The following is a 111559-nucleotide window of genomic DNA, read 5'->3' as shown; positions in this document are numbered from 1 at the left end:
GGGTGCTGCTGTCTTGGGTGGGGACTCTGGCCCTGAGGGCCTGGCAGATTCCCACTGCGGGGAGGGTGGCAGGCTCAGAGAAAGGGGGCCGCTGAGGTCCAACAGACAACCCGGGGCCTGGAGGGCAAGGATGTGGAGCAGAGAGGCCCAGGCCCTCCCCTCAGATAGCACACCGGGGCCCAGGGCTTTACTGCCTCTGCATGCTGGGACCCCCTCCCCATTTCACGCCTCCCTGAGTCCAGGAGGATTTTCCTTTGCCTGTCCTGAATCTGCAGCTTGACAGCGTTAGTGGGTCCAGGTTATGGGGCTTCGGGGGGGGGGGAATGCTCTCACTGCCCAGCTTCTTCATACCACATCAAACACTTATCATCCTTCTGCCGAGCCTCTAACTGGCCCTCACTGACAGCAGCCCCCAACTGAGGGGCCGCCAGAGGCTCTTCTCTGCCCCTCCCCCTTCTCCAGCACTTGGCGTGAGCAGGAAGAAGACCCAGGAGATAGACCCAGGAGCCACAGGTTACCCTGCGCTTGCCACCCTCCTGGCCGGTGGGAGTGGGGGGGGGGGGAAGACCCTCCAGCCTGGCTCTGAGGTGGCTGAGCCGTATGCCCAAGCCCCCTGGCTGTGGGGTGGCTGTGGAGGTGGCTGAAGGCCGTCTGGCCACAGGGAGAGCTGGGGAGGGGGGGGTCGCTGCCTAGGAGCAAGAGTGTCAGTGCGGAGAGTGAGGTTATAAGCCCCCTACCACCCCCACCCCCCTCAGTTGTGTTTTCTGTAGATGGAGCCCCTCCCCCTTTCCCTTTGCCCGGAGGGGAGATGCATGCCCATGCCCCACTGCATGTGGGAAGATGGGGCATCGGTGGCAGCTGTAACCCCGAACGCCCTGGCTGGACTGAAAGGCCAGAGAGAACCAGAGGCCAGGCCAGGCACGGGCCAGTGCCCGGGGGCCACAGGGTCCCTTTCAGAGCGGCAGCCCCTTCATCAGGCCCAGTTCTGGCTGGACACCCCCCTCCCACCCCCCACCCCGAGCCTGGCCCGCAGCCAAAGAGCAGAAGCAGAGAGTGTCTCATGCCCACACGCCAAGGCTGGCGCAGGCCTGTGTTTCCACAGGGGGCCCAGCGCCGTGGGGGAGGCACCACAGGCCCAGAGGAGGGCGGACGGACGACAGGGAGAGGGTTGCGGCAGGACTCCTGTGGAAGCCTGCGGCACAAGGACTTCCAGCCACAAGAAAACCTACAGACCATCTCGTATAGATATAGATATATTTGTTTATGTATATATATTTATATTTATATAGCAGGGGAGGGAAAGGTTTGGGGAGGGGAGGGGTGGGGAAGGGGGCTTCTTCTCTCATGTAAAAATCCAAAATACAATTTCTTCTAGTAACAATCAAAGTGTGAATGTACAAATTCTTACTGCTAAGCTGGGGGGGAAACAAACCCCACTGGGGGACACTTCAAAAGGAAGGGGGTGGGGGTGGGAAGGGGTGACGTCTCACACGCGTGCCCCAACCTCCGGGCACCTCCAGGATGGCAGACGCCACAAAGGGACCCAGCCCTTGAGCCCCAGGGGGGAGGGGGCTTTCATTTCTCTTTCCAAACTGACGTGTCCATCCTGCACGGAGGGGTGGGTGCCCTCTGCCTCCGGCTCCGTCCCCCCGCCAAGAGGGTCGGGCAGGTGTTAGCAGGGACCCGGAAGGCCTCCACAGGCAGCCCCCTTCCCGTTCAGAGCTGCCACCCTCAGAGAGAAGTTCGGACTCCTCGCGAAGCACACACACAACTGCAGCCCGTGTCCCTGGCAGCCAGACAGAGCGGGGGGCTCACGGCAACGTCAGAGTCAAGCAAGGGGCCCCCAGTGGGCCTGGCCGGGGCAGCCCCTCTCTCTGCCACAAACTCTCTTAGGAGACGGCCGGGTCCCGGGGCTTGGGCTGCTCTGCCCCAGAGAGCAGGGCGACGGTGGGGTCCTCCAGGAAGTCGTTGCCTTCGGTGAAGCAGGGCCCCTCCCCCAGTTCAAAGAAGATGGGCGTGTCCATGCCACTCGTGTCCACAGCGCTGGAGTCCACCAGGAAGAGGGGCTGGGCGGTGTAGTGCACCAGCTGCTTGCCTGGGGCGGGGGGAGATGGGTGGCTTGAGTGCCAGGGCAGCGACAGACAGCCTTTCCTGGGGTGGGAGGCGGAGGGGGACGGGAGGGCCCAAGAGCTGCACGGATGATCCCCACACCTGGCCCAGGGGGGCTCCCTATGTCATCCAAGCTGCTGAGGAATTGGAGGGGAGAAGCCGAAGGTGCACCCTGGGGCCACCCAACTGGGAGAGAAGGGCCACCCAACTGACCTGCATCTGCTGGGGAGGCTTCTGACTCTGTGGGCTTCTGCTGCTCCTGCGATGACGACAGGAGATCTTGAATCTGCGGAGGGGGGAGAGAGACGGTCTACTGGTGATCCAGACCCCCAAACAGCCGGACTGAGAGGCGAGGAGCCGAAATCCCAGAGGGCAGCGGAAGGCAGCTTCTGTGGGGTGGCTCATGAGATGTCGCTCCAGAAGTGCCCGGCCCCCCTCTTGTCCCTGGCAGGCATTCCACAAGGGGGGCAGGCCTCTCTCTGCCTGGCCCCCAGAAGGCCCCTCAGAAGCACAAGCCTGCCTGGCCTGCTGGAAAAGGCTCTGCCGGAGGGTGGCGGCAGGCGAGCAGGGGACAGGCCCCGGCTCCCTCCAAGGCCCAGCACGCCTCTTCAGAGAGGCAAAGGGAAGATCACGGTGGGCAGATGACCCAAAGAGACCTGGAGGAGCCCTCACAATTCTTTGCCAGGAAGGGACTGAAATGGAACGAGCCGTTCCACACCCGGGAGGCGGAGCGCTGGCTCCGGGCACCTCGAGTGGAATGAGCACTGTGGGCCTTCCCTGGAGCCCACCGGCCTTTCACTTGGCTGCGGCAGGTCTATGCAACCGTGCCCCTCCTCCTGCAGGGGACAGAGCAGAGCTCCCGCCTGATGCCCGAGGAAGACCTGAGTAGGCTCGGAGCCAGGCTTGTACGGAGCGCCGGGACTGGGATGGCCCATCCTAGCTCGACCCCCTCGGACCCTGGAGCCTCAGCAGGATTGGCCCTGGTCCAATGCGGACCCCAGGGCTGCGGCAGAGAGGCAGGCAGTGGCAACCCACCTGCAAAGGTCTCTTGCCTGGAAAACGCCCCCCAGGGTCACCGCAGGCCGGCTGGGGCTTGATGGCACACAGGGAAAGGCAGAAGAGCCAAAGCTGGGGGCTGACAGACGCAGAGAAGGCCGTGGCTGCCTCCTGAAAGCAGTGGACTTCCCCCCCAACCTGGAGAGGCAGGAGGCAGGCAGAAGGAGGCACTGCAAGGTCCATGAACAGCATCCCCAGGGGGTGCTCTTTGGCCTGGGGGGGGGCAGGAGGCCTTTCCTTTGGAGATTTGCAAGCCCAAACTCACGCTGGCCAGGCTGCTGTCCAGGTCTGGCAAGTTCATGTCCGTCACCGTCATGGAAGGACTGAAGAGCTGTCAGCAGGGGACAAAGGGAGTGGCTGTCAGAAGGGGGAAGCACGGGACTCACGCGCACCGCCACGCACCGCCACGCACCCCCAAACTGGGGGACTTACGTCCAGCAGGGCGCTCGTGTCAACACTGAACCCGTGGGTTGTCAGCATGGTCTGCAGATTGTCCAGGCTGGAATCGATGGTGTCCAAGTGGTCTGTGAGCTCATTCCTGGGGAAATGGGAGGGAGGAGCACAGCAAGAGTCAGCCCCCCCCCCCTCCAAGCTGGAGCTGGTCCCAGCCCTCCCCCCCTGCCAGGAGGGACGTGCAGCACAGCCCCAGGGCTTCCGACAAGGCTTTGTGGAAGGTGCCAAGAGGGGCTTGTCTCAATTGCACGGAGGGGGAGGGGGTGGCAGACTAGTCTGTCAGCCCCTGTGGCCATCAGCAGCCCCCAGCTCAGCCGGCTGGCTGCACTTCCTTTAGCAGGGCAGCCTCAGTCATGGCGACAAGGGGCCCGAAGCCTGTGGGAGAGCTGGAGGCAGGTGTGTGGCTCAAGTGCAGCCTCCCTCGGAGGCATCGTGCGCCTGAGCCTGCCTGGTGCCCCGGGGGGGGGGTGTGTGTGGCCACAGCAGTGCTTGGCTTGGAGCCACCAACAACCAATGAGCTGGGCCCAAGTCGGTGGCCAGGCTGGAGGGCAGAGCAGGCAGCGGCCGGCCTCTCACGGACAAAACCAGGAGGCCGAGAAGCATCGAGTGTTCTTTCAAAAAGGGCATCCAGGAAATGCATCGGAGGCCAATTCGCAGCCGGGCCAGCACAGGCCAAGGGAGCGAGGAAGGACCCCCTCTTCCTGGCCAGACTGCTGGCAGCTGAGCCAGGCCCTTCGTGGCAGTGCCCAGGAGCTCAGGATCGGCAGCCTTCTCTGCCAGCCCCGGACCCAGAGTGGCACTTGGGCTCTCCAGATCACCTGCCCCTCAGAGGGGGAGAGGGAGCAACTGGGTTCCAGAGTGTGCTTGCACACAGAAGCTCACCCCTTGAATAAATCTTTGCTGGTCTGAAAGGGGCTGATTGGACTCAAATTCTGTTGTGCTCCTTCAGACCAACACGGCGACCCACAGGAATCCGTCATGTCTCCCAGACCGGCACCCCAAATGGAAAACTGCCCCTTCTCTTCCCCCAAGCCCTTGTGAGCCGTGTAAACAGAAGCAGAGCCAAGGAGAGGAAAGCACCTCCTCACACACCTCTGGTCGGGACAGACCCAGGCTGCAGGGGCCAGACCAAAAGTGGAACTTGCGAAGCAGCCAGAGAGCAAAGCTCTGTGATCCGTCAGAGATGGGCCATGATACTCCCCACTGGTGGCCCCCTGGGCTCCCCACCCACTTCAACACTGGAGCCTTCGGGTTCAAACTCCTCTGGCCAGAGTCCCCTGTCCCCACTGCCCCTGGGAATGGGCCTCTGAGGGGAGGCAGCACACCGGGCCTCCATCCCCCCTCCCCCCGCTCCCCCTGGGGAGCAGCAAGCTATGGAAATGCTAACCCTTGCTGTGGTCGGCAGTGCAGAGAGGAAGAAGGAGGGCTGGGGAAAAGACGGGTGATCTCAGACATCTGCGGAGAACGAGCCAAACTGAAAGAGACAAAGGGGAGAAGAACACTTGACTCGGAAGCCCCCCCCCGCCCCGCCTACTTTCACGAAGCAAGAAAGAGCAGGTGAGGGGCTTGGGGCTCTGTGCATGCGTGAGTCCAGCCACACCCCGCTGGCAACCCGGGGCAGGACAGAGGAGCACTTCAGGGGAAAGCATGAGCAGCCAATTTCAGGGCTGTGGGGTCTCAGGGCCAAATGGTTCTTGGCCCACATTCACCCCACTGGCAGAACGACGGCTGCTCGGCAATGAAGGAACAGAACAGAACTGAGGGGGCAAACTGAACGTGAACTTTTCCCCCCGCAGGAAAAGGGAAGTATTTTCATGAGCCGTGGAAACATTCCAAGGCCGGGCTCTTGCTAGGGTCTGGGCTGGACCACTTCAACCTGCCCCACAGGAGTCACTTGAATGGAGGCTCCTCCACGCCAGGCAGAGGCTCGGCTAGAGCCCTTCTCCCCGACGGGCTAGTTTTCTAGGCGTGTGGATTCTTTCTGCCTCCTTATTCCCCGCTCGTTCTTGCATGTGGGGCTTCACCCCAGGCCCTTCCCTCAACAGGCTCTCCTTGCGTGCCTGCTGCTTGCCGGGCGACCTTCCTCAGGGTTCTGGGTGGCACGTGCCCACCTCACACTTGAGGCTCTTTCTGTTCCACAAATGTTCCGGAGAAGGGGACAGCTGCCTCTTGGCATCCAGGGACTCAGCAAGGGCCCATGAGCAGAGGAGAAGGCTAAGCAAGCCAGAGGCTCACAGGCAGGGGAGGGGGGACTCTGTTGCCGCCTCACGGAGCCAGCTCTACTCAGGAAGGGGCTCGGTGGAGTAGGCAGTGTCCGTCCTGGTCAGCAAGGGACAGTCCTCAGGCCACAACTGGCCTGGACTGATGGCCCATTGACTGAGGAGAACAAGGAGGAGAAGTTCTGAGTCTGCAGCCCACAAGGCAGGAAGAGGAGGAGGAGGAGGGTGAGGAGAAAGAAGAGTCTTGTGAATACTTGAAGTTGCCCAATTCCGAACCACCACAGCCCGTCCTGTCTGCTCAGCGTGGAAGCTGCTGTCCCGCCAGGGTCTCAGGCAGAGAAAGCTCCTCCCCATCCTTTCCGGCCTGGCCTTGCAAGTGAAGACCGCGGGGACTGAGCTTTGGCAGGCCAAGCAGAGGCTCCTCCAGTATACCACGGCCAGGCGAGAGCTGGGTGTGTGGCCAGCAGGAGGGAATGACACACTGACCTCGTCCTTGGCTCTGGGTCACTCCTGGCCCATTTCAAACCGGCCAGCCACCAACGCGGCAGCCTGGTTCTCCCCCCCCCCCCCCCACTTACTTGTCAAGGCAGGCGACGCTGAGGCACTTTTCAGGAGGCGGGGGCTGCACGAGGATGCTGCCTGCCGTGGGGGCTGCCGGGCTGCCGGACTCCTCCTCCTGCAGGATGGAGTCAATGAAGGCGGCGTGCGAGAGGGGAGTTTCGGCAGCAGGAACTGGGGCGACGCTGACCTCCTCCTCAGGCTGGGGGCTGGGGGGCTCCTCCTTGATACGCACCACGGGACTACTCCTGAGAGAAAGACGAGTGTAAAAACATCGGCCAGGCCCCCCGGCTCCCCCCTCCCTGCAGGCAGAGCACTTTGCCCAGGGGCTCATGGGAACTGTAGTCCATGCACATCTGGAGGGACACAGTTTGCCCACCCCTGCTTTGCACGGTCTGGAAAGAGATTCCTGGTCTAGCGGTTCCCTCCTCCCAAAAGTGTTTGGCCTGGAGCAAGGATGGTCTTCCTTCCTTCCTTCCGCCTTGGCACAGCACCATCCCCCCTTTGCTGGGGTTTGGTAAATGCATCAGACTGGCCCACGGCCACGTCTCGCCTGCCCCTCAACCGCCTTTCCGAGCCACGGGAATTGGCAGAAAAGTGTGTGGGGGGAGGGATCCGGTTTCTCGGGCAGATGGAAATTCCCTCGCGTCCCCAGCCAGAGGTGTGGGAGGTTCCATTAGCCCCACCGGAACGGTTGACAGGTATAAAAGAACAAAGCACCGATGACCCATTCAAGCAAACATCTGGTTCCCATTTCCAACCAACGGCCATAAAGCACAGCTGCAGAGAATGCCGCCACGGTGCCAGTTCCAGCCAGCCAGCCAGCCAGGGGTGGGGGGATGATGGCTGCTGCTCGCTGCCCCCCGGGCATCTCACGGCAGGGGCGTTCAGGCAGCACTTAGCTGAGCAGTGGAGACAGAAAGGGCTTGGAGGCTCAGGCAAAGGTGTCTGGGAAGCTGGGGCTGGCTGAGCCAAGGCACATGCTGAGAGTCCAAGGCATTCTGTGAGCAAGGGCTACAGGGATTACAGAACAGTTAAACACCAAGGCCAGCCAGGCTGCATCAGGCCAGTGTCCCCTCTAGGCCAACGCTCTGGGTCACACAGTGGCCAAAACCCAGGGGCCATGAGGAGGTCCACAGTCCTCCCACTGTGACTCCCCCAAGCCAAATTTGCAAGGTGTGAGCTGGCATCCCACTCCTCAAAGCTAAGTAGGCCTTTTTGCACGCTAGTGACAGCTTCCATGGTCTCAGCACGTTCACCAGGATCCACATGGACGAGACTCAGGCCTCTTCTGGAAAGAGTGGGGGCTCTGCAACCTCCTCTCTTTTACTCCCTGGGCAAAAGGAGTAAGAACTGGTTCATATTTGCAGACCTCAGTGTGGTGTAGTGGCTAAGAGTGGCGGCCAATAGCCGGGTATGATTCCCCACTCCTGCACATGCAGCCAGCTGGGTGACCCTGGGCTAGTCACAGTTGTGGCAGAGCTCTTCTCAGAGCAGTTCTCTTAGAGCTCTCTCATCCCAATCTACCTCTTGGGGTGCCTGTTGTGAGGGGAGGAAGGGAAGTCAAACGGAAGCTGCTTTGAGACTCCTTTGAGTAGTGACAAGTGGGGTATAAGAAGCAGCTCTTCTTCTCCTTCAGGAGGGGCCACCACGAAATAAAGGCTGCGGGGGGGGGGGGAGGACTGGCACACTCTGCTAGTGCTGGGAGAAGAGCTGCCCCTCTTGATAGGGTTGCCTTGACGTTACTGTAATGCCAAGAGCAGAGATGGCGGCAGCAACTACCAGGGATGGGGAACCCCTGGGGGGGGGGAGCCGGGGAGAGCCTGGCAGCACTATAACCCTCCCCCCATCCCTAGGGCCCCTTTCCATTTCCACGCCCTCAGCACCTCCCCCCCCCCCCCCAGCCCCTTGGCATACTGCCCTGCCTGCTTCCCAGGCCCTCTGGTGCGGGCGTGTGGCTGCTGCCGTACCTTCCGTCGAAGTTGCTGCTGGGGGAGGCTGAGGGGCTGCACTGGGCCAGTTCGGTCACATCCGAGATGATTGGGCCAGAGTTGGCGGAGGGGTCAGGGGAATAGGGGCTTGTGCCACCGTAAGCCGGGGAGGAGGCCTGCAAGGTGAACGGAGAGGCTGGTGAGAGACTGCGTCCAAACAGGCCAGCGCATGGGCAAGAAGCCCCCGAGGCCCTGCCTGGCTGCCCCCCCCCCGCCCTGTCCCACAGCCAAGCAATGGCAGCTCCCGGGTGTCCCGCTCCAGGAGCAGCGCAGCCCACCTTCCGGCCCAACCATACTCACCGCGTAGGGGGAGGGGCTGTGGACACGCTCCAGCGAGTACTGCCGGCTGTACTTGGGCATGGAATGGGCCGCACTGCTGTCACTCAACATCAAGGGGCTGGAGGGGAAGCACAGAGCCAGCCGTGAGGCAAAGGGGAGGGTCACCCTTGGCCAGCAGTGGGGGTGGGGAATCTTCTCACTCTTCCTGTGCCGTTGCTGGCTTTGGATTGTCCCCCTTGTAGGTGGTGGGATGTTTCTGGGCATCCCCCCTCTCTGCCCCACTGAGAGGTGCTCCCCAGCCAAGATGAGAAGCAAAGCCCTGCTGCGGCCGGGACCGCTCCAGAACAGGGCCGAGAGGCACCCCCAGAGCCCCACTTACATCTTCCTCTTCACCCCAAGAATGCGATTGGACTGCACCAACGAAATCAAGAACTGGATCAGCTGCAGGAAGAAGGGGGGAGGGAGCAAGTAAGTCTCAGGTCCCTGGTCAAACAGCAGGAGGATTCCTGGGGCCTCCTGTTCCACTGACCGGTCGCAAGGTCCAAGCACCCCACTCAGTCCACGAGAGACTCCCTCCCTCCCTCCCTCCCAGCCAGCCCCGGGCCAATCCGATGGCACAACAAGGAAGCTGAGTGTCCAAGGGCAAAGCCCATGACACCCGCAGGCCCTTCTGCCACAGATCCCTGTGGTCGCAAAGGAGGGGCAGCAAGGGAGGGGGGAGTCTCACTTACCTTGTTGACCACCTTCTGCTGCTGGGCATGCTTCTGCCGTAAACTGGCCACCTCCCTCCACAGGGCCTCGTTCTCACTGCAAGGGAGGAGGGCGCGGAATGGTCAACCCAGCCCCTCCAACGTGGCCTTGAACTGGCAACGCCTTCAGACGGCCAGGGCCGCAGCAGTGAGCTCAGGAAAACCGGGCAGGCCAAAGCATGCAGCGGGAAGGACGGGATGGCGGCCCCATCTCCCGCTCAGAAGCCTGGACCAATTCCCTGGTATGAGGATTATGGCCTTTCGCTAGGATCTCTGCAAACAATACCCTCTGAGAGAGCAACTTGTTCTGTTGGGCCAGAAAGGTGATAAGAAATCTTTATCAGGGGATCTGAGAACCATCTTCAAGTATTTAAATGGGAGCCATATGGAGAATGGAGCAGAATTGTTCTCTCTTGCCCCAGAGGGACAGACCAGAATGAATGGGATGAAATTAATTCAAAAGAAATTCCATCTAAACATCCGGAAGAAGTTCCTGACAGTGAGAGCGGTTCCTCAGGGGAACAGGCTTCCTCGGGAGGTGGTGGGTTCCTTGTGCTACTGAGACAGAATATGAGTGCAAAGCACCCTCTGGGTCTCCGCCCTGAAACTCCCAGGCCCGGGATCGCACTCACACCTGTGCCAGACTGAAACTGTAAGGCACCAGGACATTCATGACCCAGAGAGACGAGCCTCAGGAACTTGACTAGGCCCCAAAACCTGAACCAAAACTCAAAAGGCCAGGGAATGGCTGGGTCAGGAGAGCTTCATGCTAGGCAGTCCTTCGGCAGAAGCCTGCTTCATGGTTTTACGTCCGTAGAAGATTTTGGCGCATGTGTGCACACAAAAGCATAGACCTAGCATAAAACTTTGTTAGTCTTAAAGATGCCCCTGGACTCAAAGTCTGCTCTTTTACTTATGCTGTAAACCATCTGAGTTCCATAAGGAAGCAAGGTGGCTAATAAACATTTTAGATAAATAGCCAAACTCTCAGTGCAGCGCTTTTTACAGATAAAAGTGAGAGTCACTAACTTTAGACAAGCCTGCATAACTGTAGCGTTTGATTAATTTGCAGATAGGGGACCAGTTCTCATAATGATCTCATGAGATCACCCACAGGAGCCCTTATTTACTTAATTTATATTCTCTCCCCTTTCTTCTGAATGGGGGCCTGAAGTGACTGACGACATTCTCTCCTCCATATCACCCTCACAACAGCCCTGCAAGGTAGGGGAGGCTGAGAGTATATGACTGGCCCAAGGACACCCATGGCAGAAGTGGGGCTCCACCCCTGCGTCTCCTGACTCTGCAGCTACTAAACGGTGCTGGCCCTGCGATAGCTCCAATAATGCTCTCCAGCTGTTTAAACAAGATTTTTTAAAGGTCACACTGAACACCAATTGCTGGCAGGCAATGATTTTACCCTTCACTGGTTGTCAAAGTTCAAAGAGATCTTGTGCCTTTCTCAATCAGCTGGTGAACTTTTCTATAAAGGCCAGGAAGAATACACCGGAACATGTCAAAAGCCAAGCTGATTTTTAATGGTATTTAACGGTATTTTGTATTTTTAACTGATACGTTTTATTGTGAACCACCTCAAGCCGGCTAGACCAGGCCAGGCGGCATACAAGTCCAATAAATAAACAAACAAATAAAAAAAGCTGGAATGGGCTTCCTAAGGGGGTGTGGCGCCCTGCTGATGCAGCTGGGCAGGGAGCAGCAGAGATGCTTCAGACGCAAGGCCAGGGCCCGATTCTCCATCCACACACCGCCCCCCCCCCATGCACTTGGCATTGGTCTTGTGCTGCCCCTGATTCCTCCTACAACCTCTCCCCCTTCCTTGCCTGGCTTATTCAGGAGCCCAGTTCAAACAGCAGCTGTTGACACCCTGCTGCCTTTCTCTTCTCTTCCCGAAGGTCCTCAGCTTTTAAGAGAGCCACTGCAGGCCTGGCACATACATCATGCATAAGAGCAGCATGGGCCCTGAACAGACACAGCTCCCTTGCATGCCCGAGGGAACCTCTGACTCCAAAGATCCCTCTTCTCTGACTGTGCAAGGTAAGAGTCTAGTCAGACTCTTTAACCAAGGCCTCTCCCGAGAGAGAGGGAAGCAGGCAGGCAGGCAGGCAGACCGGCCTCCTAACAGGCCTGCTTATCTTGGCGAGTTCAGGAAGTGTGGCTGACTGTCAGAAATTGCAGTCTGCTGTATGTTCGAGTTTTTAGCTAGCCTGACCTTTGTGCCTCGATGTAACCCAGATGCTTTAACTTGACACCCCAAGGTTGATTTCCTGCCCTTGTATTTTATGCATGCCATCCTCTCCAAACATTCCTCACCTCCCTTTCCTGAGTGCACTGTAGTTTCCCACACCTTCCAGTCCCTCCAAGTCCAAAGGGTTATCTCTTCGTTATGACTCCTTTGAACTGTGCCTGGTTTGAGTTCCCAGGGGAGTGGGGAGCCCCTATATTGCTTGTCCTGTGCTCTGTGAATCAGTTCTGACTATGTCTTCAATGTAGAACATATTTTCATCTTAACCATTGGCCTATATAGAGAATTAAAAGGGCCATGGAGGTGGCCCTGTCCTGAGGAAAGCACTCTCCCCGCAAGCACCTTGCACTGGGAGGAGGCTACCGGCCCCTGACCAAAGCTGACCAAAGTGTGTGGAACCCATCTGTGAGATCCAGTCCACTCTTTTTAAAGTTCTGCCACTTTGATTTAATTACAAATAACTAGCTGTATGGTATTTTTATGTCTTTGTGATTTTTTTAAACCATGCTGCTTCCGGGTGCTTCGAACATCAGGAGGGACCGGAAAACATTTGAAACAAGGAACAAAAGCCTGTCATGGGATGCAGAAAATGCACCACACAATGGCAGCTGACAGCAAGCACACAAGCATGCACACACACACGCCCTTGTGAGCGACCAGTTCTTGCAGGCTTTGGCTGGCTGCTGGGGTTGACCAGGGCTGGCCTCCCTGAACTCCCGCTCTGCCAATTACATGGCAGGCTGACTCGGCAGGGGAGGCATGTGCTGGGAGGCCCTGGGGCCGGTGTACGGGCGTGGGGGGGGGGAAGGAGGCAAGTTTTAAGAGAGGCAGGTGGGGAGAAAGCTCGAGTTTATGTCATTCTATAAAACACTGGCTAAATAAAATGCGCCTAAGATCTTTTCATAACCTCTGAAATGAAGCCTTTGAAGCGGGTCCTTATAAACTCTTCACCACCATTTAATGGCCCTATAAAAGAGTGTGCGGAAGAGAGCCTGTGAGGCGCCCTCCCCTTGCTCCAGAGCGGCTCCTTAACTCTTTGCAAGCTGGCCTGGGCAGACAACCCCCCCCCCACCATCCCCATTGCTCTTCTCTGAAGCTCGGGTGGGGCTGCCTTGTACCCAGTCGGGCCCATCAAGGTCAGCGCTGCCTACTCTGCCTTTCTCACCCCCTCCTACCTGCTCCTTTTCCCTGGAGCTGCTGGAGAAGGAGCCTTCGGCACTCAAAGCAGAGGCTCTTCCACTGGGCCATGCCCCCCCCCCAAGGTCCCAACGCCTCCAGATCACATGAGCAGGGGGGGGGGGAAGCAATTTTGCGTCATGTTTGCACATGGGCTGTCTTCCACAAGCCTGGGCCTGTAAGCCCCACTGGGATTTCCTAGAGCCATTCAAAGAGGGGAGGAGCAAAGTGTGCCCATGTGCATCGGGGGCTCCTGCTCCAAACAGGAAACTTGGAGGCCCGCCCCCTCCAGAGTGTGCACTTTCTGCTCTCCAGCCAGTCCTTTCCACTCAAGTTAGATTTCTGCATTGTGAATTGTTATGTTGTACACCCCCCAAAGTAATCTTGAAGCGGCTTCCAATGGCCTTCCCTTCCTCTCCCCACCACAGACACCCTGTGAGGTGGGTGAGGCTGAGAGAGCCCTGAGATTACTGAAGAAGAAGAGTTGGTTCTTATCTGCCGCTTTTCCCTACCCAAAGGAGTCTCAAAGCAGCTTACAGTTGCCTTCTCTTTCCTCTCATCACAACAGACACCCTGTGAGGGAGGGGTGGCTGAGAGAGCCCTGAGATTACTGAAGAAGAAGAGTTGGTTCTTATATGTTACTTTTCTCTGCCTGAAGAGGCTTACAATTGCCTTCTCTTCCTCTCCCCACAATAGACACCCTGTGAGGGAGGGGAGGCTAAGAGAGGCCTGATATTAAGAAGAGTTGGTTCTTAAATGCCTCTTTTCTCTCCCCAAAGGAGTCTCAAAGCGGCTTCCATGCACCTTCCCTTCCTCTCCCCACAACAGACACCCTGTGAGGGAGGGGAGGTTGAGAGAACTTTGACAGGACTACTCTGACAGGTCTGTGACTAGCACAAGGCCGCCCAGCTGGCTGCACGTGAAGGAGGAACGGGGAATCAAACTTAGTTCTCCTGATGAGAGGTCCCTGATCTTAGTCTTGATACCACGCTGGAGAGAGCCACAGACTTGCTTCAGCCTGGGTGTAGAGACTCAGCCTTGACCCAGCCCAGCTTCAAACACGGCCGAGGAGCATGAACACTAGCAGAGCACAGCACCTCTGGGTCAGCGCAAGGCAGTAGCTTGGCCCAATGCTTGCACCCCCCCCCCCGCTGGCCCCAGACGAGGAAGCTCTCTGTGAGAGCACCTTCCATCAGCTCAGACCACCGGAAAAAGAGGGCCTGCTGCTGCCCATTGGCAGCCAGCAGGGCACTCGAGGGGGGAGGAGGACCACACAGGCTGACTCCTTACAGGTTGGGGCCTGGGGGCCATCACCCTTACAGAGAGGGCCAGAAGGTGCTTTTGATTCATGCACTGGCACAGGTGCAGCGTGGGTGCCCATACCTGGCTGCCAAGGAGTTGAATCTGTTGTAAGCTGCCTTACAAATATTTTAATACACCAAAGTAAATTTTGCAAGGGTCCAAAACCATTTGCGGGGGGGGGGGCAGTAACTGCATGCAGTAGTTGCATGGGGTAAAATTGGCTTGACTGGGCAAAGGGCTTCCTTGGCTTGTGCTACACCAACTACAAACAGTAAGAATATAACAGCGAAATGAAAAGCCTATCCCACAGCTTGTGACAATTGAAAGATTTTTTTAAATAATAAAAGAGTCTTCCAAAATTACAAATATTGTTCTTCTTGTTAGCAGGGTAAATAAGTCATAGATATGCACAAGTTGTATTTTAGGATAAAAGTATAAAGGATTTATTTACAGAACGACATACTGTGACAGTGCAGAAGAGAAACAGAGGCAGCGTCTGTCTCCAAGGCTGCCTCGGAGAGAGACAGAAGCTTCCGAAAAGGAGGAGGAGGAGGAGGAGGCCCCTGAGAGCAGCATTCTAGAGACAGACCAGGAGGAACCCTGAAGAGGAGAGAGCGGTCCTGACCTCCCCAGTGGTCCTCTTGCTGCTGCCCCCTTCAGGCCCTTCTTCGCTTTGTACCCCAGACATTGCCTATTCCAACACTTCTCTTTATTTGTAAGGACCAAACCAAACAGTCCCTGGATGTGTTCTTATTGTTTAAAATATTTCTATTGTCACAAGCCGTGGGATAGGTTTTCATTTTGCTGTGCTAAACCAACTGCTAACAGCCCCCCCCCCCCCCCAGCTGTATTTGCTTTGGCCAACTCACCCTTGCGGATCCTCTCCTCTGGCCCCCCCACCGCCAAATTCTCCAAGAGCCGGGATCTGAGCTTCCCCCCTTCTCCCCACTCCTGGCTTCAGGGAGACGGCACAGATTCCTTGGGGAAATCCTGCTGGGGGTCCCAGAAAGCCCCCTTTCCCTCCCAAAGCCAGCGGGTCTGCTTTACAGGTGGCCTGAGCTCCAGAGGCCTGGGAAGTACCCCTGGCTGCTGCTGCTGCTGCTGAGCTCCCAGAGCTGTGGGCACTGCTGGCGTGGGTCCTTGGTTCACGGCCGAGGCCCGCCCTGACTCCAGGGCTGCCCGGGTGACCCAGGGCCCAGCCGCAGAAGACCGCGAGAGGAAGCCAGGGCACAGGCATCTTGTTTTATTCCCCTTCTCCAAACCCCCACCGGCACCCTCATTATTAAGCAATGCTTTGGCTGTGGTGGGCCTTTGATAAAGCCAGCTGCAGGTGCGGGTGGTGAAACAAACCCCTCTCTGATCCTGGCGTCATGCCCCCCCCCCCCCATCTGTCTGACATGTTAACATTGTGCAGTGCCAGCTGGAGGGCTGAGTAGCCTGCTCCTGGTAGCTGCTTAATTGCTTAATCTCCCCCTGCTGCGTCTCGGAGGAGGCTGGGGAAAGACTGACTGGGAAGAGGCACTCTTTATCAAAAGCAGCCAAAAGAGCTCCCAGGCCTGCAGAGAAGTTTTATTCAGGCAAAACCCACCAACTGCAGGCATCTCCGAGCGGCCCTGGGAATGGCGGGGGGCTCTGAGCCCCCCCCCCGAAGGCAGAGCTCCAGTGATGCTGGCTGCGGACATGCTGAGAGTGAGCAGGGGCCTTCGGGCAGGACCCCCTCAGCGCCTCTTCAGGCAGGCTGCAGAGAAAACCCCCCACCCTAATAAGCATCGAGGGGCAGGAAGGGGCTTCTGAAAGAGCCCGGAGGACGGAGCTCAGCCATGCTAAAGCAGGAGGGGGAAAACACCAAGAGGTTCGGGCAGGGAGCGTCTTCAGGACCAAGCACACTGAACTCTGGGGATGAGCCCCCAAAAGAAAGCGGCAGGAGAGGCTGACCCCTCACAGTGGAATCTCTGGCAAGATCCAGCTGGTGGCTGCCCCCCTCGCAGTGCCCGTTGCTGCCCCACACCTTGCAAAGGGCATCCGTTCAGCTCTTAGAGAGGCAGCCGCCAGTTCTGGCCTCCAGCAGCTCCGAGGGGCACTGGAGATCATGGGGGGGGAGGGGGCAGGGAGGGCGGTGGCTCACTGGCTGGGCTCCTTGCTGCTTGAGAGTCCTGAGCACCCCTTCCTCAGAGCCCCGGCCGCTCTTGTGCTGTGACTGAGGGCCTCTTCCACATCAGACAAGCCCTCCTGGAGTCCTGCCCCTCAGGGACTCTGGAGCAGCAAAGGGGAAAAGTGACGGCTGCAGCCCTCAACTCCACCCAGCCAAGGCTCCCGTGTGCAAGAGCCACGGCACAAGCTCACAGAATGGCCGGAGCCCAGGCAGCATGCCCCGCGGAGTCAAAGGCCAGGCTTGGCAGTCAGGAAAGGCAGCCCAGAAGAGCCGCGCCATCCACACCAGCCAAGGGGAGCGCAGGCCTTGAGGCCAGGAGCCACTGCCTGTCTCAGAGGTAGAACGTTTTCTGTCCACCCCCCAAACTGGATTGCAGAGTTTAGCCTCCCCCTCACTTTGAAGATGCAGGGGCTGCAACTCACACCTGCATGAGGGCACCTGGCGTGAAGCATGACCCTCTCCTGGGGTCCCCCCGGAGCCATCACAGCCAGGGCTGGGGGAGCTGGAGGCGGGGAGGCTGCTGCGCTTCCACTTGGGCCTTCTGATTAATAAGGGAAGGGAAGCAAAACCACCTCTTGCCCGTGAGTGAGGGCTCCAGTCCAGGCCTCCACACGAATGCTGAGGCGGCTGCTCCATAAATTCAAGACGTTTCCGTTGGCCTGATTTATGAACCTTTGTCTCTGGCAGGCCCTTGTCAGCGATGTCTCACTTCCAGGCCTCAGCCGCCTGCGCACCCCCTCTCACAGCTGCTGTGGTGGATCTTGCAGAGGGAAAGCTGCAGCACCTGTCTAGGATGGCAATCAGCCCAGCCTGGACCCTGCTGGGTGCCTCTCCCTCCAGACCCAGTGGAACAGGAGAGGCACGTCGCAGGATGCCCTTCTGGCCAGGGCTCAACTGCCAGGGAGACCCCTGCATGGCCAAGCTGGTGCAGCCAGGCAGAAAAGGTCACCAAACACATGCCCTCTCCTGCCCTTGAGCAAAGAAGTGAGACAGGCCCAAGGTCCCCTGCCCCCAGCAGCATGGGCCACCCCTGGGCTGGCTCTGGGGGGCTGAGACCTTTGCCCTTCCGAGACCCTTTGCCCCTTCACTCTACCAGGGGCCAGCCAAGTCCTGCTTGCCCTCACAGGGCAAGCTGGACACAGGGAAGCTGGGCACAGGCCACAAAGCTTGTGTCCTTCGCACTGGCATTCTCAAGAGAAAGACTGCCTCCATGAGTGCATGATGCAGAGGACAAGGAAACCAGGAAGGAGAGGCCTCCCTCCCTGTACTGCAAAGCGCCGGAAAATGGCCCCCACAGGCCCCTGCTGGCTGCTGGCCAGCCCCTTCCACACTAACACTGGGTCCTCTGCTGCCTGGTGCCAGCCCAGCTCCTCCCCTGCCTGCAACCGACAGGCAGGAGCTTTTCAGCAAAAGGGCCCTCTGGGGAGCGTCAGAAGGACAAGGTAGAGAGCTGCTTTGGGAGCCCTCCTCCAGAAAGCACCGAGAAGGAGGAAGGGGAAGGGAAACGAAGACCTCGAGGCAGGCAGGCAGCCAGCTGAAGGTGTCTGGACAGATTTATTTTTACCGGGAGAAATTTTAAACCTTTCAGTTCTGTGGGTGACAGGGGCCTTGTAAAAACAGCAGGGCCTTGTAAACGCAGTCTGGCCAGGAAGAAGCACTTGAGGTATCCCAGCGGTGGAGCCCCCAAGGCGGGGAGGGAAGCATGCCGACACACAGGCACAGATGCCTGGCGGCAATTTGCTCAAAACTGCATTTGGGATGGACTGATTTCAGCACCCAGCCGGCTGGGGAGAAGGGACAGCCTCTCATCTCCAGCATGGGGAAGCAAGTCTGCTTGGCAAGCTGCATGACGACAGGAGATGCCCATCACAGCAGACCAAAACCCGCAGGGCAGGGAGCTGCTAGCCGCCCTCCCCTCCTCAGCCAACTACTCCGGAGCTTTTTATGCTGGAGAGGACAGAGAAGGCCCCTGTGGAGTTAAGCCTCTTGCCCCCCCCAGACCATGTCCAGGGGCAGCAGACAAAAGCCACCCGCTCCACATTCCGGACCACCAGGGGTTCTTCTGGACAGCCACTTGCAGCCCACTTTAGCTGTAAATTACCTGCAGCCTGAGCAGCAAAGGGAAGCGCCTCCTGCTCTCTCTCGGCCAAAGCAACACACCCACCCGGTACCTTTCACAGCAAAGCCAGGAGGGCAGTAGCACCCTGGGCCATTAAACCAGACAGAGCTCAGCTGTAATGACAGCAAGATTTCACAGGCTGGGGCAGATGTGTACCGGGCTATTTTGGCACTGGGTCAAGGGGTGGGGCTTGATGAGCAGGGGGACGCTCAGAGAGCCCGCCCACCCCATCACCTGACGTCCCTCCGCCAGTCGCCTCGGGCTGCAAACCCCCACCTTGCCTCTGGCCCATAAACCCCATCCTCTGCCCACTGGAGGGCATCAGGGGTGGGTTTGGGGCGGCAGGCCTGGGGTGGCAGGCCCTTGCTGGCAGCAGGCACTCCCTCCCACGTCCCGCCCTGGGGCCCCTGGGGCATGTGCTCTGGCTACCACCCCCCAGCTACCCCCCGACCTCGATGTTCCAGAATGCCAGTAAGATTTGTCCTGCTTCCGTTCTCAAGTTACTTCAGTTAAGGAACTGCATCACAAAGCTGGAGAAACCAAACAGGATCTTCCATAGGGCAAAGTTTGTGCCCTGGAGCAGGTGAGTCAAGAAGACCCTCCCGTCCAAGCTGTGGCAACAGCCACCCTCATGCTCAGCCTCACCGCAGCCCAGGCAGAGGAGAGATACCTGGTGCCAGCAGCCATTTGCCCATCAGCATCACCACTGTTGGAGCAAAATTCGGCAGCAGAACTAGGATCTGAACGCAGGACCACGTCCAAGACTCCAACATGTTCCTGGGAAGCATCAAGAGGGAAACCTGAGCCAGGGAGCTTCAGGCCATGCAGGGGAAGGTTCAACAGCAGCAGCTTTTGAAAAGGGAGACCTCAGATTTACACGCATCTTTTTCAAAAACCCTGAAGGCAAGCATTTTGCTCACAGACGGTTAGGGATCCCAAGCAAGGGAGCAGAGGAAGGAGCACCGGAGGCCGGCGGGAGCAACCAGGAGGTGGCTGGATCAGGCAGAGCCCTTCCTGCTCCCACCCCAAGGCCAGACTCCCACTGGCTGATTCTTTGCGCACCCTCAGGTGCACTGCGCTCCTGACACTCACACTCAAGTGTGCAAGGAGGAAGATTGCACATCGATTTCCTTTTTACCTTTATTTAAAACATTTATGAGCTGTCTTTGCACTTTATAGAGCTCAAGGCACAGAACAGATTGGACACATTTCAGACTGCAGTCCTGAATCAAGGGAAAGCTCAGTGGCCTCCTAAAGATACAAAGTGTGTGTGGGGGGGGGGGGCAGGAACACCCCCCCACACACACACAGGCAGTTTTGTAACTGTGAGGGGGGGTCACTGGAGAGGCTCTCTCTTTCATGCCCTTCCCACCCCCTTCTCGGACAGAACAGCCAGGAGGTCCTCCCCGCAGTCTTCATTCCCAGGCGGGGATGGGGCAAAAGAGGCTCCCATGGCAAGATCTGAAGCCCACCCTTCCTCTCCACAGGGCCATACTGGCCACTTCCCCCTGCCCCTCAAAATAGGTCTTGTCCACAGGCACTTAAAGGGGCCTGATCACATTGGCCTCCCCCCCCCCATGAAACAAAGTCAAAGCAGACAAAAACAAAACAGTCAGCAACCTTGGTGGGATTGACTAACCCTCCCCCCCGCCCCCCGCCCAGCCAAGAGGTTCAGAGGTCTGCAGGCCAGGCCGTGGGCAGGGAGGGAGAGAAAAGGAGCAAGTGCTGGGGAGGCGTCATCACTCGGCCCTGGGCTGGGAGCACCCGAGGTCTCTCTAAAAAGGCCGACTGCTACAATGTGCACAATCAAGGTTAGCTTGCTGAGGGCACGAAAGAGCTTAGGCCAGCCACAGGTGGGAAGAAGGGGCAGGAGGCAGATGCTCAAGGGCATGGCAGGTCAAACCGGCGGAGGAGAACCCTGCTAACTGGGGAGTCGCGAGAGGTACACACCTGCAACACGGATAAGGCCGCTCCCCTTGCCTACAAGGTAAGCTGGGCAACCGTTCGTGACAGCAGGCCTTGATGCCCAGGCGGCCTCGGCCTCCCGTGAACACCCTTCACACGGCAGAGGAAGAGAGCTCGGCTCACAAACGCTTAGGCCCTGGAGGGGACGGGTTTTTAGACTGCTCCGATGACAACGCTGCAGTGCAGGGAAAACCCACGCACAGAGGTCCGCAGAGCAGGAGCCACAGACTGCCTCACGCAAGAAGGATGCCCGAGATGGAAAACAGGAGGGGGAGCGGAGGCTACAGCAAGAGGCTACAGGTAAGAGACAGGCACCTGCCTTCTTCCGCAGAAGGAGCCCAAGGCCAGCGGGGGGCATGGGGTGCCCTGCAGCGGAGGAGAGTGCAAAGCCCTTGCTCCTCTCAGCCCCACTGGGAGCAGGGGATGGGGCAACCTCCCCTCTTTACCATCCCCTGCTGCCAGCTCTCCGCAGAGTGGGGTTGGGGGGGGGGGAGAGAAAGCTGTGCTCCGTTGTCTGCTGCTGTCTCTTTAAGTGAACGGCAGAAGCTAAAAAGAATGGGCCAAGGAAGCCCGAGTGGGCTGGCTCCTGGAGGGGCCATAAAGAAAGAGACCGCTACACTCAGCCTTGGCTCGGATTTGCCAGAAGAGGCCCACGCCAAGGCACAGCCAATAAACCTTCATGCAGCTGGCTCCCAGCCACATGCGCTCACCGTGGGCCGCAGAGACCCTGATCACAGGAGGACACATGCTGGGACCATAAAGTCTTTTCAGTGACGATGAAAGGCCTGATAGAAATCACACCTGGTGCTTTGAGGGGAGGGCAGAGGGGGAGAGAGAGTCCCACCGGCACACCCTGGAAAGCCCCAGGAGAGGGCACGGGCAGACCCCCACGGAGATGCCAGAGGTGGATAAACTGCAGAAAGCAGCAGGGGATGCTACAGTCCTCCTTCCTCCTGCCTCTCCAAAACCACACCACAACCCACATGGTGCACATTCATGCCACTGTGGTCAATCCAACAAAGTCTTAGTGGGCTGAGGTACATTTTTTGATCGCTCACATCTGTGGCAGGAACAGGTTACGTGAATGGGACTTTTCTCTCAATAGTGCTTCTTCGTTTAGGTTTGGGGGCTCTTTGTAAGCTCCACAGGAAAGGTAAAATGTACTGTCAAAGCGACTCATGGGGACCTCGTGTTTTTCAGGCAAGAGGCCGTTTGCCATTGCCTCCCTCTGCACTGCAGATGTGGCCTCTCTCAGTGGTGGCCCACTCTAGTATTGCTCTGGGGAGAGCACGCTAGTCTAGGCTCCTGGCTGCTACAGGGAAGAGGGCAAGCCATGAAAAAATAAACTCTTCTTTAAAAAACACGGAAAACACTCCCGTCAATCATAAGGCAGAAGACCAAAGGCATTTCAAGATGCTTCTTCATATGCGCAATCCAACCGATCAAAATGTGTATCAGAGCCGACTCCAAGGTCAGCACACAGGTGAGGAGCACAAGCAGGAATCTTACAGTCTTAAGCAGCCTTTTATGCTACTTGGTCTTAAGGTAAGGTGACCAGAATGTTGCCCTTTTGGAGGGACATCTTGGGGCACCTGGAAAATTGTACTTATGTTGAACTTAAAAAATATATATTACAATACTATTTTTGCATTCTATGCGTTCTACGAAACTTTTTGTTGCTCCATATAGACCAAATTTTTAATCAAGAACCCCCCCCCCCGGTCAATGTTAAAATATGGTCACATCTTAAGGACAGCATGTTTGGGAAGACGCTGATTCACAGGGTTGCCATAAATCAGAAGCGACTTGTTGCCACTTAACGCACACAAATATCAGGAAACCAGATAATCACTGTTGATTAGCCACTCTATGGGGGCTATTTTTCATACCCACCATCAGCCAGCCCAGTAGATAATGCGGCAAAGGAGCTCTCAGAGTCAGTACAAGCCACCCAAAAAAGGGTAAAGGGTCTTGGCCCCACTGGCAGGCTTGTAATCTTAGAGTTCTACTGTTATTACTACCAGGGGCGAAGGCTGCTTTCAAAGGGTGCCAGGAGCCAGCGGCAGCCCCCCCCCCTTTCATCTCCCCAGCTGCCGTCGAGCAGGGCTGGGAGCCAGCAACAATCCCACCCCTCCTACCCTGCTCTCTCTGCACAGGGCTGGGAATCAGTGGGGGGCACCCTCAGCAGAGGATGCCGGCACTGTTCGCCCCACAGAGGCTGGGGAGAGCAGCTGGCCACTGCAGCATAGGCTACCAGAGCCACTAGCCCTATGCTGAGGCTGGCGAGAATGGCTGGCCACTGTAGCTGCTCACCCCGTGTGAAGTCAGGGAGGCCACTGCTGGCATTCACTGGCTGTGGCAGTGGCAAGGAGGTGCTCTGTCTGCCCTGGAGGAGGCAAGGTTCTGATTAGCTCTCAGTGGGGGGAGAGCCCTCCCACTGAGAGCCAATCAAAACCGCTCCAGTGCTTCTTGAGGGTGCTCCAGCTCCCCTGAGTGGTCCTCAGGAGAGGACACTTCCTCCGAGGGCCAATCAGAAGGCCAGCACACCATCAGAAGCACTACCATGATTTTATTTATGATTATTATTTATTGAATTTATATACCACCGTCCCAGACGGCTCAGAGTGGTGTACAACATAGTAATTCACAATACAAAAATATAACTTCCATATCAGTCTGGTTAATAACAGAAAATCACTTCCCATTTTAAATGAAGTCATAAAGTGCGTTCTGCAAGACCAGAAAAAGCCTTTGTGCTCAATAATACCCGCTCTGTGGGTATGAATTTGCTGGTGGTCCTGGCCCCAGGGAGGCGTGCCTGGCTTGAGCCAGGGTCTTTTCGGCCCTGGCCCCTGCTTGGTGGAACGAGCTCCTGCAAGAGCTGCGGCCCCAGCAGAACTCAGAGCTCTTCCGTCAGGTGTCTGGTTGAGGCTGGGCTGAGAATCCTGGGGTTTGACATCAGGTCTCCCCACCACCTTGGGATCCTGAGTCCGGAATTAGACTGGACCTGGGACGCTGGTGATGGACCCCCATGATACCATTCCCAATCTTGACGGGAACCTAGACGGATCGAGGACTGGAAACATTGAGGAATGAGTTATTGTTGTTACCACCATGGAGTTTGTGGTTTTTGAGAATATTGGGAGAGATTGTATTTTACAATGTTTGGAGAGATTGTATTTTACAATGTTTTATGATTATATTGGGCTTTTATGGAATTTTATTATGAACCGCCTTGATCCAGCTTGCTGGGAGCGGCAGTGTATAAATTTAATTATAAATAAATAAACTCAAGGGCGACATGGTCACTACAGCACACCACCGCAGACCTCACACTTATATTACTGCAGCCTGCTGCCCTGCATTGTCCTGAGGATGCCAGGAAAGCCGTTCGACCCCCTTATCTGGCTTATGCAGGGCTTTGCAGCCAATGTCAATAGCTACCCAACAGCCAAGGCTGGGGGGGGGAGGACCCCCCCCCCCAAAACTAAGATGTCCAGGTCTGCATCTAAGTAAGTGTCCTTTTCTAGAGGCAAGGGTAGTAAGTGAGCCCTTACTGCGATTCTAAGTCAAGGAGTCAGCCAGAGTCTTCGGAGGTGGGCTTTCATTACACCAGCAACTTCTGCTGCACAGCTACATGGATTCCCCGCAGCCACAGCTGCCTTGTTCTTGCTTCCGCTAAGCAGAATGCTGGGCTGAAGTCAGAGGAGGCAGCCTGGATGCAAAGGATCCTCCCTGCTGATCTGGACTTGGACACTGTCCAGAAAAGGCCACAGAGCTGGATGATTCAAGAGACCAGGATCCAGACTGGCTGTTCCAGCCAAATGTTGTAAAGCTGCCTATTCCAAGGGTGAGGTGTCAATAAGCTATTTGTGGCTGGAAGGAGAAGGTTCTTAGCTGCGGCTGCCAAGAAAGGGACCACAGCAGTCACAAAATGCGAATTGGTGACTACCGAAGGTCACTTACTCATCTTCCAGGAAGAGCAGGATTCACACACTTGGCCCTCCACTCGGACACCCACTGGCGTGAGCCACTCTCCACAATGGGGAAGAAGCTGACCACAGCACTTGGGAGCTGAGAGCCTGCCCGAGGACCCGCCAGAAAGGCTACTTTTAACCCTTAGAAGAGAGGGTCGTAGGAAGGGACGGTGCTTCCTACATCTCTTTTCCCCACATTGTAGACAGCCCATTCTGGGGGGAGCTGCCTCTTCAGGCTATAAGCTTTTGGCAGTCCAAGTATCTGATGAAGGGAGCTTTGAATCTTGAAAGCTTACTCCCCAAAACCCTTGCTGGACTCACATCTAACTATTTTAGGGATCAACATTTGCAACCCATGGCTCAAGCCAGCTCCTAATTAACAGTTGCTTCATCCCACAGACCCCCCCCCCCTTCGAGAGACTGGCCTCTTTGCCCCACAAAGCCTAGCTCAGCTGTACTGGTAGACAGGGCCGGTTTAACCTGCAAGTGTCTAAATAATGCTACCACAGGGATCAGTGAATGTATTTATAACCATGGCAGCAGACTAGGAATGTCAACTTCATTTACAGTCCACCCTTCTTAATAAGACTCAGCTGACAATTCCAACAGGGACAAGATGTGCCACTCATTACTGGCCACCAAGAAGGCCACAGGGAGCTATTTACAGGCCACCTAGACTGATCAGCAAACTCAAAACAAAGAGCCTCCTGGAGCCTGGCAGGAAGGAAGGCTGCTCAGCCACAGGGCCTTACTGGTGTTTTGGGGACATCACGTAAGCTGATCACAGTCTCTGATCTTTTCAGCTACCAGTAACAGTGAGCCTGAGTAAGAACTGATTTTCGGGGCCGGCAGTTATTCAAGGGATATTTAGCCACATCTATCACTTGATCCTCTCAGATCATTGCACAGTGGTGAGACCTCCCTGCTGCTCACAGATTCTGGGGACAGCTTCTGCTGCACCACAGTACTGCAGGAAAAGCCGAGCCAACCCCAGGGTCAGGCTGGCTTTTAACCAAATTATTCCCCCCCCCCCTTCAGGTCTATTGGACCAGGAAAAAAATGGATTTCCAAAAAATCCCAGATCCAAATAACATATCAGTATCCAGACTCAGGATTTTTCAGAAATAATTAAAATGTTAGAAGTTCAACAGGTGCGCGGGGGGGGGACCACATACACACATATTTTTGCGCACTCCTAATTCTAATCCTGCCAGCCCAGTGACTGCCAGCAGAGGGCCTGAGAAGACAGCCCAAAGGAGACCCGGCACACACAAACACACCCACTGCCTCCTGACCAAGACAGCCACAGACAGAATTCCCCGGGGAGAGTCTGCCTTCTGCTGCAGACATACGTACTGCTTCATGGTCATCAGCTTGGAGTCCATGCTCTCCTGCTTGCCTTTCATCACCTGGACATCAGTCAGCAGCTTGGTGACACTGTCCTGCCGTACTCGGATGTCTTCGTTCTTTATGCCAGACACCTAAAAAGAAGGAGCAGATCCATCTCCCTCTGAGTTTCCAGAGGAGCTCTTCTCTGCTCTCCCTCTGCTGGAGCCCCCATCCCCCCCCCCACCTCATGACCTGTTCTCAGACCTCTTCTGTCCTCTCCAGACTCTGCAGACAGCTTCAGGGTCAACGCATGCCTAGCACCAGCCCTGAGTTTTCCTTTCTTCCCCAGCCCTTCTCAGGGGGGCCTGAATGGCTCTCCCGTGCCCATTCTGCTCCCATAACTTCCCTGTGAGGCTGAACAACACTGCCTCGGGCAAGGTAACCCAATGAGCTCCATGGCAGAGCAGAGGCACTTCTGCTTTGTTGTTATAAAACAAAAGGAAAAAGCCAGAAGATAAGGAATAGATTTATTTTACAGAGTCCCACACTACTTCCAGTCAACTGTGTCTCATCAAGCTTCCCACCCCCCCACCCCCCAGTCTCAAATCCAACACATCCTGAAGGGGAATGTTTCATCTCCCCACCCCACTACCCTGGATCTCATTGCCGTGGAAGTACAAAACATCACAGTCCAGCCTAAAAAATGCACCAAGTCTTTGCTTTGCCATCTCTTCCCTTTGCTCCTCATGCCTGGCTGGTTTCCAAATTTTCACAGCTCTGTAAAAACACAGCCCTTCCTCTTTCCTCTTACTCCTCTCAAAGTTACCTTTTCAACAAAACAGTTGGCATCACTCTCAGCCAAGTTAATGTCCCAGCAACAGAAAGAAATCTTGTTCCTTTGCCTTCTCCTGCCATCGCCCTTAATGCACAGGGAGTATTTATGGCAGCTGCCCAACCACTAGGAGGCTGCCAGGAAGGCAAAGGCACCCAGGCGGAAGCAGACCACAAACAGTTCCCCGCAACCTGCCCCAAAGGAGCGCCTTTGAGAGGGAGCCAACAAATATTCCAGCAGACTCACGTTTGTTACTTTTCGCTTGATGTTCTCCAGGAGGTGCTCCTGGCCGCGGATGAAATAGGGATGCTGGAATTCAGTGTCATCCTTCTCCGGCTTCACCAGACCACCCTGCTCAATGTGGATCACCTTTCGGAAACCGTCTGAAAGAGGAGGAAGCGGAACATCTCAGCACCCAAAGCGTTTGCACGGATGTGGGCCCGGGACCGACAAGCCAGCCTGCATTCCACCCTCCAGGCCTTACTGTCTCCTGCTTTTGGAGACCACCTAACAACACTCGTTTAGCTTCAGCCAGTCTCAAAGCAGCACAGGGCTTGCTTGGCTGAGTGGAGATAGGAACTGGAGTCCACCCCAGTCCTCAACCCACACCCTCCTGCTGCTTAGCTGCTGTCCTGGGGGCATGTCTGTGCCACCCGGAGGATATGAGGACAAAGAGAAGCCCTGAGAGGCACAGCACACCCATTCGCCCCATCTCACCATCGGGCAGCAACAAGCTGCTCCAGTTCCACCCCACACAAACCTGTCAGGGACTGCTGAGGAGGAAAGTACAGAGAAAACAAATAAATAAATAAAATCCTGCCCTGGCAAGGAGCATACTCACACATGTTGAGCTGCCGGACAAAGCTGGCCATGTTGTTATGCTTGAAGTACTTAGGAAGCACCTCCTTGGCAAACTGGCCTTGGTCGAAGACATGGAAGCTGCCCCCGCTCTGCAACAACAGCAACAGCCCCCTGTCAGCCAGCTGCAGGGACGGCCCTGGGGACAGGCCACCCCCTTCCCCCCACTGCCACCTCAGGGCTAGGAGCGAGGGCCAGCATCAGAGGGGCTCATTTATCTATTTTTCAGATTTGTATGCCACCCTTCCCCCAGGGGCTCAGAGCGGTTCACAGAGTGACACGAGCCATCGGGCATGAAATGCATTGTGGGGGGAGATGTGTCCCTGTGCACTCACGTAACAGTCACCATTATCACCCAACTGGAGGCTTCTGAACCCCTCACCTGAACTGGAACAGTCGTCACAATGCCCCCACAGCCGCCATGGGGAGGGGCACGGTTCTCCAAAGACAACTTTAGAAAGCCCTGCAAGTGACCCCCGAATTCTTGGACGGCGTATATGGGATCCAACCCAGTGGCTGCGAAGACCACAGCTTACTCAGAGGAAGCGGCAACATGTTGAGTGTCACAACCAAGTGCAGTTTCTCTCAAGCAACGTTTCAACCTCTGCCGTTTGCATGAAGGAAGAAAAAGGGGCGCGTGAACTCCGGGGAGAGCCGGGCTTATCCTTCCTAAGCAGCAGCCAGAGTTCATCTGCAATAACCTGAATGCGGTCAAGGGCCTCTTCCAGGGACACTCAAGCCAAGAAGCATCAAGCTGCAAGCCTTTGGGGAGAGGTTTGCTTTGAGAGACTGAGCGGCTTTGTTTAAGGCAGCCAATAAATAACCTCTCCATCTCCACTCATCCCTGGCCCCACTGAAATTAGTTTTGCCTAAAGACCAGAAAGCGTCCAGCAGGAGCAGGACTGCAGCCCTCTGGCATGACAACAGAAACAGGCAGCCGTTTTACTGAGCAAGAGGTCATTACTTTTTTGGCTCATGGGGCGGGAATTCTATTGTCCAAGTATAATGGTGTCTACAGGAGAGAAGGAGAAATAAAATATTTTCATTCTGGCAGAGCAATGCAAGAGAACTGACTGTTTTTTCTGTGGATTTGTCAAGACAATTCCACATGCCAGGAGCACAAAAACGGCTGATACCAACCCTAGACCAACCCGCTGCACCCAAATTAAGTTAGCTACTTCTGAAGAGACAGGGTGACATTTGGGACCACCTATACGTTGACAGCATCCTAAAAAGCAGAGACATCACCCTGCCAACAAAAGTGCATTTAGTCAAGACTATGGTCTTCCCAGTTGTAATGTATGGCTGTGAAAAATGGGCCATAAGGAAGGCCGAGCGTCAAAGAATTGAGGCTTTTGAACTCTGGTGCTGGAGAAGACGCTTGCAAGTCCCTTGGACTGCAAGGCGAACAGACCGGTCAGTCCTAGAGGAGATCAGCCCTGACTGCTCCTTAGAAGGCCAGATCCTGAAGATGAAACCCAATTACTTCATGAGAAGGAAGGACTCCCTGGAGAAGAGTCTAGTGCTGGGAGCGATTGAGGGCAAAAGAAGAAGGGGACGACAGAGAATGAGGTGGCTGGATGGAGTCACTGAAGCAGTAGGTGCAAACTTAAATGGACTCCGGGGAATGGTGGAGGACAGGAAGGCCTGGAGGATCATTGTCCATGCGGTCGCGATGGGTCGGACACGACTTCGCACCTAACGACAACATACATTGAAAAGGAAGGAGGGGAGTACACTGACCACCCCGGATGGGCTCCTCCTTCGCCTGGCACCTCCCAAAAGGTTGCCAGGGGCAGGAATTCAAGAGTAATCACCACGTGTCACTGCACGAAGACAAGGCTCCCTTGGGAGAGAGACCAGGTCTTCGATTCAGGGGCAACTGGGCAGCAGAATGCTGATTTCTGCTGGTTCAAGTAAAGCCCTGCGCTGGAGATGGGGATGGCCAGCTCTGATCAGATGCTGAGCCCCGCCTGCCACACTCACACCATGCTTTGGAAATGCAACACGCCAAGAGCACAGGCTTTGCTGCTTAGCTCAAACTCATACGCCCCGGTTAGAAAGGCCAGCATGCTGCTTCTCGGTGGGCCTCCGAACAAGACAAGGCAGAGTTCTCAGCCAGTTACTGTTTAGTCTGTTAGGGATTAGCATGGTCCCTAATGACCTTTTGGACGGGGCCCAGCTAGCAGCGGCAACAGGGAAGTCTACGGCCACTGCTGCTGCAGGTCAAAGCGATGAGACTTTGGCTTAGATTGATCCTGGCTAGCCTCGGCCCTGTAACTTTCCAAGTAAGTTAGAGGCCAATCCACCCTGAGCAAGTTGCTATCCTACGGGGAACTTTCAGCTGCAAGGCTTTCGATGGTGCCCTGTGCTTTCTGAGACTGAGCTGACACAGCCATTAAGAAGCAGCATCAACAACCATGCCCCAGTCAAAAGGAAAAAAAGCCTTCCCCCCCCTCTGTTATATTCTTTCTTCTCTTTTTTCGTTTATTTGTATTGAAATTATTAATTTAAAATGTTTCCAGAAAAGGATATTCCTGCTGTGCAAAGCAGCTGTCTGTTCTCTCTAGATGCTTCAACACATATTTGTAACTGCCAATATTTCATCAAGGCCTTTTTATGCCATGCCATTTCTGTGCTTGTTTATCAAATTCATACCCCACGCCCTCTCCCCGAATGGACCTTGCACACTTTCCGGGAAATGCAGGGCATGAACACTGGGGAACAGAAGCAGCACAGGTGGCTCCTGAGCCACAAAATGCGTATACCTGGCCTGGAAACACGCCTTGGATTCTGTGACGGGATGGACTCACAAGCCCTCCTTGTTCCTTCAGATCGGCCACCAGGAGGCCAGAATATGTGAGGCTGCCCCAGTCTCTACTCAGCCATATTGGCCCTTCCTGCAGCTCCCCAGTGATTAAAAACAAAGTGGACACCAGTGACAGAGGGGCTCTCCTGCAGATCAAGCACTCCACACAAGTGTTGCCATTTTGAGACGTCACCTGGTTGCCTCCAGGGCCAGGACAATTGAGGGCTGCTTTGCACCTTGGAGCCCTCATGCTTCAGGGATGGTGGGCTCACCTGCTGCCCCTCCCAACAGAAAGACCAAAAGGGCAGGTATGTTTCCAGAGATCAGGCTTGGGGTATTCAAAATCTAAACAACAAAAATAACATACAAGGAACTTCAAGGCATCATGATGAGTAAGACTACAAAGAATAGGTGAGATCACAGTCCCCTTTCCCTGCACAAATGCTTATCCTATATGGGTGTTCTATTTAGAACAGGCTAGAATTACTTGAAGTTCCAGTGGTTTATGTTCAGCATCACCTTAATTCTTGTCTGCAATTGTCCTTTCTACAGAGGGACAAGAATGGAGGCCAGCTTCTCATTCAAAAAGCAACATGCAACAGTAGAGTAAGAATTTCTTCTGTGTCCAGAAAGTTTATAGTTTTTCTCCTCCTCTTCCTCCATCTGTCTTCCTTTTATCACTTTAGCCTTTCCAGTTTTGTGACTCTCGCTGTGACTCTTCTGAGTGGGCTCCTGGGTTAATCTGAATTTTTAGCATTGGATTCTTGTGCTAGGGGGTGGGACTCATCCCCCATCGGCATTTCCTCGGTGATCTTTCAAACAGCGAAAGGAAATTTTCTTTCTGGCTCTGAGATTTGAGGAATATTAATGAATAAACTTTGATATGAATCCTTGGTTAAAAACATTCTGCCATTGATGTTTTTTGGCATTATTCCAATGAGATAAAATATTTTCTTAGTGACGTGTGCTGCTATGGCATGCCCAGGACAGCATGAATGGTGTGACATCTCCAGCAGGTGTCACTAGCAGATTGCACACACACACTCTGATCTACAAGGTGCGCCAGATCGCTTTGATAAGGGATCCTTTAACTCAGGCAGGCCCATGATTTCAGAAAGGGTTACTCTTGATCCACTGCCGTTAGTCATCAAGCAGAAGCAGAAGCAAAACAGTTTCTGGAGCCCTGTCCAGCTCTATCGACCATTCTAACATCCCAAGCCCTTCGGACCAAGGCACGGTTTGCCATTCAAATCTGAATGCCCCACCTATCCCAGAGTCAGCCAAGAGAGCCAGAGCAGCTGGCACTCTTCTCCTCCCAGGGAAGTCTTTCCCAGCACAAGTCTCCTTGCTCCCTCTTCTGCTGAAAGAGGGCTCTGCCACCACCAGGAGGAGGGGTCCCAGCTGCCTGCCTTTGAACCATCTGCAAAGGAGGCTCTTAGAATTGGATCCCAGCTGCCCCTCCTTTGAATAAATGCAAAGGAGGCAGGAGAGAGTGTGGCAGGTTTCCATTCAAGTACCAATGTGTTCAAAGGAATGCAAACCTCATCTATAATTACACCTGAGGTAGACATTCCCTTTGGGTCACGGGGCACAATCTAGTATATTGTAGTAAGTTGAAAGTTAACTTTAAAATCCCACAAAACAACATCAGAGTCCAGTGGCACCTTTAAGACCAGCAAAGATTTATTCAAGGCGCGAGTTTTCGGGTGCAAGCACTCTCCCTCAGACTTCTCAAAAGCTCAAGCACTCTCCCTCAGACTTCTCAAAAGCTCACGCCTTGAATAAATCTTTGTTGGTCTTAAAGGTGCCACTGGACTTTGATTTTGTTGTGCTGCTTCAGACCAACACAGCTACCCACTTGAATTTAAAATCCCAGTATATTAAAAGTGGGACTATATGAACAATGCCCTTCAGTTCCCAAACCTCACAGACGCTCTGCCAAAATAGTCTACTTAAAAAAACAGCAAAGGCAGACCCAGTCGCCGGCAGGAGCACTCCGTCCTGGCGAGATGGGAGGGGCATGCAGAGATCCCTCTTTCAGCAGGTCAAAGCTGGAGCTAGAAACAAACTCATCAAGGAAGCTTCCCACTTAGGCTCTCCCTTTAAGAAGCCCCCTGGTCAGTCACCACCCTCCGCCTTCCTGAGGGGGAAAGCAGCCAGCAGAGGGGCTAATGAGAAGCTTGGGCCACAGAAGTGGGAAGGCAGCTCGGGCCGTACTAACACCAGCAGCTGCTCCTGCACACAGGAAGCTCTTGCAGGGCCTTGCGCGCCCCACGGCCCATGCTAAGCTTACAGCCGCTCTGTGCTGCTCAGGATGTGAACTACTCCACTAGGCAGAGAGCTCCATCCCGCCCCGCCTCGTGAGATGCATATCATTTCTGGAGTAAAACTGGAGACATGTTCCCTGAAGCAGACGTATTGACGGCCCATGCAGAGCCTGCTTCGGAGCTTCACTCAAAGGAGCCGTAACCTTGCTGGGAATTCCGACAGCGCCTCACTCGGGCGAGGGAGGAGGGAGGGTGACAGGAATGCCTCAGATGCAGACCTTAAGCAGCATTTCTCATAGGGGGCTAGTTATTTATTTATTTATTATTAAACTTACAGACCGCCACTTTCGGCCTGGCCGCCTCATGGCGGTTTACACAAGAAGCATAAAGGCCCAACCTCCTCGTACAACAACACAGAGGGCACGTATGGATGTTGAAGAGTGTGGGTGAGAGTATCGCCCCTTGAGGTACCCCACATGAGAGCACAAAGGGGTTAGACAACTCCGCCCCCACAGTTACCCTCCATGACCAGGTCTTAAGGAAGAAGGCCAGCCATTTTAAGGCTGTTCCTCCAGTCCCTGTATCAGCGAGGCAGCAGACCAATAACTCATGACTGGCCACGTCAAATGCAGACAACAGATCTAACAAAATGACAACGGCCCACCCGCCCTGATCCAGCCAGCACCAGAGATCTGAGTGAGTGACCAGCATGGTCTCCACCCCATGGCCAGGGTGGAAGCCAGACTGTTTTGGGTCCAGGGCCAAAGTTTCCTCCAAAAATGCTAAGAGCTGGTTCGCGGTGGCCCTCTCAACTACCTTTCCCAGAAACGCAAGATGAGATACCGGGAAATAGCTGGCGGGGTCCCACGGATCAAGCGATGGCTTCTTCAAGACAAGGTGAACCACTGCTGCCTTAAGCCCCTCGGGGAAATCTCCCGATGAAAGGGGGAGGTTGACAGTCTCCCTCAAGGGGCCTCATATCTGTTGATGGCCCAACTTGAGCAACCATGATGAATGGGGATCTAAGGGGCAAGGGGTCGCCCTCACTGACCCACCCCACACGGGGCAGATGGGAGGGGTAAGAAAGTGGCAAGGGCTGCAGAATGGGTAAGGAGGAGTGGGATGGGTGTTTCATGCACATGAAAGCTTACAGCCAGAATCAAATTCAATGGGCCTTAAAGGAGGCACCAAACACTGAACACGCTGGCAGCCATCCATTTCTGATGCCTAACTGCTCATGCACACAGTGAACAATTCCTTCTGTGCAACCCCCCAGAATTTCAAACTTTACTGTGTGGGGAAACACCCTCATACCCAAAATCCACTCCAGTATGCTCTGTCCAAACAGAAGCCCTGCTGCAGAACGAGATGGGGGGGGGGGGGGAGTTTCGGCTAGTAGCCCTCAGGTTCCCAACTAGTAAGTCATATGTAGAGCCATAAGGTTGGGAAGACTCACGTGACAGAAGCAAAACTCTTCCTTTGGGAAGACATCCCAAAACCGGTGGGGGAGAAAAAGCTAAATATTCCGGACTCCAGAAAGGGCAGCGCTCTTTTTTGTGCAGCTCTTCCAATGTACACAAACCCTGACAGCCTATTATTTCCCCAAGGGTCCCAGCCTGGAGAGCCAAGACAGGGAGCAACTCAGGCTGCAACTTCGAGTCTAGCCAGCCTGTCCTAAACTTCAGCAGCGTTTCGGGACCACCTGGAGTAGAGAGAGCAGTCTGTGCATTTCCACCCTTGCCTTTCTTCCCTTGGGAAGCTGCAATGGCTTGCATACAACGTGTGACTTTCATTCCTCGATTAAACTTTCCAACATTCCAAATGCTCTAAGCCTGATCCTAGAGGGGTGAAAACACCCCATCCGCTCGGCCGTGCTCTCTGAAGTGTGGCATGGGAAGAGAAGGGCTCCATCCCTGGAGCTTGGGAACTGTAAAAGGCAAGGTGGCGACAGACCAACCGTTCCCATGCTAGCTGGCGGGGGAGGCACAGAAACTGTGGAGGTGGCTCTCGCTCAAGGCAGGGGTGGCAGGATTGCCACCTTCGTGGGAGCTGCAATGAACTGCTACGAATGTACGACAGGCTATTTCCTCGAAAGCACTTTCTGAGCAGCTTCACAACACAGAACATGGCGGCTAGAAAAACAGACTTCCAGTTCACACCTCTCTAGCAGAGGAACACTGATCTGTAACAAGTTCAGGACATAGCAGGTATGTATTGTTTCCATGCGGCAGCCTTGACCCCAACAGACTGGTGCGGATAACAGGGGTAGCACAAGATACCTCACCACCCGAGGTTGCTGCCACCCTGCCACACACCCCCTTGCCAGGTAACCAGAACGGCAAAGTGGATTTCCCAGATTATTCCCCAATTCAAGTTTCACTTTTTTATGCTTCTCCAAAAATACTTTTACTCAAGGGCATCCAACAATACTGATGGGCAGCAAGTTCAGGAAGGAAAAAAGGAAATACTTCTTCAGACAGTGAGTGATTATATGGAATTTGCCAGTAGAGGATGCAGAGATGGCTACAGGCACAAACAGACTGAAAAGAGGATTAGCCAAGACTTATGGAGGATCAGATGTTACGCATCCATGTTAAGAGGCAGTCACCCTCTGAATCCCAAGGCTAAGAAGTGACATTAAGGGAAGACTTCAGACTCTATGACCTGCTGCTGGTCCTCCAGGGGAACTGTTGCACTAGATGGACTCTCATTGCTCTGACCCAGCAGGGCTTTTCTGATGTGCTTAAGTATTGTAAATATTTAAATAAACCAGATCAGCAAAGTACAGTAAATACACCATGGACAGGCACAGAGGAGGGGGCGTGGGGGGGTGCCTATGCTTCATATTCCGCACTTAGTTCATCTAGGACAACTGATTTGCTTCCAAGCTATTTAGTTGAGCAGGGAGTTGGACTTGATGGCCTGTATGGCCCCTTCCAACTCTATGATTCTATTATTCTAGTTGAGGTTGCAGAAACACCTCAGTAGTATATCCAAAGATAATCTGAACTTCAAATTTTGGTAAAGCTACAGTCAAATGGTACAAATTCTTTACTTGCTCACTTGTGCTCAGGTAGATAGAATTTGGAGACGCCGTGCACAGGCATTCAACTGTACATGTCCCTTTTTGCTTCTGGCTCAGTCATTCAAACTACACAAGTGACACCACATCCTTCCACATTCAACACCTACATTACAAAGCAGCAATGTGGGAATCAATGAACCCCAAAACGGGTCCTCTTGAGGAAATGTAAGTAGCAGCAGCAACTGCTGCCATGACCTCCTTTCCTTCTCTTTCGGGCACCCCACTATCTGCAAGTCCTTGGATTCGCTACATTCCCAGGCATTTAGAACTTCCACCAGCAGACTTCCACAAGTCAATCAAGCAAGCTGCAAGCGCCTCCAAATTCCTGGACATTAGACCAGGGATACATCCAACAACCTAAATCCTCAATTTTAACAGAGATTCTATTTAGCAAAGAAATGGTGGGCAGGAGTGGCAAGAACAGTTTATAGGACAGTTGCCCAATGGTGGCGGAGGGGGTGGAGGAGGAGGAGGAGGAAGAGGGAAAAAGTGCCCGTGGGTCTCAGCCAATTTATGGTGACCCCTCCTGTGGTTTTCAAGGCAAGAGCCTGGCAGAGGTAGCTGAATACTGCCTGTCTCTGCATAGCAACCCTGAACTTCCTTGGTGGTCTCTCATCCAAATACTAACCACAACTGACCCATAAGCAGACTACATACCACAGCACAAAGTACTTCCCAGTCTCAAAACCCCAGTACAGTTGGTCTCAAAAAAGTGATCGCAACAAGGGCCGGAAATGGTACCACCCAGTCACAGTAAATGGCAACCCCAAAAGTGAAACAACTTACAGTGAGGCATTAACATCCCTATATGGAACTGAAGCCAGTGACATGCCCACAGATTCCCTCCAGTAATTCCACAACTGATCTGAAGGTAAGATTGCATTTGGCCACTTCATGAGAAGGAAGGACTCCCTGGAAAAGAGCCTAATGCTGGGAGCAATTGAGAGCAAAAGAAGAAGGGAACAACAAAGAATGAGGTGGCTGGATGGATTCACTGAAGCAGTAGGTGCAAACTTAAATGGACTCCGGGGAATGGTAGAGGACAGGAAGGCCTGGAGGATCATTGTCCATGGGGCCGCGATAGGTCGGACAGAACTTTGCACCTAACAACAACAACAAACTCAGCATGATATAGCACGCCACAGGGATGTCCAGTAGCACAAGCACAGTGTAATCAAGCAAACATAGGGCATTCTCCTAAGAAACAATCCCCAATAGTTAGTAAAGCTAGGGGTTATGAGAGGAAAATGCTTTAGGATGTTTTGGGCTGATCCTGTGTTGAGCAGGGGGTTGGCCTGTGTGGCCTCTTCCAACTCTGATTCTATGAAATTACGGAATCGTTTTCGATTGTCTGGAATACAGCTTATATCTGGAAACACCTGACATTGCAGGAAGCTAGAGTAGCATCTGTTGCTATCTAATATTTACATAGTACCACCCAGGAGCAGCTGAAAACAGTGGCTCAGATCCTGCTTGCAGGATTTATAGCCATAAGAGACAAGTGTGGAAGAGTCTGGCATTAAGCAGGAAACAGGACAGGGTCAGGCTGTGAGGTAAGACAATTGAGGTCAGGGCAGCTCCGGCAAGCAGTCTTCAAGAGGGCAACAAGAGACAAAGAAGGGATGAAAGTTTGGCATTTGCATTTCTGATGCCAGGAGGGGAGTTTCATACATTTCTTGCAATAAACACAAAGAAGAGCGATGTGGTATGTTCAACCAACTGGCACGGATTACCACAGATGAAATAAACATTAATCCACAGAAGTTTACACAGCGATAAAACGGGAGAAGCTGTTGCTTTCCGGTGCCTCCAAACTCCTGAGCAAGGATTCCGGCACCAGCTGATCGCCAGGCATGGACACCTACCAAGAACCTTCCTACCAACAGACTGGAGAACAAAACAGAGCAACAAAACGTATGCTTTTGGTTTGTGATGCCAGCAAATCCTGTTTTACTATTTCAGCTGGAGCTGGCTAGCAAGGCTATTCCTCCCCGTCACTTCCAGGACTTGGAGCACAGCCTAAGGCAGGGGTAGTCAAACTGCAGCCCTCCAGATGTCCATGGGCTATTCGCTGGCAGGGGCTCATGGGCATTGTAGTCCATGGCCATCTGGAGGGCCGCAGTTTGACTAGCCCTGGCCTAAAGGTTCACCCAGACCAGTCCCCGGCGCGGGCATCATTAGCTCTGAGGGCCTCTGAGGGAAGGGCTGCACCGGCCTCTCCTCTGGCCCTGGCTCGCTTCTGCCCCGCGGGCCTCCAGCCTTGTCGCCACCTCCGGGTGTCTGCCAGCAGACCCCCCCCCCGTCGCCGCTGCCCCCCCCAACGTGGGGGGGAGGGGGAGCTCCGGCCCCTCCCCCCACAGCGCCCGGCCGAGCGAGGCCCGGAGCGCGGAGGGGGCGGCCGACTAGGCCGTGTGGGCCGGGCCCCCTGGGAAGGCAGGGGCGGCGTGGCCGGGCTCACCGGGCTCCAGCAGATGAGCGGGTCCGTCTCGGGGTCCTCCACCAGGGTCCACAGCTTGGTGAGGAAGGCGGGGACGTTGCTGCCCCCCGCGCCGCCGCCGCCGCCGCCGCCCCCGGCGCTCTCCATGGCGCGGCTGGGCCCGACCCGCTTCCCTCGGCGGCTCCGAGCGCCCGGCGGACTAGCGGCAGGGGCGGTCCCCAGGCGCCGCCGCCGCCGCCACTCCCTGCTCGCTCGGCCCCTCAGCGCAGCCCGGTATGGCCGCCGCCATCTTGTGACGCCTGACAGGCCGCGCAAGCGCAGTCGCCGGCGGACGCCCGAGTCGCTCGCCGCTTTATTATGCCCATCACTAGGGCCCTCGGGGCGCGCGTGCGCAGTCACTCCAGGGCTTTTCCGCCGCGGCTCTGCGCATGCGTGCAACTGCCCAGCCCAAGGGCAATCCTGCGCCTGTGCGGCGCTCGCTGCTTCTTCCGGTCGCAAAGGCAAATTTGGAAGGGAGCGCGCGTGCGCTAGCAGGGCACGTTGCTAATAATTTATTTCCTCGTTCCTGGCAAAGATGGTACTCAGTTAGTTCTATCCTACTTAATTATTTATTAGTAATAATTTTCATGGGGTGGCAGGTGACAGTGGATGAGCGATAGGGTTCTGAGTGTTCTGCATAGTGCAGGAGGATGGACTAGAAGATGACCCAGGAGGTCCCTTCCAACTCTATGATTCTATTCTTGGCTATCCCATGAGGAATAACGTTCCAGTTATTTACTTTCAGGACTTGGAGCAGAGTCTAAGGCAGGGGTAGTCAAACTGCAGCCCTCCAGATGTCCATGGGCTATTCGCTGGCAGGGGCTCATGGGCATTGTAGTCCATGGCCATCTGGAGGGCCACAGTTTGACTACCCCTGGCCTAAAGGTTCACCTTTCATCCGAAGGGGCCTGTTGGGCCCACCCAGACCAGTCCCCTGCTCAGGACTTATCTTCTGTAAGGCCAACAAAGTTTTATACAAGGGATGAGCTTCATACACAAGCCCATCTTTAGACACTTTAGATACTTGAAAAGTTGGTTATGATTCGCACTAACTTTCTCCTCCCCTCCACTGCTCCCCCTCACCCTGAATTCCCAAAATGATCTCTTCACATATCTGGGGAAGTGAGTGCTGAGTCACAAAAATCTGTATTAGAGTTGGGTTTTCTAAAGGAGGCAGTATTACGCCTGCGGTTGAAAAATAATCTTTAGACCCATGAGAGCCCAACAACTATTGACCTGTCTCACACTTACTGTTTCTGGGGAAGATGGTGGAAAGGGATATTGTCATGGATCCAATATTAAACAAGTATTGAGGCACTGGGATACCAAGGTGGCAAATAAAATATCCAAAATAGACTTCTATAGAGTCTTCAATCTTTTGTTATTTCTTTATTCTTTTATATTCAAAACAGTCCCAACATGTTTCACCCACTATCTTTGTCAAGGGTGTCTGGAACACCATAAGCTAAGAGTAGCTCTTGTTATAACAACCTTACACTCTATTTGAGAGATATATTTACAAAATTGAAGTTGGTCTGAAAACAATAAAATTTATGTCCCAGTGCCTCAATACTTGTTTTGTATCTGATCCTTCACTGGATCCTATCCTTCTCTATCATTTATGGATCCTATATTGGCATTCCTAGAAGAAACTTCAGTCCTGGACCCATCTAAGTCAGGTTTCTGGCCTGGCCATGGGATAGAGACAGCACTACTCGTCCTGACAGATGACCTCTATCACCAGTTGGACTGAGGTGGGTTGGTGCTGCTGATACTGCTAGACCTCTCAGCAGTGTTTGACACAACCACAAGCTTTTAATTCACCACTTCGCCAACCTCAGAATATGGTGGACAGCCAAAGGCTGTTCTCCTTCCTCTGGGGTTGCGGACAGAGGGTAGCAATAGGAGAGGGAACATCCAACTGCTGACAACTTACTTGTGAAGTTCCACAGGGAACAGATCTCCTATTCAGCATCTTAATGTGCCCCTCTAAGAGCTCTATACTCCACTTCCACAAACTGGCTGATGATCCCTGGCCCAAAAGAAGCCTGCTTGGCCTCAACCAGGGCCAGAGCCTTCTCTGTCCTGGCCCCCACCTGGTGGAATGAGCTCCCAGGGGAGACCAGGGCCCTGACAGAGCTAAAACAAGTCTGCATGGCATGCAAGAGGGAGCTCTTCCACCAGGCATTTGGTTGAGGCCAACCAGAATCTGTAACATGTACAGGGCCCCTGAACTTCCCTCCCAGGAATCCATACATGTGATCTGAACCTTGGAGCTGTTATTGATGGTTATTGATGTCGTTATTGTTGTAGTTATTTCATATGTTATGTAGAAACAAAGTTCCATGTGCCATTTTTCTTTCCATGTACACCTCCCTACGCCTCAGGGGAGGTTGGTATATAAATATAATAAATAAAGTAAGTAAATGTGGATTCCCGTGGATCAGCATGTTGGTCTGAAGCAGGCGAACAAAGTTGGAGTCCAGGGGCACCTGTAAGGCCAACAAAGTTTTATACAAGGGATGAGCTTCATACACAAGCCCACTTCTTCAGACACATTGAAATGGAAATTGCCTGTCCATACATGTAGGCGAAGGGTGAGCAGCCAATTAGCATACAGATTCATAACAATGTTTAACAGATGTAAAGACCAAAGTGGATAAACAAGTTCAGTTTATATGGTCACCATTTGTTTGGGTTGAATTCCAGGGGGAAACTTACCAATATCAAATAACCAATAACCATCCAAAATTGGAGATTTATGGTTTGGGAACAAAGGAGATATGCTGGACAGGGAATCGCCCCGAGTCAAAGAAGAGGATGCTGTGAGGTGTTCCTCTACGCTTGAGAGGAGGTGGGTGGTGATAGTAGAGTCTCAGTTAATTACTCCCAGTAATTACTCCTCCACATTGAAGCAGAGTACATCTGCCCATCAATGTCTGGTTCTGATGTATTTATTTCCGTCACATTGCTTTTCCTCGGAATTAAACCCAAACAAATGGCGATCAGGTAAGCTAAGCTTGCTATTCCAGTTTGATCCTTTTGTCTGTTAAACCCCTTTACTATGTTGCATGTTAATTTACTGTCCACCCTCTACCTATCTGTAGTGGCTGGTGTCCTTCCGTTTCACTGTATCTGAAGACGTGTGCTTGCACGCGAAGGCTTATCCGCAGAATAAACCTGTGTCGGGACTCGAGCTTTTTTTCGGAAGTAAATGTGGTTGGTCTGCAAGGCGCCCCGCATCATTCTTTTAAAAGGAAAAAACAGAGCGGGGAAAGTGGAAGCGGCGGCGCCTGCGCAGTGGAGACAGCACTGGCGGCCGGACGCGCAACGCCTCGCTGAGGTCTACAGCGCCTTGACGCACGCGCTTGACCTATGACCTCTGCCCTCAGGTTTCGCAGCGAGCTTCCCTTTCATCGATACAGCGCTTAAGCAAAGAAGGAAACGGGAGCTTTATTTCGGCACTCAAGATAATAAATGCCAAGGGTTTTTTTTTTGGCTTTTTAAAAAAAACCCTGTTCATTTGGAGTGGGCGGAGAAAGGGGCGCTGACCTCTGGGCGCATGCGCAGTTGGGAGCGGCTCCTGAGGCGAGCGCATGCGGCGCGCTGTTGAGGGCTGAAGAAACATGAAGCCCGGCGAAGGCGAAGGGGGAGGCGGCGGTGAGGTGAGGTGAGGGTCGGGGCCGCGGAGGTGGGTGGGGGAGGTGGGAGCGGCGCAGGCGCAGTGGCGGCCCCGGGTGGGGGGCTGCCTGGCGGGGCCCTGCGGGAGGCCTGGCCCGGCGCCATGCGATGCGAGCAGCACGCGGCCCCCTGGGTTCACAACAGCCCTGCGAGGGAGGGAGGGAGGGGCCCGGAGCGCAGCCTCAGCAGAACCTCAGGGCCCAGCTGGATTCTTCTCCGCCCGGCAGGGAAGGTCCCCTCAGGCCCCTGCCCCGCCTGCCCAGAGCGTCCCTGCGAAGAAGAAGAAGAAGAGTTGGTACTTATATGCCGCTTTTCCCCACCCGAAGGAGGCTCAAAGCGGCTTACAGTCGCCTTCCCTTCCTCTCCCCACAACAGGCACCCTGTGGGGTGGGTGAGGCTGAGAGAGCCCTGAGATTACTGAAGAAGAGTTGGTTCTTATATGCCGCTTTTCTCTACCTGAAGGAGGCTCAAAGCGGCTTCCATTCGCCTTCCTTTTCCTCTCCCCACAACAGACACCCTGTGGGGTGGGTGAGGCTGAGAGACCCCTGATATTCCAGCTCGGTCAGAACAGTTCTATCAGTGCCATGGTGAGCCCAAGGTCACCAAGCTGGCTGCATGTGGGGGAGCGCAAATCGAACCCGGCATGCCAGATTAGAAGTCCGCACTCCTAACCACGACACCAAACCGGCTCTCAGTGGAGGTGGTGGGTGCCCAGTACAGCTGTGGCTGTTTGGGACCCCCTTCCTCTGCCTGAGACCCCAGTTGGGGAAGCCACACGATGTGCCAGGAGGCAAAAGCAACACTGCGCCTCTCACGCTAAGGCCAGCTGGCTGCAGGTTCAGCAGTTGAAGACTGGCTTTGCTCTCACTCCCAGCCATCACCAGGTGGTTCAAAGGATCCTGGACCGCAGTCATGGATTCCAGTTCTGCCACAAAGAGGCCAGATAGTCCCCTGGAAGGCAGCTTCTGTATCCAAACCCCGTTGGATGCTCCCGCTATACTCGGACCCAGTTCCAGCACAGAGTCCCTTGCTTACCTGTTGCTATCAGGCTTGCTAGGGAAAGCAGCAGTGGGTAAGCGGCAGCCAAGACTTTGCTCAGAACTTTCCTTCTCAAGAACATCAGAAGGTTTCTGCTGGATCGGATCAGTGAGGGGCCATCTAATTCAGCGTCTTGTCTCACACAGCAGCCAGCTGGATCATAAATAAAATAAAAAACAAATAAATATGAAGGGGCAACAATAGGGCAGAAAAGGCCTTCCTTCAGTGGTACCTCCTGGCACTGAGATTTAGAGGTTGACTGACTCTGACCATGGAGGTTCCCTTTAGATGAAGGAAAGTTCTTTTTATACACTGCTTTTCACTCCCAGAAGAAGTCTGAAAGCAGCTTACAATCAGTTTCCCCACAGCAGACATCCTGTGAGGTAGGTGAGGCTGAGAGAGCTTTGAGAAGATTGTTCTGTGAGAACAGCACTATCAGGAATATGAGAAGCCCAAGGCCACCCAGCTAGCTGCATATGGAGAAGTAGTGGGGAATCAAACTCAGCTCTCCAGATTAGAAACCACTACTAGTTTGGTGTAGTTGTTAGGAGTGCGGACCTAATCTGGCATGCCAGGTTCCATTCTGCACTCCCCCACATGCAACCAGCTGGGTGACCATGGGCTCGCCATGGCTCTGATAAAGCTGTTCTGACCGAGCAGTGATATCAGGGCTCTCTCAGCCTCACCCACCTCACAGGGTGTCTGTTGGGGGGAGAGGAAAGGGAAAAGTGACTGTAAGCTGCTTTGAGCTTCCTCTGGGTAAAGAAAAGTGGCATCTAAGAACCAACTCATCTTCTTAACCACAACACCAAGTCGGCTCCAGGTCTATTAGCTACTGAAGGGCCTGTCCTCCATGAACCTGCCTAATCCCCTTTCAAAGCCATCTATCTCTGTGACCATCACTACAACTTGTTTGTATTTTAAATACAACCATGAGCAAAGATAGCATTTAAAATAGCAAGTTCCCTCTAATATCAAGAGATGTCAAATACATTCCCAGTTTGGGGTCATTCAGTTTACGGTCTTGTGAATACAAGGAAGCTCATATTCCAGGTCAGAAGGGTGAATTTACAAACCCCAGTTCTCTCCTGCTCTTAAAAGATGCCTGCCAGTTCACGGTCCCAGCAAATGGAGAGAGCCTCTTCCTCAGAGCTGCAGTCATGATGGAGAAGGCCCATCTTCTGGTTGATGCCAGATGGACCACCCTTCATGGTGGGATAGCCAACAGATGGCCACCTGGTGGTTGTAGTTGGTATCCAGCGATATATGGAAGGGGACAGTCCTTCAAACACCAGTGCCTTACTTTTGCAGAGACAGGTCTAGTCCAAGTTAAACTTGAACTGAGGCAGAGAAGGCCAGTTTCCTTTTTTCCCACTGGTCACTCTCCTCTCCAGCAGTCAGAAGTGTATTCTGCTACCCCAAATGACTCACACCTATCAAATGATATTTATTTACATTGTTTAAAGTCTGCCTTTCACATTTGGACTCAAGGTGGATGGTGCAGGGTGAGTGATTCCAGTCAACAGGATTCAATAAACAATGCAATAGGATTTTGGTTGTAGAAGCAACTGGAAGTCTTAAAGCAGAACTAAAGCAAAGCATTAGTATTAGCATGACACAATAAATAAGCATGGCTACTAGCACCCTATCTGTCCCAAGTCACCTCCAGACTGGACTTCTGTAACTTGCTGTAGGTTGGCCTACCATTGTCCCTGAACTGGAAATTGCAGCTGGTATAGAATGTAGCTGCTAAGGTTCTCACCAGGTCATCTTGAAAAACCAATATCCAGCCTGTACATTGTTTGCAGTTGTATATTGGGTCAGGTTAAAAGTTTTGGCACTGACCTTTAAGGCCTTACGTTGTCTGGGCCCCACGAACCTGAGAGACCATTTGACTGCCTTGTGCAGGGTGTTTTGTTCCTCAAAGGCCAAGGGACTGGAGATCCCCAGGCCCCTTCAGATTCCCCTGGCCTGGTGCAATGAGCTCCCAGAAAAGCTGAGGGCCCTGTCAGAGCTAAGTAGGTTTCACAGGGCCCTCAAAACGGAGCTCGTCTTCAAGGCATTTGGTTGAGGCCAGCTGGATTGTGGAGATCTGCATCTCCTCCAGCATTTTCAGTAAATGGTCCATATGCCTGGAATCTCTTACGGTCATCGTTATTAGACCACCGTCACTATTGTACAACTAGGAGGGGGCGGTGTTGACTGGCATAGAAGGGATGGGAATTCTTAGGGTAGTGTTTTGTCACTTTTAATCTGTTGTTAGCCACCACGAGCCAGTTGTCCAGGAGCGGCAGCTTATAAATATGGCAAATAAATAATAAATAAAATAAATGATACAGAAATTATATAATAAGATCCTGCTTATAGCAAGATACACACATTCGTATAGATCACAGTCCTTAAACATTTGTCCAAGTAATTTTGGGAAGATTTTTATCCAGTACTACCCTCCTATTGCCTGCATAGAAAAGCCCTCTTCAGTAATTTGGTTTTGCATAGTTTGTGGAAAGCCAGGAGAATGGAAGCCTTCCTGACCATTTCAGGCAGGCCGTTCCACAAAGGGGCGGGGGGGGGGTCCTCCATTTAAAAGGCACCTCTATAGACAGTTAATGATTTTGATCATTTTCAGGAGGACACCTGCAGCAAGAGAGTGAAGCTGTCATGGCAGAGCGTGGGGGGGAAGCATAATAGAATTGGTTCCATTTAGTAGTTTAACGTGTCATGTTGTAAAGGTTGCGTCCACCAGCTCTTCAACCGTATGAGCCTTTTTCACTTATGCGTGCATGTCTTCCATGCATCAGGTGACGCTGACAGAGAGGGAAGGGCTGAGTCTGGATCAGGTCCTGTGCTCTGCATACCAGATCTTTCTTTTCCACACAAGTGACCGTGGTTGTGTTCTTTTTGCTGTCCCTTAAATAAATTTGGTACCGGGACAAAATTTGAGTCCAGTGGCACTTTTAATACCAATGAAGTTTAATTTTGTTATGAGCTTTCAGGCACATAAAGCTTAAGCCCCAAATTAAACTGGCTGACCCTAAAGGTGCCCCTGGACTCAAACTTTGTTCTGTTCCTTCAAACCAACACTGCTACCCATCTGGATCCGAATTTGGTACGAATTCCTGTGGCCTTTGAGGCTGCAGGCTGCCCATCCCCACTCAAGACTACTAGCGGCCACCTGAATGGCAGGATAAGAGAGGTTCCCGTTTGTAGTCTGAGGGAAGTGCTGGGTGGATCATCGCGCCCGCTCTCAGTATTGATAACGCCTGTTGCTCTGCCTCGTGCATTTTGTCCTTGGTCTGCTGGGAGCAGCTGACAGTCCAGTATTCTGACCTTTGCTGGTTCCTTCCCACAGTCTCTCTTCAGCACGGGAGCCTTTGAGGAGCAGGAGCAGGCAAGTGATGACCTGACAGATAGTGAGGACAGTGTTTTCTCTGGGCTGGAGGAATCGGGGAGTGACAGCATCACGGAGGAGGAGGAGGAAGAGGAAGAGGAGGGTCGCGGTAGCAGAGCCAAGGAGAAGTCAGAAGGCTTTTTGCGAGTAAGTCAAGGGTGTGAGTGGCTTACTTGTGTGGCACTCTGCCTTCATGTTGCTCTTTCACATTGAATTTTTCCAGGGGAAAGGAATGGTGCATGCCTTCATGACGGTGATTCTGAGATCCTTTTTTCATGTGGTCCTGATATGATGAAAACAAATGTCCTTGGCCACCCTCTCAAAGTCAAACGTGAGAAACTTCCCATCTTCCATTTCGAACAAGAGCTATATGTTGCTGTGAGAGAGTAACAGACATTGACCTTGCAGCTTTGGGCCAAGGTGGAAGAAAGAACCAGAGAGACCCCCTTGTAAGCAGAATGGTGAAGTTTGCTGGCAATATTTTCAGAGGGTCTCTGTGCTTTCTTTGCTGCTTGGCTGTCTTCTGGTTTTCAGGCAGGAGCAAGATCTATGCCAAGATCCATTTTCTGTCAACTGTGGCCACCAAAGTCCAGTTCCTGAGCCTGTGAATATCTTGACGGGGCTCTGAGGGCAAGGGATGCCTAGGTGTCTCCCAGTGCAGTAGAGCAGCTAGATTTCTGGGGGTGTAAGCTTTCAAGAGTTGAAGCTCCCTTGGTCCAGCATGAGAGCCCTGACTCTTGCAAGCTTATACTCCGAAAATCTTTTTGTTCTCTAAAATGCTACTGGACTCAAAATCTAGCTCTTCCACTGCAGACCAACAGTGCTGCCCTCTGGAACTCATACCACTGTCTGTGCATTGTGTGATCTTCTGGGAACCTTTGGGAAAGTAAAGATAAAACAAGCTGTCACGTCACAACGACTTAATGGTGACCCCATAGGGCTTTCTTGGCTTGCTGTTGCCTGCCTGCATAGTGGTCTCCCATCCACGCACTAAGCAGGGCTGACTCTGCTTAGTGGGGGGGGGGAATCTTAACATCCTGAGCGTTGCTTCCCTTTGCTGTGCTGTTTTTTAAAAACACCTTTGAGCACTGGCCACAGCAGTAGGAGGAGGTGAGAGGTGAAGCTTGATAGGAGAGATGCTCTTCCAGGCTCCTGGTGCTCTGTGGATCCTTTTGTTGTTATTCTTCCTCTCAGGGGAGTTTGAACAGAGCTGCTCAGCTCTCTGGTTGATTTGGGGCCTCTTCTGTGACCTGATGGGCTGCTAGTATGTTGTAGCAAAAGGGCCTCTCGTGTCCCAGCCAAATGGTTTTTCAATTCCTGTACACAGCTAAAACTTCTCTGGCCGGTTTTTATTATTGTTTGGTTGTTTATAGTCCACTTTTTTGAGGAAAGCCAGGAGAGAGGGAGGCTTCTGAATGTTCTCGGGGAGGCTGGTTGCCTAAGGTGGGGGCCACAGCAGAAAAGGCTCAAAAAGAAATATAAACAGAACTTGAACTGAACATTCTCGAGGAGGAAGTTGAATGAGCCTTGAGTCAGTTGCCAAACAACCAGGCTCCAGGCTGCTGTGGAGCTGCTGAGATGTGTCCCAGTGAAAACCATGACCGCTTTGTGCCAGAAAATCTGGGGAACTACTAACTGGCCAGAGGAGTGGAAACGATCTGTGTTCATTCCACTACCGAATGAGGGGGACTCAAAAAACTGTTTCAATGACAATACAATAGTTCTAATTTCTCATGCTAGTAAGATCCTGCTCAAAATCATACAACAATGCATAGCAACAGCCACTGAAAGAATTACCAGATGCTGCAGCTGACTTTTGACAGGGGTCGTAGCACTTGTGATTACATAGCAAACCTGTGCTGGATTTTCGAAAAGTCTACATCTGCTTTGTTGATGACAAGAAAGATTTTGATTGGGTGGATCTCAACAAATTGTGAGAGGCCGTGCAAAATTTGGGGGTGCCAGTGTGTTTGATCAAACTGGTACAGTTGCTCTGCACTAGTGGTTCTCAACCTTGGGGTTGTGACCCCATTTGGGGTCGCTTGGTCCCTTCCCCGGGGTCGCCAGGTTGGAGGCGGAGGCGGGTGGTGGCGAAGGGGGCCGAGCCACGGCAATGGCCACCTCCACACTGCCTCAGTTGTTGTGTGCCTGCGCGCACGCCCACACATGCTGCCACCACCACCGTGCCAGCCGCCGCTGTGTTGGGGTCACAGAAAAGGTGATGTTGAGAACTGCTGATCTACACAAACCAAGAAGCCATTGTATGTACACCATTTGGCAACACTGACTGGTTCAAAATAGAGAAAGGAGTGCGCCAAGGTTGTATTCTTTCCCCTTTCCAGAATTCCTAGGTGAGGGACTTCCTGTGGGAGGGCACAGAAAAGTATTATACTGATCCTGATCGCAAGAAGGAGGGTCTTTTGGTTTAGGAATTCTGGGAAGAAGCTCTCCCCCTCCCCACTCCAGGTACCTGCTTCCTAGCCAGGTCAATTAACATGTGAAAGGTGAAGAGGGGTTTAGCAGCCCCTCCCCCTCATCCCTGTCCTTTCAAAATAGCAATGGAGGCATTTTGTCACACCAGTGTTTGATTCTTTGAGTTCAATATCTCTCATAAGGATCTCAGCATACAAGTTAAACAGGAAACTTGAATATAAGCCGAGGCACTTCATCTTACCACAACAAAACTGGGAAAACTTATTGACTGGAGTATAAGCTGAGGGTGGGAAATGCAGCAACATTGGTTTCCAGTAGAGTTCCGGATCTGGTTCAAGGTCTTGGCCTTACACCAGCTTGGTGTAGTGGTTAGGAGTGCGGACTTCTAGTCTGGTGAGCCAGGTTTGATTCCACCAGCTGGGTGACCTTGGGCTCGCCAGAGTACTGATAAAGCTGTTCTGACCAAGCAGGAATATCAGGGTTCCCTCAGCCTCCCCTCCCTCACAGGGTGTCTGTTGTGGGGAAAGGGAAGGGAAGGCAAATGTAAGCTGCTTTGAGAGTCCTTCAGGTAGAGAAATCTGTGGCTTTGATCACTAGCTTGAGTATCTGTTCTGCAGCCATCCCACAGTCCTGGGCTTGCACTGTCTTGATGCCCTACTGCTTGGACCATAGAGGTCGTGGGGCTATCAACACCTGAGGCCTGGCCAACTAGAAATGTAACAAGGTAATTGTCTCATATCCTACTAAGAAATCTATGCCAGTTAACTGTTATGAGAATTATTCTCTTGAGCAGAGTGGCCACAGATAATTTGCATGGTCCCTCTCAGTTACAAAAACAACTTTGGGAGGATTCATCTTCCTGGTACAATAAATTGAGGGTTCTGAGCATTTGGATTTTTTTCCAGCAACTTCCAAGCAGAAAGTTTTGTAAGCTTTACTGACCTTTGTTGAAAAAAAAGAAATAGCTCTCTACAAGGCAAGATAGTGAAAAATACATAGAAATGCGAATTAATCCTATAAGCACTAGAAACAGAAGCCGAGGAAAATCTAATGCATCTCAAGCATAATGCAAGAGGTTTTAAGCAAATCATGTTTCAAATTAACGGTCTCAGAAAGAAACGGTCTCAGTTAAGAAACTTTAGGAAACCTAATTCATGCAGAGAAATAGCTCACATGGATCTTTTGATTGTCTTTCCACAGAAACCTGATATCCCTGTTCATAGATTCAAATGGGTAGCCGTGTTGGTCTGAAGTAGCACAATAAAATCAGAGTCCAGTCACACTGAGGGAGAGTGCTTGCACTCCAAAGCTTCTGCCTTGAATAAATCTCTGTTGGTCTTAAAGATGCTACTGGACTCAGATTTTGTTGTGCTTCCCCGTGCACGACACTTTTAATAGAAAAAAATGACAGTTTATAATAAAGTTTTCAAATTTAATGTGAGTATCCTCTGGATAATAAGATTGGCCCTTTAGTTAGATTAGATAATTTCCAGGTGCATCTTGATACTAGCTAGTTAACTGCTCTAACAAGATTAAAGGGCTCGATCTTGTAATTAAAGCCCCTGTAAATCTACCATTTCTTCAGCTACTTTAATGAAACCTCAAGGATAAAAGAGATTCTACACTTTAATCCTGACCAGCTGCTGAATTTACAGGGAAGTGATAAAAACGAGGCACGAGAGAGTCCATGAGCAGCATGGCTGTCTGTGACTTAATGCAGTGCGTGTGACCGAGGGAGGGCCTCTGGGGCTCTCCTGTGCTGCAGCCGAGTTGAGTGTTCAGACAGCTGCCCTTGGCGTGCGGTCCTGATCTTCCTCACTCAACCGCATTTTTCTCCCTCTGGCATGGATTTCGAAAGTTTTGCCTCTGTCAAGGGAGTGATACTTTGTGTGTTGTCAATAATAATAACCATAGTAAAGCAGAGATCTCCCAAACATGCCAGACCTCTGCTACTGTCATCAGCCTTATGCATCAGAGCTTGGCTGTCCCTCAGCTTGGAGGATCCCGCGGGATGTGGATGCACAAAAGGGAAGAGGTGGTCATTGGCCCACTGTAGAAAGGAAATCCCTGTCCGCCATGCCACATATGTGCTGCTTTCCATGAGTCTGGTGGGAAGTGCTCTCGAGTCACAGCCGAATTCTGGCAACCCCAGCAAAGAAAGCCCAGCTCAGTCCCCAGCTGCATTTCCACTTTAAAGGGCCAGGCTGGAGGTGATAGGGAAACCTCCACTTGAGACGATGGAGAGCTGCTGTCAGCCTGAATGGACCAAGGGCCGGCTTCGGTGTCCGGCAGCACAAGAGTCGTATTGGGGGGAGGTGCTCGGCCTTGGCCTTGGCCACGTTTGATGCCTGCCTAGAAAAAAGGGTTGCTAACAGTGGCTTTTACCCCTCCCACTGGATGTGTGGATTCTGCTTCCCTCTGGCTGGGCTAGGCCAGGGTTCTGCACCCTCCAGGCTTAACTTCTCTTGGTAGGGACCTGGAAGCTTTGCCTGGTCTAGGCTGGTTCCTTGGCTCTTCTCCAATTGCAGCGGCTACCAGGGATCCCTTGGGCATAGAATTGGGGTAACCATGGGTGGGCAGGTAGTTGTGAGTGCCTGCATTGTGCAGGGCTTTGGACTAGATGGCCCTGGAAGTCCCTCCCAACTCTATGATTCTAGGGTCCTAGGACACTCAGTTTGAAGGGCTGGGTCTAATCTCCAAAAGCCCTTTGTTGCCTAGGACTTGCATATCTCATGGGCCATTTCTCCCCACATGACCCTTGTGCTAGTTGAAATCTGGTTAGCAAACCTTACTTGGAAGGACCACCCTTCTGAAATGAGTGAGCAGTGGTCGTGGGAATTCAATAGTCTCACCTGTGGCATCCCCACAATCTGCAGTCCACATCCAGGGAAGAATCAAAATGTTTCAGCACACAAGATGGTCCTTGACCATTAGGGGTCTGGTCAGCAGGGCTGTGTGTTGCATCTCATCCATGTCAATTCCAGAGATCCTTTCAAGTGAGCAGTTTCTTGCATGGCTTTGAACATCAGCGAAGTAACATGCATGTGACCTACATTCCCTCGGTCTAGAGATTTCTCCTATTTTGATGGCCCGGCATTGGTGATGTCATTGTTTGGTACCCAGGTGGGTCTGTCCCTGAGGCGGCCTTACGTCCGACCCAGGAGCCCAAATGAAGTCCAAGGTCTCTTCTGGGTACATTGAAAGTTGTAGACCTGGATTGTGGGAGCATGTGTCAGTCGTGGGCTGTCTTCTGATGGTCTGTAATATGGGGGGGGGGGCGCTGCTGAGAAGATGCACAAAGCGTGCACGGGCTGCTTGGAAGGCTCATGGCAGGGATGCCTTTGGGGCCATTGGACAGTCAGGCGGGAGGGGGGGATTCCTGCAGCATCTGTTCCTCTTGACGGACAGATGAAAGTACCACGTTCACCACAAAAAGGAGTGAAAGCGAGCCAGCTTTATTCCAGCACTAGCTTCAAAGCCCGTTCCTAAGAGATCCCAAAGAGATGCTGACTGCTTTTGGAGTTAGAATGCCGGACTTTGTGGCTCTCTGGTCTAATCCTACAAAAGATTTTTTGGTTGTATGAGGAAACGTCCATTGCCTTCTGGAAGGTTCCACTGGGAACCTCTTCTTGCCCTCAGTGCTTGCTTAGTGTGTAAAAGGGGAGCTCCCACACTCCTTTCGTTAGGTTTCTTTTGACACCCGCTTTCTGCTTTTGCACTAGCACGTGTTGATTTCGAACCATGGACATTCACCGTGTAGACCCCCCAAAATCCCATTTGTCAGACTGGTGGAATTGTCTGGGTGTGACATCAAGTTCCATCTGTGTCTCTTTTAGCTTAACCCCTTACTTTGAAGCCTGGCGTCAGTCGTGACTGGGACATGACCCTGTAACTACGGTGCTCGTCCAGATTCTTCAGTAGTCTGGACTGCAAACTGTCTGCAGGACGGGAGATATGCAGTAACCTCCAGGGGGTGGGGCTGAGCGCTCATTCAGGGCTCAGCGCAGTCTTGGGAACTACATATGAAGTGCCAAGCCAGTGGCCAGCCTGGGAGCTTGGCTGTGCAGGTAGCCCATTAGAGATCGGGGGGGGGGGGGGCGGGCGCAGGGCGCTGCAGTCACAGGGAAGCGTTGAGTATTTTCTGGATAGCTGGTTGGACCACAGCTTCTGTCCATCCCTTTATCACTGGACTTGGCCCATTAAATGACAAGCTGCTTTTCTGCCTGCCGGACGGCCATAGGAAGGACATTTGCTTTGAAGACAAGTTCTGTAAATATGGCAGCATCTCTGGTATGTGGGGAGCAGGGACCGGCAAGTCCTCTTGGGAGGTGGTGGGTCCAGCCCCTGATTCCAGGAGGCCCCTTCTGTTTCCCTGCAGGCCCCTCTTGTGTGCCCTCCTGAGGTCTTACCTATTTACCTATATATATATATATATGTGTGCATGGTCCACCTTCCTGATGATGGAGGCTCCTGGGGAGGCAGGCAGTGTGATGAGGCAGCTAAGGCTCCTGGGAGAGCAGGGATCTGAAGGAGGACTAAATATTAGAGACAACGACCAGATTTGCAGATGGAATGCAGAAAAGGGGTATCAGTAGAAAGCAATGCAATGGCAGCAGGATCATGCAGGCAGGCAGTGCCCGGTGGTGGTATAGTTCCACAGTCCCTGTCCTTTTATGAAGCACCGTCCTGAACCATTTGCTTATGGCGTAGCCCTACAACATGTACTGATGTGCCTCCCTCAGCCGCTCCATTTGTGAAGACCACGGAATGGCAGGTGTGTGGGAGCCTTGCTGATCTCTTCAGGCAGGCCATGCCACAAGTGGAGGTGCCGCAGGAGAGGAGGCATGGGTGTGGGCAGTTGTGGCACCTGCTCCTGCTTGGATGAGCGGATATGTTGTTTGTGGCAGAGCATAGGAGGAGAGGAGAGATGGTCCTACTGGCATGAGGGCCCCGGGGGCATGGGACGCAAGGGCCAGTGCTGTGAGCTGAGCCCAGCAATGAAAGGGCAGCCAGAGGAGGGACTGCAGAGTGGGTGTGACACGCAGGCATGGTTTGGTCCCCAAGAATAATGGAGCTGCAGCACTCTGCACCAGCTGGAGTAACTGAGCTGACTTCAAGGGCAGAGCTGTGCAGAACTCCAGTTGGTTATCCAGTGAGGAACGGTTTGTTTCCAGCTCCCGGACAGACATGGACATGTCATGGGGAAAGGATCCATTGGCTCAGCTGCAGTGCTAAGCCTTGATACAGATCTGGACACTTGACACGGGTGCCGCTGCGTGCAGAAGGATCCTCAGGGTGGGGCAAGATCAGGAGTCAGAAAGGCTGGTGCAGTTGAGAAGATGACGCAGTTTGGCATGGCCCTTCACTAAGGCCTCACGTCGTCTTCGTTGCGGAGCTAGAGCCCAACCCGCTGTTTCTCAGCTGGGTCAGCAAGACAAGGACGTATATCAGCTTCCTGGTGAAAATCCAACAGAGGTTCCAGGAGCCCAGCTGGCATCCCTATGGAGGAGGAGGAGGAGGAGGAAGAGCTAGGCTCTTGTACCCTCCCTTTCACTACTACAAGGAGTCCCAAAGCAGCTTTCAGTTGCCTTCCCTTCCTCTCCCCACAACCTTTGGGAGCACTGGGACTGGCCCAAGGTCACCCAGCTGGCAGCATGTGGAGGAGGAGCTGGGGAATCAGCCTCCCCCCATCCCCCCCCCCAGTTCTCCAGATTAGAGACTGCAGCTCCCAACCACTACACCAAGCTGGCGGAAGGGGAGGGTCTGGTCTTCATTCAGGAGTGGGCTCTGAACTATGCTGCTTCTGCCCTCTTGCCAGCAACGTGTTCCCATCCCAGCCGGGCACAGCGGCCTGACCTCTTCCCTCCTCACCTCTCAAGCCGACCCCCCCCCCCATGCAGCGGCCGCCGTGAGCTGTTACGCCTTCTGAGAGCTGTCCACTGCGTGCTGCCCTCTGGTGGCCTTTCTTCCTGCAGCAGGCCCAGAACGGACTCCAAGCAGGACTAACCATTTTTTATCCTAGTGGACTAGAGCTCCCCTCTGCGTCACAGCTTGGCTTTTGTTTGCTTTTTTTTTTACTTGGATTTTTGTACCGCCCATTATGCAACAGGGGCAGCGAGAGAGAGAGAGAGCTTTGACTCTGACCAGCTCCTGCCCTGGAAGCCTTGTTGGTCTCCAAAGTGCTCCTGGGCCCCAGTCTAGCTGTCTTCCTGCAAGCCAACACAGCGCTGCTCTGCTCTGCTCTGCTCTGCTCTGCTCTGCTCTGCTCTGCTCTGCTCTGCTCTGCTCTGCTCTGCTCTGCTCTGGCAGTGGCTGGAGATGGAGATGGAGAATGGCAGCTCTTGAATCTACACCTTCAAGCAGGGTCAGCTGGGTGGCCCACGCCAACACCCGGACCAATTAAAGGGCTTCATGGCAGCCAGCCCTTCAGGAGCAAAAGAGCTCCACTCTTCCTTCCCCTTCGCGTCTCGATGCCTGGCTCGTTCCTAATGACGACCAGGGCATCCAGCACACAAGGAGCCCGGCCGTTCCCATATTGATGTTTGTGAATGGTTCACTCACACCAATGCACTGGGCCGGCCATCTTGCTCTGGAGGCTGAGGGAGAAGCCAGCTGGCTGTCCGATCCCGCTGGCTGGGATTCCCTGCAGGAGGGCATATATGGATGGGGTGGCAGCGGGGTGGCACAGCCTCGCTGGCCAGGGGAGTTCCCTGTGCCAGTGGCCCATTTCTGCAGCTTCAGGCTGTGATCCAAGGGAAGGGAAACGAGAGAGAGGGAAAGACAGGCAAAACCCTCTTGGTGCCAAAAGCCTGGGAAAAGACTTGCCTCCAATCTCCTTGTTTCAAAGACTTTCATAATGCCTTTGTTTTTGCTGTAATCCCATCTTCTTGTTGGCCCTGTGCTTTCTAGGCCCCCAGCCCCACTTTCTCCCTTTGGCTGGGCTGGGGGCGGGGGCAGTGCAGAAAGGTCTGTGTTGGTGGGTTGCGTAGAGCAGAAGGTGATCGCACACTGTGCAGACTTCACAGCTCCCAGGAGGGGCGTTCTGGAGGGCTGCTTTTCTGATTATGCCGTCAGATCCTCCGGCAGAGCCCTTTGTAGGCCGGGCCCCCTCTGAGTGGGGGGGGAAGGCGAATCTCTTTTCCAGCGAAGGATGTGCGCTCCCCCTGCGCCCACACGCTGGGCCCACACGTGGGTGCTGTCTGGAACGGCGGGCCCGTGGGCTGGAATCTGGCACATGGGCTGCAGCGGAATCCTGTCCTGACCTACAATCCCAACTAGGGGTCCTTTTCATGTGGAAAAGAAGAACTTCGGAAGAGCCCTCCCAGGTCAGACGGAGGCCCTTTTTCCTTAGGGAGCAACCTGGAAGCCTGGGACGAAAGCCATAACCCTCTCTTGTCTCTTCCTGGCATTCCTTCGATATTAAGGTTCTGTTTAGCTTTGAGGGCTGCGAGCAACAATAGATCAGGCCCGTCGGAGAGACTGGTCTGCACCTGAAGTGCAAGTTTCAGTCCAGGGACGCCTTTAACACCTTTAAGCTCAAGTGTGCCTGCCCACTTCTTCGGAATCAGTCACCAGAGAGAGAGAGAGAGAGAGAGAGAGAGAGAGAGAGAGATTTCTCTGGGAGATGGCTGCTTGAATCTAGTAGCTGGCATAATGCAGGCACAGTGGAACTGTGCCACAAACACCCTGTGTGTCTTGCCGGGCCTGCCTCAGGCAGCAGCAGGTAAGCATCTTGTGGCAGCAACGTCAGTCTGTCTTGCCTTCCTGCCGTTTCAGCCTCATTGGAGTCGTGGGAGAAAAGAAGAAGAAAAAATGCCTCTCTTCCACATGGTTTGTGCTCGTGCAGGAGCAGAGCCCGCTTATGGGCCACCGTCACCTTCTGCAGCCGTGAGGGTTGCGTGCCTTATGGGCCCGAGGAGGGAGGCTGCGTACAATTAGCCCAAGTCATAGCTTGTCCTCTACATCAGCAGTCCCCAACCTTTTTATCACCGGGGACCACTCAACGCCTTTTACTGAGGCCCGGTGGGGGGGGGGTAGTTTACTCCTCTACTCTCAACCACTGCCCTGACGCTCTCTGATCGCTATGGTAATGTTTAAACATCCCTTCAAAATAAGATACGGACACGCCACAACAATGAACATAAGGAACATTTTATTTTCATGGAAATTTTAACTCATGACAATGACAAATCAATGGGAACCCTGAGCTTGTTTCTCTGCAACGAGTAGTCCCATCTGGGAGTGATGGGAGACAAGGACACCCGAAGTGTGTTGTAAAGGGCCAGGGGGGGATGAAGTAAAGGGCCGGGGGGGGGGGGAAGAGAAGGCGTCCTTCGGGGCCCACCTCCAATTAGTCGAAGGACCACATGTGGTCCGCAGCCCACAGGTTGGGGATCACTACTCTACACAACATTTTATTTCTTTCAGATATATTTTAGATTGCTTTTCCTGTCAGCTCAAAGCTGCTTCCAGTAAAAACAAATGGCAGTATCAAATCCGAGCAACCATAAACTCAGATCAGTGAGCCAAAAAATAAACCATACAGATGAACAAAACGTTTGACAGAGATGGTATGGCTTGTTCTGTATTCCTGGGGTTGCCACGGAAAAGATCCTACCTTGGGCTGAAAAGTACACTGGTGAGTTAGGGAGATGCCACAGTGCACCAGGCGATCTGCCAGTCCAAGAAAGGGGCCCTCAAGCATGTTGCAGCCTAGCAAATCCTGTGTTCGTGTCAAAGAGAAAATGACCCCATTTTCCTGGGAGAAAGTCAGTTTCCAAGAACACAGATGATGTGTAAGCTTGTTAGGTTCATGGTTTCCCACTTCTTTGTGCACGGTTCCCTCAGTTTGCAGGCTGTCTCAGTCTTGATGCTTTGCTTTTGCATCCAGCCGTGCAGGAATTTCTGCCATTATCACCTTGCCCTCACTCTTTCCTTTGCGGAGGCCACTGGTGGCCCTTCTTGCGGTGCAGTTGCTTGATTGCGTAAATGGGTTGTAACCAAGGAGAGGTCTACTCTTTGTGGTGCGCTATTTCTGCTGAGCACCGACTTGGATGGCCCAGGCCGGCCTGAACTGATCAGATCTCAGAAGCTAAGCAGGGTCAGCCTGGAAGCCCAAGGTCACTAGGCAGAGGCAGGCAATGCCAAGCCAAACGGTGGCTCTCCAGATGTCCACGGGCTATAATTCCCACAAACGCCTGCCAGTTGACCATGCTGTCAAGAGCTCATGGTAGTTATTGTGCTGTGGGCATCTGGAGAGCCACAGTATAGCCACCACTGCCCTGTGGGGTGGCCATAAGTCCGCTGTGTCTTGACAGCATGGTCTATTCCCACTCCCCCCCTTTCTGTGGTGGTCTAGGCCTGGGGGGAAATGGGGGGACCAACAAGATTTATGCTTTTAAATTTTATTTTATTTATACCTGCCTTTTTCCTCATGTGGGGTTCATATCCTTCTCTCCTCCATTTTGTCCTCCCAGCAACCTTGTGAGGCTGCATCGGGCCAAAGTTCATCCTGCAAGCCCTGCGGCAGAGCAGGACTTGAATCAGGGGCTCCCATGTCCTAGTCCAGCAGTGTTTGCACTGTGCCACACTCGCCTTTAAACTTTCAAATGGCCAGACGGCCAGGCACGTTGTGGCTGAGCGCATGGGAAGCTGTTGGACCAGCAGCATTCTTTCCCTTGACTGATGGTGGCTCTTAGGCAGAGGGAGGCCTTTTCTAGCACCTTCCCCGTGAGATCCAAGGAGCCAAGCTTGGGATCTTCAGTAAGGCAAGCGTGCGCTCTGCCCTTGAGCCACAGACATGGCCCTTTAGCAGAAGGGGCAGAGAAACTGCTCTTGGGGTGAGCTAGGAAGGAAGCAGTTTCTGCAGTTCCTGCTGTCCGTTCCATGCAATTCACAATGACCTTTTGTGCGACGACACAGCATGGTAACTCTTCCTACCATCTTGTTCTCTTACAGTCTGGAAAGTCAGTGGAGAAGGAACTTCAGTCATGCAATAAAGGAGAGAGCACAGCTGCAGAGCCACCCTTGGGAAACGAATATGAGGAAGACAGCTCTGACGAAGAGGTAAGGCTCTCTGCTGGCCCCGCTCATTTTCTGGATGGCGGTGGCCCTCCTGGCGCTCAGATGCCAAGCAAAGGGAAGTCTGTACTTCTCCTGGGGAAAGGAAGAAACTGAGCAGAGAACCAGGCTGGCTTCCTTTCTGGCCAAGAAAATAAAACTGGCTGACTCCACCTTTAGCTTTTGCCATGGCCTCCTTTAAAAAACAAATGCTCTGCTGACCCAAACAGCTTGACAGCGAGGGGCGAGTCAGCATTGGTTTGTTTGGAGGCTTCCTTGCCTAGATACAGAAGTCTGCGGGACACTTTGGAGAATGCTGAGGAAGGGCATGTTCCAGGAGCTCTTGTGGGGGCAGTGGCCACCCGACTTCCCCCTGCCAGGCCCCGGGAACCAAATTGGGGAAGTAAGAAACAACCAGGAGTCTGTTTTGGTTGCCTCCTCTTCACAAGAGAGCTTTCATGAGATCTGAGGTGGGAGGAAGGCCACTGTTTGTCTTTCCTGTGCTCTAGGCAAGATGAAAACCAATTAAAACCAAGACCAGGTGGTAATGAGAGCTTGCAGCTTGAACAGTTCCAGAGGGCCTGCAAAAGGGAGCTCCTCCACCAGGCATTTGGTTGAGGTCCACTGAACCTAAACAGCATTTATTGGGCCCCCAAACCTCCCTCCCTTGAACCCATATGACTGAACTGACCAACCATGTGTCTGTTAGATTGTTAAAATGCTATCTTATCTTTTTATTGGTATTATTATTAGTGTTGCCTTTCATTTGTTTTGATCACTGAGTTAGATGCATTGTTTTTGTTTACATTTCATGTGAACCACCCTGAGCCTTTGGGAGGGTAGTATATAAATTTAATAAATAAACAAACACATGAATCAAACAAGCAAGCAAGGGGGCAGGATTTGTTCCAGATTGACTGTCTGGGACTTGAGCATCGTTTGGAGATGAGGTCCACCTGACAAGGCAGGTGATGCAGAGTTTGCACAAGCAGCGTTTTAGGAAATACCTGTTCTGTAAGGGATGGGGAGAGCATGTAAAGTCTGCAAAAATTGATTCTGCAAGGTGAAGTTTTTTTGCTCTCTTTGCCAGCATCTGAGATGCGAAAAGGAAAAGATGGCAGAACTGCCTTTGGTTGTCCTGATAATGGAGGGGAACAGCAGGTGGAAAGGCCCCTGCCAACCTCATGCACTCTTCTCCATGGGCCCTCACCCCCTTCATCTTTGTGTGTTAGGTACTGTCAAATCACTCCTGTCTTCGGGCCAGCCTATGAATGAACAACCTCCAGAATGTCCTTTCATGAACTGTCTTGCCCAGGTCTAGCTAAGGGAGGACACTCGTGGCTTTCTTGATGGAAACCATCCATCTCACACCGGGTCTTCCTCTTTTCCCAGCATGATGGTCTTTTCCAGGGAGTCTGGTCTTCTCATAATGTTCTCTACCCCCCCCCCCTTTCCTGCACCCACCCTTGCTGCATTAGACATTGTGTGTCACTTTTAAATACAGTATTTCTGGGTAAGTGGTTGTGTGGAAAAAGACCATGGGTGTGTGGGCACGACTGTCTCTCTGTTGGCTGTGGATTGGTAAAAAGAAGTTTCCTCTAGCTTTTAGTCACCCAGAGCTTCTTGCCCTGTGGGGTCTGCACACTTTGGTGTGGTGGTTTGGGTGCAAAGGGGGGGAGTGGATTCCCTTGTGTTCCTTTGGGATCAGAGCTCTGTGGAGCAAAGGGACCTGGTTGGCAGAGGAGACCCTGGGGTGGTGCACTGGTTGCCAAAGCAAAATGGGTCTGGGGTCAGGACTGCTGAGAGACCAGTATGGGTTTGGACTGCTTTTTCTTTCTGGTCCTGCAGTGGGGGTGTCTGCAGGCATGAAGCCCGCCTGGTCTGGAACAGGAGCTGCAGAAGTGCAGAGTCTGCAATAAGGATGGAAAGTGTCACAATAGATGGCTGCAGAAAGTGTTTGCTTCTGTAATGTCTCAAGCACAACCCAGGGATGTGAGGCGTTCGTGCTGGACTCCAAGGTCTCCCCTTCGGCAGCTGGTCCTATTTCAAACCCCTCCCCCCCCCTTCAGGACCTGTTGACATCTGAGCGGCTTCCAGGGGCTTTGTTCCTGCCTCCTCGTCCCTCCTCCCCTCCTGTTCCACAACGGCCTTTCTCTCTCCTCCAGAGGAGTCAGGCGCTTCTGCTTCCTCTGTCCAGGATGTGTTCTTGGAGTGTGCTTTTCAGTGCATCGTGATCCTGATGCTCGAGGTCACTCACTCCCTATCGTGCCAGATGAATGAGTTGTTTCTTTGGTGTTCCTCCCTTGACTTGCTTGCCCAGATCCAAGCCTGATACTTCTCCTTCCACAAGCGTGCAACCAGAGAGATTGGGCCCAAATTCACTTTTCCCACCAGGCAGAGCAAGAATGCAGGATGTGACTGAAAGAGTAGGACTGTAGCTCTGAACAAGGGTAAGCAAAGCATGGGGGCGGGGGAGGGTCTCACCTCTTCAGCTGGAGGGAGCAAAGCAGGACAAGGTGTTGGACATAGTGTCTCCAGCCCTGGCCCTCCCTGACTTCCTTGGGGGGCAGGAGAGGGAATGACAACAGTTTCTGTGTCCTCTCAAGTACCACTTGGGCCTCTGCCTGCTTAGGGAGCAGGGATCATTTGGGAGTCCAGGAGCAACTCTCCATGGATCACAGTTGGACCAAGGTCTGAGGATGTCACCAGCAGCGCCTCTGTGAATTGCAGCTTCTGTCTTCCCCCTGTTGCAGCGCTGCTACCTAGACAGGTCCCCGTGCTCCTGCCTGCTGGAGGCTGGCAAGTGTCTTTCCCAGTGTTTGCTGCTCCCTGGCTGCAGCCTCTCTTCCCAGGAGGGCTGGGGTCATCATGGGGCAAGTCTGTTGATCTAAAGCAAGGAGAGGGAGGCTGCATAGGGAGGGAAGGCTTCCTTCGTGCATGGGGTGCAAAGGGCGGTTGAGTCAGTCGAAAGATTGCGGAGACAGCAGCTGGGAACACAACTGGCTTCCCACCCACCCACACACCCCTTGGTTTCCTTTGGAAATTTGGGTCTGGCCCCTGTTGGAAACAGGATGCTGGGTATGATGAGCCCCTTGCGTGACTCAGCCTGGCAAGTTTGAAGCTGTGAGTAGCTTGGCACTCTCTCTTTTGGATACCCTGCAGGCTTGCAGGCTCCATATGTGGGGGTGGGCAAAGTAGAAGCCTGGGGAGAAGAGGGTCTATCCACAGATCCCCTCCCCCCCTCCCCAATACACACACTCTGTCCTGTGGTCCTGTGTGTGGGCACGTCCCTCTGCCCCTTTCCCAGTGAAATTGCAAGTGGAGATGGTCGCTACGAGGCCATGCACTTAACTAGCGGCAGATAACCTCTCATAGAATGATAGAGTTGGAAGGGGCCTCATGGGTCATCTAGTCCAACCCCCCCTGCACTGTGCAGGGCACTCGCATCCCAATCGCTCATCCACTGTCACCAGCCACCCCTTTGCCTTCACAGGATCAGCCCCTCCTTCCCAAGGTAATTCTGTCCGCCACTCGGTGGCAGCTACCAGGCAGCCTTGAGGAGGGGGCAGGCAAAGGGAGTTGCTGCTGGGCGCTGCCAGGGCTCGGACGTGGCCCCTTTTGCGTCTTCGGACGAGGCTTGCTTGCGAGGGCCGTGGATCCAGGGCCTCGCTTGCCTGTGTCGCCCGAGTCTGCAGCTTTGCACACCAAGTGTGGAGTTTGGGATTTGCTTAGAAACTCCCGCTTGGTTTCCCTGTTGAGGAGCCCAACAGCAGCCTCTTGCCAGCTTTGCAGGATTGCAGCTTCCTTGACTGCAGGATTGTCCTCTGCCCACCAACGCATCCCTTGGCAATTCCCACTCTGGCCCCTCCAGCCGCAGCCGTGTTCCTAGCCCCTGCCATCAAGTGCTGTCCCAATGAGCCAGGCAAAGTGCATAGATCCTGGAAAATCAGTGCAATTTCCCAAGGGACTTCTGCGGCTGCACTCTGCTTTTGGGTGGGGAGGGGGTCCTGCTCTGAGCCGGGATGCACCAGGACGCCGGGGCTGCTGTGGCTCAGCTCCCGTTCACCTGCCTGCCCTTCCTGTTTCTGCACGCTGCCCTGTCCTCCAGGCCTGAGTGGGCTTCTGTCTTGAAGACTCCCAAACCGAGGAGGGAAGGGTGGGGGGGGGCCTGTGCGGCTGGGCTGCCTCTGTGCTGAACGCAGACTAAACTTCCTCCCATTGAGCTCCTGCTCAGTTGGCAGCCACGGCCTGCAGCCTGGCGTTTTGCCCTACTCGGCCTCCACCGTGTGTTCTGGGACGAGACACAACAAAATAAATTGGCTTCCTGGCGTGCGCTGGCTGGGCTCCCCCGGATAAGGCAGCTCACTCGCCTTGCCTCCACAGAGCAGCGTGCTGATCCGTCTCCCTTCACACCCCCACTTGGCCGCCAGCGAGAAGCACTGCAGGGGGCATGGGGGGGGGTGGACTTGCGTGGAGGCACCGGCTGTGCAAATGCATCGTCCTCATCCTCCTGAGCAGGTTGCCGGCTGGAGCCGGGGAAATCCCCAGCCCTCTTGCTCTGGCGGCCACCCCCCAGCTCAGCTCCAGCCTCCCGCCCCCTCCGGCTGCCCGGAGATGAGTGGCTGGGAGGGGGAGAGGCTGTCAGGGCCTCTCTGGGAGGAAGCAGTTCGGGGCTCTTGTTTGGTCCTGCTTCCTCCCACAATGACTATTCCATATGTCGGCGGATAATGAATGACGGCGCGTTGAGTGCTCCTCCGCGAGCCAGGGGCTGTTCCAAGCCCACTTCCCTCCTGCACGGTGCAGCTGATGGAGGGGGGGGGGGCTGCCAGGGCCAAGGGAGCTCTTCTTTCAGTAGCTGATTAGCTGAGAGAGCAAGAGAGAATCGTTCCGAATGCATTGCTGGCAGGCGGTGCCTTGAACGTGTCCCACCAGGAGGAGCACGCACGGCTTCTGCTCCTGCAGTCCGCGTGAGGCTCAGCAGAGATTTCTGTGGTTGCTCCTGGGCTCTGCCAGGCCCTGACCCCACCCCCCACCCCATTGTTGAGAAAGAGCCCTTCTCTGTGCATCCTCAGACTTTGTGCCTGAGTCCTCTGGTGTGCAGGGGGGCCGTGTGGCTGAGGCTCCGTGTGAGCTCTTAGAAGCCACTGCTTAGAGCAGGACCCACAAGACACGGATACTTTTGGAGGTGGGTTGCGAGTCCAGGAGGAGGAGGAGGAGAATAGAATAAGAGAGGAGCTTTAATAATATCAGGTCTGTGAGGGTCCCACACAGCGTCCAACCTGTTCCTCTGGATCTGTGCTCAGGCCTTCCCTTGATAAGAACATCAGAAGGACTCTGCGGGATCAGACCAGTTAGGGCCCATCATCTCACGTGGCAAGTGACCAATTCCTCTGAAGGACCATCAACAGGCCATAGAGGCTGAGGCCTTCATAAGAACATCAGAAGGACCCTGCTGGGTCAGCCCAGTGAGGGTCCATCTTGTCCAGCAGCCTACCTCATACAGCAGGCAACAATTTCCTCTGCAGGGCCAGAAACAGGGCAGAGAGCCCCGCTGGTTCAGACCGGTGAGGGTTCATGTCACTCAGAATCCTGTCTCACACAGTGGCCAACCAGTTCCTCAAGAAGACACAGAGGCTGAGGTCTTCCCCTGATGTTGCTTCTTAACATTGGGTATTCTGAGATTTGCATTTCTGAGATTTCATTTGCTAGGGCTAGTAGCCACTGTTGGAGCCGTCCTCCATGAACGTGGGGGAGCTCAGTGGCAAATTTGACTTTGCTCCTGTAACATAGGCATTCAATGCAGCCTGTGGCTCAGTATTGCTTTATATTTAGAAATATTAAATAAACAGTACAGTAAATTTAAAGTAAGGTCCCCCCTGAAAAACTTGACTTAGACAAAACTTCATCTAAAGGTCCAGATGGAAACGTGAGTCCTCTTTCCTTGGGAGACCCAGGGACCATTGAGGTTCTCAGAGCCTTCCCATGGGGTGCCTCGAGGGTCAGCACATCTGGCATGTGATTCAGTTGGGATTGGGGCCTGACTCACCTGGAGCAAGAGTGAACATGAAAGGGCTGCAGTTTAGGTAGCAGGTTGGCCAGAGTGATTTGAGGGGCCTGGTTTGGTCTGTGGACCACTTCCTCATTATGACAGCTGTTGAAGGACTCAGTGGTCAAGAATATTTTCAGTGAGCTTTTCTGCTTCCCCTGGTTGCCTCTACCTTGGATGGGGGAGGTTTAAGTATGCCTTGTCCTTTTCTTTCCCTTTTGCCCCTAGCCTCTTGCCTGCTCTATCGCTTGTAGTGCAAACCTGACCTTGCAGCCTCTGAGAACTGGCAAGATCAGAACAGCCTGGGCCCTGCAGGTCAGGGAACCTGTGATTAACATCAGAACAAAAACTACACTGCCAGGAATTCAGGGCCACCTTTAAGACCAACCTTCTGGGTCTAAGCTTTTATATGCATGGGTAAAAGTAAAGGTATCCCCTGTGCAAGCACCGCGTCATGTCTGACCCTTGGGGTGACGCCCTCCAGCGTTTTCATGGCAGACTCCATACGGGGTGGTTTGCCATTCCCTTCCCCAGTCATGACCGTTTACCCCTCAGCAAGCTGGGTACTCATTTTACTGACCTCGGAAGGATGGACGGCCGAGTCAACCTTGAGCCGGCCGCTGGGATTGAACTCCCAGCCTCATTGGCAGAGTTTTCAGACTGCATGTCGGCTGCCTTACCACTCTGCGCCACAAGAGGCTTTTGTGCATATGTACATGAAAGCTTTTACCCAAAATAAAGGTTGGTTTTAAAGGTGCCACTGGACTCAAACTTTGTTCAGCTATGCACATATTCCACACTTTCAGAATTATGTGTATTGTTTAAACGTGAATAATTTTGACAATATGCTTATAATGTGTTTTATAATATGTAAAAAATTCTGTATTTTCACTACAACAACATTTTACTTGGCCTCTAAATAATACCTATGGGGCTATTTTCTCTCCTTCTGAGATGGTACAAATGCAGATCTGTGTGCTAAGGTAGCAAGGGATGTGGCAGCTGGTAGCTCTCTCTCATCTGGGACATATTTTCAGCTCTGCTAGTGGGTGGTTAGACTTTTAAATTCCATAAATATGCCACTTAGTAGAACTGTGTATACTCAGTTATGAATTACGTACTATATGTACTTAAAGTGCAAAAGATTTAAGTGTTCTATATATTTCAGATTTCCCCTGAGTTTCCTTTTGTTCTCTCCAGGAGAAAAGATGGTTTTCCCCTGATGACTTCAAAATTTCTGAAAATATTTGGTCTCTGGCCACACTGTTCTTTTCCTTTTGTTCCTAATGGTCATGACAGCGTATCTTGCTTGCGGGGTTGTGCTCTTTAAAGATCAGCTTTAACTACTTCACGACCACTCTTGTCTCCATGAGGGGCAGTTTGTCTCCATGTGCCATGCTCGCTGGTTTTCCTGAAGCCAAAGAGAGCATTGTGCTTACATTTGTGCCTACGTAGCCATCTGACAGACAGGCTGATTATGTGAAGATTCAAGGGGGTGGCAGGTTACAAAAGAGTTGTGTCCTGCATAGTGCAGGGGGTTGGACTAGATGACCCAGGAGGTCCCTTCCAACTCTAGGATTCTAGGATTTCAGGGAGGAAGTAAGCTGGTGTCTGGGCTGTACCATTACAGACTGCAAACGCAGCTTGGTGTAGAGGCTAGGAGTGCAGACTTCTAATCTGGCATGCCAGGTTTGATTCCTTGCTCCCCCAGATGCAGCCCGCTGGGTGACCTTGGTCTTGTCACAGCACTGATAAAGCTGTTCTGACCGAGCAGGAATGTCAGGGCTCTCTCGGCCTCACCCATCTCACAGGGTGTCTGTTGTGGGGAGAGGAAAGGGAAGGCAACTGTAAGCCGCTTTGAGACTCCTCTGGTAGAGAAAAGCAGCAAATAAGAACCAGCTCTTCTTCAGTCTCGTGTGTGGCCTACACATAGAAAATCAGTGCAATGGAGCAGTGGTCCCCAACCTGCAGTCCGCGGCCCGGTGCTCGGCCGCGAAGGCCAGAGCGCCGGGCCGCAGTTCCCTCTCCCCGCCCCGCCCCCCCCGCAGTAAAAAACTTCCCAGGCCGCAAGCTTGCGGCCCGGGAGGAGAGGGGGGGAGAAGGAATCAGGGCCCGGCTGGGCCATGCAGCGCGCATGTGCGGCCCGGCCACGCATGCGCGGGCGGGGCAGTTGCCCTGCCGGTCCCCAGCCGAAAAAAGGTTGGGGACCACTCCAAAGGAGGATTCAGCCTTGTAAACCGCCCCCTCCCCCCCTCACTGTCTCAGATGGGGTGGCCCAGGTGTTGTTTTCTGCTCTTTGCTCCAAAGAGCAGGTGGCCACCTCTGGTCTTCCCTTGCCCTTGCTACTGATCACAGCCTTTGAAGGAGACAGAAGCATCTCTTGGCTTGGGTGCCTGCCTGAAGGCCTCTCTGCCAGCGGGACTCTTGTTCTTTCTTGGCCCCAGCCTCTTTGTCTCTTGCTGTAGCAGGAGAGCCCAGGAAACTCTCCCTGTTGTCTCCTGAGAGTCCTGCAGTTTGCAGGTGGGGTTCAGTGGAACTTGGCCAGGAGATGCCAGGGGGAAATCCTCAGCTGGGCAGCAGGCCCAAAAGGTCAGAGAACACCCTGAAGAAAGGGCTGCTATGACGCCAGAGATGCCGGCCCGAGAGTTCCTGCTCCGTGGGTGCTCACCCTCGCCCGGCTGTGGAGAGGCAACAGCTGTGGGGAGAGGAAATCCAGAGCTGGGTGTAGGGAGTCCATGTAAGAGTCCATGTAAGGTGGCACTCCCCTCCGCGGGGCGGGAGACACCAAGCACAGGGTGGGATTAGAGAGGGCAAAGTGATGACGGGGGAGGGGAGTCTTGCTGACTTCTTTTGTTTTTCCCTCATTGGCCTTCTTGGCAGGGTGGGATATTGGAGCAGGTTTTAAGACCCCTTGGAGAGGGTGTCGGCATGTCAGGCTGCATGGAGCTGGTTGAGAATCATTGTTACAAGATGTTAGAGGACTGACAGGGGAGCCGAATCCAAAGGAGTACTAAAAGTTTATGTGAACCTGGAGCACATCTGGCCAAAGCAGCAGGGCTCCCAACACCTGTGCAGGAATGTGGAGGAAGCACAGCGGCCCTGCGTGGCAGAGAGGCTGGCCCACCCCACCCCACCCCCTTAGCCGTAGTGGTCGCCCAGCGACATTGGGTTTCTCAGCAGGCCACTCAGTCCCCTGGATTACTGCTTTTCCTGAGCAGCAGTGCAGGATGTGCAAAGTCTGTTAACGTTTTTAATTCATAGAATCCTAGAGTTAGGAGAGGCTTTACGGGCCATCTAGTCCGTCAATCTGCTCAGTGCAGGATCAGCCTAAAGCCCCCATGAAAGTATCTGTCCAGCTGCGGCTTGAAGACCACCAGTGATCCATTGACTGGTTTGCATAATGTATTTGCTCCCAATGCAAACTTGCATTTCTTTGCACGGTTCATTTTGTTTGTGCTGGTGACGGGGCAGAAGGCTGAATCCGTGACTCCTGGAAACACATTCAGCAAAGGGAGCCATCTGCCCCAAAATGGGTGTCTTTTGAACCTGCAGCCTGACAAACTGGAGGTGTGGGGAGTGGGGTACCGTGCAGTGTGAGTGTTGTGGGGCTGCAGAATACGCCCTGCCTTGCTGCTGCCACCGCCCTTTGTGTTGTGCTGTCTAGATGTTCTGAAAGGCGCTAATGATCTCCGAGTCTATCCATGAGGCTATTGCGCCAGGCGCACGGACGGCTCCCCAGCTGCCCTCTGAGTGGGTGGTGGGAAGGGACTGGTTGGCCTTTGGGGCTGGCACCCCTGCTCCGGCATGGACAGCAGGTGGGAGACGGGGGAGGCCTGACTGTGGCGCAGGCGCTGGCTGCAAAAGAGACTGAAGAGGTGGGGGCCAGCTGGTGCAGTGGAGGGGGTGGGGGTCCTGGGGCTGCCTGCTGCCTTAGAGGGCTCAGAAAGCCAGCCGGCCGAGCTGAGCAGCTGACGGCTGGAACAGTTCAGGCAGAGTCCACCCCGCTTCCTGGGGGGCCTCCTGCGTTGGGACTGGCCCCAGCCCCAGCGCTTTGGGCTGGCTTTCTTGTGCGGGTGCAAGGCTGCCATCTTGGACAGCCCTCCGCTTCTGTGGGTTTCTGATGTCTCTCCTCTCCCAGAACGCTTTGGGCAGGATCCAAACCCTGCTCAGACTGGCCTGTGTGCTGGTGGGGAGGGAGGAGTCCAGGCGTTGGACCAGACAGGCCTGCCACTGCCCTGAGAGAGGCCAGCCTCTTGCAGCACCCCCTCCTCTGCTGGGCACCCCGCCGCGCTCCAGCTTAGCCGCCACCCCCACCCCCCACCCACTCCCACCCCCGGGGCTGCTGGCATTCCTTGTGGAAACTCGGGATGCTGCTGTGAGCGGATGCTGGCATTGCCAGGCAGCGCTGTCGGGTCATGCTGCTATTTCAGGCGCCCTGGGCCACAACGGCCTGCTTGGCTTGGGGCCGGGTGGGGTGTGCGCCTCCCCCCTCCTGCTCCACAGAAGAACGGGTGTGGGTGCCCTCATAAAAAGAGGGAAGGAATTACTCTGCTTTCTGGACACCCCAAGTTTGAGTTTTAAAGTGTTCACACAGCTATGTGGGAGGAAAAGGAGAAGGGGCTGGCAAGGAACCCCTTTTTTCTATCCTGGAAAAAATGACATCAGTGAATAGTTGAAATGAACATCTCTCTCTCTCTCTCTCTCTCTCTCTCTCTCTCTCTCTCTCTGACCCAGAGAGGGAGAGAAACCCACACTAGTTTTGAGGTGAGGAGTGGAAATTTTTTTCCTCATTTATCTCCCCCCCTCCCGCCCCCCATCCACCCCGATCTGTGCCTTGGGTCTGTCTCCGCTTACCAGCTCCCTTTTCGAGGAAGTCTATGCCTCTATTTCAAAGAGGTCTGCCTGGGGGGGGGGGGGATGCCTGCTTCGCTTCCAGAATTAGAGCTCCAGAAATAAGGCAAGCTGGCTTAGCTGACCAGGCACGCGTCCTAAGCAATCGTCATCCAGCTGCTTGCTGGTTGTGCCCAGCATTAGCCTGCTTCTGGCCTCAGAGATGGAGGGCTGGCTGAGTTGGTTTGGGGGGTTTGAACGGTCAAAGCGCAATCCGCCAGTGCCTTTCCTTTGCGTTGCAGCGCATGGGAGGAGGGAAGATGGGGGGCTCTCTGGCCACCCTGAGCAAGTGGCGGGATGGAGCAAATATTCCGGATGGAGGTCTGCGTCGCCAGGTGTCCAGCGTCAGTCAGATCTCTTCCTGGACGCCACCTGCCCCTGCTTCCCTTGCTCCTTCTCCAAGGCCTCTCTGTGCATTGCAGGAGACTCAGGGCACTGAGGGGTGGCCCAGCCGGACTGTGCCCTCAGCTGCCTTCTCTGACTTGGGAGGGGCAAAGGTTAAGGCTGCTGCTCTGCAGAAGGCTCTCTGGAAGACCTCAGTGCTGCTTCCACATGTCTCCAGACACAAATGGGAAGTGAGAAATGGACTCTTTCCCTCTCCCAGGTCTCACCCATGTTCCAGAGGACTCAGAGGAAAGGTGGGGCTCAGGAGAGGTCAGAAGAATTCTGCCTAACTCAAAATTTCCATACAGTATTAAGAACTTTAGTTGGACTTTTGTAAACCGCCATGAGCCTCTGGGAGTGGCGGTCAATAAATTGAAGAAATAAATAAATCTTAGGTGGTCCTTGGATTTCATAACTACCCAATGAATCTAGTGAAGGGAGCTTTGACCCTCAAAAGCTTATCTCCCCCCCTCTCAAAAAAACCCAAAACCCTCTAATTAGTTTTTGAGGCACTGTTGGACTCAAATATCTCTAACCTTAGGAACTCTGTGCTCACTTGTCTCTTATGGGAGAATAGAGTCGGGTGGGTCACTATATTGGTCTGAAGCAACATAGTGGCACCTTTAAGACCAATCAAGATTAATTCTGGGCACAAGCATGCTCACAAAAGCTTATGCCCAGATTTAAACTTGGTTAGTCTTAAACAGGCTTTCTCAAGCAGGGTTTCATGATGGTTTGAGCGTAAATTAGGGAAGGATTAGGGATTATCCCACTGTTTTATGCTTTTTATGGGTTTTAATGGTATTGGGGATTCATGATTGATTTTAATGGGGTTTAATTTGTCTTCGTGTCAACATCCCTCTTCAAAACTGAACACAGTACTCCAAGTGAGGCCGAACCAGAGCAGAGTCAACAGGTTCATCCGGTTAAAAAACTTCTGTATGGAGACTCTCCACACCATTGCATACTCCCTATGGGACGCAGTTTCTGACCTCACGGAAGCATATCTTCATGTGCCGATATATCCACCTTCCCGCAAGTTCTTGAGGCTTTGTATCAAAAATGAGCACTACCAATATCGGGCTCTGCCCTTTGGGTAGGCAACCGCACCAAGAATCTTTTCCAAACTTCTAATAAATATGATTGTGATTCTCAGGACTTCCGGCACACCACCTACACCTGTATCTTGATGGCATCCTTGTGAGAGCAAGCACACTGGCCAGCGCCCAAAGCAATACGACACAGGTTCTCACAACTCTGCGGGAATCTGGATTCCTGGTGAAGAGGAAGAAAAGCATACTTACTCTATCTCAAGGAATACAACACTTGGGAGTGATAATAAATACCTTGTGAGGAAAAGATCCCAAAAAACCATCAGGGAGCTGATGAGGAAAAGAAGCATGTCGCTAATTGCCCCAGCGAGTGTCCAGGGGCTCCTGGGGGCAAATTCAGAAGCACTGCAGTGGGGAAGGTGGCCGCAAGAGGAATGCAGAAGCTCCTCTGGCCTTTTCAATCAGCAATAACAGCGGGACTGGGCTCTGAAACAGACTCTCACTTGGTGGTGCAGGCGGCCGAACCTTACTCAAGGGACGTTTTATTCGCTCTCCCAACAGATATTTACGAATGCCAGCTTAACTGGCTGGGGAGCCGTGATGGAACAAAGAACAGCACAGGGCCCCTGGACAAAGGAGAGAAACTTGTCCTTCCTTCTGCACTGATCCTAAGCACCCTAAAGAAAGGGAGCTGCACTGCCTGGGTGTTAGGAGGGCCGCAAAGCCTATCTGACCCACACAGAGGAGGATATACGAGAATCGGACAGCCTATTCATTTTTCTGTATCCACCTTGTTCCAGGCATCAGAGATCTAAAGCGTTCATAAGCAGGATCCTTTGGACTTGCATAGCCGAGGCGTACAAAGCACTTAGTCTTCTTCCAGCCCCTACTGGAATCGCAGCGCACTCAGTTCACAGCGCATCAGCCAGTGCAGCACTCTTCAGTAGGGCTCCAGTGCTGGAAGTATGTCAAGCAGCAGCGTGGTCCTCCTTGGCCACGCTCACGAAACGCTACAAAATCGGCCCATATAGTTCAGGGGAGGCTGCCTTTGTCAGGCGGGTCCTGCAGCCAGTCTAAGAACCCGCCCAGATACAGGCTTGGGAAGGGCCCAGCCTTACAGATGCCCTCCGTTCCAGGGGGAGAACGGCCATTGGACTGGTCGTTCAATACAGAGACCCTCTTCAGTAACTCCAGTCGTCATTCATGTGCATTTGTGCACATGGTTTGAATCCAACATTATTTGGGGGTTTTAACCTTTCGACAGTCTGCTTCCTTTGTCTTTGATCTTCAAAAGCTCATAACACCGTCCCCACCCCCCAAAAAACCTTACTGATCTCCCAGGTGCTCCTGAACTCAAATCTAGCTGTTCTACTGCAGACCAACCCAACTCCCCTCCAAAAAGGCCTTCTTCATCCCTCACTGTCTCCAGCATGATGTCTCTGCTTCAGTTTTTCCCAAGGCCTGCAGCAGCCTGCCCTCTGCCTGCCTTTTCTTCAGGCTGGCTACCGCTGCTGTTGGCTTCAATTTACACCCAGTATGAAGTATTTTGTTTTTCTGGAAAGCAGGCATCGGGTTTCAAAGGGTTTCCCCTCCCCTGCTTAATTGAGCTTTAATGAAGCTGGACCCCAGAACGTGTCTCGGGGCCAAGAAGCCATTCCTGCACAAGGTAGGCGAGGACTTGGGGTTTGCCAGTCACTGGACTGGCTCAGCTGAGGGGGAGGAAAGTGGCTCATGGGAATTAATTAGCTTTAAAGGAAAAGTAGTCGGAAAAAGGCCCCCTCTGGGTTTGATTTCGCAGGTGACTGAGAACTGGATGTCAGTGCAAACTTGTTTGAGGGTAGAAAACCAGAATGGTCTTGAAAAGGAATCCGGAAGCTTCGTGTAGTGGTGAGGTATGTGGCCTTCTAATCCGGTGAGCCGAGTTTGATTCCCTGCTCCCCCAAATGCAGCCAGCTGGGTGACCTTGGGCTCGCCACGGCACTGATAAAACTGTTCTGACCGAGCAGTGATATCAGGGCTCTCTCAGCCTTACCCACCTCGCAGGGTGTCTGTTGTAGGGAGAGGAAGGGAAGGCAACTGTAAGCCGCTCTGAGACTCTTTCGGGTAGAGAAAAGTGGCATATGAGAACCAGCTCTTCTTAAAATATAACTTAACCAACTTAGACGTAGAACCGAGAGAGGTAGGGCAGAAATCCCAAACAAGGAACAGGTAGAATTCAGGGGGAGCAGCTACACTGAGGAGGGCCTGGGCACTCCCGCTGGTTGGACATGGAGCTGGGGTTGCCTGTGTTGATGCTCTCCCCATGGTCATCAGATGCTGCGCTCCAAGGTGCAGCCAAGGCCATGCTGTTCTGCTTGATGTTGGGTGAGGCTGCTTAAGGTCTTACTTCTGACAGAAGACAAAGAGAGACAAGTAGCAAGAGTTTGCTGAGAAGACCACCAGTCTTCCACCTGCAGCAACGATGGTGGTTTTCTGGGGAAATATAAATCAGAAAAGTGTCCAGTTTAAATTATGGCCCATCAAGTTGCATCTGACTGGCAAATGGAGGGCCACGGCTTGCTTACCTGGGCCAGCCCATCTCATGCTGGGCCTTTTCCTGCCTCATCTTCAGAAATTAGCTTCTAGCTCTTTGTGATTTAATGTTTCTGTGGATTACGTCCGAGGAGGGCTGCTTAGAAGTCAAGAACAGAACAAAGACCCCCGCAGGAGAAGGGCCCGTGAGCAAAGACAAGCAGAGTGTCTGCTCTTTGTGGAAGGCAGAGGGCACTGGCAGCCATGAAGAGTTTTCCATGCTTTAGCTGGCTTCCTTGTCTGTGTAATGCACGCCACCTCTTTGTACTGGGGAAGGACCGCATACCGTGGCAACAATACACTGAATTTCCACCACCTCTGAAGGCAGCCTCTCGCCCAGGTTGCCTTCATTACTGCAGTTCCTGTGACCCATGATGTTGTCTACAAAATTTCACCAGCCTCGGCATGTGGGAGGAAATGGTGGGAAAGAGCCACGTTTACAAGTGTGCAAGGTGCCTCTGGTCCCACTGGCCCATTTCCCAGGCTGCCAGTGGATAGCTTGCCCCCACTCAAGGGCTCCCAGCGCCAGACATCTCCATGCACAGGTTGCAGAAGTACGTTTCAGCAAGCAGTGTCAGGAGTCCACACCATAGTTTGACACCTCCCCTGCTCAAGATCAGCACTGTTTTTTCTGTGCAAAGCTCTCCCTTCCCCGTAGGTAGGTCCACTCTGTTTATCCGTAGCTGCTGTGGCTGTTGTGGGCCAGGTCAACCACGTTAGCTGGGATGCGAAGCAGCTGGAGTCTGTAGGCAGGCCAGGCTTTTGTGTGGAGCCTTTGCCTTCTTTTCCTGATGTCACCTGCTGGAAAGAGAGTCTCAGCGCTAAGAACTGGGTGGTTGAGCTGCGCCCAAGAGACGCAGTCCTGAAGTCGCCGTCAGCGAGCAGCGCTTCCTGCTTCAGTCTGCCACCATAAATAGCCACAGCTGGAAACCTCCGCAGGGCCAGCGTAGCTGGACACGTATGCGAAAAGGGGCCGATGGGTGTGTGGAAGCCCTCAAAGTGGGCATGCTCAGGTTGGTGACGTTAGAGGGAGGATCGACTGCTTGCTTCCTCCCCCCCCCCCCCCATGGTCTCCCCAGTGGGTGATCCGAGCAGTTGGTATCCTCCTCCTCTCCTCCTTTTTATCCTCACAACAGCCCTGTGAGGCGGAGAAAGGGGAGACCCAATTAACAGGGTTGAAGTTGAGGACTGTGGCTAGAGAGCTGAATGTGGCTCATTGTGGAACCAAAGGCGATTCTTTAGAAAAGAAAGCTGAATCTTTATGCTAAGATGTATTGGAAAGGGTAAGGGCGGTTGGGAAGGCAAACCCGGGCAGGGGGGGTTTTAACCGAAGCAGAGCTGGGCCGTCGCCAGCAGCCCAAGGGTGACCCGTGCACTGAGTGTTGATGCCCATTGGCGCTAGAACTGGAAATGGTTTCGGGCCCCCGTTCAAGGAGAGGCTGGGGCTGTGGCCTCACTGCAAGTCTCGTCCTGGGCTGTTCCATACAGATAGAAGTGGTCTAGGAGGGGAAAGGAGAATTAATTTGAAAACAGCAAGGTGGATTTCTGCAAATCTGTAAAATATTATGCCTCGGGAAAAAAGAAGCCAAATCACAGACTTGGAAAGGACAAAAGGTTGTCTGGTCCATTTCCACCCACCCACCCACCCACCCACCTGACAGCAGCTGTCCCCCCTGCCCCGCTCCCAGCCAAGAGCCCTGCTCACGCAGCAGATGGGCTATAGAATTACGGACCCTGCAAACCGCTCCACGGGGTGCCAAGAAGCGAGCTGTGCGGGAAGGTCCTTCCCCGTTGTCGCTGCAAGGCCTGGTCAGGTAGGCGCACTTTCCCTGAGGGAGAAGCTCGGAGGAAAGGGCGCCGTGTGCGGAGGGGAGGCTCCTTCCTCAGGGGGGCGCTCTCTGGCAGTGCCTCCGCCGGCAATAGGCAGGCATTAGGAAGCGCTCCCGGCTACAGGAGCCACTGTGGGTGTCTTTTTTTTAAGGAAGGGCTTGAGAGTGGGAGCGCCTTGCAGCACGCCAGGCAGGGCCTGCAGGAATGCCGTGGCTCCTCTCTCTGCAGGGGTTCGCCCGGATCTCTCCTGCAAGAGCGGCAGGGCCTGCACCGTTCCTTGGGCTGCTCTCCCTGCTGTGGCTGAAGTCCTGCGCTGGTGTCTTTGTGATCTGCTCACTCCCTGTTCAGCAGCTCTCCTGTGTGGCCTCTGCGCCCCTTGCACAATTGTATTGCCATTGTGGTTCTTTTCTGGGTTCCCCCCACACCTACACATATCTGCACATTCCCTGTTCACGCTCCCTGGGAGGAAATGATGGGAGGGGACCTGCCTTCCAGGCTTGTCTGAGGCCAGGCGTGAGCTGTGCTTCATCTGTGGATCTCGTATCCTTTCACAAGCGGAGCCTGCCTTGCACGGGAGCAGGATCCGGGTGGCTCCTTCATCAGGGCATGCAGCCAGTGAGAGGCTCTCGCCGTATTGGCCCCTCCCCCAGTAAACGTACATCAAAGCAGATGGGATCAGGTCAGGGTTCTTGGCCCTCAGTGGGGCTGGTTGCCCAACGCCTGTCATGCCAGGGCCCTAGTGGCACACAGCCCTCCAGTTGCCAGCAGAAAGGGGGCAAAGGGCAGCTCTGCCTGCCAAGAGGAGAGGGCTGGAGCAGATCCTGCCTGAGGCTGCAGACAGCCATTCCCAGCCAGTGAAACCTGGTGGAGGTCTTGGTCTTTCCCTCAATGTGGGCCTCAGGACAGCAGACAGGAGGAGGGGGGGGCACTTGTCTCCCTCTCAGCTCCACTTTCCCAAGGCATGTCAGGAATAAGGGGCCAAGAATGGAGGAGTCCCAGCGGGGAGCTCAGTGTCCCAACAACAGCATCCCATTGGGCTAATGGCAGCTGAGGCCGAAGCACGCAGCATCTTAGAGGCATGAAGGGAGACACACACACACACACACACACACACACACACACACACACACGCCGCTCTTGGCATTGTGGGGAAGGCGCAGGAACAGCAACAGAAAGGACACGTGGGCATTTTGCATGAAATATTGTCCGTTTCATTTACAGCCTTTCTTAGGGCGACCGAAGGCAAAAGCAGTTCAGTCCGGCCGATAAGGAGGTTAGTTGCTGAGAAGGTCAAGGCAAGGTTTTCAATGGAGCTTCCTGGACTCCTTGCCTCTCTTGCCTCTGGGCACAGGTCCCATGGACACGTGGTGCTGCCTTGTCCTGAGTCAGGCTGCCCTTGTCTGCTTTGCCTGGCAGTCGCTCCCAATGGGATTCCTTCCACTGGGGGGGGGGGGCCTAGCACTGGGCCCGGAGCGCTCTGCCCGTGCCGCGGATGCCGGCCCCTGCGGCACAGTCCGCCCTCGGTCGGCTGGTGATTCTGCGTTCCTGAAACGCCTAGTTGAAAACAAAATCCCAGAACTTTTGCTACGAGGTCAATCGAAATGTTCTGCTTCGGCCATCCCTGACGTCAGGACGCCAGAGCCTGCTAGCTCACTTGTGCTTGCCTGCTTCTGTTGACTCCATCACGGTTCTGTTTCTTGTATTAAAATGTCAGTTGTGTTCTTAGCTGTTTGAAAGGTCTTTTTTTCTGCGTATCAGGTCTTCTTAAAAGGTCGCTCTTTGCGCTCTGCCAGGTAGCTTTCTCCCGTTTAGCCTGCCGAAGGGCCGAGAGATCGGAGGGGCAACCAGAATGAACACCGAGCCACACGAATTGTTACCCCAGGGCCCTTGAAGGTGGCTGTGCATGCACACTACAGCTGTGCTTCCTTTCCTGAGGCCAGGTGGCAGTGCATGCTCAGGGCAAGGGGTAGGCTGCCGACCAGGATGCCGCGCCCGCACAGGAGGGGCACCTGGGCTGCTGCTTCCGCCAGCTGGCTCGTGGGAATCCAAGTGCCCTTTGGCTTGCGGGGCTGGGAGTCCTCTCCCTCCCTCACTTGTGCTTGGGCAGAGCAGCGCCCTCACTTCTTCTGTGGGCTGCCGTGGGCTCCCCTTCCCCACCGCACTCCCTTCAATTGGAGCTGACGTGCGCTATTTGTCGGAGATAAAAAATAGCGGAGGAGTAATGGAAAGACAGAAGGCACAGGAAGGCGGCTTGGTCGTTGGAGACAGAAGAGCAGAATTAACGTGCAGTGGGGGATTTGAAGCGAACACTGGCTGCATTGTAATCGGAGAGGGGCAGGGGGGGAAAGAGAGACCGAGTGAGCGAGACTGACCCCCAATCCCCAGGAGGGACGCCGGGAGAGTAGCAACGAGGAGAGAGTGAAGGATTCCAGAGGTGGACTGGCTTCCTCTTTCACCAGACAGACACAAGGGAGACGGGCAGCGCGCCAGCCCCTGTACCTGCACTTCCAATCTGGGCCACTGACAGCTGGAGCTACTTTGCAAGGGGGGAGGGCAGCAGCACGCAGCCTGGGAAGGGGAGGAGGCCTGCCTGCCTGCCTAGAGAAGCAGAGCTGCCTGCTGGAGGTGCCGGCCTGCTCCCTGCGCAGCAGTAAGCAGTGGGTGCCTGCCAGGGGCATCGTCCGGGCAGAACTGCAGACAGGGCACCAGCTGGCCAGCATTAAAGCAACAGGCCAGCTGTGGGTGGGGTGGGGTGGGGTGGGGTGGGGGGCAGCCTCACGGCAACTCACTCAGAGGAAAGAAGGGCTGCCAAGGCAGTTCCCCTGGGCAGGGGCCCCCACATGTGTTTCTTGGCAGCCCTGCAGGTGCGAAAGAGTGACGCAGGCAGTAAGCACCGCCTTGTGATGGATCATGTGGCAAGGGCGGCAGTTCATTTGCTTCCACCCAATTTGGGGACAGGTAGCCGAGGAAGCAGGCGGAGGCCCTTGCTGGGCAGGCAGAAAGCACCCAATTCGAAGGTGCTTCTTAGGAGCAGGATGCTCTGCAGCAGCCCTCTCTCTTTGTAGGCTTGTGACGGGGGGGCGACGGGGGGGGACCCAGCAGATGACCGTGACGCCTGCAGTGTGCCCGAGTGTCCTTGCAGTCCCTGCTGGTCCACGGATGTTGCCTTCTCCTGTCATGAGGCTTGACCACCAGGGTCAGAGGCTGAGGCTGAGGCTGGCCTGCCTGGGATGTGCCTGGGAGCCGGTCGACGAGGCTCAGCTAGTTTCAGGCAGACCCCCACATGCCACGGCTCAATAAGGGCTGAAAATCATAGAATCATAGAATCATAGAGTTGGAAGGGGCCATACAGGCCATCTAGTCCAACCCCCTGCTCAACGCAGGATCAGCCCAGAGCATCCTAAAGCATCCAAGAAAAGTGTGTATCCAACCTTTGCTTGAAGACTGCCAGTGAGGGGGAGCTCACCACCTCCTTAGGCAGCCTATTCCACTGCTGAACTACTCTGACTGTGAAAAACTTTTTCCTGATATCTAGCCTATATCGTTGTACTTTAAGTTTAAGTGTCCTCTCCTCTGCAGCCAGCAGAAACAGCATCCTGCCCTCCTCCAAGTGACAACCTTTCAAATACTTAAAGAGGGCTATCATGTCCCCTCTCAACCTCCTTTTCTCCAGGCTGAACATTCCCAAGTCCCTCAACCTATCTTCATAGGGCTTGGTCCCTTGGCCCCAGATCATCCTCGTCGCTCTCCTCTGTACCCTTTCAATTTTATCCACGTCCTTCTTGAAGTGAGGCCTCCAGAACTGCACACAGTACTCCAGGTGTGGTCTGACCAGTGCCGTATACAATGGGACTATGACATCTTGTGATTTTGATGTGATGCCCCTGTTGATACAGCCCAGAATGGCATTTGCCTTTTTTACCGCTGCATCACACTGCCTGCTCATGTTTAGTTTACAATCCACAAGTACCCCAAGGTCTCGTTCACACACAGTGTTACCTAGAAGCGTATCCCCCATCCAGTAGGCATGCTTTTCATTTTTCTGACCCAGATGCAAAACTTTACACTTATCTTTATTAAATTGCATCTTGTTCTCATTTGCCCATTTTTCCATTGTGTTCAGATCTCGTTGAACTCTGTCTCTATCTTCCGGAGTAAAATGTCATGGGATGCCCCGGAGCAGAGGGGGCCGTGCAGAGAGGCGTTCCCCGTCTGTTTTATGAGCTGGGCTTCCCTTGTTGCCAATCCAGGGAGCACTTGGCGGGCACTGCCTGGCTGCTGCTACTGCTGCAGTTCAAGGGCCCAGGGAAAGGGCATTCAGCAGTCAGGCATCCCAAGTGTGAACTTAGGCCTTAGGCCTCGAATCGTCTCTGTAAAGAAAAGCCTCAGCAAAGTGCTTCTCCTGTGCTGTGCGGCGGCTCTTTGAATCCTGTTCTGTTTGGGACGAGTCCTGTTCCAGTCGTTTGGGCACCTCCAAGCTTCTCCTGTGCCTGCCGGAAGGTGGGAGGGGTCATGGCTCCCTGGAGGAACATCTGCTTGGTTTGCAGAAGGACCCAGATTCAGTCCCAGGTTCATCTTCCGTCACAGAAGGACTGGCCCATAGGGGATGTGAAGGCCTTCAACCTGAGGCCCCAGAGAGCAGCTGCCTGCCTGAGGAGACAAGACTGGCCCTGATGGACCAGAAGGATCTGATTCAGTCGAAAGCAGCACCCCGGGAGATCATGCCTTTGCATGCGGGGCCAGGCCCCCCAGGGGTCACCCGGCAGCTGCACCATCTCCCAGCAGGATGGATGGGGAAAGATGGGGCTTGAGAGAGGAGGTGGGGGGGGATTTAAGGGCAGCCCCCCCTTTCCCAGGCATGGGTCTGAGGTGAGCTGAGAAGGCACGCTGGCTGAACAGGGCTTGGAAGCAGGCATGAAGGTGCCTCACACTGAATCAGACCGCCCTGGGTTCATCTAGGTCAGCCTTGTCTGCTCAGAGGGGCCGCCGAGGGCCTCAGGCAGAGAACGGCCTTTCCCCTCCCCTCTTGCCTGGCCCTGTCAAGTGGAGATGCTGCTGGGGATTCAGCCTGGGACTTTGGGCATGCCAAGCAGAGGCTCTGCCACAGGGCAGGGTCACGGAAAGGCTAGAGGTGCCATTGTTGTGACTGGGAGCAGAGGGAGGCTCTAGTGGGCCCCAGCTGCTCATGCCCTGAATTCAGGAACTCTCGTGGCCTTTTCCGCCCTGCCAACCTTTGCTTGTTCAAATTCAAACCAGCAATAAAGGAAGAGGAGCTGAAAGCTTCTCTTGGCGGGTTGAGCCCACGTGCCCTCCCTTCCCTGCCGTCGTCCACCTGTGGATTCCTGCGGGATTCAGAGAAGGAAATTTGGGCTTGGGTTCCTCTCGCGATTGAACCTGTATTTTGATTTGTTCCCTTCTGGTCAGTCCTGCTGCTCCCTCCCTCCCTCCACGGCTGGGCTACGAGAGTTTCCTCCCAACTTACACCACTGGCTTCCAGCGTCCCTGGCTCCCCCGGGAGTGCCCAGGCGGGCTTGCAGAATCCTTGAGAACTCCCCCTCTCCCCCCCCCCCCAGCACTGGCTGCTTTGAATCTCCCCCCGGCCGGGGCTCTGCTAATGCGCTCTCTGCCTGTCTTTGTTTTTCTGCATTTGAACATTTAACTTGCCCTGTGGGAAGGCAGACTGAAGGCTTGTAAACAGAGATCCGGCTCTTGGCGTGTGTGCGTGTGCGTGTGCTTTTGCCACTGAGAGAATCCCTCTCGTCAAGCGTGCCTGCCGCAGGGGCTGAGAAGACACCAAGCGCGTGTTCAGGGCTGCCCCCCCCCCCCCCGGGGAGTGCCCGCCTCCCTCCAGCATGGGGTGGGGGGTGGGGGGGAGGGAAACGGGCGGGATCACAAAAAGTGCCTTGGGCTTCCGGTGCGTTGCAAAGACCAGCTCTTCTCGGGGGAGTGATCAGTCCTCGAGGAAGGAAGGCCTCCCGGAAAAGACCGCAGTGGCAGAGCAGCGGGCAGGCCGGTCCTCCTGCATTGCTTTCTCCTTGGCCTCTGATTTAAGCGGCTGAAGGGCTCCGTGGGGTGAGATTGGGGCTTAGTGGAAGGACTTCTGTTTTGCATGCGGACGTTCCAATCCACAACATTTATGCTAGAAGTGGCTTACTGCTCTGTTTTTGCCTGGTCGTATGCCCCAGTCAGAAATTAGTCCTTAAACCTGATCATATTTGCATCTCTTGCTTAATAAATGATAAAGAAAGAGACCAACCCCCCCTAACTGAACGTTGAACTCCTCCTTTTCCTAAATACACACTTTTCTACCAAAAAAAAACCCCATTTTCCTTCCTTTACTTCGGAAGGTGAGATTTCCCCACCCGAGAGGCCTCAGTCCCGGCCATCTCAGCCCCGGCATCACTTAGCCTCTGGCCCCAGCATGGCAGAAAAGTTTGCCTCCTGAGACCAGGGCCCAGCGGGACCTCAGCCAGTTCTGCAGAGCCTGCGAGACAGAGGTGGAGGCCAGAAAATTAACACCAGGGCAACGCTGGCCTCCCTGCCTGAAATACACCCATTAAATGTTTTATTAGCACCCCCCCCCCCCCGTCCCCATTCAGTTCTGTTTCGTTTTAACTATGTGAAGGAGGCAAATAATATCTATTACTTCATTTCCCGAATTTATGTATTTTAAACATTGTATTTGAATCTAATCTGACAAGCCGGGTTTGATTTCCCATTCCTCCACACGCAGCCGGCTGGGTGACCTTGGACTAATCTCAATCCTGTTAGAGCTGTTCTCACAGAGCAGTTCTGTCTGAGCTCTTTCAGCCCCACCTACTTCACAGGGTGTCTATTGTGGGGAGAGGAAGAGAAGGTGATCATAAACTGCTTTGAGTGGGGTAGACAAACCATCTCTTCTATTTCTGGAAATAGTTTGGGATGCTTGAAGCTGACCTTAGAGGAAATTTCATTTCTGTCACATTCAAAATACAAAGCAAAAATGACAAATCAGAAATGTTATTAGCTCTTCAATTTCTGGATACCGAGCACAAGAAATTTGGGAGGTGGATAATGAAGTAATGGAGACAGTAGGGTGTGAATAGAACACCTACTTTCTGGAATTCAGTACAAGCCAGGTAGTCGCAAAAGTGACTCAGAGCTTTAAAGGCTGAGTCTTTTGTGCTTCGCTAAAATGAAGTTTATTAAAATAAGAATTTCCCTCACATTCTTGTTCTGTTTTTCCAACTTTTCCTGTACAAATTCACAGTATAATGTTTAATGAATAGTAATGTCCACTTTAAAAGGTATGGTCAGTAAGACCATAATGGCCATGGAGGCCTGCACCTCCCGGGGCCTTGGCTTCCCTCCGGCTGCACAGGCGTTCCCTCCTGCCATGTGTGGGGCCTCCGGTCTGGGCTCCTCCGAGGGTGCAGATGGCCCAAGACTCCCCCTCTTCATCTTCTCTCAGGGAGATTCCCTGGCTGATAACCGTGTGAGAGGCTGGCTGGCTGGCTGGCTGGCTGGCTGTCTCATGGATGAACTTAGCCTTTTGTCTCTGGGGAAAGTCAGTTGCCCCTGACGCCTCAAGGGGCGGTCTTCCTTGATCACCCCCCCCCCACCCACACACACACACACAAGCTCCTTGTGCTTTTAACAATTGGGAAAAAAGCAAATGTTAATGGATTAATAAATTTATTTATTTATTTATTTATTTATTATATTTCTATACCGCCCTCCCTGTAGGCTCAGGGCGGTTTGCATTAAACTTATAAACAATACATAGAACAGTCTTCATTAATAATCATACAATAATAACAGTGGTTGTAACAGAATGTGAATCTTCACAGCAGCTCAGAGTTTGGGATCTGCATAAGAATCTGGGAGCTGCAGCTGGAAACAAGCGTCCTTCATAGACTTTGAAATGGGACAGAAGCGAGTGGAAGAGGGCTCCGTTGTGGTGTGCACACTCCTTCCTTCCTGGGCATCAGGGGCCTGTGGAGATGCTGCTAAGCAGGGTCGTTGGGCGGTTGCTTCAATCCGGTGGCCCTGGGGGATGCTCCTGTGCCCATGGCCTTTGGGGGGCCAGGCGGTGCTCACACAAGGGGCTGCAGCTACCCGTCCTTGGAAACCACTGACTTTTCCCTTTTGAATTGCTGGCTGTGCTCTCACTACAATAAGTAAAAAACTGCTTTTATACTCCCTCAGTACCCCCTCAGAAGTGTCATGAATAAGGGGGTCCTGGGGGGTGGGGGCTTATAAAACTAAATGGCAGAAACAGTTTTGGGGATCTGGGTGATTTACTTCGCGTCCTGGGATCGGCAGTGGATTCCTTGCATGGTTTCCCATGGTTTCCCAGCACCATTGTTGAGTGCAGAAGGCATTGGGAGCCTGTTCCTCTCCCTGCATGTTTGAAAACCAGCAAGTCTTTTACTTTGCACAGACAGTTAGTTGGCACACTTGTTCAGAAATACATGAATTGCAAATTGGGAAACTTGGTTTCCATAAGATTTCCCCCCTGTTTTAGTGGGCTCTTAACTCCTTCCAGCCTGGCTTGCATACACACACAATCCCATGAAGCTGGGAGTCACAGTTCAGAGCCAACTTCTGATCTGGCCAGCGGCTCATCACAGCCCTGAGAGTAGCAGTCCCGTCAGAACTCTCCCAACCCCGCCTGCCTCCCAAGGCCCCTGTTAGGGGGAGAGGAAGGGAAGGTGAAGAGCAGCATATAAATGCCAACTCTTCTTCTTCTTCTCCTCCGTCCCTCACGGTCAGCCTGGTCCACTCATGCTGGCACGGGCTCTCCAGGGTCTCACCCCTTTAACTGGTGGTGCTGGGCATTGCTGCGGAGCCCTTCTGCGTGCCAAGCAGGGATTCTGCCACTGACCCACGGCCCTTCCCTGGCAGGCTGTGAGGAGCTTCCTTGATCTGTCAGGAAGTCAAGCCTGGTCCCAGTACTGTGATTAGCCCGGACTCCTCAGTTTCTCCCCCAGACAGATTGGTTGCCGTCATTTTAGTGGGTGCTGCTACCCGGATGGGAGATTGGGGCCTTAAAGTGCCAAGCCCTGGGGTCTGGCCTTCTCCAATGCATCATCCTGTTCCCTTCCCACTCCACAATGTGACCAGCACCAATCCTGCCAGGCCTCCTGTGAGCTGGGGGAGGCGCTTAAGAGGAAGCAAGGCATGGGTCAGCGGATGGGGGGCCGAGAGCAGAGCGTCTGTGGGCTGCTAGGCCAGCCGGCCAGCCTGAGGAGTGAGGGGGTGTGGTGGGGCAGCTCTTTCAACAGCCGCTGGAACGGTGTGTAAAAAAGCCTTCCCCTTTCTTCTGGAGACCTTTGGTGCTTTAATAGCCATCCTATAATTTTCACCTGTGTTCCTTTAATAGCTTGCCAGCTGTGTGTGTTGCCAGAGGGCATCTGGCAGGAGGCCTGCAGTGGGGGGAAGCATGCGCATGGAAGCAATAGGGAAGCAGGCTCTGCTGGCTGACCAGCTCCAGAGCCACTGGCGAGGGCTGGCACAGGGAGCATTGCCTGTGCACATGCGTCTGTCTGGCCAGTCCTCTGTGAGCTCAGTGCCTCTGTAGGCGGAGGGCACTGGGGGGCTCTGGGCATCTCTTGGCTTGTCCCTTCCCCTGTAGACCAGCCGGGGTGGCTTCTGCTGCTCTCTGGGCGCTTGCCAGGGCTATGGAGCTGCTTTGTTGGCAGCTGGACTGTTTGGTGGGCTCCGTCACGATTCGCACTGGGGTCCTTGTGCCTGTGTGGGGAGGGGGAGTGGTTCAGGGAGAGGTCCATGCTGGCTCAGGCTGTTGCTGCCTGTTGGAGCCTGTCAGTTGCCCCCTATCCATGGCAGGGGCGGCAGATGGCTCTCTTGGCTGCTGGGGAGGAATTGGGAGGCGCAGTTTGAGCCACAAGGTGAGCGCTGGGGCATGAAATGGCAGTGAAGCCACCCTGATCTCTTCTTCCCCTGTGCCCAAGAGTGCCTGTCCTCAGGGCGCCTAGGAGGAGAGAGTGGATTTCTTCCCCCACCTTAGTCCTCTCCTTTGTGGGTGGGCTCCCATCTGTTTCAGAGACAGTGGACATGGAATGGGGGGGGTGAGGGAGTGGTCTTGTGGGAGTGGCTGAGGGCTGCTCTGTGGTCATGAGGGGGAAGCAGTGTTTGGACACCCTGGAACTGGCTGTAGTTTCCACAAGCAGTTGGGGAGGGGGCTGAAGCTCTCCGGAGGATGTGTTTCTGGATAGACCAGGAGAGCCGCCCATCCCCACCTCTAGCTTTCCTCCAGGAGGTAAGACTGACGGACGTGGCTCAGAGTGCGCCTGGGCGTGAGCATCTCATTAGTGCGGTGGGGCCTGTGGCTGGGAGTGTAGACAGTGGGCACAGTGGCAGCAGCGATTTCTGCTTTCATTTTCCTGCAGAGGAGCGTGGGGCACAATCCTAGCCATTGGGGCAGATCCCATCTCTTTCCCAGCTGTTGGATCTGGGATCTTACGATGCAAGAGGCACCCCCTCTCCTTCCTCACCCAGGTCAGTTGTTGGCTTGCAAGGGTCTGCAGAAGAGACAGCCCACAAACTCAGGAATCCAGGGACCCTTCTCTCTGCTTCTGAGCACCGGGCTGGCAAAAGCCTCCAGCAGGTGGGGCAGGCTCTCCTTCAGGCCTATGTCTGCCCCTTGGCCATCTCTTGGCCTTCCTGTCCATGGCCTTTCTGGGAGACCCTCTTGTCCCCTTCTGCCACCAGACCAGCTTTCTCGGCCCCTGCCGGGTGGCCAAGCAAGCTCTTGGTCATTTTCTCTCTGAGCCTCGCTAGCTCTGCCTTGCTTTTTCTATGAGGTAGTTAATTTGGGTGCTGCAGGACGGCCTTCAAGGGCGCAGAGTGCGGTGTTCCCTGGCCAAGACTGGTGGGCCCAGAGACCCCACGGACCCATAATGCGCCCTTCCCTCCTGTGGTGTGCAAGGGGACGGGCTCTTGCGTGCTCTGATGGAGCGTTTGGTCCAGTACCTGAGTGGGGAGCATCATAAGGCGAGTGTTTGCATCAGGCCCTCTGACTTCTAGCCTGCCAGCTTCCAGCCTCCTGCTAAGAGCAGAGCGACCCTCACAGGCCGACTAGCCTCCTTCTTCATGAGAACTTGTCCAGATCTTCCCCTCCATTTTGCAATAAAGCTAGAATCAGAATTCTGGCTGAGTTCATGCATGGTGTTTTTGTTTTTTATTTCCTTCTCGCACCTGACTTTGCTGTGTTCTGTTTCTCTGAATAAACTGTCCCCGTTTTTAAGGTGGCTTAAGGGCCATGGCTGGTTGCTCTGCCCTGCCTGAAGGCAGGGAAGCCAAGGTCCCTCTTCTAGGGGCTGCAGGGAAACAGATTTTTGCAAATTAACCATAAAGGGGGAAAAGAAAAGCCTTCTGAAATGTCCTGCCAAAGGGGTGGATTGTTGAGGGCAGTGAAGGTGACGGTGGAGGAGATGCCAGCCTGCTCCAGACCCCGAGAGCTTAGGGGATCCTTGAGGAGGGGGAGGGGGACTTGTAGGCCAAGGTCTAATGCCAGCGGCCAGCAGCACCGCCTGTGGCAGTAGATTTTCCAAAGACTCTGGAGCCTCATTCTGCATCTCCTAACCTGCTGCAAGAACTTCTGCATGTTGGAGGAGTCCTTGGCTGATAGAGAAGCAGCTGGTGGCGGGGGGGGGGGGCATTTGCGGCTGTCTGCTTTCCCTGAACCTTCAGGGTTCCCTTGCTCGGCCCCTTGCTTCAGGCCAGAGACCCATCTCTCCCAGCCCCAAACCTGGTGGTGTCCCTAGAGAGAGCTCTGGTGGTACTGGCGAGTGCTTTGCATCCTGATATCACCAAGCCCTCTCCAACCGCCTCTTGCCCCAGGGAGAATGCCAGAAGCATCCCTGGTCCTCCCTGCCTGGAAGACCTCGCAGCTGCCTGTGCAGGTCCTATCCTGCTACACTCTCTGCCTTTTGCACAGTGCACAGCATTCCAAATGATCTGTCGAGGGGCATAACTGCACGGGCCCTTTCCTCATAATCCCTAGCCAGGAGTTCATCCTGATTCCGCTGTGCTTGATTTCCTCGGGAAATGCCAGCTGCTCTAAAGCATTCTCTCTCTCTCTCTCTCTCTCTCTCTCTCTCTCTCTCTCTCTCTCTCTCTCTCTCTCTCTCTCACTCACTCACTCACTCACTCACTCACTCACACACACACACACACACACACACACACACACACCAGTTTCTGGGTCCCCTGCTGAGTTCCTGGCTGCAGCTGAGCAGGGTTAGGCTGTTTTGCCCTGGGCTGTGTCTTGTAGCAGGGTGCCTGGGCAGCCTGCCCTCTGCCCTCCCACTTCTTCCCTCCCAAGAGTGGGGACTGTGCGGAAAGTATGAAATCCACATGGGAGTAGCACGATGAGTCCGCAGAGCGGCAGGACTAGGCGCATGGAGTCTGAAAGGAAGTTTACATCCCATAAGCACATCTGTTGCTATGCAAATATGTTGGGTTTATATTACTGGCATCAAGGACATGGAGCTCCAGCATGTATTGATTGTAACCTCACCTGAGGTTTCCAGAATGGAGTGTCCCATTACTGTAAAGGGGGGGGGAAGCAAGTAGGGAGATCTCTTCTCCTGGGGGTCCATCTCGGGGGCAGTCTCTGGGCCTCTGTCTCCAGCAGGATTCAGGTCCGTGAGCATCGTCCTGCCATGTGTCCTGTCATGTCCTTCTGTTTGGTGAGTGGGAAAGACGCCTCCTGGGCTCCCCTGGGTCATGCCTGCAGCACTCGGCGCACTCCCAGCACCGCAGAGCACTGTCCTTTTCAGCCACAGCCCCTTTTGTGCTGACCTTGCTGGAAAGAAAGCCCAGCGTAGGCCGAGAAGGATTCAGTCTCTCCTCTGGGATAGGCAGCTGGGAGTTCATCCTGGGTCGACCCACGTGGCAACGGGGGGCAGGCCGGAAGTTTCTGTCTGTCTCTGTTTGGATGTGTGGCTTTCCCGTCTTTCCTCTTCTCCTCCTCCTCCTCCTTCTCCTCCTCCTCCTTCTTCCTAAATCCATAATCGCCTAACTCCGAATTGCCGTCTTCCTGTCTCGGTCTTTACTCTGCAAAGGCCAGAGTGGGAGAAGAAAACAGTTAGACAAACACACCTGGGCGACAGAAGAGGCCACTGCAGGCTCCCCAAAGTCCCCGGCTGGGCAAGAAACGTGGCGAGGAGCTCGCTCACACCCACACCAGCCGGGCTCCATGCCCATCATCCACTTGCTCCCGCTTGGGGGCCCATCCCTCGGCCCCGCAGCTCTCCCTCCCTGGCAGCCTGACCTCCAGCACCAGCCGACTCTTGGTCAGCACAGCCACAGCTGCTGAACTTTGTGTGAGGCAGCCATTTTGTAGAAGAAGAAGAAGAAGAAGAGTTGGTTCTTATATGCCACTTTTCTCTACCCAAAGGAGGCTCAAAGCAGCTTACAGTCGCCTTCCCATTCCTCTCCCCACAACAGACACCCTGTGGGGTGGGTGAGGGTGAGAGAGCCCTAATATTACTGAAGAAGAAGAGTTGGTTTTTATATGCCACTTTTCTCTACCCAAAGGAAGCTCAAAGCAGCTTACAGTTGCCTTCCCTTCCTCTCCCCCCAACAGACACCCTGTGGGGTGGGTGAGGCTGAGAGAGCGCTGATATCACTGCCTGGTCAGAGCAGTTTTATCAGTGCCGTGGCAAGCCCAAGGTCACCCAGCTAGCTGCATGTGGGGGAGCGCAGAATCGAACCTGGCATGCCAGATTAGAAGTCAGCACTCGTAACCACTACACCAAACTGGTGTGCTGGAAACAATCAAGATGCAGTCTGGTCTCCAGTGCAAAAGTCAGAAATCCCCTAAGAAGCCCGCCAAATAGGCATTTAGAATGGCCTGCCCCCCACAACTAGGGGCTCCCATAACCCGGCACTTTGTGAGGAGAGTGCAGCCCTTTCCTTGGGCTTTCCAGTCAGTCCAGAAGCCAGTTGGCCAGTTGGGTTAATGTAGGGAGACCAAATAGTCATTTTGGGGCTTTGAAACCTGTTCAGAAACTTGAGCTAGTAAAGAATGTGGCAGGCAGAATGAAGTTTATTTGGATCGATAAGTATTCTCTCTCTTTCTCTCTCTCAATAGAACAAAGTCTGAGCCCAGAGGCACTGTCAAGACCATCAACGCTTAATTCTAACTTTGTTAATCTTAAAGGTGCCACTGGACTCAGCGACTTTTTCTCGCCCCCTGTCTCCCCCCCCCCCGAAGACAAGTCCAACATCACTGTAAAGTGAAAACAGCCAGGGACCGAGGCGAAGGTGATGGGAGTGCCAGGGTGGGGTAAGGAGCCGATGGGCAGGATGTGCTCCCAGTCCGGCCTCCAGGGTGCCGCTGACCGGTTGGCGTTGAACCGGAGGACGACCTCCCTGGCGTGGGCCGGCTGAATCGGCATGCCGGTCTGCCTGGAGTGAGGAGGGCCTTTCCGGCTCTGTGGTTCCTTGTCCTGGGAAGCCTGATCCAAACCCTTCCCAGAGAACGTGGTGGGCAGCAGAGCTGAACCTAACCAAATGCCCACTTCGTTTGTGGGTTAGCATTTTTATTCGGTTTGCGTTTAATTTCTGAGACTGTTTAGTTGAGTCTTCAGAAAAGCAGCAAAAGAATATTACTTTTGTTCTGATGCTTTTCTGTAGAGTCTCTGCTTTAAAATTATTTGCATGGTGCCCTAAGTACCCTTGTCACCCCGGAGGATATACGGAGAGTAAACACAGCAGTTTTCACCGCAGGACTCTGCTTCCTAGCGGGCATGCAGAATTTGCTTCTGGTATGGAGATGCCCATTGTGAACCACTGGCTGCCCACGGGTGAGGCCCTTTGGTGGTGGGGGTCTGTCAGGGAGCCCCTCAAGACTGTTGTTCCGTGTTCTCTGCCAAGAGGCCTGTTTCCGGTCACCCCCACCCACGAAGGGGTAGGAATCTTGTGGGCCTCTGCAAATGCCTGCAGTTGTGCCTGGGCCTTTGCCCCCGCCTGCTGCCCCCTTGCTCGGGGCTTCCAGGCGCCTGTCTGTGAGTGGTGTTGTAATCGGCAGCCTCATCCTTTGTTACAGGGGAGGCGGCGGGGGGGGGGGGTGAGCTCAGAAATGGTAAAATTAAATTTCCCAGATGTTCAGGCCCCAGGAGTTCTCTTGCTGTCTGGAGAGGAAATGGGGATTCGGAAAATCCCGCCTCATATTTTTCCCCCTATCACCTTGCCTTTCCGCTGCCATTAAGTTAAACAGGAACAGTAAATTAGGGGGGTTTAGAGCAGCCCATCTTTTGGGGAGGGGAAGGGGCAGAAATAGGTCCTGTTCAGCTCCAGGCCCCAAGCCAAGCACCATGGCTGGCTTCCGTGTGGCCCCCGACTGCCTGCTGAACTGAACTGGGGCTTTGGGGTCCCAATGTAGGCGCACAGCCTTGGTGCCGCCTCCTGTGCCCCTTTCCCCCCCTCTCCGTGCCCCACATCTGTGCTCCTGGCCCCAGGAGAGTGTTGTTTGCAGGCCTCTCCCTGGAGCTCTGCTCCGTGGTCTGTTTTTGCAAGACCCCCCCTGGGGAGAGGGGACCCAGCTTCCTTCAGCAGCCTGACTGGGCCACCACTCAAGGATTCCCCTGCCACGGCTTGGGCTGGCTCTGCCTGGGGCCAGGCGTTTGCCCGTCAATCTCCTTCCCTCGGTTGTTGCTGCGGAGGGATCCAAAGCAAAGTCACGCAGCCTCTAAATCATGCCGTATCTTTCCGCTGCAGGCAGGAGCCGCTGGGAAGCGCAAGAAAGTAAAACAAAACCTTTGGGAAGCGCACTGGCTGAATCGAGCAGTGAAGGAGCGGCGCAAGTTATGTCCCCTTTCTTAGGTCCCCCTAATGCCCATGGGGTACCACAACTGTGGCCCTGGTGGGGAAAATGCCTTCTGATTCCGCAGGAAGAAGGAGAAGCCCCATAATCTCTCGTCCCACACATGGCTAGTTCACTAGGAGCTCTCAGCTCTTGGTTCCCCACACCTCCCTCAGGGCGTGCCGTTGAACCCCAGCTGACTAATACGTCCCTGCGTTGAGGTAGTGACTGGTTGTAATTCTCATGTGGCCCCAGAAGCATTTCCCAAGGGCCGCCAGCCCGAGGAGACCCATGTGAGTCCTGAAGGAGCAGGGTCCTGGGATGCAGCTCCCTCACCACGTAGAGCAAAAGGCTGTGGTTGTTGATGAGCAGATGCCCACTGGGTGCCCACAACGCTTTGGCCTCAGAGCGCAAAGGCCTCTACCAGGGAGCTGCTGCCAGTCAGGGCAGGCAATACGGAGCCGTCTGGGGGAAGGGTCTGACTAAACGGACAGGAGCTTGTTAAGCGTTCCCTTCCAGTGGCACCAGGCTTGAACAGGTGGGATGGGAGTAGTCTGGCCCTGAGGTCGCACAACGGGCATTTGGGGAGGATTCCCATCCTGCTGCTCTGCCCACTCATTCTTCCACCTTGCTCAAAGCCTCCAAGGGCCCGAGATGTCCCTGCCGGTCTTGTCTGTCCGGAGACCTGCTTTGCCCTTCTGACCTGGACGCTTCCTGAGCCAGAAAGCCCTGGGTGAGAGAGGAGTCTGCTGACCCCCTCCCCTGCCACCCCATGTTTGACCCCCATAGACCTCTGGAGGTGCAGCTGCCTCTGTAGTTTTCCACTCCACTTAGCCTCCCGCTGAGCCGGGACTTCAAAGCATCCGCTGTTCCCTTCTCTTAAGGGCAGAGGAGAGAGTTGCCTGCAGCCCCCCCCCTCCTCTTCCCCTCCGGCACTAACTTCACTTTACTTTCACTTACTTTCCGTTTGAGACCTTCTTTGGGGTAAGGAGAGGTAGTGTGTGAGTGTGGGGGGGGGGGGGCTTCCTGGTGGGAGACCTCAGGAACTCTACCAGGGCAGGATGTTACCCGCGCCGATCTCAGCTCCTTGCCTGGTCTTTTATTTGCGGGAGGGGGGGGCACTTTCATACCTAGTATTCAGTCCCTAGGGCTGTTTGCTTCTCTTTCCTCCCCCCCTCCAGGTTCCCTCCTTTGTACAGCATCTTGAAGAAGGGAGCAGTGACTCCCGAAATCCTCCCCTGGCTCTTTTCTGCTGCTCCAGTCAAACATGTGAAGAAGGGAGCTGTGGCTCACTACTGCTCCTCTCCTGCCGTGAATGCGGTTAGTCTCGAAGGTGCTCCCAGTTTGCTCTTTTCTGCCCATTTGGCCTTCCTGTGTGAGGCTGGCCACCTGCATCCCATGCCAGGTCCATCCCAGATGGGGCAGTGCTGTCAGGACAGGCAGGTTGCCCTTCCTTCCCGGTTTTGAGCATTGCGTTCTCTGCCCTGGCTCTTCTTCCCGCTCCGAAGAGCCCCGCGGCTTCTCCTCGGAAGTAAAGCTTATCGTTGCTCTGGTTGATGGGAGAGCCGAAAACCCAGAGGCTGAGAATGACTGCGAGGTCAGCCATGCTGCATTGCCTTCCTCCTTTCACTCCAGGAGAGAATGTGCAGCCTACGTGCTGACATGGAATCAATCTGTATATCCGCCGCAGTATTTGGGCACCGTTGAAAATGATACTCTGAATTTATTTGGGGTCACCTGCTGTCCGGAGTGCCCCCCCCCCCGTTCCACCTGCTGCTTTGAGGAAAAGGGTAGCTACAGAAAGATGCAAACCCAGCGCATGGCCCTTTCCCTCGCGAGCCATCCCTGGGGGAGGGTCTCAGGCCGCCTGCTCTGCTGCAGAGGGCCAGGAGGCGTCCAGGCATTGGGCTGGATCGGGCAGGCCCCCTCGGGCAGCCCCAGGGAGGGACGGCAGAGAAAGGGTGCTGCCTGCGCCTCTGTGTCGTCCCAGTGGGCCAGGACTGCTCAGCTGCTGTGGGAGCAGCTCATCCTCTCCTGGGAGCAACCTCAGTGGGAAAGCGGCGGCAGCAGTGGCGGCAGCGAAAGAAGAGGAGGGCCGGGAGCTGGAGCTGCACAGCAGTTGGGCTCAAGCTGACTGTTCCAAGGGCCAGCCTCTGCCATCCTTGCTCTTGAGCCCCGATCCCCCTCCACGGACAGCATGAATTAATAAGAGGCCAGCCCTCTTTGCATGGCACTGAATTTCCCCCAGCAGTGAAGCGATTCTGCATTGCGCAGCTGAACAGCTTCTGGTTTGCTCCTCTTTCCTCTGTGCAGAGAGGAGACTCGGCAGCTCGCCCCCCGTCTCTTGTGGGGGTTGAAGCTCCCTCTCCTAAACATTTCGGTGCAAAGCAGACAGGCCACCAAGGACCCTGTGAAAAGCAGTAGTTAGCACTGAAAATATATTTGCTGCTCAGCTGTTGGGACACATGAGTGGATCCTGTGGTCATATGTGCACATCTGCCAATAAATCCACAGCCTAGTCTCCGTGCGCTTAAAATCCACAGCACCGTTTGCACAGCTGCTGAAAGTTCCCACAGCGACTAAGACGGGCAGCCTCTCTCAGGTGCCCCCCTGACGTGGCCTGGCCTGGCGTGGCTGGTCTTGAGCGCAAGCAGGGTGAGGCCCTTTCGGAGTCCCGCCTTGTCCCAGAGTGGTCTGGCAGTTGTGGGGGTGAGCGGAGGCTCCCCCCCCCAGCGGAGGCACATTTTGGAAGAGGAGGACGACGACACGCAGGTCACTGTGCCCCACGCTTTGCCAGCCGAGTATGAAGAGGGAAGGGACAGTTTCCGCATTCACCGGATCGGCCGGCTGAGGGTTGCTGTGCTTGGGGCAGCCCCACTGATGCTGTCTCACGGGCAGCAGCCTTCCTGCTCTGGCCTTTGGGTGTTCCCCCCCCCCCCAGTAAGCGTACAGAGAATAAGGTGGCTTTGTTCTCTTTTCGTCCGTGAAAAAAACGCAAGAAGTAGCCTTTTCCAGGCCCCGGTCTTCCTCACCCAGCCGTGAAGGCCCCTCCCGGCTCCTGTGCCCAGCGTGTGGCTCCATCAGGTTCAGGTGCCCCCACCCCGATCCCCTGCACAGGCTGCACACTGCTCTTTCTTTGGCCTTGGTTTGTGCCCTGCCTGCGCATTCCGGAAATCCCTCCTCAGGAGCCTCCCAGCACTTGGGCCGACCGATGTGCCTCCTGGGGCGGCAAGAATGCCGTGGCTGCAAAGATGTGCCCTCGCCCACAAACCCCACGCGGGCTCTGGCTTCTGCCTGCATGCCATTCTGTGCAAGGGGCTTTTAGCTCTGTTGGGAAGGTCCGACTCCAGGAGGTCGCCACGTAGACCTCGGTCTTTAGTACAAGAAGAAGAAGAAGAAGAGCTGGATTTGGTACCCTGCTTTTCTCTACTAAAGCAGCTGGCAATCCCCTTCCCTTCCTCTCCCCACAGCAGGCACCTTGTGAGGAAGGCGGGGCTGAGAGAGCTCTGGGAGAACAGCCCTGTCAGGACTGTGATGAGCCCACGATCATCGAGCTGGCTGCATGGCGGGGAGGAGCGGGGAATGAAACCCGGTTCATCTGACTGGAAGCTGCCGCTCTTAACCACGACACCAAGCTGGCCTGTTTTCTCCCCCAGGGGGGACCCAAAGCAGCATGACCGCTTTGTTGTCCCCTTCTCCATTTTATCTTCACAACAACCTTGGAAGATAATGGAGAACTGCAGTGGTGTAGCGGTTAGTGTGTGTGACTACTGTTGGAAGAGCTCGGTTTGAATCCTTGCTGTGCCACGGAAGCTTGCTGGGTGACCTTGGGGTAGTCACATTCTCTCTAGCTCACCTACCTCACAGTGGAGGAGAGGAGAATGATGCATTTGTTGTTATTTGGGCCAGGGCAAGACTCGGCTCTCCTCCTGCACAGCCTCACGCCCCAGAGCGGCTTCAGCGGGACCCTTCTCTGTGGTGCCCCCCCCCCCTGCCTGCAGCGGCCTGCCTGAGGAGGTCAGGAAGGGTCCCGCTCGCCCTGGTTTTCTGCACCTGATGCCGAGAGAAGTCATTTCGGAGTGGGCAGCCAAGGGGCCCTGTGCTGAAGGCTTCACAAAGTCCCTTGGATAACTCTTGAGGGACTGTGGTGTGTGCGACTGTGTCCAGCTGGCTGGAACGCGAATCCCACCTGGTCGTTTTTTTCTTTTCCTCCATGTAAATTGTCAGGATGCTGCCCTGGCTTTGCTTCGGCCCATCGTTAGGGTCAGTCGGCTGCCGTTGAGGCCCGTGGGAGGACAGGCTGGCTATCAGAAGGCCAGAGGGAGAGGGGCTGGCCCTCGGGGCTGAATAGGGACTGGGACCCAGGGCTCCCGCCGCACAACACCGCCCTGGGCCGTGGGTGAAAAAGGCCTCTTCCCGTCTTCTCCACCCAAGCAGAGCAGCTCCGAGAAGGACCGTGAGGCAAGGGCAGGATCCTGCAGATCCTTTTCTCTTTCTTTAACGGCTTGCTTTGTGGGCCGGGTCCGTTCTGCGGCAGGGACACGCAGCTACTGGACGGGACGCTTGCTTTCCTGCGTCCCAAAGAATCCCCTCGTCCCACATCTCGCCGGACATTTGGGGGTCTTGCCAGCAATGTCAGTGATGGGATGTGGCAGTCCTCCCCCCTCCCCCCCCCGAGGGAGAGGGAGAGGGAGAGAGTGCTCAAGAGGAAGGCAGCGGCCTGGTTGTGCCCTTCCTGGCCAAAAGTGGCAGCAAAGAAGAGGGCCGGGGCAGCCAGCCAGCAACCTTCTTCATGTGGCCCGACCTCACCCCCGGTGGGAAGGGCCTCGGGGGCCCACAGGGGCAATGTGCTCCGGACACTTTAGGGACACCCCACGGAGCTGGCAGCGGTGGGTTCAGGGCCCACCCGAGGAGTCCGTCCCGCCTCCTCCTTCCCTTGGGCTCTCGTCCTCTGGGTCGCTTCTTGAGGCAAGAGGGCGGCGGAGCCATCCGAGGCCCACGGAAAGCGGCCCTTGAGACCCTTCCGAGCCGGCTGTGGCCAGAGCTGCAATGGTGGCCGTACCGTCCCTCTGGCAGACCTCTCCCCCGACCCCCCTCACACGCACACTTGTCTCCTGGCTGATGGGGGCTGCGTTGGGGGCATTTTGTTGCCATTCGATTTTGCACTGGGGATTCCTTGGCTGGCTTTTAGTGTCTCTGGCAGCTTTTATCCCATTGTCCTGTTTGCTTTCATTTTATTGCCTGCCGCTTTGCGTCCATTTGGTGGGTTTCTTTCAAACACGGGCACGTGTGCTTCCTGACGCCATAAAGCAGCAGCCGCCGCCGCCGCAGCAGGTTTCCAGCCTGTGGGTTTCTCGCCTCTTAGAAAGGGCGTTTGGCACACCCGCGTCCTTCTTTCGGCATCTGTGGCCTCGCCTGCTTCAGGTGGTTTGCACAGGTCATAATAGTAGGAAGCAGGCTGACTCTGTGGAGATCACAGTCCTTGTCAGAACGAGGGTTGCCCCAGGAGAGCTGGATTTTCACTCTGGCCGAAATCAGGGAGCAACAGAGTCTTTCCACATCCCACGTCCCAATCTGGACAAGCGTTTATATGTTGCCAAAAGAATGGGGGTGTCCTGCAAGGGTAGCATTTCGTAGCCGGCCTCGGAGGACGGTGTGCAGAATCCCTGATGCCTCGTTCCCCAGTGGACCCTCCCGGTCCTATTTTCCTGATCAGAAATGCTCATTGAGGGAAAAGACATCATTTTAGTACCTGTCCTTTTTGTCCGTAGAGCACATTAAGCCTCAAGGGAGACATTTTTAGTTGGGGGAAGTAGGTGCCATCAAAAGTTAATCCGATTCTTCGTGGCAGCGGCCCTGATCCATCACCACTGCCCTGCACGGCTGCTTCTCAGGGCTAAATTAGACATCCGCTGCCCGTATTGTTTGGCCCTTTGCGTTGTGCTAGGAGGGGCTCATACGGTTCAATTGCTCTCCCCTTTAGAAAAGGGAACTTATCCCTTTTGTAGCTCCTGTTAGCGGACAGGAATCTTCTTGCTGTTCTCCTTTTACCTTCTTTCTCACCTGGTGAGGCTGCAGAAGAGCAGCAGGCCTTTCCTGGTCCCTTTCAGAGGCTGAGCAAGGCACTGAATGGGGGGGGGGAATAATGCAAAGGCTGCCGTTCCATTTCTCAAGCCCCCCATGTGCACCTCTGGCTTCTCAGCCATCAGCCTACTTGCTTCCCAAACAGACCAGGAACATCAAAGGAGGGCCCCTTGGACTGGTAAGCCTGGTTTTTGGTGGATTGGCGGAGTGGGGGTGGGGATGCCCTGGCCCTGGCCAAACTGCTGAAGCCCCGCTGTTCTTTGGACATTGCACCCCACAGCCCTGGGCCTGGGTTCCCTGCGCTGCGGCCTGTGGGGCCTCAAAAGCCTCTCTGTGCTCGTGAACCCCGTGAAGCTGCCTTGTACTGCATCAGAGCCTGGGTGCATCAAGGCCAGTGTTGTCCGCTCAGACTGGCAGGCGCTCTCCTGGGTCTCAGCCGGAGGCTTCCCACCTCACCCTCTGAACTGGAGAGGCTGCCAGAGATCAAAGCAGGTGCTCCACCTCAGAGCCACTGTCCCTCTGAGCTCCTTGGACTCTGCGGCCAAGCCACACTCCCCGAGCCTCCGTTTACCACCTCCCGCGCCTGAACCAGTGTGACCTAGCCTGTGGGGCGGGCCAGAGCACTCTTCCCAAGCATCTCGCTCCCCCCAAGAGCCCCTTTCTTTCCTCCCTGTTGCTCAACCCCACCCCACGCGCACCCCACGCACACCCACAGAGAGAGGCACCAGGGGAAACCCCTGCCTCCTTAGGGAAGTACCATCTTTCCTTTAGAAACTGAAGCAGTTGGGCCGTCCCTGGGAACTCTGAGCCCCTCCGGCCTCCCCCCGCCCTGGCCCCCCCCGGCCCCGCCCGCACGTACCATCTTCCTTTGGTTGCTGAGGCAGAAAGTGCAGATCTGCTTGGGCTGCGCATTCTCGCTTTCGCGCCTGGGGGGGCTGCTGCCGCCCCCGCCCCCGCCGTGGTGGAAGAAGGCGGGCGTGGTGTGGCAGGGCTGGCCGTCTCCGCAGGCCTCCCCCACCAGGAGGACGTTGCCCAGGTGTGAGATGTAACTGGAGGCCAGGCGGAGGGTCTCGATTTTGGAGAGTTTCCGGTCCGCCGGCTCGGTGGGGATGAGAGTCCTCAGGGCGGTGAAGGCGGTGTTGACGCTGTTGGTCCGGTCCCGCTCCCGCGCGTTGGCCGTGTGGCGCTGGCGGGGCTCCCTGTTGATCCGGCCGGGCTTCTTGCTGCTCCTGCGTTTGGAGCTCTTGAGGCCGTACCCGCCAGCATCCAGGTGGTAGGGCTTCTCCTCGGAGCCGGAGCTGTCGCTGCCGTTCTCCTCGTCCTCGGACAACATGCTGATCTCAGGGTACAGGTAGCGGGTGGGGGGCGAGCGCAGCATGGCGAAAGACATGGCGGGGTGTGGGCAGGTGGGGCTGGCGGAGGGTCCTTTGGCGTCCTGACCCCTCAGCTCTGTGCTTTCATCCTCAAAGAAGGACTTGCGCAGGGGATGGCCAGTTAGCGCCGGGCCTCTCCTCCTCCTCCTCCTCCTCCTCCTCCCATGAAGCTCTCCCGCCTGCCTGTCTCCGCCGTGTGGTTCCCCCCCTGGACAGGCTCCCGTGCTGGATTAGCGGCCCTCCGGCTCTGCATCCAGGACTGCTCGGCTCTCCCAGTTCAGAAGGGGTTAAGCTCTGTGGCGGCACGGCACGCAGCTGGCGGTTCTTCCCGGCACACGTGTGCAGGCGGGCGTCTCTCTCGGAAGGAAGGCTCCCCCGTTTGGAGTGTGGCAGGGGCTGAGCCAGCGCTTTATAGCCCAAGGGGTCGGTCTGGCAAGCCCCTCCTCTCCTCGCAGCATCTGCCTACCTTCCCTGCCGGCCGGCCGGCAGCTGGCCATGAAAGATCTCCATAGCCCGTGTGAGTCCGGGAGGCCACGACCATCCGGGTGGGCCTCCGGTGGCCGCCTGTTCTGGGCAGGGCTTCTGGCTTTGACGTGTCTCCCCGGAAGAGGGTTAGGCTGGCTGGGGAGGCCAGTGGCCCCTGAGACACCTGCAGGGCCAGCCTTTCCGCTCACCCCCATCCCCACCCCCAAGAAGGGCTGCCTGGGGACCAAGCGGGGGGGGTGCTTCTGTCCTCCCTCCCCGTTCATCCACACCGTCAAGCATGACCAAATGGATCCTGCTGCCGCTGTTAATGGGGCACAGCGAGAAAGATTAACCCTTGCCGAGCTGTCCTGCAGGGCTCTGCCTCCAGGAGCCACACAGCGAGGAGGGGAGTGCTTGGTGGGTTATCCCCTGAAGGAACCCCTGGCCATTAAAGGCAAGGTTGGATTTCTTTTTGCACCTCATCCCCTCCAGAAGATTCCTGCCCCCACCCCCTCTGTTCCCCTCCAGAAACGTGAGCCATTTCCTCCTGGCTGAAGTGGGGCCTGGCCCAGGGGCCTCAGTGAAAGGCACAGCAGGCATCCAGCCCTGCCCCATGCCCCGAGGGGGGCACAGCCTCTCTGCCTCAGCCCCCTGCAGAGGAGGCCAGGAACGGCTGTCTCCGGTTCCTGAGCCCGTGGTGCTTCCCTCCTCTCTGGGTCTGAAAAGTCACCCGGAGCTGCCGTGGGCCAGCACTCCTTCTCTTCCTCCCGCAAGCAGGTAGGGCCTTCACACCTGTCCGTTGGGGGTCAGTCTTTTTGTGGGTGTCCCGGGGATCTGCTGCTCCTCCCGCCCGTCCTCTACGTGCTGAGCTCTCACCCAGTTCCCATAAGGCAGGGGTGGGGATGTACGTCAGGGGACCCCACGAGGCTGCCTTCTCCCAGACTAGCCCCTCGGCCCACCCAAGTCTGTGTCCCCTCGGACTGGCCGTGGCGCCCCAAGGCCTCAGGTGGAGGGGCCTTTCCTCTTGCTCTCTTCGGGGACGCCGGGAAGCTCAGCGGCTTCTTACTCCCCCCCCATTTCTGACTCTCCCCCCGTGTCTGTCTGTCTGTCTTCCCACGTGGACCAGCTATTTTCGAGAAAGTGCTGCTGGGAGAAGAATCCTTTTCCCTGCCAGGAATGCGAGCGGAGGAATGCCTCTCCCGTTCCAGGAGCAACTTCCAGACGTGTGGCTGAGTGACGGCAGCTCCTGGTGGGGGTGGGACCCGTTTGGGGGGGGGGGGAGCAGCAGGCTCCTTTCTGAGTAGCTGAGCTCACTCCGGCTGATGTGTTAACTACACGGGAGGGAGGGAGGGAGGGGGGCTGGCTACTGGCAGCCTCCATTCAGGAAAAAGCTCTCCTCCTCCCCCCCCCCTCCCTCTCTCCCTCCTGGCACAATGTGCTGCGCTTGGCCGCTCTGCCCAGCTCAACTCGGAGTGGTACTTAAAATTCTGGGCACTGAGCAAGGAGGACACAGCAGCACGCCTCAGCGTGGCCCTCGCAGCACTGGCAAGGGTTCGCCCGGGGCCCTCTGCAGTGGCCAGGAAGCCGTCTGTCCCTGTGGCTCCTGAGGATACCCTCCGCCAAGGCATCCTTGAGTGAGCACTCACTCTGCGGGGCTAGCTAGCAGCTTGTGCAGCTGAGCCCGAGGGGAGTTGTATCTCCCACTCTGCCCCACCCTCCAATGAGCCCACAGACAGACCCCCCTCCCCCCAGCACTAGAGACCAGTGCCTGACTTCGTGTCTTTGTCCAGCCAAGCGCCAGTGAAATAGCGTGTTCAGATGTGCAACTTTTGGATGAGAACAGGAGGGCCAGGGAGTGGGGCATGCCTCTGTTCAGCCCTGGGACCCAGCTCATCCCCCCCCCCCCAGGGGGAGCTTGCAGAGCCCTCCTGGTCCCCTCTGCGGTTTCAGTCCTTGTGGAAGGAATTCAAGCTGCCTTCTACTGAAAGTTGCCTTTCAGGGACAGAGAGAAACTTTAGCCCAAATCCTCATCTTCTCTTATAGGCATGGTCAGTAGAAGAAAGTCTGAGTCCAGTTTTATTCAAGGTATAGGTTTCCATGTTTCCAAAAACATGTACCTTGAGTAAAGCCTACTTGGTCTCCCAGCTGCCCTGGACGGAGGCCTTGTGCTGCTGCGTCAGACCAGCCCTGCTCAGCTGCCCACCCGAATGTGTACCTGATCGGTGTGAGGGAAGCTTCCCGGGCTCTTGGGCAGAACCTGGCCATTGCGGGCTCATTCCACCCCGGGGGCAGGGCCTGGAGGGCTGCAGGGGTGGGCAGGGTCCTTCCCCCGTTTATCCTACGGCCCCTTTTGGCCCCATTGCATTGATGGGAAAAATTGGAAATTTTCCGGAAGCAGTGAAATCAAGTCTATGAAACATTTTCTCTTTTAGAATGAGCAAGATGCTTCAAAGAGGCTACGAATTCTGTCCTCAGGATGCATAGCGTGGCCAAGGATGAGGCCAGTGGGAAAGCTTGGGGAGTAGTGGGGGAGGAACCTTATGCCATGAACATGTACAGTATTGTCAGGGGGTTTAAAATTTAAAAGTAGATCATTTTAGCAGCAGGAGATAATGTCTGTTTAAATAATTTTGTTAACTGCAGGATTTGTTTTCCTCCTTCCACTTTTGGCTTTTCCTGCCTCTCAGAGAGGTGCTGCGGATGGCAACTGTTCCTCGAAGAAATAAATAAAACAAATACTTATTGGGTGTACTTGCAATTTTTCTTACAGAAAATGAAGATACACTTTTAAAAGCGATAAATATGCCAAATATTACCATTCTGTGTGGTGCCTTATAAGTGATGCCCTTTGTGCCGGCCATCCAGTCACAGAAGGCTAGGCTTGACAGGATAGTGTTGCATATACTTCAAGCCCCCCCTCACCCCCCCCCATTTCCATTTTCAGAAGTTCCATCACGGCTGCGTCTCTGCTTGCCCCAGGAGCAAAGTGCCCTGCCAGCCACCTCTATCCGCCCTGCTGGCAGCTGCTCCACAGTGCTGGGGAGGGGGTCAGGACAAGCCAAGTGGCTTTGGGGAAGGAAGCAATGAGGCATGCTTCAGAGAGAGGCCTGAGGCGGCCTTCCACAGCGCTGGCCCCTTGGTTGTTCCAGTTCAGTGGTCTCCTCGGGGTCTCTGTCCTTTGGGCTGGAGACGGGGCCAGGGATTGAACCAGGGCCGTGTCAGCAACCAGCATAGGATAGTAAAGCAGCCATTAATTCCCGGAGCTTCCTCTCTAGGTGGAATCTGCCCCTGCCGTGTCCTCTGAGGGATGTATGGCCCCCTTCCCCCTGCCTCGGGGCTGTTGGACGTGGACAGAGTGCCGGCACTTTTCCTTTGGGGCAAGACCCTGGGGGTGGGGGAGATCAGAGCCTTATGGCCCAGCACTGGCGTGGTGATGGATGGACTGGACTGTGTGAAGTGGGGCCGTCCCGACTCCAGGGCTGTAATCACACACACACACACACACACAGGCATGCCCTGGGAGCCTCTCCTGGTTTCCAAGTGTTTATGGGGACCAGATGGCCCAGCTGGGTGAGGGGGAGAGTGACCCCGGTGGCTGCTTGTGTAAGGGCATGGGTCATGTTCACACCTCCCTGCCAGCAGACAATCCTGTAATGGGGGCGGGGAGAGCTCTCTGGGCAGGCCCTTCTGCCATTGGCCCTAAGGGAGGGGCAGCCTTGGCCTTGCTCTTCCTGCCTGGGGTGTTCCTAAGCAAAAGGGTCTTGCTGTGGCTGCTGGACACCCCCCCCCCCCGTTCCTCAATGTGGTCTCGTCAGGATTCCTTCTTTCGGTAGGAATATCCAAAGGGGCCAGCTGGCACAAGGGTCATGTGGTGGCCACACTAAGGCATCCATGAAGGCAAGAGCCCACCTCTCCTACCTCTCCTTCCTGTATTGTGCCCCCCTCTGTGCTCAAGGCCAAGAACCTTCCTGGGTGGCCAATACTGGGCACAGGCCTATATGGCTCTCCTCCAGCCCTGGCCCTCACCTCATTGTGTCTCCCCTCCCTCTCCCTCCCAGGACATCCGCAACACCGTAGGCAACATCCCCATGGAGTGGTACGAGGAGTTCCCTCACATCGGCTACAATTTGGACGGCAAGAAAATCTTCAAGCCTCTTCGCACCAAGGACGAGCTGGACAAGTTCTTGGACAAGATGGAAAACCCGGACTACTGGTGAGGAGGAGCTGTGGGCAGCAGGGAAGGGAGGAGTGCATATTCTGGCATTAGGGGAGGACTCCCTCTGCCACAGAAGAATGCATCCCTGGGTGTGTCTTACTCCCTTTGTCCCTCTGAAGGCTGGGGAAGCCTGTGGCGTTTGCTCCACGGGGCTGCTGTGGCCCACGTGTGCTCCAGCGAAGGGGTAGGGTTTGCCCGGGTGGAGAGTCCTGACTGCTTCGTGCCCTGCTAATCCTTCCCTCTCTGTTCGCTGCAGGCGAACCGTCCATGACAAGAAGACAGGGGTGGATGTGAAGCTGACGGATGAGCAAGTGGAGCTGGTGAACCGACTCCAGAGGGGCCAGTTTGGAGATGTGAACTTCAACCCTTACGAGGTTAGGCAAGCCCCACCCTGTGGTGCCCAGCAAAGGGCGGGCTGGTGGCTGACTAGCCCCTCGGCCTCCCACCTTGCAGCCCTCCCCTGAACCGGCCCCACTTGCATTTCAGCCTTCCGTGGACTTCTTCAGCAGCCAGGTGATGATCCACCCCGTGACAAACCGTCCAGCTGACAAGCGTAGCTTCATTCCATCCCTCATTGAGAAGGAGAAGGTGAGCAGAGGGGCAGGGGCAGGGCTGCGGAGGAAGCATGCCACAGGCCAAGACTGGCAAAAGCTGATTCCTTGGCAGAGGGGGCGGAGGAAGGGTGGGGCGGGGCGGGGGGGGCATTTGTTCCATTATTAATTTTTGGAGCTCCCATATCACCCCGCTCAAGGGCAGCACACAACGCAGCCTCGGGACAAAATGTCATTAACGTAAAAACCAAGATACGTAAATACTCAGTAGAAGCACCGTTATTATACACTTTAAACATAGAAATAGCCAGATATCTGAGAATGGCGGTATATAAATCCAATTATGAATAATGTTGGTGGGTGAGGGAGGCCCAGATCAGCTCTGCCGCTTCCATGCCGCTTCCCGTCTGAACCCTTGGCTCTCTTGACTGTGGCTTCGCCATCCCTCCCTTCCCTTCCCGACTGGCTCTGCACTCCCCCAATCTCTAGCCGAGGAAGAGGGGAGGGGGCTGTTTCTTTAGGAGGTTGTTTCCTCCTTCCCAACCCCCTGGCAGGTGTCCCGGCTGGTCCATGCTATCAAGATGGGCTGGATCAAGCCACGCAAGCCCAAAGAAGACACCCCCCATTTCTACGACCTGTGGGCTCACGAAGACCCCAACTCCATCCTGGGACGACACAAGATGCACGTGCCTGCCCCCAAGCTGCCTCTGCCCGGCCATGAGGAATCCTACAACCCGCCCCCAGAGTACCTGCCCACAGAGGAAGAGGTGAGGGGGGACTGGGAGAGGAGGGCGTGAAGGGCCAGTGGGCCCAGGGCGGAGGGGGTGGGGGTTGCAGCCCGGGGCAGAGCACCTCTTGGGCCACGTTCGGCTCCAGTAATCGGCAGCACAAGAGCCCCCCGGGGAAGGGGGAGGGGCCTGGGGAGGCCATTGGGGTTGGCGGTCAGCTGCTTCGGAGGGAGCTTCAGGGCTGAGGACCCAATAACGCCAGCCTCTTCCTGCAGAAGCTGGCCTGGGAGCAGCAGGAAGCGTCCGAGCACAAACTGAACTTCCTGTCCCAGCGCTTTGACTGCCTCCGCCGGGTTCCTGCTTACCCCCGTTTCATCCACGAACGGTTTGAGCGCTGCCTGGACCTCTACTTGTGCCCCCGCCAGAGGAAGATGCGGGTATGTAGTCCCCAGACCTCCTCTCCCAGCCTCTTTTGCCCTGTGGGTCTGCTTTGGGACGGAGCATTTCAGAGCGGGGCCCAGCAGGAGCCAAGCCAGAGGCCAGAAGCTGCTGCCCTCCCTGCCGGGGCTGAGTCCAGCCATAAATCGCTGGGTGTCAACAGCCAAAAAAGGGTCTCTGGAACCTGCCAGACCGGGCAGTTCTTAGCTGGAGCTGAGTCCAGGGGAGTCCACCGTGGAGACCTGCCAGATTTGCCGGGTGTGAGCTTCAGAGTCTCTAAGCCCCTTGGTCAGATTGGGGGTATCTGGTGCTTCACAGTTATCTGAAGAAGAAGCTCTCAAAACCTCCTACCTGGACAACTTTGTGTGCCTCTGAGGTCCTCCCGGACTCGAATCACCCTGTCCTGCTGCAGGCCAACCCGAATTCAGAGTCGTTCCTGATTTGGTGTCGGATACCTTGGGGAAACGGGTGTGCCTCCTGCTCATAAGCAGAGATATGGAGAGAAAACGGCTTCCCTTGCAAGCCTGAGGAAGGAGGCCTGTTTGAATCAGGCACCGAGCCTGGAAGGCAGAGGGCATCCTGCAGTCCTTGGGCCACTGGGGACAAGGCCCTGCCTCTGGTTGCCACTGCGGGCCCCGGGCTCCAGAAGAGGCAGTCTTTCCTAGGCTCAGGTTGCTGTGTTGGCCTGCCCCCCCCCCTTCCTTAGATGGCACATCCCTGGATCTATTGCTCCAGGGCATCCAGGGAGAGGAGCAGAGCTGACACCACCGTCTGTCTCAGATGGTTCATAGCCTCACTCTTTTCCAGGTCAATGTGGATCCCGAGGATTTGATCCCGAAACTCCCCAAGCCTCAGGATCTCCAGCCGTTCCCCACCGTTCAGTCCTTGGTAAGGCCTTGGGCAAGGGACCCTGTGCTGTCCTGGCATGAGGCCCCGCTCCCTCACCTACCTCTCTGACCTCCCCAGGTCTACCGTGGCCACACGGGCCCCGTGCGCTGCCTCAGTGTCTCCCCCAGCGGACAGTGGCTGGCATCAGGTAAGCTTGGGGGGGAGCATTCTCTCCGGGGGCCAGCAGGCCAGAAGGCGTGGCATTTGGGTCGGAGCCTCAGGACAAGTGCTGGCAGGGCAATCCCAGTGTTCTGCTTCCTTTCCTTGCCATTTTTGGGAAAGCCCCAGCAGGCCCCTGGAAAGGCAGCAGGTGGCAGGACTGGCCTCAGTAAAGGCCCGAGGAAGGCTTTGGCCAGCCTCCTGCCAGGCAACACCTCTCCTCTCCCCCCCCCTCCCACGGGGGGCCTGGCAGTGGCCGGCCAGTTCTGCTGGTGCTCTTCCCCCTTCCCTGTGTGGGACGTAGGAGAGGAGTCTGCAAGGGGAGTGTTCTCCTCAGCCGCCCTCTGCCCTGCGGCCCTCCTAGATGGTGTCATGGGGTCGATCTCTCTCTGCAGCTCCTGCCAGGGGGCTGGAGGGAAGACTAGCAGAGCAGTTGCCCTTGCTTGAGGGAGGAGAGGAGTCCTCAGAAGGACACAGGGTGCCAGGCACGGTGCCTTCCAGGTGGGCAGGGTGTTTCCTTTGCAAAGGCTCTGTACCACCCTGTAAGGTAGGTGGGATGGCCACATTCCTACACAGCCCTGGGCTGAGACCCTGCACCACTGGCCAACAGCTGTCCTGTGTTCTTGATATCTCCTCTTTCCTTCTCAGTTACCTCGCAGTACCCAAACACCGGGGGTTCAGTGCTTTGGGAAGAGGCATCACAAACACATCCTCCCCCCCCCCCATTTTTTCTGCAGGGTCCGACGATGGCACAGTGAAATTCTGGGAGATCTGCACGGCCCGGTGCCTGAAGACCCTCCCTGTGGCAGGCGTGGTGAAGAGTATCGCCTGGAACCCCAGCCCCACTCTGTGCCTCGTGGGCGTGGCTGTGTGAGTGTTTTCCCCACTGCCGGAAAGCGGGGCGGAGGGCAGAGAGCACAGGCTGGTGTTTGGGATGCTGCAAGCCACAAAGGATGGCAAAGGACTCCCTGGTGAGATCTTGGCCCACAGAGTGCCTGGGGAGCAGCCTGCCCACAGGGATTTGGAGCACCCGTGGCGGGAGAGGCTGGCCGCTGCCCCAGGCGAGGCACGACAGGGGTTGATAAAGTGATGCATAATGCGGCACGAGAGAACTTGTCCCTCCCTTTCTGGAGCCCTGCGACCCCTGGGGATGCTGATGGATGCTCAATGCTGGGGAGTGGAGGACTCCCCCGTGCAGGGGGGGGGAGCTGCTGGCTTAGAGGGGCTGAGGAGGGGCAGGCTGCATGCCTGGTGCTGCATCTGCCCAGGGCTCTCTGGCAGGGCTGCCGGGGGGGGGGGGGGCAGTGTGCCGGGGCAGGGAGTTCCTTGTCCTCCCCAAGGCACCTGTGGCACGTTCAGTTAGATGTGTGTTGTTTTTAAATACGTTTCTAATGTCTGCCAGTGCACTTGAAAGGGTACAGAGGAAAGGGTACAGAGGAGAGCGACAAAGATTATCTGGGGCCAAGGGACCAAGCCCTATGAAGATAGGTTGAGGGACTTGGGAATGTTCAGCCTGGAGAAAAGCAGGTTGAGAGGGGCATGATAGCCCTCTTTAAGTATTTGAAAGGTTGTCACTTGGAGGAGGGCAGGATGCTGTTTCCATTGGCTGCAGAGGAGAGGACACGCAGTAATGGGTTTAAACTTCAAGTACAACGATATAGGCTAGAGATCAGGAAAAAGCTTTTCACAGTCAGAGTAGTTCAGCAGTGGAATAGGCTGCCTAAGGAGGTGGTGAGCGCCCCCTCACTGGCCGTCTTCAAGCAAAGGCTGGATACACACTTTTCTTGGATGCTTTAGGATGCTTAGGGCTGATCCTGCGTTGAGCAGGGGGTTGGACTAGATGGCCTGTATGGCCCCTTCCAACTCTATGATTCTATGATTCACTTTGTTTAATAAATATTTGTAAGATTTTTCAATATTGCTTTTGCAGCTCACCTTTTGGGTTCCTGACTTTTGTTCAGGTTGGGTTTCGGTTCCCTTTTTTGGTTTTGCCCCGTGTCCAAAGAGGGTGCTGGAGAAGAGGGACCTTTGGCCCGGCGACTCTGCTGCTCTTGCCAAGCACACACGGGCCAACTCCCACCTCCCCACTCCTGGGCCTTGCACCCCCGACAGTCCACAGCCATTTGGGTGCAGCCTTCTCTCCCCTCCTCCCTGCAGGGAACAGTCGGTGCTGCTGGTGAATCCAGGACTGGGGGACAAGCTGCTCTGTGGGGCCACGGACCAGCTGCTGGAGGCCTTTGTGCCCCCGGAGGAGGAGCGGCCCCAGCCAGTCAGGTGGGAGGACGCCTCGGGAGAGGAGCACGACCAGGGAGTACGGCTCATCATCAGGCACGGGAAGGTAACGGGGGGGGGCTGTGGGCGGGTGGGCAGGCACCGTGGAACCCAGTGCCGAAGGGGGGGAGGGGCTGGTCCTAGGGAGAGGACAGGCTCCCGACCCACCGCTTTGTTCCACAGCCCCTGAAGCAGGTGACGTGGCACCGGAAGGGGGACTACTTTGCCACCGTGGTCTCGGATAACAGCCACCTGCAGGTGCTGATCCACCAGGCGAGCAAGCGCTGGAGCCAGGCGCCCTTCCACCGGAGCAAGGGCCAGGTGCAACGGGTCCTCTTCCACCCACTGCGGCCCTTCTTCTTCGTGGCCACCCAGCGCTTTGTGCGGGTCTACAACCTCCTCAAGCAGGAGCTGACCAAGAAGCTGCTCACCAACTGCAAGTGGGTGTCCAGCATGGCTGTCCACCCCGGAGGTAGGCTGGCCGGGGGGAGAGGGCCAGGGCAGGGTAGGCAGCCCCAGAACCCCCACGGGGCACGTTTTAGTCTGGCTGCTTATGGTACAAGATCTGGCCACTAACAAATTAAGACACACGCCCATGGAAACAAAACTGGAGGTGAGCCTCGTACAAAAACAGCAAGGAAACCTCTGGGCAGGAGGGAGGGAGCCCCGGATGAAGCTGGAAGGTCTTCTCTGATGGGGTCCAGACAGTGGCAGAAGGGGATAGAGGAGTCCCCCGGTTCTGACCCTGCGTTTTTGGATAGCCACCCTGACAGGCTCAGGCAGGACCTTGGAGGAGGGCGTGGAGAGAAATAAGCGGCCCTTAAGGCAGGACGGAGCAGACAGGGCTGTCTTTGGCTGGTCCCTGGAAACAGAGGGGGTGAGACAGCTGCCGTGACCCACTTCGGTCAGCCCCTGGGCAGCAGCAGCCCTCCAAGGACTCCCAGGGGGCTCCAGGGGCTGCTCAGAGGGGCTGTCCAGTTGCAGCTGCTGTACCGTGAGGGGCTTTCAAGGTCCGTGAGCAGCCATTACATGCCTCTGCAGAGCCTTCCCTGGTGGCCTCTCTTCCAAGTACCTTCCAAGATCTGGCTCCGCTGGGCTATGCCTCCCAAGCTTATTCCACAGGCTGCTCTCCCGTGCTCCCCGATGGAAGGCAGGCAGACAGAAACACCACCCCCTTTTCCCCTGGGCTCATTCGTTCTTAGATTTCTACAACTGCCCCTCCCAGCATGGCTGGCCTGGGGCAGTTTACAGCATCCTAATAGCTTTGTTCATCTAAATTACCTATAGGAATAAATAATTCACAGTAAAAAAAACAATTGAAATTAGGCCCCCTTGTAGCCTGCCTTGTTATACTGATGAACTGACCCCCTGAGTCCTGGGAAGTCTGGCCAGAGCTCCAGCCGCCTGCAGTACAGAGCAGCAGATCCCCCAAAGCCCCAAACAGGGCAGGAGGTAAAGGAATGCTCCGAGGCTGAAGAGGATCCCTGGGCTGGAGGACCTTGACCGGTCTGGCCACTCTGCCTCAAGGACTGGGCCAGGGTCCTTTGCCCCCCTGCAGTACCGCTGGGCAGCCTGGGCTCCTGGAGGGCAGATGGGGGAGTAGCCCAACTACTGTCTGGATGGAGACGCCAGCTCCTCACCGTCCCCCTTCTTCTCCAGGTGACAACCTGATCTGCGGCAGCTACGACAGCAGGCTCGTCTGGTTTGACCTGGACCTGTCCACCAAACCCTACCGTGTGCTGAGGTGAGCAAAGGAAGGGGGAGTCTTGGCCCTTCTGCTCCGCTGTGCCATGTTATGCCCCACCTTTCCCCATGGTCAAGGTGGGTTACAAATCCTGGGTGCTTGAGGCTGATCCTGCCCTGAGCAGGGGTTGGACAAGATGGCCTGCATGGCCCCTTCCCACTCTAGGATTCTATGAGTCTAGTTCAGCAGTGGAAGGGGCTGCCTAAGGAGGTGGGGAGCTCCCCCTCACTGGCCGTCTTCAAGCAGCGGCTGGACAGATCCTTCTCCTGGATGCTTGAGGCTGATCCTGCATTGAGCAGGGGGTGGGACTGGATGGCCTGTGTGGCCCCTTCCCACTCTAGGATTCTAGAGTCTGTGCAACGTTGCAGTCCGCCAGAAAAGAATCAGGATCCTTGGCCGTAAAACTGCCTCATCTTGCTGTCCCTCTCACGGGGCTTCTGTGGAGTGGGCCAGCCTGATCCACCCTGTCTTGAGAGGGGCTTGCCTCAGGCCCAGGGATTTGGCCTCTGGGGCATGAGGAAAACCAGGCGGTACGCAGACTGGGCTCCTGCTTCTCTCCTGCAGGCACCACAAGGCAGCACTGAGGGCAGTGGCCTTCCACCCTCACTACCCGCTTTTTGCTTCCGGATCGGATGACGGCAGTGTGATTGTTTGCCACGGCATGGTCTACAGGTATGTCTGGGCAGGGGCAGCCGCTTGTCCTGGACCCGGGCCAGGCAAGAGGGCGCCTGGGGGCAGCTTTTCTTACCTCTTCCTCCTCTTCCCCCTCTTCCCCATGCAGTGATCTGCTCCAGAACCCCCTCCTTGTGCCAGTGAAGGTGCTGAAGGGCCACACCCTGGCTCATGACTTGGGCGTCCTTGATGTTGCATTCCACCCCAGCCAGCCCTGGCTCATCTCGGCCGGTGCAGACGCCACCCTCCGCCTCTTCACGTAGCCCTCCGAGTGCCACTGGAAGTAAGGAAGGAAGTCTCGCTGGCCGTGAGAGCTCCTGGGACTGGCCTCTGGACACGGCAGCTCCCCGCTCTCTGTACCACCTGCAGCCAAGATGTTTCTGCGGCCTTTCCTGGAGGAAAAGTGCATAGGGAGGCCTCCAGTGGAGAATTAAATTGTCCAAATACAGGTGCTCTCTGTGGTCTTCCTCAGCCCCTCTCCCCGCCAAAGGGGTCACTGGGCAAGCAGGTCTCTAGCAGAGGAGAGGGTGCCCCTCGCCTGGGGGGGGGGGGGCTGGGAGGTTTGAAAATATCCTGGTACATTGGGGAGGGGAGACATGGGCGGTTTATGAAGCCCCTGCAGATTCCCCCAGGTGTTTGGGCAGGCCCAGTCCTTGCAGAGGGCGGGGAGAGCGAGAGACACTCCACCCCCTTCCCCCAAGGTAGGTGCTTCTGCCTTTGTGGGCCCTTCTGCTCTGCCACCCAGAGCTTTTTCTCC

At 54.9% G+C, this 111559-nt stretch overlaps 3 protein-coding genes across 8 annotated transcripts; 1 reads left to right on the top strand and 2 right to left on the bottom strand.

The window, feature by feature from the left end:
* Nucleotides 1-1240: 1240 nt before the first annotated feature.
* HSF1 (heat shock transcription factor 1) lies at nucleotides 1241-38393 on the bottom strand. 2 transcript variants are annotated; one of them, XM_077353508.1, is made up of 14 exons: nucleotides 38007-38335; nucleotides 27371-27479; nucleotides 26776-26912; nucleotides 25725-25849; nucleotides 9397-9472; nucleotides 9045-9106; nucleotides 8687-8783; nucleotides 8366-8502; nucleotides 6416-6643; nucleotides 5006-5092; nucleotides 3598-3703; nucleotides 3431-3496; nucleotides 2323-2395; nucleotides 1241-2095 (listed from the first exon to the last, which is right to left on the bottom strand). In XM_077353508.1, the coding sequence occupies exons 1-14, from the start codon at nucleotides 38130-38132 to the stop codon at nucleotides 1890-1892; spliced, it is 1635 nt and encodes a 544-aa protein (XP_077209623.1). In that variant the 5' UTR covers nucleotides 38133-38335; the 3' UTR covers nucleotides 1241-1889. The 2 variants fall into 2 exon arrangements, with proteins under 2 accessions (XP_077209623.1, XP_077209624.1); XM_077353509.1 differs by lacking the exon at nucleotides 5006-5092 and having other exon boundaries at nucleotides 38007-38393.
* Nucleotides 38394-41476: 3083 nt separating this feature from the next.
* Nucleotides 41477-111250, top strand: BOP1 (BOP1 ribosomal biogenesis factor). 5 transcript variants are annotated; one of them, XM_077353490.1, is made up of 16 exons: nucleotides 41486-41689; nucleotides 46096-46281; nucleotides 58525-58632; nucleotides 103194-103348; nucleotides 103608-103725; nucleotides 103838-103939; nucleotides 104457-104669; nucleotides 104906-105067; nucleotides 105876-105956; nucleotides 106035-106104; nucleotides 106853-106985; nucleotides 108273-108453; nucleotides 108570-108858; nucleotides 110046-110130; nucleotides 110695-110802; nucleotides 110912-111250. In XM_077353490.1, the coding sequence occupies exons 1-16, from the start codon at nucleotides 41651-41653 to the stop codon at nucleotides 111063-111065; spliced, it is 2184 nt and encodes a 727-aa protein (XP_077209605.1). In that variant the 5' UTR covers nucleotides 41486-41650; the 3' UTR covers nucleotides 111066-111250. The 5 variants fall into 5 exon arrangements, with proteins under 5 accessions (XP_077209606.1, XP_077209605.1, XP_077209607.1 ...); XM_077353492.1 differs by having other exon boundaries at nucleotides 41559-41694; XM_077353488.1 differs by lacking the exon at nucleotides 41486-41689 and adding an exon at nucleotides 41794-42000.
* Nucleotides 83132-99650, bottom strand: SCX (scleraxis bHLH transcription factor). Its single transcript, XM_077353572.1, has 2 exons — nucleotides 98157-99650; nucleotides 83132-88461 (listed from the first exon to the last, which is right to left on the bottom strand). Exons 1-2 carry the CDS (start codon nucleotides 98685-98687, stop codon nucleotides 88423-88425), a joined length of 570 nt encoding a protein of 189 aa, XP_077209687.1. The 5' UTR covers nucleotides 98688-99650; the 3' UTR covers nucleotides 83132-88422.
* Nucleotides 111251-111559: the final 309 nt, after the last annotated feature.

Source organism: Paroedura picta, chromosome 9 (genome assembly GCF_049243985.1).
Source record: "Paroedura picta isolate Pp20150507F chromosome 9, Ppicta_v3.0, whole genome shotgun sequence".
NCBI lineage: Eukaryota > Metazoa > Chordata > Lepidosauria > Squamata > Gekkonidae > Paroedura > Paroedura picta.
The sequence above is the reverse complement of the archived record's forward strand: the minus strand, read 5'-3'. Positions and strand labels throughout refer to the sequence as shown.

Excerpts from the sequence above, each read along its gene's own strand:
- BOP1 (XM_077353488.1), top strand. The coding sequence starts at position 41,809 with ATGCGATGCGAGCAGCACGCGGCCCCCTGGGTTCACAACAGCCCTGCG. Across the intron at positions 106,986-108,272 it reads TGCCTCGTGGGCGTGGCTGT|GGAACAGTCGGTGCTGCTGG; the intron begins GTGAGTGTTTTC and ends TCCTCCCTGCAG. Across the intron at positions 108,859-110,045 it reads CATGGCTGTCCACCCCGGAG|GTGACAACCTGATCTGCGGC; the intron begins GTAGGCTGGCCG and ends CTTCTTCTCCAG.
- HSF1 (XM_077353508.1), bottom strand. The coding sequence starts at position 38,132 with ATGGAGAGCGCCGGGGGCGGCGGCGGCGGCGGCGGCGCGGGGGGCAGC. Across the intron at positions 9,107-9,396 it reads AGCAGAAGGTGGTCAACAAG|CTGATCCAGTTCTTGATTTC; the intron begins GTAAGTGAGACT and ends TTCTTCCTGCAG. Across the intron at positions 2,096-2,322 it reads AGCCTCCCCAGCAGATGCAG|GCAAGCAGCTGGTGCACTAC; the intron begins GTCAGTTGGGTG and ends CCCCCGCCCCAG.
- SCX (XM_077353572.1), bottom strand. The coding sequence starts at position 98,687 with ATGTCTTTCGCCATGCTGCGCTCGCCCCCCACCCGCTACCTGTACCCT. Across the intron at positions 88,462-98,156 it reads TCAGCAACCAAAGGAAGATG|AGTAAAGACCGAGACAGGAA; the intron begins GTACGTGCGGGC and ends TGGCCTTTGCAG.